This window comes from Macrobrachium nipponense, chromosome 34, assembly GCF_015104395.2.
Source record: "Macrobrachium nipponense isolate FS-2020 chromosome 34, ASM1510439v2, whole genome shotgun sequence".
Lineage (NCBI taxonomy): Eukaryota > Metazoa > Arthropoda > Malacostraca > Decapoda > Palaemonidae > Macrobrachium > Macrobrachium nipponense.
Genome location: NC_061095.1, coordinates 13714593 through 13858771, shown reverse-complemented (window position 1 = coordinate 13858771; position 144179 = coordinate 13714593). Strand labels below are relative to the sequence as shown.

The window sequence follows — 144179 nt, the reverse complement described above, 5'->3', positions numbered from 1 at the left end:
GAAAATTTTGCATATTTTTAGGATTATATTCAGTTTTTCCATCATTTCTTTAAAATTTTGATCCAGACTGAATCCCTTTCAACAAGAAATGCAGAAGCAGAAAACACTTCATCACACAAAATGGATGGAATGGGTAAATCATTGTTGGGATTTACCTGGATATTGGAGTATATCTAGTAGTTTGACACTTGTGATTTTACTTCCCATAGTGACTCTGTTCCTTCTTCATTAGAGGCATTTAACCCTTCACACAAAATGTCTGTGTTATCAACTATACAGCTATGTAGAATATTTTTACCCCCTTCGCCAAAGTTTGGTGAAATTGACACAGTAACTTCTTGGTTCAGTAATTCTTTCATGCTTTTCTTGAATGCCTTTGAACAAGGGCTAAAATTCCCACTAAAACAACACTGGATTGCTTGCTTCGGTAAGCACATTAAATCTAGTGGAAGAACATAAAGGTCTTTCATTTCTACATGACTACTGTTACCATAATCAATATAATGAACTACAACTGATTGGCAAGATAAATCAACTTCCTTGACAACAGCTCTGTAGAACCTTTCATCTTCTGGAAAGTAGCTTATACACACACTGCCAACAAATGGCACCTCTGCCAAAGGTTGCAATGAACTGGAATTCAGCTGTTCCTGCATCTCTTCTATGGCTGTAATCTGATCTGACAATTGAATCCAAATGCAACTGCCCTCAACATGAGAAACAATGCCTTCAACACTGCCATCATACGAAAGGAGAATCTCAGGAATATCCTCTTCAAACAAAACATCTTCACTTTCATCATTTTCAGTCAAGACTTCTCCATCAGCATCATCATTTGTAGCAAGCAAGGTCATGTGAGAAATTACATCATTGCCTTCCAAAGTTAATTTTTTCACCACATTTCTTTGTTCAAACCCTTCAACTTCCAGCATCAGAGTCAAATCAATTTCTTTCTCCAAAAGTTTCTCCAAGTATTGTTGGGTACTGGAGAACCACTTTTTTCTAATTTTGCTGCTAAAATAACAACATATGGCCTGTCTTGGTAAAGTAAAAAATTGTTCAGGCATAACAAACAAGTTACTTATTTCTACTTCACCAGTATCTCCATAATCAATGTAATGCACCATAGCACTACCACTTTCCTGATTGACTTTTGTAATTTCAGCCCTATAAAACAGGTCATCTTTTGCATAACAGCACAAACATGGCTTACCAATCATAGGAGAAGTCAGTATGGTTCTATCTGAGCTCACAGCAAAATCATTTAGTTTCTCCATCATTTCGTCAAGTAGTGAAAAATGATCCAATACTTGTATCCAAAACTTTCCAGTGTTGTCAACCTGAGTAACATACACAGACATTTCAGTATCATACTTAATCGAGAGATAAGGAATTTGGAAGCAAGTACTAGAGACTTCACTTACTTGGCTTTCATGGGACATAACCGTAATTGTCCCATCTTCTGGTGCTCTGCAGTTATTCTCATGTTCTTCGTGAATTCTGGCAACAATGTCAATGCCACTGATAATACAACTCTTTAAAATTAAAGTATCTTTCTCCAGGGGATCTTCTGCCAATGTAATCTTTAACTCCTCATTGAATATCTTTCCTGTTTCCTTATGAAAAACTTGTAACAGCTGCTCCTTCAGAGTTGTTGGGAAATAACATTGGATAGCTTTACAAGGCATATCAAGGAAACTGTCTGGAATGGCACGTAGGCTGCTCACTTCAGTAATTTCACTGTTTCCATAATCGACATAATGAACAAGAACACGATCTGTGTCTTCGGTGAGGTCTTTCACTATAGCCCTGTAGAACCTTTGATCTTCTCTGTACAGGCTCAAACATGGAGTGTTAATGCATGGTTTTTCCTTATAGGTTTTCAGGCATTCTGTATTCATTTCATTTATTTGATTCATGAATTTATTCAGCAAGGAAATTTGATCTATAGCTTGAACCCACACAATACCATCTTCAAAGTTACTAATAATGGCACTAAATTCAACATTACAGGATTTTTGTGCTTCAGGAATATTGAGGCACTTCTTACTGTCAATATTTTGTGTACATGGTAAATCGTTCAGTGTTTCATTAAGCACTGAATTCATCATCCTTTTGTCATCTTTATGTGCATCAAGTTCGATATTACAAGATGCATGTACTGCCTTATTTTCCCCTGGGGAATGTGTTACCAGTGTTTTGACAATTACATTCTCTTGTTCTCTTAGAATGACACTAGATCTCTTGAATGCATTGCATACCTCTTCTCTCAGGCTATCACTCGGGGATGGTGTATCAGCTCCTATTTCAGAGTCTGTGAGTTCTGCGTGAAATTCAGGGCTTGCGTAATTTCCAAAACATTTTGGTAGTCTTAAAGAGACTCGTGTTTCCTTTGTCTTCGAATGACCTTGCTTCTCAAAGTTACTATAAAAACTTGTCTTTGTGGTTTCATTAGCACTGCTACTCTGACTGGTGCTATCATCATCATATGCATTAAGATTTATACCTGTGCAAGATCCTGAAAGAGAATGTTGCATACCACTGTTATCCCTCATACAGATTTTCTCTGAACTTTCACCAGAATTAGAAGTGAACTTGGTATCTTTCATGGCATTACAGACATTTTGTCCTACTGTACCTGAATCACTTTCTGTAGTACAAAGTTTGAAGCCTGCTCCAATTTGGAAGTCCTCTGACATTCCGTCGGAATGACTATTGCGAGACCTGGAATGAAAGGAACATAAAGGAAAGTATTTATCCATCTTGAAAATCTGGTAACAGACATACCAATTTTTATTAAGTGTTTTTCTTGTAAGTGCATGAACAAAATACAGCTCAGATACCAGATAACCTAAGCTAGGCAACAAACATGAGTTGGGGATATGGAAACAGAACTATCTGAGTGCACTCAGAGGTAGTCATCCTTTTGTAGTGTATGAACTGATGAAGCTGGTGCACTTTATTTTGCTGCTGTGGAGTCGCAAAGCTAGGAAGAGCTTGACGCAGACTCAAAGACTACCTATATATGGCTGCCCTTACTACTACATTAGCTAGCTCAAAAAACTCCAGGGCATAATTGGACCAATCCAAAGTACAGCTTGGTACCGAGTTTATACAGGTGAAATGTATGTGACCTATCAAAGAATAAAAATTAAAAATTCATCCTTTTGATGAAAGATAAACTGGGAAAATATTAGAGACTATAATAGAACTATACTAATTACTCTGACTAAAATGTTGGATTTAGGCCACAATGCCAAATACAGTTTGGTATGAGAATTGCCGTGGCCCAACTTAAGAAAGGCTACAGTAACTAGTCCATACCTGCTGCTGTTCAGTACTTCTTTCTCCAAAATTTTAGTCGAATACAGTTGAATTTCTTTCTCCAAACTTTTAGTTGAATACACTCTCTCAACATATAGCTTAACCTGAAAATTACAAAAATTTATTTCAGTGCATTAAAACAGATACTGGAAGTGAATTAGTTAAAAATTACTATTTCATTACTTGCTATATTTACATATTGTCGGAGAAGCATCTACGTATACAGTATTATACATATTTTAATTTGTACTTTGCAACTTTACACACAAAATGAAACTTGTCTTACATTTCAAATAATTCAGTACTATTGCACTGAAGTAGTTTTCAAGTACAATCCATATTTTACTGAAATTAACGAAATATGTTCCATATGTTATGTATAGGTTATATTTGATATGTCAAGCTACTTTGGGACATACCTCCCTTTACTCAGAAGTCAACGTTGAAGATCTGCATTAATGTTAGCAATGGAAATTACGTACTTACCAGGAGAGCAGTCAAACATGGTATGCCCTTATAGCATCTTGCAGTCCAGCTGTGCACTAAGCATATAATTCTTGGTTGTTTGGTGTAACAAATTGTCAGCCAGATGCTGTTGGCATTAAATAATACATGTGTAGTATGTACCCATAAAAAACACCTACACAGTGATTAAATCTTTTTTAAATTACCTTCCATAATCCATCTTCTTCGTTTTCAAAATAGGTTAAAAATTGACGACCAACATCATGTTGCATAGATACAAAATGACCAACTGATATATTTCTGTCAGAAAGTGTACATTTTATCGCCTGAGCTGGAGAATCTGTGACCAGTGGACTGTTAGGCAATTCCTGAAGCGTGAAAAAAAAAGCAACACTGATAAACTTGTATATTTGATCGTGACATGCCAAAAAACCATTGTTGTATTTGAAAAATGTGTTAAAACTGTCGGATAAAGATGAATAGCACAAACATTTATACATGAAGGCTTTTTAAACATACATTTCATAAATACAGACTTCTGCTTCAATTAGCGTAAGGTGGAAGATGTTACATAAAAAATATCCTGCTACCATTGAGGGTAGGAGATCCTCTCTGAAGTAGGGCAAGGAACTACATCTCTCAAGCTCCCCACTCAATGTAAGGTGTGAAACTTCACTCTCAAACTGACGTTATCCAGTTACTGGAAGGTAACCTGTATATTGGCAAAATTTCTTTTTAAGAAATTACTCTGTTCACACAACAGACAAACCATTGTCTTCTTTAGGTGATTGTCTACAGTGATTTGGCTGGAGTGCAGTTGAAGTGAATAGCTTTCCAACTGTGATTGTATCATCAGGGAAGGGACTAGAGTATATGTAAATTTGTCATTGTCTTCCCATTTGAGTTCTAGTGGTTGTCCAAAAAAAAAATGAAATGGAGGGAAAACTGGTTGTTAGGCATATTTGAGATGGTGGAGACTAAGGTAAGGTCCAGTTATCTATCTGGGAAGATTAGAGAATGGGTACGTATTGTGTAGGGTGAAATGAGGTGACTATTTAGTTGAGAGATTACCTCTGTGTTGAAAAATAATCATTGAGATATTTGACAAAGAGGAATGTGAGGTTGAGGGATGATCAACATCCAGGCTTAGTTGGCAACAACTAGTTAGGCTGGGGCTGAAGTAGCCAGAGCCTGATAGAGGTCTAAATCCTCTTCTGAATTACAGACTAGAGACCTGGAATAGCTAGTCTTGAAGACAGGTTAGAGAGAGGCTGGAGATGTAATAAATTAACAGTAGGGTCTAATAGATATAGTATTTGCAGGCAATTCATGTCTTAGTCCTGCCCAATCAAAAACAGAGGGGACAAAGGATTCCAGAAATAAACCATTTGGATATTTAAAAGCTGTCTACATAAGTCAGGGGAAAAGAAGAAACCCACCAAGTCAGATTGCAGTTGGAACCATGGCTAAAATATTCAGCTCACCAACTTCATATGGCAGGCAAAGAAGTTACATTAAGGGTAATTTTCATAGCTAGTCAACTCCTATTACTATACCTAGTACTTTTTCATATGTTCTACAAAAATTTTATTACTACATTAACTACTACTGGGTGAGTAGTTCAGAGTCCTTATAGTGCTTTTTTCAGCGTGTTTTACAAGTAATATATTTTATTGTAACACAAAATGACTCAAAAACCATTTGTTTCTCCATAGACCAGGCTTTGTGTATTTTCAGATGCACCATAGAGACTAATTTCAATTTATTTATAATAACCTTAATTACTTGCAATTGCATTCATGTATGTAAGTAGTCCAAAGGGAGACATTTTTCATTGCTTTGTGCCAGTTACAAACTTACATGACACATTCAGAACCAACTGGTGAGCCCAGCACTTACCATATTTCTTTCTGCTACAATGTCCTTTCCAGAATCTATTAAAAACACTTCAGTCAAGGGACCAAAGCAACCCAAAACCCGACCTCTGTGCCAAAGCTGGTCAGCTTCATCTAAAACTGATACTAGGTCCCCTATGGATAAACATTTGCTGGTATTGTTCTCATTTGCTCCCTCGTTTGTTTCCATCAAAGTCTCCCTTATAGTCTGTAAAAATTGAAAGGAAAAAAATATGTAAACTAACTCACATTCTCAAGCAAGAATACTGGTTCACTCGATTTTGGGTATAGTGCTTAGACATTTTTTAAATGCTTATGATTATAGTCTGTTCAATTTAATTTAAAACTCCTAATAGTAAGAAGCAACTGCAGCAAGTTCAGAAGTTATTTAAAACATCCAAAAACAAAACACAGCAGGAGAATAAACAAAATTTTCCTTATACAGTTTCACTATTATTAATATATAATATTTTTTATAACTTTTGAAAAATATGCAGTCACAACTTTATTTGCAGTATAAGCTATAGAATTTTTAGGTGTCTTATGAGGCCATACAGTAGGGATTCAGTCTGATGTAACATTGCCGTCTAAAATTACAACCAAAACTTTAGTAAAAGGATATTTCGATGATAGCCAAATCTTTACTGCAAAGGTAAATTACAAATACTACATACAACTTGAATGTCTTTGGAACACATTGAAAGCTTCTCCATAAGAACATTTAAGCTCATAATGCTGATACTGTTCAACTGCACAAGTCAAATAAAACTAGCCTGTCTGTAAGTAGAAAAATATTTCAAGTTTTGATATTTAGTTGTAGTACCAACTACAAACTTTATTTCTTTTAACTTACCTGGATAAGGCTTTCTCTCTCAAGGAGGTTTACATAAAAGCATGCCTTACTGACATAGGAAAGCTGCGTTGGAACATAAGATCCTGGTTCAACCTCTATTTTTGATCCCAGGGACATGATGAACTAGCAAGTTACTTGCTAATCGCTGATGGTAATGTTTTACCTTTAATTATGCAATGCTGAACAATACGATGAGTTTTGGGGTTTATTGTCCTTAATGCCAAGACGTGTTGAATTAAAAGCATAATACCTGTAGCAGGAAAAAAAAAGAGAAACTTGCATCATCAAAATTAACTACATCTTTAATATAACACGAGTAAAAATATGAAGGGTTAACTGTATGACAATTATGCATTTGGTATGTAAGGACACTTTGTATCCAAGGTTCCAGTGTCAGGTCATTAGACCAGACATATATAAATCAAATCAGTCAATCTTTGCACTGAGTATTGGTATCAAAATGAAGGTAGGGCCTGTTCATCCTAGAGTAACTTGAACTGAAGGTCGAGTGACAAATTTTGCCATGGACATGATACAAGTTTGCTGGTAAAATGCTAAAAGCTGTCAGAAAATGGGTTTGTGTGGTGTCACCTTCCTGGTATGTAATACGTACCTTTTACCAAAATTCAAGTGGTAATACAGATATCATTGTTCCTTGTGGTCTAGTAGGATTAATCATCAAATTTATTTATAAACTTGCATTAGATAATGCAGAACATTTAATTACAAAATTCAGCTTAAGGGAAAGAAAATCAAATACAGGAGATGAAAGCACGACTGTTCAGAAAACAAAGCACAAATGGGCAAATGATTGATACTGTATGCATTAGTTAGTTAATCTTGTGGAATGGCATAATCTGCATATAACAAATTCACAAGACTTATTTCCTGCTGGAAATTACCACAACTAGTAGTCTCTTTTGTGCCATACGTGTGATACTACAAGTTTTCTAGGAGATTCCCCTAAGCCTTGGTTGCATTGCTTTGCGGATTGTGGCAAAGGTATGCATGAAAGGGATCCTAACAGGCTGATACAAAACAATATTCTAAGTTTGTTCAAGTAAACGTGTGCTTAAGGTTAAGAAGTAAGTCCACCCTACTGTTATAGGTAAAGGATGCAGATTTGTAAGTTAAGTCAGATTAGGTTAGGATTTGTTATTCAGAACATGCATTGGATGAGCTGAGGTTAATATGGAAGCATTCCCAGTCAGCAGTAACGTATTTAGTTCATAATACAGTATTATATTCTTTGTTCAATAATGAAGTTTGTTTTTTCACTTGTACATTTCACCCTTTTGTCATGCATATTGACATAATCCTGGCTATTGAAACTGTGGGCTTTGTCTTTATCTTAGCAAACTAAAAGTCATCAAAGATAAAAATGACGTGAAGGTAAACAGCCTACCTTTTCATATCACTTTAGAGGCGGTTACGTTCTCGCTTATTTTAAGACACACTCATAAATTACTGACTTATCCAGTATTCGACGGGAATCACAGACAAACAAGGACGCAACCTATACGCTACAGTACTGATTAGTGAATGCAGCTTATTGGTCTGAAAAAAATATCTATATGGGAACCTTGAAGAAGAAAACCGAGATGCGAAACCCAGGAGTTACGGTAGGTCGACGAAGATATTTGACATTATTAAAGAAAATTTTCTCTTAGCCAATGTTTTCGTATTGATTTCAAATCGGCATGGCTTCATTATATTTTTGCCAGTGTAACCAGGATAATATGATAATTAAGTAAACCTCCTTTCGGCCGTTAAAGTCTTGAAATAAGCTACAGAATTTCGTTAAATTTGTCTGTAGTGTAGCCTCGTGTAGCCTAGCAATGTTTTGAGATTAAATTCAAAACAAGTAGCATTCTGACAGAGCAAATAAAGTTGATTCATATCAATTAATTGCTCAGTGCATCATCAGTTAAAATGGTTATGTTATGCCTTACTAATGAATGGCTTTTGATACCATAGTAACAAATCAGACACTACGATCGAAGTTTAAAACGCAAGAAGTCATGAAATTTACAATTTCATATTATTTATCTCGGGTACTTTAAACTTATCAAAGCTATAGTTTGAATGAAATTTTTAAAATGCCCATTTAACTTAAGACACTCACAATAATACTAGAGAGATTTTATCAGCAGATGAAATCCATAACTCCGGTTAAATTTGATCTGTCTAGGCTGGTTGTCGTATTTCAACTGGCAGAACAATATGTATAGAGTTTTGTCATTATATTTGCCGTGAATATCACGGGTGAGGCTGATATCAAATTTCATTAGTTAGTTTTGAAGATAATATAATGTCTGAATACATAAACTTTAAGAAAACGATACTGAATGAAAACTTAAAAAAAAAAAAAAAAAAAAAAAATCAGCTGACCGTGAGTGCCTTTTATTATTATAATTATTATTACTATATTCAGAATGTTGGAGCATATGTATGAAATGAGTCTAAATAGCAAATAATCAACTATTTTAGTCAAGCATTCATGCACAGTGTAGAATGCCAATTTTTCGAGTGAAGGGAAGACATTTGATAGAGAGAATTGGATGAATTAAAACACATAAGAAGTATATGCATAATTACACAGAAATAAATTTGGGAAAGGCTTTTAGAAATGTGGACAAGAGAGGATAATAAAAGAAAAAAAATTACGACTTGCAAAGTTAAGCGTAACGGGATGAATTGTGTTTAAGAAAAATAACAAATAAATAAATGAACACGTAAATCTAATTAAAGTATTAGTCACTGGATATCACATTACGAATACCCGATTGGGTCCGAAGTTAAAGGAAATTTACAAAATTTGGAGAAATTGAGGAATTGCACATTAAACTGGCTCCTGCATTATATTTTAGGACTGAAAGTAACTTCACAATTACTTTTTTTTTTTTTTTTTTTTTTTTTTTTTTTTGCGTATAATTTGTCAGTCGTGAAATTTTTACATAGATGGCAGTACACATTCTGCAAGGAGGCAAAAGGCTAAAGTTCTGGGCACCCATTACAGAACTTCCTTGTTCCGCGTCCTTGGTTAGTTTCAGCTGTAGAGGAAGGTATGCTACCCTGGTTCTGCCATTTAGTGATGGTGTGTGGTGAGTGTTATCTCAGAAAAGTTTAAGGTGAGTGTTGAGGTGTCTTCATATATATATATATTGGAGGTTTTAAGCTTTAATTGTTGAATTTGACATGTTTACCCTGTTAGATTTCGAAAGCCTGGAAAGTGTAGTTTTTACCGGGCTTATTTTTTTTTTATCCTTGCCTTTAGCCAAGTTGTTTAAGGTTTGTTATTGTTGGTGAAACATTTTTAGAGGTTTCAAGTTTTGTGAAACTGTTCCGTTAGGGATTTATTCTTAATATGAAAGAAATATTATTTTTCCTTGTAATTTTCTTTGTAGGTCGAAGAATCTATAAAAGTGAGTATAGTTTTAGATTTATGGAATATCTTGGGGGTTATATTTTTTATTGGGTAGCGTTAGCTGAACTATGCTTTAAATATGGATATTTTCCTGGTGACTTCTGTATGTAAAATTTGATAGTGCTTCCCGAGTTTTCGGCGATTCGGGTGATATTAACTTAAGGGGGATTTTAACACTTCAGCTTGACTAACTACTGAATGCTGTTAGGCAGAATGTGGCTTAACCAATGAGGGCCTCCAGTAAAAGATCTATTGTTACTTAAGTTTTACACTAGTGGAAGTATAACTTTAATCTCTTCCTACTTCGGTCGAATATTCTTAAAATATGCCTTCATTACCTATAATACTGAAATCCTTAGTTTCTGATCTTGAGTAAAGGAACACAAATTTAGGCCATTTGCCTTCCATGAACGATAATGATTGCTACTGCAACCAGCAGTTGTTAATGACTTTTATATTTTTTAATCACACATTGCCCCTGTTTAAGACTGTAGCTAGGTAAACTGGTCAATTCCTTGGATTGTATTTTCTGCACCTGAATCAAGGAAGGAAAGCAAAATTTGGATTGAATTAACCCTGAAACTTATGAAGCTGTATAGTGATCGTGGAAATATTAATTTTTTTTTAATGGAATCTTTGGAAACTTGCACGGGCCTTTGGTGTTAGCGCAAATTGAGAATTTGGTAAATCTACTTTTCAAATTCACTCGAGACAGTGACATTAACGTTCCATGACATCCATAAAGTATCTTTTTCTGTATTTACTAGGTAGCTACCTACCTACTATATTCCAAAGCGAAATTAATTTGGTTAGGGTATGTGTTAAGACATTGGTAGGGCGGAAGTTATTAAGCATGGAAGTGATATTATTAATGCCGCCTCAAATGTTTTAAGAAAATTACTAGGAAAAATTTATATCTTTTGAGCTCTGCCAACTTTTATGATACTGCCATTCACTAAAACATAAGGGTTACCTCATATTTTCTTTGTTAAAGGTAACCATAGAAAACTGTTAATCTTTTGAGGTATGACTACCTTATCTTAAAGTTACTTTTATTATGAATAGGCCTTGTATAGTTCCCGTAGTTTATTGTAATTTTCATGTGGGTAATCACCGGTGCCAAAATTTTAAGATTAAAATTAATCGGCTATGCTTTTGAAGAAAATAAGTTTTTTTCAGATTTAAATAATTTGTTCCGCTAGTTTGGTTTTAGTGGGATGTTGTAAATTTTGTTTGGTTTGGAAATTGTCTCACTGGTTTGTTTAAAACTTATCCGGCTTGGTCCTTTGGTTTGGTCTTTTAAATATATACGCTTGTTCCTTTAGTTAGGTTTTCTTTATACTATTTGGTTTGCTCTTTTGGTTTGGCTTAATATCTGACCTGTATTTGGTTTTGAAAATATCCAATCTTTATTGGTTTTTTAAAAACTTTGTACTTTTTTGTAAAAGTTCCACTGGCTTAGTTTGAAAGTTTTATAACTGGTTTGGTGTAGGCATATTTTTCCTTTGGTTTGGTTTTGAAAATATTTAATTTTTGGTTTGGTTTTTAAATATTCAACATATTTAGTTTGGTATTTCGTATTTTGTTCCATTATAGTTATTAGTGTTGGGCTTATTCCTTTAGATAGTTTAAAAATCTGGTATCTTGGTTTGGTTTGGGAAATACCAGCTTTTCACTTTTACAGTGCCAGATTGTTACTAAGGTTTGGTTTTGAAAACCCCAACTTTTGAAAGTATCTTGTTACTGTGGTTTGGTTTAGAAATTGTTACTGTGGTCCAATTTGTTACTTTTTTTGGCTTTGAAAATACTATTTTGTGAGTAACCAAGTTGTGAAAATATTAAAAACTAAAACTGCTATTGGCTAAGTCAGGGCTTTCGTGCATTTGTTTTACTAAATTACTATACAATGTCTTATGTTATTTTACTTGAAGCCGGAGGGGTAAAAAACTTCTGCCAAAAATATACGTTGTCTACGACCTGTATTAAACAATCTTCATTTAATGTTCAAACTTTTTAAGAGCTTTTTAAGCTTTTTTCTCACCTTGCAGAGAATGGGAATTCTACAGGAGATAACTGAAGAGATACGACAAACGACTGTACAAGGAAAGCTACAGGAGTGAACAGGAGATTTTCACTACGGATTGCTACAAGAGTGAACCGAGGAGGTTGAGAAAGTATATTACATGAGTGAACAGATTTTGAAAACTACATGGAATGCTAAAGGAGTGAACAGAAGGTATTTTGAAGACTAGGAATGCTAGAGTGAATCCTTTAAATGCCTACAAGGAATACTACAGGAGAGAAGTGATGAGATCTTGACTACAAGGATTACTACAGGAGTGAACCGAGGTGGAAGAAGGGATCCTGTTTAAGTGAACTGAGGATATGACAAAATTATCCATTAAGAATACAATACTGTTCTATATACTGTTGGATGAAAAATTATAATAGTCAGTTTATATATTTATATACTAAAAAATATATAATATCCTTCATGTAATGAATGATATCTATAAAATTAAGCTTTATTTCTTACTAATTCTGAGCTGCCCCTCTCTTCTGAACAGGTTATTTTCTCCATCACTGCACTCTAATTTCCATTGACACTTTTAGCATTAGCATCCTTTAGTCTCCTCACTGCACCTCTTAATTACCGCAGTTATGCTGCATCTCCTAATTGCCGCTGTTACGTTGCAGACCTTTACCATTTCAATTTACTCCGTCCTCTCTTCATATCCTAGCTGCACACTTCCGAATAGTCGCCTTTTTTAAATATACTCCATCCTCGCTTCCCTCTATCTTGCCGTCCGCTCGCTCACTTCATTCCCTAATGGGCGGAAGTGCCCTAAGGCTTTGGCTACAGCCATACGTCGAGTCTGTTCTCCCAAGAGCCGCACTCTATTTTTGGCCTTTAAATTGCTTTCCTCATTTATCTTGCTGTCGGCTTACTAACTTCAGTCCCGAATGGCTGGAAGTGCCCTAGTGTTTGGCCTTATGCAGCCAAATGTTCATATACCCATCCGCTCATGAATGGGATGTTACGGGAGCTTCCAGTTAGCAGAGTTCATATTTTCTGGGACGAGATCTATAATCTAATCCATATCTGCACCACGCAAGTCACTCCTGAAAGAAGTATTTCATTAATATCAAAGGGATTGTTGTGTACTATTCTTTAATACAATTTTTAGGTAATAAATTTAATTCCGAATCATTCACTCAATAGAAAAGGCTCCATCTTAGACAACCCTAAGCTATAAACTAATAAGAAAAAATTCTGTAGCAAAACATTTTCATCAGTTCACAACGGTCTATGTCATAACCAAGGATATTAGATAATTAAAATTCACCAATTATTTAAGGAAAACCAGGAGTTAATTTCACATTAACTAATAAAGGAAAATCAGGAATTAGTTTCACAACAAAATTGAATACACAGGAAGCCTACAGTAGCCTAACCAACCTGCCCCTAAGGTGTGTTTTTACTCAGCAATGATAAACAGCCTAACAAGGTTTTAAAACACACTAGTGGTTTACTTAGCAATGGAAAACAGCCTAACAAGGTGGTTTTAAACACAGTAAAACTTAGAGTAAAAAAAAAAAAAAAAAAAAAAAAAAAAAAGAGACGACACTGAACCTCGCTAGGATTCCTCTAACTGCCAGGGAAGGAATTGCTAAAATAAAATAAAAAGCCTTCATGGACGGGCTGTTACAAGAGCTTCCAGTTTGCTGCGTTCATATTTCTCTGGGACGAGATCGTATGCTCTAATCCATTTCCGCACCACGCAAGTCATTCCTGAAATTAGAATTTCATAAATCTCAAAGATCATACATACATTGCTGTGTGCCATTCTATAAGCAACACAATTACTCCAGTCCATTCACTCGATTAATATATGGCACAGGCTCCATCCTAGACAGCCCTAAGCTTCTATAAACTATAACAAAAGAGAATTATTCTGCAGTAGAACATTTTCATCATAGGTCTATGCCATAACCTAGCATATTAATTAAAATTTACTTATTCTTTCAGAAAAACCAGGACTTTGGTTAACAACGATAAAAATTGAATACACCGGAAGCCTATACTAGCCAAACCAACATGTTCCGAGGTGTATCTGGAATGCTTTAATAATCAACGAAAAAAGTTATGTTTTACTCAGCAATGGGAAACAGGAATGTTTTACTCAGCAATGGGAAACTGGAATGCTTCCAAGAGGCCTGGCTGGTTGAGACAAAAATCTTGTATCTTACATAAGAGACATTATATGACAGCCCTCACTTTATATATAAGGAAAAGTATTGCAATACGGCGTATTGCGTTTCAATAGGATACATAAACCAAAATTGTTTGAATATACAGTGGACACAAAATTCACAATACATTGTAATACGTTGCAATAAATGCCCGTATGCAGCAAATAAGCTTCGAAATACGTAAAAATTGTGAACCAGCTAATACGTCAATAGATCGCATAGTCTTAAGTATTGAACATTACATATAATAGTGATAATTATATGAACTGTACTCAGACCTTGTTCCCCGTCTATGTATATTAATCCATTAGTTTTGAAATAGAATTTTGATAGTATATATAAAATAGTCACTGTATGCAACTGATATCAGTATGCTGAAATATTTTAACATACTGCTTCTGGTGACCTGTCAAGCCACTACGTAACTACGAGAGGTGAACTTCAATAGCAGATGGACTGTTAATTAGAGCCAGCTTTTTATAGTATATGGTAGAATGAAAAAAATGAAACGGTGTCAAGTTTTGAGAAATCGAAGAATTAATGGGTTTTAACGCAGAGAGAGAGAGAGGTAACTAACGACCTGACAGGTGGGCGTGGCAGTGTCTTCGAGTTGTCAAACTCGCAACTGTTTACGAAAGAGTAAATTGGATAATTTTTTTAACTTCTGATGAATGTATACAGTTTTATATATAAAAAAAAGCGTGCCCGTGGGGCTTTACCTCACCCATCAACTAGCGTCCACAGAAATTGGTGCACAAATCGACAATTTAAGCGTCTATTAATGCTTTAGATTAATTTCATTGAAAGGCGTCATTACATTAAAACAACCACCTTCAATTAACCACTTTAAAAACTATCCCGAACCTAAATCAATGGCCATACCTTTAAAGAAATTGACAAATAATGGGTGGTCTCACTTTAAACCGTCGCCCACCGAGTGCTCGTTCAGCAAGCAATTCAACCTGTGATCACGGCTGTTTAGCCGATTGAAGCAGAAATGTTGCAAATTCGTGATGAATATTCGTCTGTTAAGTCTATTCATCCTGGTTACCTTACAGATTATTAAATTAATTGAGTTACGAATTCGTGTTACTGATTCAGCAAATACTCAGCCGTCGATTACCAATGATGCTCAAATTGAGGAACGGTAAATACACAAATTTTTCGTCTATTTTCAGGCACAAATGATGAATTTAAGGGCAGTGTCATCTCAGGCCTTATCAGATTGCCATCAATTGAGCGTTGCTTTTTTTAAACTTAGATACCTAGCAATGAACTTCAACTGCACTTAAGTTTTCAATTTAGGGATTCATAGCACAATACACAGCGTGGGTTATCCGGCACATTACCGGAGATCGTCTTTCACTTACCTTAGTACACCTACTACTATACAGTTGTCATGGGCCCCTAGCCAAAAATACTTCAAGAATCTCACATTTTTCACCGCTCTTTTCACAACTTTCCAATGGCAATTCAACCCCCACACGCCTACAAAATTGTTTACATTAAACTAGAATGTAAAATAAACAGACCAGAAAAGAGCTTTTCTTACCGGTGTCCGGATTTTTAGTTTTTGAGCACTTGCATTTATCACCACCACCACCAAAAGTCATCGTTGCCAATTTGGTGGAACTTGACACATACGCCGGTGACTTTAAAACTGTTTCCATGAATTCTAATTGTCATAGTAATGCAATAATGATAAAATTGATCTGATATTTATGTATATATGCTACAAATAGATACGCTAGTTTCACTATTTCCACGATTTTGTGCAAGTCTTATATCAAGTTTGGAGGGAAAACACCAAAGTACGTGCTTAGAACGACATTGAGAGAGACTGAGCCAGTGAGCCTTCCCTGTCCCCTTCCTTTCTTACCTTTGTCTGTGACTCAGTCATGGAAGGAATTGCTTTGGCCAATCAGAAGTTTCCACAGTACACAACGTTTCTGTCGCCCTCTCTCATTGGCTGAAAGCTTAGGGTTTTGGCAAAGTTCTGTCGCCCTCTCTCATTGGCTGAAAGCTTAGGGTTTTGGCAAAGCGTCTTCATAAACGGTCACCCATTAGCTGGTGAAATGAGAACTGATTTTCAAGAGGTACTCCTAAGGAGACCAATCTCCATCGATATCTTACGTAATTAATAAATATGTATGTATGCATACATATGAATAAATAATTAAAATATAGGTATATGCATCATATATTAAAGGTCAGCTGATAAATGAATCAATGTTGAAGCGAAAAAATAAATCACACAGAAAAGAGAGATCAAAAACACTTATTAAAACGAAATATCCAATGTATCCGTAATATACATATATACATGTATATTTAAATTTGCACGTATTAACACAGTTACACAAACGTACACACACACACACACACACTCGAAATCTTGATTTCCCGTGACTCTCAAATCACCATTGTTCCCTTCCTAACTTTGTATGTTTTAAGGTGTTTAAGTGATTAAGTCAGTTGAGTGGACCTCTGCACTTGGCCTTGCCAACCTTACCACGAGTTGAGAGAGAGAGAGAGAGAGAGAACCATACAACAAATTGAGTGACAAGGAGTTACAAGGATTATGATATCTCAAAGACTTATTAGTCCGTCCGAGGAGACATCATGTGCTCACTTATCTCTAGGAGCAGGTTTTACTCTGCATTCACAATGTCCTAATGATTTTTTCTAGATTTCTTTTAAGCTCTTCCACACTATTGCTGTTTACAACTTCTGGTAGCAGTTTACTCCATATGTCACATATCATGTATGTAAAGAAGTGCCCATAATATGTGTTGCATCTCTCCAGTTCTAGTTTCCATCCATTATTGTCTGGTTTTCGTTTGACGTACATATATTACTGTCTACTTTTGTGTCTTGAGTATTTTTAATGTTTGTATTAACTGTCCTCGCAATACATGTCCAGGCTCTCTAGTCATCTTTGGTAACCTATTTGCCTGATAGATGGAATTAACTTAGTGGCTCTTGCTTGTACCCCCTTCTAATCTATTTATGTCCTTTCTTAGTGTTGGTGACCAAAAATCTTGCTTTTCTGTAAAGTTTATTTAGGTGAGGAACTGCCTCCTCTTTTAACTCTTTAATTTCTCTTAGATGAATCCCACCCGGGACAGGAGAATTTGAACTTTAGTTTTTCTCTTGTGCTTTTAATGTCGTCTTCTGTCAACACTATTTTGTCAAGTGGTTCTGCCCCTTCATATTTAAAATAGCTGGTTCTGGGTTTGAGGTAGTGTCTTCAGATAATTCTGTTTTTCCAAGTCCAAATTCACAAGGTTTCCTCCATTATCTCTTAGGGGACCTATATGCTATTTATTATTGGCTTCGTACTATTAATATGAGCAAAGTGTTCTTTCAGGCTTCCCTTCTGAACTGCTGCAACTCTCTTATCCTCATTTGTCTTTGCGTTTCTTACTAATTTGCCCTCCATTTTACTGAGTTTTATGCCTGCTTGCTTCCTCTGGTGTAGAGTGTGTTTGGGCAATCTTTCTAAAGACAGAATGAACCTTACGACCAGTTTTGAGAGAGAGAGAGAGAGAGAGAGAGAGAGAGAGAGAGAGAGAGAGAGAGAGAGGACCTTCCCACAAATTAAGAGAGAAAATGGACCTTCCATAAATTAAGAGAAAGTGGACCTTGCCACGAATTATATATATATATATATATATATATATATATATATATATATATATATATATATATATATATATATTGTGACGAAGTGGCGTGAGTATCTGGGTCTGGATACCATTAATACTTGGGCATGAAATAGTCAAAGATCTGTGTCTGGACACCATTAATATTTGTTAACCCAAATTGCCAAGTATCTGGTTACTACACTTACCATTTTGTACTTGCTAATACAAGAGAGCCTTTTATTCCTGGGTCTGGGACACCCTTTGTACTTAGGGCACAGTTCATTCAAGTACCTGGTTGTTACTTACCTCACTACAGACAGACATCTGACCCTTCATCACAAATACTAAACGACTGAATACTCTAAAGGTAAGAGTGATCCCTTTTTTCTAACTGAACAGTCAAGAAAACAATCAGTCTAAGTTCATTAAAATATGTGAGAGGTAATCTTAATTAAAGGGCATCACTCGTGTAAATTCAAATTTAAGTATTTCCCTGATTCTGTTTTATTTGTGGGAAACGTCACAATTATCACTCTATATTTCTACCTAAACAATATAAAATATAGCTGGTGGTTCAATGAAATGCTCATACAAATTTTAAATACAAAAGTTTATTTCTAAATTCAAAATTTATAAGTGAAATTCACAATCTCAGGGAAATTGTTATTACTTGAAAACAAAAGTTTAATTAATTCTTGAATTAATTATTAAGCCAAAATTAAATCAAAGTTTATCAAGAAAATTAATTAAATTAAATCATAAAGCAATAATTAAATTTGAAATTAAATTTAATTAAATGCAAGTTAATTCACAAGTGTAAGATTCAAAATGTACACAATAGAATATTATTCAAACTAATTAAACAAAATAAAGACAATGCAGAAAAACATAATGCATAATATGAAAACAATTAAAGCATTGACAGTACAATCATTAAGCATATAAAAAAAATGGAATATGTGAAAAGAACAAAGCAAAAGATAAATGTTTAGAAATAATAAAACGTTAAAGTGCACTTCACAACATTTGTAAAAATACCTTATACCCAGCTGCAGCGTCAATCAAAAGGCCTGTTACAATTTTACACTTTTTCACTATTTTCTTGGCGCCTTCACAAAAACCAATAGATACAAAACTATGTTCAGATTCCACAAACAACACATATATTACTAAGAATTATATAAAAATGAGTGACCAGCTCGTTACGTTAAGTTACTGAAACAACCTCGCGAGCGAGCGAGAGAGAGAGAGATTTTTAGAGAGAGAGAGAGACTATAATGCACGCCGCTCTGTCTCAAAGCGAAAGAATGAATGTTCTCTCACCCATAAGCGTATATGCTATTAGTCTATAGTCGAAGGTGAAAACATATTACGTCATCTCTATAGGAATGGCTAATACAATGCCTCTTTGACTGCGCTCACATAAGGCTATGAGTAAGGCGCTCTTGTTCCATTCACAGGCTCGACCGCGATAAGAAAAAATATGTTTACCTACATTGCGGCTTGGGGGGTCTTACGCTTGTTTTGCGCCGATAAAGAAATCACCTAGCTAAGACATTCTCAAAGTGGGAATACGACTCCCTTGCAAAAGGCTTATGAGCTTTCACACACTGTGTGTCTTACGTACTTCAAAATGAAAAATGGATCACTTAAGGCATGTTATCTTTAAATTTGGGAAATCTGAACACAGAAATAGACATTTCATACCATGATACACAAGTTCTGATGTGAATTAATCATATTACCACAATTATAATTGCATTCCAAACTTACATTATAAGAATATATATATATATATATATATATATATATATATATATATATATATATACATATATATATATATATATATATATATATATATATATATATATCTATATATATATATATATATATATATATATCTATATATATATATATCTATATATATATATATCTATATATATATATATATCTATATATATATATATATATATATATATATATATATATATATATATATATATATATATATATACATATATATATATATATATATATATATATATATATATATATATAGATATACATATGTATATATTATGATATATATATATATATATATATATATATATATATATATAGATATACATATGTATATCTATATATATATATATATATATATATATATATATATATAGATATCATATGTATCTATCTATATATATATATATATATATACATATGTATATCTATATATATATATATATATATATATATATATATATATATATATATATATATATATATAGAGAGAGAGAGAGAGAGAGAGAGAGAGAGAGAGAGAGAGAGAGAAGAGAGGGGGGGAGGGGGGGGGGAGGAGGAGAATTAACTGGAGCTAGGACTACGTTCTTTGTAACAAAAGTGTGTTAAAATTCTCGTGGAAATAACATTCAATAACAATTTTATTAATTGATTTTAATTAAAACGTGAATGTTTAAGCCATCCATTGGCTAGATTCATTTATTTTGAGAAAATAAACGTATACGCCATCTATCGGCAAAATTGGTAACTAGTTCATTAATTTTATCAATATTAGCCAAAAAAGTGAACGCTTATGCCATCTACCGGCAGCATTGAGAACTAATTTAGAATTTATATGATTAAATTCAATCAAAAGGTGAAGGCTTTCGCCATCTATCGGCAAAATTTATAAAAAAAATTAATTAACTTGTTTAGTATTAGCCTAAAAGTGAACGCATACGCCATCTGTCAGCATATTTTGCAACTAAATTATTCAATTTTAATTTTTTTTCGTACAAAAGTTAACGCATTCGCCATCTATCGGCTGCATTTAACATTAATGTAAAAATCATAGGATTAATTTCGAACAAAAAGTGAATGCGTTTGCCATCTATCGGTGAAACGAACAACTATTTTTACACTGCAATTTCATGCTATTTGCGCGTTATTTGTCCTTATAATTTGCTTTTCTCCGATTATATCACTACAAAGTTGTTCTTTGATCATTTATACTGCTGATGATTGCATAGTTTTCTTAATTCAACGTATATTTAGTTCAAAATAGGCGTAAATGCGCGTCAAAGACGTAAAGTGAAAGAGGAAGTTTACGGTATTTTCACCTTATTTAACCTTATAACGTGCTTTATTCAGCCTTAATCGTTATAGACTGGTTCTTTAATAATTAAATTTGATATTGGAAGGAATTTTTCCTAATTATATGACACTTTTTAGTTCGAAATGCGGCAAAAATACGTCATATACGCATTTATGTATGATTTATATAAGTTTTCTTTTATATATTTTCTTTTAAGAATTTTTACAACCGATCAAATTTAGCATTGTGATTATTCAAGACGTATTTCGAGTAAAATAGACGATAATAACCAAATTTATCGAGTTAATAAAGCACTTTCATGTCGATAAAAGGCTACAGCTCGAAAGACGTAAAGTGAAATAGTAAGTTCACAGAATTTTCACCTTATTTAACCTTATTACGTGCCTTTTTAGCCTCAATCGTTATATATTGGTTCTTCAATCGTTAGATTTTATAATTGAAGCATATTTTCCTCATTATTGGGCCTTTTTAGTTCGAAATTTGGGGAAAATACGGCGTTATATACGTAGAAGAAATAATTAATGTTGTCTACCCTAACATTTATATATGATTTATGTACGTTTTCTTTAATCCCATACTTTTGAAAATATAAATAGCCGACCAAATTTGCCGTTGTGATTATTCAAGATATATTTCGAATAAAAAGAATTTTAAGAATGCAAATTTGTCTAGTTAATAATAAAAAAATACTTTCACACTGATAGAAGATAGATACGGTTCGAAGGAAGACGAAATAAAGGGCAAATAATGTCCGGAAATCGTTGATTTTTGCACCAAAACATTACCACCACACCATCTATTTTCGCTTTATTTAGCATATCATTCTAGCAGTAAACTTAAAATTGCAAATTTTTTGCCGATAAATGCTGGGGATTATTGTTTTGGTGTTAAAATTAACGAATTCCGTACGCTATTTTCGCTTCATTTCGTCTTTTTTCAGACTTAGCCTATATAGCCTCTAATGGTGTGGAAGTGTTCTTTATTAACTTGATGTCTTATATATTAAGAAAATTGGCGGTCTTATTGCCTATTTTATTCCGAATGTATCTTGAATAATCACGACGTCACATTTGGTCGGTTTTACATGATTTTAATAGAAAATATATAAAAGAAAACTTACATAAAATTTAGGGTACACAATTTTAATTATTCTCTTCACGAATAGCCTATCTTCCTTTTATCGGTATGAAAGTGTACTTTATTGTCCACAAATTTGCTTGCTTATCGTCTGTTTTATTCGAAATAAGTCTTAAATAAGCGCCATGTCAAATTTGGTCGGTTATACAAATTGTTAATAGAAAATGTATCGAAGAAAACATATGGCATACTCATACATAACCTTCAGGGTAAATAATTTTAACTATTCTCGTTACGTATATGACGTATTTTCGCCGCATTTCGAACTAAAATGGCCATATAATTAGAAAAATATGCTCCCCATCTTAAAGAACCAATTTATAACGATTTTGGCGGGAAAAAGTGTGTTATAAGGTTTAATAAGGTGAAAATAGAGTAAAATTACAATTTCACTTTACATCTTAAAAGGCGCATTTTCACCTATTTCGAACTAAATATACGCCAAATTACGGAAACTATGGAACCTCCATTAGTATAAATTATAAAAGAACAACTCTGTAATAATATAAGAGGAGAAAAGCAAGTTATAAAGACAAATAACGCAAAAATAACATAGTTTCGGGGGAAAGTGATAATAGTTATTCGTTTCGCCGATAGATGGCTAAAGCCTTCACTTCTTGATCGAAATTAATCGGATAATTTCTAAACAGTTCTCAATGTTGCCGATAGATGGTCTATGCGTTTAAGTTTTTACTAAAATTAACCATTTAATTCCCAATTTTGCCAACAGAATGCAAATGCGATCACTTTTGTCTAAAATTAATTAATTTAGTTCCAAATTTTGCCAACAATTGGAGAATGCTGTCATTTTAAGATTAAGCAAGTTAATGAATGTAGTTCCAAATTTCGCCGATAGATGGCGGATGCGTTTGCTTTCTCAAAATAAATTAATCAATTTAGTTCCGAATTTTGCCGACAGATTGCGTAAGCATTCACTTTTTCAAATTAAATAAGTAATTTAATAGATTTATTTCCAAATTTTGCCGATAGATGGCGTAAGCATTCTCTTTTTAATTCAAACGTATTCAATTTTTATTGAATGGTATTATTTTGAAAATTTTATAGAATTTTTTTATAAAGACCGTGTTCTTACCTCGTAAGGCTCTCTCTCACTCTCTCTCAACTGGTCGTAAGGTTCATTTTCTCTCATTCGTTGTTCCTAAGGTTCTCTTCCCCCTTCCCCACTCTCCCTATCCCCCTCTCCCTCTCCCCCTATACCCATCCCCACTCTCCCCCTGCCTCTCAACTGGTCATAATATTCATTCTCTCTCTCTCTCTCTCTCTGAGATATGCTAATCCTTGTAACTCTCTCTCTCTCTCTCTCTCTCTCTCTCTCTCTCTCTCTCTCTCTCTCATTCCCACTGTCAACTGGTTGTAAGGGACATCTCCCCTCCTCAGGAACCGCAACGTCTCAAATTACATTAATGAATTTAATGAGTTTAGTTCCAGATATTGCCGATAGATGGTGGAACCATTCACTTTTCTAATTACAAAACAAAACTGTTTATGGTAAATAAAAGTTCAAAGCACCCGTTTTTTAAAACGGCCAATACGATTTTTTATATAAGTACGTAGGAGATGCAATTTTCTCCCAAAGTGAAAGATAGACCTGTTATCCATAAAGAAATAAGGTTTCCTCTGCAAATTAAGTATAAATTCATTTTTACTGTCGCCATACGAGCGACTGTTATATTGTTACATAAGTACGCCCCTGAATCACGAGTAGCTATCTTACATCATAAGTCAAACTATAACCAACCAAAATAAGCTGAAACATATTGTAGTCTGATTTTACTGTATGATCTATTGTCTGTTAGATTCCTGGGCGTCAGCGATAGCCACCAATTTTTCTCAACTAGCCAGAGTTTGTTGCAAGCTTCCTTTTCAATACAATTGCCAAATCCACATTGTCAAAAATTTTCATCTTACCGTGAATATTTAAGCTCCAATTCACACGATCTGAAAATCTATAACAACTAAGTTCACGTTACTGCTGTGACAAATATCTATTTCGGAACTATGAAACTCAAGTCAACTGTTCCTATACCCTAGGGAACAAAATGGACTAGCTGAAACACTTCGTTTGTTAACATAACCAACCAATGAAATTGCTCTAATGGCCAAAAACTAATCGGTCCCTTAGTGAATGAAATAGGTCCCTTAATCACAACGCTAAGGCTTGTCGAGATTCACTAGTTTTATTATGACATCTGATTTGTCAGCATTACAAGCTTAGTTTTATACTTGTTAATCGCCATTGACAAATATCTCTCTGAAAAATTGTACACTACCTCAACTTTAATTGTACACTGCCTCACTTTAATTAAATGCCGGTGATGGAAAAAAAAGTTTTGACTCTCGGAGAATTCTTTTTTAACCAATTGGATTATAAATACTCGTAAATCAAAAACTATCAACCAACACTAATCCGTTTGGTTATCCCTTTTGGCTAAAGTAATTCAACATTTAATAAGTACCTAATTTTATGTTGAATCGCTTTTTTGAGTATCTGCTTCTGCCTATTTTCATCATGAACTATTGCTTTTGATATAAAAACAACTCTTTTTCTTCATAATTATCTTCAAGATAAACGATAACATGAAAAACATCACCTAAAAGGTCAATTAATATGTCTATTTTACGGTTTTGATTTTCAGAGAGAAATGCCGGAGTTTCGTTTACATAAGTTTATGCTATAATAGATTACAGAAAACGAAAAATAAAGTAATATAAGAGAAAAGGGAAAGTTTATCTTGAACCAAGACTATGCTATTCGCAACAGAAAACAAATAACACATCATCATCTTGTTGAGACTCATCTATAAATGATTTAAATATTTCCCTGTGAAAAAAAATATGAACTAGATATATGTCCGCATAATCAGCTTTTGTATAAAATAATGACTTCAAGATTTTTCAATGACAACAAGTTATCGTTTAGGTTGTAGGCAAAGCCATCGAAAATATAGGCTAGTACCACAAGCAAGAAAACTGTTGAAGAATTATCACAAAAAAGTATATAGATTTCGCTTTCTTTATCTCAAGTCAGCATTAAAATCTTTTGCTATAACAGATCTGATACAATACATTGAAACTGTACATACTGTATCTTGAATACCATTACATTAATATGTTTATTGTTAGAAATATGGCATTTAATTAAAAATAACACCAAGTGATTTGGAATTTTAACCTTTTACTGTTCTGCTGAGTGAAGTTAAGCGAGATTATATATGTAAATAAAATAAATTAATAAAATTCATAAGTATAGTAGTATACCATTGTTTTCCTACTTGTTTGTTTGTTTATATGGTGCTTTTACGTTGCATGGAACCAGTGGTTATTCACCAACGGCTTTACGTGACTTCCGAAGCACGTCGAGAGTGAACTTCTATCACCAGAAATACCCATCTCTCACACTTCAATGGAATGCCAGAGAATCGAACTCGCAACCACACCACGGAGGCACTATGTTTTCCTACTGTAAGCATGTATATGCATACATACACACACAATATATATATATATATATATATATATATATATATATATATATATATATATATATAATTTGTATAGTGTAATCAGAATGACTGGATCACTAACAACTATAAAATTCAACCATTTTCAACCTTTCCTTATCTCCATAGTCTGCTCATGCAATCTTTTTAGGTAATCTATGATTTCCCGTCCCGTTATCTTCAAGTGTTTTTAGTTTCGTAGCTCTTCTCTCACTCCATTTGTCCTATACTTACCCTTTTTAGCATTTTACACATTGCCTTCTTGTCAGCTCCTCAATAACAGATTCTCTAAATGCTTGTATCAATTCACTGGTTATTTCGAATAGTCAAATTTTTTTTTCCAATTGCCATCTTCCCAAGGGCTTTCTTAACCTCTTCGTTGTTGCTACAAGAGTCAAGTATCAGTGAGAAGCTCTCTCATTTACTTGAGTGAAGAGAATAAATTTGAGATGGAAACAGATTAGGTAGCTGGACTGCTAAGATAGAAAAAAAGAGAATACAGCACATGATAAACAGTACAACGACCAAACTTCACCAAAGCCTTCAAATAGTGTTTAGAGAAAAAAACTGCCCTCAAATGTCCTATTTACTCATGCAAAGAACAAAACACCTCAACCATGTAAAGGACCCTTATACATAAAGATGCTACAATAAAGAATACATGAGAAGATATTGAAGTCTCCAGAGATGGCGGGATCATTACTCATTGAAGAAAAGCATTGAAGTCTCTAAAAATGGAGGGATCTCTATTTGCTGGAGAGCTGCATATTGCAGCTACAGGCTCCATTAAATGTTTTAATTGTATTACCAGCATAAAGGTAGAGCAGTGGTTCTTCAACATTTTATACCACGCCCTCATTATGAGTGGGTCCTTTCCCCCATGCCCTACTTAGAGCTACGAGTAAAATTCCCTCCCAGATTTAAACCAGAGAGAGAGAGAGAGAGAGAGAGAGGGAGGAGACGAGAGAGAGAGAGAGAGAGAGAGAGAGAGAGAGAGATGGGGGCATTTCGTGAGTTAAGGAGGGAGGTAAATAATTACAAAACATGGTGAACCCAACGAGTTCAACTCGTGTAGTAGACAATTGGAAACTGAGGTTATAACGCGATACTTTTGCATTCTTTCATAAACTTCTGAATATTGGTTCCTCACTCTTGTGAAGAGAATAACGAATACAATTAGAGACTTTTTCACTTTTCCATCGGGTTCGCGCCTCCCCTGGAAATTGCTGCACCCCCCCCCCCCCCCCCCCCCCCCCCCCCCCCCCCCCCCCCCCTTCTTCGCCCCAATTCTTTAAGAACCACTGAGGTAGAGCTTTGTGTTCTTTCGCCTGGCATTTACATAGAGTAACATAAAAAAAGAGAATTATTTCTTTGGTATTCAGTACTAAATTTCCCTTACCAGTCTACCCCAGCCTCATTCTCAAGCATATGTTTGACAATGACAACTACCTAGTTAAGAAAAACGCACCTTAAAGAAGAAACTTTGTTCATGGTAAATAAAAGTTCAAAACCCCCGTTTTTAAAACAGCCAAGACGATTTGGTATATAAGTGCGCAGGAGTTGCAATTTTTCTCCCCAAGTGAAAGATAGACCAGTTATCTATAAAGAAATAAGGTTTCCTCTGCAAATTAAGTCTAAGATTCATTCTTACTGTCGCCATACGAGCGACTGTTACATTGTTATACAAGTATACGCCCCTGAATCACGAGTAGCTATCTTACATCATAGGTCAAACTATTACCAGCCAAAATAAGCTGAAATACATTGTAGTCTGCTTTTACTGTATGATCTACTGTCTGTTAGATTTCTGAGTGTCAGCGATAGGCAGCTATCAATTTTTCTCAACTAGCCAGAGTTTGTTGCAGGCTTCCTTTTTAATACAATTGCCAAATCCACATAGCTAAAAAAATTTTCATCTCGCCGTGAATACTTAAGCTCCAATTCACAGGATCTGAAAATCTAGAACAAATAAGTTCACGTTACTGCTGTGACAAGTATCTTTTTCGGGCCTATGAAACTCAGTCAACTGTTCCTAAACCCTAGGGAACAAAATGGACTAGCTGAAACACTTCGTTTGTTAACATAACCAACCAATGAAATTGCTCTAATGGTAAAAAACTAATCGGTCCCTTAGTGAATGAAATAGGTCCTTTAATCACAACGCTAAGGCTTGTCGAGATTCACTAGTTTTCTTATGACATCTGATTTGTCAGCATTACAGGCTTAGTTTTATACTTGTTTATCGCCATTGACAAATATCTCTCTGAAAAATTGTACACTACTGAAAACGTAATCACCGCCTCCCGCCGTTCGACTCAAAGACCCTATTGACATTCAGCAATTTTTCACTTTTTCCTTTTCCCATTAGAGTATGTCTGGGTCTGAACTACTAACGCCCACAAGAGAATCAAAATTACTACTATATAATTTAAAACCTAAGATCTCATACCAAAGGCATTCCAAGTACTTTGTTAATTTCACCATCTCCACTCACCAAGCTCATGATTAGTACTTCTTAGTCCAAAGAGTTCTTATCCACAGACAAGTGAGACACCTTAAATTTAAGTTGCAACAGAAAAATATCAGCTTAACACCCTTTAAAATAACTTTATCCTAAGTTCTAGTAAAAACAATACCTTACCTTGAGTGAGCTATTATTTACCCTTATAGAAAAGCCTCCTCATTCACTACTTAAGCCTAAAATGCTCAAATGGAAGGCTACATCCCTATACAGGGCCGGATTTAGGGGGGGCCAAAGAGGGCACCTGTCCAGGGGCCTCCACATTTTAGGGGGCCTCAAAAAAAGGACCCAGGCTTAAATAATTTTTAATTTCAGTAAATATATAAGGAATAAACGTTTTTTTAGTCAGGAATAAAACAAAATTGTGGATATTTATGATTTATCTTTTTTCATCACGGAAAACTACAGTAAAACCAAAGTAAAAAAACGTGATATTATTAGAAATTTAGGCTATGTTTACAGTTACCCCTAAAATTACCTCCTATTTAATTTTGAATGCAAAGACCACCTTCAAGCAGTTTTGTCAGCAGCAACTCGTGCAGTGGGAGCTGGAAGTATAGACTCTAAATTTGAGTTGCAAGTGAATCAAATCGAACAATATTGGCGCAGTGTTATAAAGAGACTAGTGAGTGTGCTTAAATTTGCATGTGAACGCGGTCTAGCTCATCGTGGCGATGATGAAAAAATTGGATCTCCTCATAATCGAAACTACTTAGGATTATTAGAACTTCTGGCTGAGTATGAGGATTTCCTCAGGGAACACATCCAGAAACATGCAAATTGTGGCAGTGGTCATACAAATTATTTGTCTTCAACCATCTGTGAAGAACTAGTCAGCCTAATGGGCAATGAAGTTTTGAATGAAATCATTTCAAGCATAAAATTGTCAAAATACTTCTCAATTTCTCTTGATTCCACACCAGATGAAGGCCACGTTGATCAACTAAGTCTGATTTTCAGATACATGGAGCATGACACCCCTGTAGCGAGATTTGTGAAGTTTTTGCCAAACCAAGGACACAACGCTCAAGAAATGTTTGAAGGATTAAAAAAGTTTCTTGAAGATAATGACATTGACATTCAAAATTGTCGTGGTCAGTTATACGATAACGCCTCTGCTATGAGTGGGAGATATAATGGCCTGCAAGCCAAAGTGGCAGCTGAAAATCCTCATGCAGTTTGGATACCCTGTTTTGGTCATTCACTGAACCTGGTTGGAAAATCTGGAGCTGAATGTTGTCAGGAAGCTCTCACATTTTTCAGTTTTCTTGAGGCAGTTTATGTGTTTTTCACAGCTTCTACACATCGGTATGCAATCCTTACAGACCTACTGAAAACTGTTGAATCTGGTCCAGTATCGGTGCCAAAGAGGGTTTCTACAACACGATGGTCCTGTCGAGCAGATGCCGTGAAAGCACTTATTCAAGGATATCACCCAATTTGTGAAGCTCTTGCCAAAATAGCAAGTGATGAAAATGAGCTAGCCAAAGCACGGTATGAGGCCAATGGACTCCATGACAAGATGCTCAAATTAGAGACTGCCATTTATGTTATTTTTTGGCATGACATTCTTGGCCGAGCTGATGCTACAAGTAACACACTGCAAGACCCCCAAACTTGATATGAACACAGCAGTAGCAGTGTTGAAGTCCTTGGAATGTTTTGTACGTGAAAAGCGAGAGTGCTTTCATGTTTATGAGAAGAAGGGACAGGACTTATCTGGAACCGATGAATATTCGTCACCGCAATGTGCGCCTGAATCCGTTGGATTATGGACGATCTGAGGAAGTAACTCTTTCTCACTCTGAAAAGTTTCGTGTTGATAATTTTCTTCAGTAATTGATCAGTTTTTGAGTTCCCTTAATCAACGATTGGAGGCCTACGAGAACACCTGTTCCCTTTTCGGTTTCTTATCTGAACTGGAATCACTGAGCTGTACTGAAATAGAAGCAGCTGCAGTAAAATTAGTTTGTGAATATAAAGATGATCAGGATCAATCACTTGGTGTTGAACTTGTACAGTTTGCAGGTTTTTTCACCCAGTTTCTGGATGATTATGTTAAGACTGGTAGCTTTGGGAAGGAACATTTCCTTTACAAATTGCTGCTAGACAAGAAAGTTGCAGATACTTTTCCTAATGTTGAGATAATGCTACGGATGTACTTGGTGCTCATGGTCACAAATTGCTCTGGAGAACGTTCATTCAGCAAAATGAAGTACATCAAAAACAGACTTCGTACTACAATGCATCATGAGCGACTCAGTCACCTGGCTTTGATGAGCATTGAGTATGACATCCTCAGAGACATTGACTTTGACATATTAATCACCAAATTTGCAAGGGTCAAGTCTCGTAAAGTGTCTGGTCTGTAAATATACAGATACCGCTCTAGTTTTTCTATTCTACGAAGAAACTTTGGTTTTGATTTTAAGATTGGCGGCACTGAGTATGGGTCATGCTTCCTAATCATCTTTGAAAAATGGTCAGTTTGTAGTCAGGTATGAAGAGTCCTGATGAGTGAAGGCAAACTAACATATTTAGATTTATGGTGATAAAACATATGCTATTTATTTGAAATTGCTTTTCATAATCTTTTTATACTCGAGTGTACAGAGTCAGGAGAGGTCATTTTGCACACGTGATTAAGATGACCAAAATTCATTGCTGGCAGGACCGGCAATGATGATTTCCCGGTGGAGCTTATAGCGCCCCCCGGTGAGGCTTGCTTCGCTCGCCACCCGCCTCAAGCAGTGTGGGCCTCCACACATAGATTGCCCAGGGGCCTCCACATGCCTAAATCCGGCCCTGTCCCTATAGACTGTGTTTTCGTTTGACTGTGGAGTCGTTCTCTTCCTGCTGTGGCTCCATCAGCATTATGTCTCACTTTAAATGCCGGTGATGGGGAAAAAAGTTTTGACTCTCGGAGGATTCTTTTTTTTACCAATTAGATTGTAAAGACTCGTAAATCAAAAACTGTAAACCAACACTAAACCGTTTGGTTATCCCTTTTGGCTAAAGTAATTCAACATTTAATAAGTAATTTTATGTTGAATCACTTTTTTGAGTATCTGCTTCTGCCTGTTTTCATCATGAACTATTGATTTTGATATAAAAACAACTCTTTTTCTTCATAATTATCTTCAAGATAAACGATGACATGAAAAATATCTCCTAAAAGTTCAATAAATATGTCTATTTTACGGTTTTGATTTTCAGAGAAAAATACCGGAGTTTCGTTTACATAAGTTTATGCTATAATAGATTAAAGAAAACGAAAAATAAAGTAATATAAGAGAAAAGGGAAAGTTTATCTTGAACCAAGACTATGCTATTCGCAACAAAAAACAAATAACACATCATCATCTTGTTGAGACCCATCTATATATAATTTAAATATTTCCGTGGGAAAAAAATATGAACTAAATATATGTTCGTATAATCAGCTTTTGTATAAAATAACGACTTCAAAGAATTTTTAATGACAAGAAGTTATCGTTTAGCTGTATGCAAAGCCATCGAAACTTTACTATCACAAGCAATAAAACTGTTGAAGAGTTATCACAAAAAAGTATGAAGATTTCGCTTTCTTGATCTCAAGTCAGCATGAAAATCTTTTGCTATAACAGATCTGACACAATAAATTGAAACTGTACATACTGTATTTTTAATACCATTACCTTAAGATGTTTATTGTTAAAAATATGGCATTTAATTAAAAATGATTTGGAAGTTTAACCTTTTACTGTTCTGCTGAGTGAAGTTTAGCAAGATTATATATGTAAATAAAATAAATTGATAAAATTCATAAGTATAGTAGTATATCATTGTATTCCTACTGTAAGCGCGTGCACGCACACATTATTTGTTTAGTGTATTTAGAAATAGAGCAGGGACAACTATAAAATTCAACCATTTTCAACCTTTCCGTCTTCATAGTCTGCTTATGCATTCTTTTTAGATAATATGATATTGTTATGATACAATAAAGTTTGTTCATACTTACCTGGCAGATATATATATAGCTGTATTTTCTGAAGTCCGACAGAAATTCAAAAACTTCCGGCACACACAGTGGTCGGCCAGGTGGTTAGTACCCATTCCCGCCGCTGGGAGGCGGGTATCAGGAACCAGTCCCATTTTCTATTCATAATTTTTATTTCCACTGTCCCCTGAGGGGAGGTGGGTGGGTACTTAATTATATATATCTGCCAGGTAAGTATGAACAAACTTTATTGTATCATAACAATATCATTTTGTTCATGAAACTTACCTGTCAGATATATATATAGCTGAATCCCACCGTTGGAGGTGGGAAGGGACAGAATAGAAGGATTTTGGGAAACAAATGCATGCAGATGATTTACATCTTGGTTCCACCTGTTAGCATTGCTGGCTTCGTGGTTATTGCCACGTAAGTCTGCTTGTGCTAACTAGAGTTGCAGCGAGGTAGAGACCTATATAGCTGGTGCACCCTCCAGATGATCTGTCAACAGGGGCGAGACCACGACGTGACTAGACCATATTGACCATACCATGAGGGCTAAGAAGTAAAATAAATATATATTATAAAAAATATATATCACCACCTGACCAACCTAGCCAAAGTTAAGGTGTGTTAACTAAGGCTTAAGAGTTAAGAAGTCACCGTTGTCGGCGACTCAACTACTAAATTAAGAGCTCTTCCTAACCATTTTCTACAGGATAGGATGAGTGGTACTACTTGCCCCCAAGATTGTGTCTGCAGACACGTATGGCCCTAGCGAGCAGCAGATCTCATATTGCCATCTTCACATCTCGCAGGGAGTGTGAATTGAACACAGAGTTGCTTCGCTAAAACATGGTACTCAGGATGTTGCTGAGTGCCATGCTCTGTTGAAATGCTTCCGAGGCCGCGCCCTCACCTCGTGAGCATTCAAATCAAAAGATTTCAAATCTTTGTGCCAACACAATGAAGGAGCTTTTTTGAAAGCTTTTTTGAACTCCTTAACAATAAAGCCAGGGTGTTCTTCGATATGGGCAAGTCTGGTCTTTTCGGAACACTGCAGATTGTCCGTACGACTTCGACTTTCTTGAGTTTTATGTAGATAAAACTTGAGAGACCTGACAGGGACAGGACTCTCTCTGCTCCTGCCCAATAACTTGTGCCATCCTTGATTCCAAGCTCCTGGCCCAAGAACAAGACGGGTTTCCATTCTTAGGCCACAACGGAAGGCTTAGAGAACGCTCCGCCTTGTGTTCTCTAATGCCAAAACTTCTGACGATGGCTGAAAACCTCACTAACCCTCTTTGTCGTATCTAGGGTGGTTAGAAAGGGCCTTCCTGATCACGTGCAAGAAGTTAACAGGTAGGAGATGTCGAATGCTTTGACATCAAGAACTTCAGACTATGTCTAAGTTCCATATTGAAAGCTTCGATCTGGACATGCACAGTCAGTCAGTCTGTACTAAAGTCAGGTGACCGACCAGTTGACCAGTCAGACGCATCAAGGACAGCAAGGCTGTACCCTGAAGACCATAAGGCACTATTCTTCGCTGAAGGATGAGTGTCTGGACTGCCTGGGCGATTCAAGCTAAGCAAACCTTGGGGTATGAACGCAACCCAACGTCGTTAGCGAATCAACTCCTGACTCGAGCTTCTGGTGCCAGGAGAAAGGAGCGAGGAGCAAAAAGGCGATTCAGTCCCGAAGGACGAATGCCTGACAGTCCAACCTGGTATCATGTTAAAACGATCATCGGGGGTGTGTAAACGCAACGACTTCGTCAACAAGAAACTCAGGGCTACTATGTGTCTCCTGATCTCGCACGAGTGTCTGACTCCGAGAAAAACAGGTGAGACAAAAAGTAGATGGTGAGCGAGTTTCGAGATTCCACAGAACTCAAAGATCGTGAAGGGCTTGTTGTTTGACAGAAGCAAATCTCTGAGCCCAAAGGCCGTCAACAACATATTTGCGTATTCTTTAATAGTTGTGACTGCCAGCTTATCCCATTCTTCAAACGGAAAGGGAAGACGGCAATCTTATGCTGTCAACATCTCGATAGTCTGAACGTAGTCAGACTCAGAGTGGAGAGGGTTATAGGTACCTTTCGTGATAAAGTAGACCGACTCTCTCGGAAAGGTCCTTGGAAGGACCGTGACTCTGTGAATCTAGGATCTTGAAGGCCAACATGGGGCGATTAGCGTCATTGTCGCTCCCTGTGATGGTATAAATCATCTTATTACATTTCCTAAGCGTTTGAAAAAGGGGAAAAAGAGACTAAACATCCATCCTGTTCAATATCATAGCGAAGAGATGTATGAAAGGACGTTCCTAAAGTCTCCATAACTCTCAACATACTTCTAAAGAAAGATTCCACTCGGAAGTCAGTAGTTGCTGCCGTCGATCGAGACGATTCGTACGGACTTTTGCAATCCTGTAACGAACCTCTAGAGGATCGTTACATTCTACGTCTGTTGTTATAATAGGCTCTTTCTCGTAAAACCCGAACAGGGACCGAGAGAAGATACTTCCTAAGATATGAGAGAGCTGTGGAAGATCAGAGTTGATATGACCACTGGTTCCAAAAAACTCGTTTCCAGGACTGGAGGACGACAGAATTGCTTCCACTTCTTTCAGATTATGATCCAGGACATCTGAAACCCTCTCCAGATGTCCGGCACCTTCTTTCTATCACCTCAAGTGATACTTAACGCACCGAGAGATGTTCAGAATCATTCTAGGTCTTTAATAAAATTTCAGTTTCCCGGTAGGCAAAAACTGTAGAGGGTCTGAATTGCAGTCTATTCAGGGAAACAAACTTCTTTAGGAAGGAAATGGTCCCCAGCAAGCTTCATCCATTCCTCACACAGTATGTTTACTTCCCTAAAAAGGCTGCGCTTTGCCTAAGCAGGAGAGCATATAATAGTGAAATGTTGCGGTAGACTCGTAGTCCTATACCGTGCGGTAACGAGCACCGAAAGGAGTAAGAGATATCTCTGAGAACATAGTAAGGCAAAACGAATGCAATGTTTATTCATTCATGTAAGAAATCCCATCAATCTAAGGCTAAAGTCCGTGATTGTAGGGAGAGAGTACAGTTAGTCAGTCAATCCCGCAGGAGAGAGAGAGACGTAACTGCCAGCACAGAGATACGGTTAGTCAGTCAATCCCGCAGGAGAGAGAGACGTAACCTACAGCGGATGACAGCGAACGAGCTGGTACTGCCTCGTTGGACTGGCGGAGAGGACAGTGACAGCAGCAGCTTACGATCGTCGTCTCTAAACTTATGCCTGGGTTGCAGCTACCCTATTCTACGAAGAAATATGTCCGTAATTTTTAGCATAAAGAGGACTCTCAAGCTGGTATATTAAGCGAAACAGAAACGCTAAATATATAGATGCGTTTGTGTCGTCATAACACTACCATACAACGGTAAAAGATAAATCGGAAAAGGAAACTCCTGGAAGGCTGCAGGGAGTAACGATTAAATGTCCTTAAATTAATAGGACAATAGACCTCTCGGTTGCCATCCGAAGAGGTAACTACAGCAAGCGTATATGACTTGAGCCAACAGTAGTAAATAACGCAAGGCAAAATATGATATTTATTGCATAAAGTTTTTTTATACTTACTGCAGACATATATACTATAGCTGAATTCGGAAATACAGCTACATACATATCTGACAGGCAAGTTTCATAAACAAAACTCAAGAGAATGAAGCGGACAGCTCAAGCTTCTTATTTATTGGACATAAGCGTTCATTGACGTAGTCTACAAGTCTATTTCTTGTACGAGTCTGCGAATGATGAATGAGAGCTCTTCCGAATCTTGTCAATAAGAGCTTATCCGCTTACGCAATATAAAGTTAATGAGAAGTTTGTCAATGAGAAACTAACCCATTTACGGGACAAAGAGATAATTTGTCAATGAGGGGATACCCACTTACTTGAAAAAACGATAGTATATTGTCAATGGGGGAAATTCACTGAATTGACAAAACGTAATCAGGAAGTCGAGCATTTTTATTTTCGATTCCCGTCTCAAAACGAGGAAGGGGCAAGAATCCTGTTAAGAGACGGCTTACGACAGGTAGAACGACGATGTTCAATTCGGCAGCGTAAGTCCCGACTAGGAACTAACAAAATCTATCATCTGAAAAGCCCTTTCAGATGGGCTAAAAAGCTTGCAAAATTATCCTGGGAAGAGGAAAGAAACTCTCCAACCAGCTTCCTCTCCCGTATCAAAATTTATTGGCAGCATGGCAAAGGAAGTCCCGTCTCGCGCCCTCCTCCCTTTGATGAGTGCCCCTGCAAGAATCCCACTGAACGCAGCCGAGAGTCCCGACGTGCAGGACGTCGAGCTCTCACACAACCCACAGCTGCCCCACCGCAAAGCCCCGACTGCGGTAGAGCAAAAGAGATCCCTCCTTGAGCCCTCCACAACTCCATCCAATCCTGGACTTTACGAAAAGCAACATTACTGACAAAGACCTCTATAATTCACGAAACCGCGGTCCCGCCGGGTTCCGAAAAACGAAGCTGCCTCCCCACCCTAAGCTTCCTCCGAAGCACCGCCCACTTCACATTCTCCGCAGGCGACGCAGAAGGGATCACCGAAGTTAGGTAAAAAATCTTTAGGCCCAAATCAGCCCGAAGACCCCAACAGAAACGCTCAGCCAGGCGGGACACACCGGCGCGCGCGCTCGGCGTCACTGACTAGCAGCGAGCACGCTCGGAGTCCATTGGCGAGCAGCGAGCACTCTCGGCGCGCCGCTCGCGCTCGGCATCCACTGGCGTGCGCTCGGCCTCGGCGTCTACTGGTGCGCGCCGGCGTGCACCCGCGCGCGCGCCGGCGTCCATCCGAACGTCCCGTCCAAGCCGAGCGTCAAAAAAAAACGTGCAGAAAAGCGGTCACGCTCCTGACAGGCGTCAATGCAAGCGAAACTGCCTTCAGGGAAGAGCATTAGACATCTCGGAGAGAAAACCGACTGCACGAAGCAGTCTCAGGTGAAGGGTTGATCGTGTGAGAATACGCGGGGCGAGGAACGCCTTCTTATTCTCACAGCAACAAAGCTAGGACGTCCGCGCTCAAAAGCGTCCTGCCTAATATGGACTTGCTTCCCTTTTCTCGGTGGAAGACGGTAACACTAGTTCGGCGGGGACGTTCCGCCTTCTTACTTCTTCACATGACAAACGCATGACGAGAGAGACGACGAGATGGACGTTGTGAAACGTCCTCTTCTAGTAAAGCTTCTAATTTAGAGGCGCGAGTCCTTCCGAAAGCTCCAAACCCTGCGCAGGGAGGACGCTTCGGAGACGAAGAAAGCAATCCTTCAGGATTCGTGCCACGCACTTTGGCAGCCTGGGAGTAACTTCAGGTCTCGCCGAAGGCACGTCAGATCGGTGGGAGTTCCGTAACCCTCCTTCGGCTTTCGACATGCTCTCTCCCTGTTCCTGGGAGTCAAGCAGAGGTCCCGGCCTAGAGGCGAAATAAGGCGATCTGACGCACCCTCCACTACACAAGGGGCACTGTCACTGCACTTAGCCACTTCACTTTTTGCTCTCCAAAGCCAGCACTTTCGATTCTAAGTTACGAATCGATCGAGTATCAGAGGAAAGGTCAATACCCTCTACAGAAATGTTTAGGGCCCGAAGGCAAACATTACAGGGTTAGGAGTAACAACTACAGAAGTAGCACTTTTTCACCACAATGATAGGAGAGCGAGCACCTTAGATTCCAAGATACAGATGGAATCCTATAACGTAAAGGGCATTACCTCACGAGACATATTTATAGCCCGTAGGCCATACTACAGGGTTAGGCAAAATAGTCTACAGGTAGGTTAGCCTACCCTGACTTTGTTTACTGATTAATTGCGTACATATGAATCATACGTCTTCCTTATGGAATTAGACAAAGTCTCACATCCTTACATGACAAATCTCAACAAAGAAGCAAGACACATAGCCCTCGTGCATATCGAGTGCGGAACTACCGAAGCTTTCGGTAGCCACACCCTATCTTAGCAGACAACACCCTCTGAAACTAGCCTAACTAGATTCAGATAAACAAAAATGAATCATATTCAAAACAATTTAAGATAGCGTATGCCTAGCCACAAATCTAAGTCAATAAATCAAAAGACAATTAGGATATTTAGCGGCCATGAAGTTTCCAAAATCCTAAGACGGAGGTACTGAAAAATGATATTGTTATGATACAATAAAGTTTGTTCATACTTACCTGGCAGATATATATATAGCTGTATTTTCTGAAGTCCGACAGAAATTCAAAACACTTCGGCACACACAGTGGTCGGCAGGTGGTTAGTACCCATTCCGCCGCTGGGAGGCGGGTATCAGGAACCAGTCCCATTTTCTATTCATAATTTTTATTTCCACTGTCCCCTGAGGTGGGTGGGTATTAATTAATATATATCTGCCAGGTAAGTATGAACAAACTTTATTGTATCATAACAATATCATTTTGTTCATGAAACTTACCTGTCAGATATATATATAGCTGAATCCCACCGTTGGAGGTGGGAAGGGACAGAATAGAAGGATTTTGGGAAACAAATGCATGCAGATGATTTACATCTTGGTTCCACCTGTTAGCATTGCTGGCTTCGTGGTTATTGCCACGTAAGTCGCTTGTGCTACTAGAGTGCCAGCGAGGTAGAGACTATATAGCTGGTGCACTCCAGATGATCTGTCCAACAGGGCGAGACCACGACGTGACTAGACCATATTGACCATACCATGAGGGCTAAGAAGTAATATAAATATATATATAAAAATATATATCACCACCTGACCAACCTAGCCAAAGTTAAGGTGTGTTAACTAAGGCTTAAGAGTTAAGAAGTCACCGTTGTCGGCGACTCAACTACTAAATTAAGAGCTCTTCCTAACCATTTTCTACAGGATAGGATGAGTGGTACTACTTGCCCCCAAGATTGTGTCTGCAGACACGTATGGCCCTAGCGAGCAGCAGATCTATATGCCATCTTCACATCTCGCAGGGAGTGTGAATTGAACACAGAGTTGCTTCGCTAAAACATGGTACTCAGGATGTTGCTGAGTGCCATGCTCTGTGAAATGCTTCCGAGGCCGCGCCCTCACCTCGTGAGCATTCAAATCAAAAGATTTCAAATCTTTGTGCCAACACAATGAAGGAGCTTTTTTGAAAGAACTCCTTAACAATAAAGCCAGGGTGTTCTTCGGAAATATGGGCAAGGTTTTTCTGGTCTTTTCGGACACCTGCAGATTGTCGTACGACTTCGACTTTCTTGAGTTTTATGTAGATAAAACTTGAGAGACCTGACAGGGCACAGGACTCTCTCTGGCTCCTGCCCAATAACTTGTGCCATCCTTGATTCCAAGCTCCTGGCCCAAGAACAAGACGGGTTTCCATTCTTAGGCCACAACGGAAGGCTTAGAGAACGCACCGCCTTGTGTTCTCTAATGCCAAAACTTCTGACGATGGCTGAAAACCTCACTAACCCTCTTTGTCGTATCTAGGGTGGTTAGAAAGGGCCTTCCTGATCACGTGCCAAGAAGTTAACAGGTAGGAGATGTTCGAATGCTTTGACATCAAGAACTTCAGACTATGTCTAAGTTCCATATTGAAAGCTTCGATCTGGACATGCACAGTCAGTCAGTCTGTACTAAAGTCAGGTGACCGACCAGTTGACCAGTCAGACGCATCAAGGACAGCAAGGCTGGTACCCTGAAGGACCATAAGGCACTATTCTTCGCTGCTGAAGGATGAGTGTATGGACTGCCGTGGGCGATTCAAGCTAAGCAAACCTTGGGTGTTATGAACGCAAACCCAACGTCGTTAGCGAATCAACTCCTGAGCCACTCCTGACTCTAGCTTCTGGTTGCCAGGAGAAAGGAGCGAGGAGCAAAAAAGGCGATTGCAGTCCCGAAGGACGAATGCCTGACAGTCCAACCTGGTCTCATGTTAAACGATCATCGGGGGGGTGTGTAAACGCAACCGACTTCGTCAACAAGAAACTCAGGGCTACTATGTGTCTCCTGATCTCGCACGAGTGTCTGACTCCGAGAAAACAGGTGAGACAAAAAGTAGATGGTGAGCGAGTTTCGAGATTCCACAGAACTCAAAGATCGTGAAGGGCTTTGTTGTTTGACAGAAGCAAATCTCTGAGCCCAAAGGCCGTTCAACAAACATATTTGGCGTATCTTTAATAGTTGTGACTGCCAGCTTATCCCATTCTTCAAACGGAAAGGGAAGACGGCAATCTTATGCTGTCAACATCTCGATAGTCTGAACGTAGTCAGACTCAGAGTGGAGAGGTTATAGGTACCTTTCGTGATAAAGTAGACCGACTCTCTCGGAAAAAGGTCCTTGGAAGGACGTGACCTCTGTGAATCTAGGATCTTGAAGGCCAACATGGGGCGATTAGCGTCATTGTCGCTCCCTGTGATGTATAAATCATCTTATTACATTTCCTAAGCGTTTGAAAAAGGGGAAAAGAGACTAAAAACATCCATCCCTGTTCAATATCATAGCGAAGAGATGTATGAAAGGACGTTCCTAAAGTCTCCATAACTCTCAACATACTTCTAAAGAAAGATTCCACTCGGAAGTCAGTAGTTGCTGCCGTCGATCGAGACGATTCGTACGGACTTTTGCAATCCTGTAACGAACCTCTAGAGGATCGTTACATTCTACGTCTGTTGTTATAATAGGCTCTTTCTCGTAAACCCGAACAGGGACCGAGAGAAGATACTTCCTAAGATATGAGAGAGCTGTGGAAGATCAGAGTTGATATGGACCACTGGTTCCAAAAACTCGTTTCCAGGACTGGAGGGACGACAGAATTGCTTCCACTTCTTTCAGATTATGATCCAGGACATCTGAAACCCTCTCCAGATGTCCGGCACCTTCTTTCTATCACCTCAAGTGATACTTAACGCACCGAGAGATGTTCAGAATCATTCCTAGATCTTTAATAAAATTTCAGTTTGTTCATGAAACTTACCTGTCAGATATATATATAGCTGTATTCTCTGAAGTCCGACAGAATTTCTAAAACTTACGACACACGTAGTGGGAGTTAGGGTGGTTAGTACCCATTCCCGCCGCTGGGAGGCGGGTATCAGGAACCATTCCCATTTTCTATCAGATTTCTTCTGTCGCCGGTGTCGTAAACACCTGTTTACACACCTCCGCCTCAGGATTTTGGAAAACTTTTCATATTGCTTGAGTATCCTCTTGACTTTTTGGTTTTTTGATTGGATCGATAGCTTGGCATACGTGATTTGGACTGTTTTTGATTTTGGCTTAGATTTTTCCCTTAAAAATGTCTGGATGTAGTTCTGCTAGCGCCAGGGTGTGCTCGAAGGTGGAATGCAAGGTTAGGCTTCCAAAAGCCTTGGTTGATCCTCACACATTGTGTAAAGGGTGTAGGGGGCAAGAGTGTAGATTTGATTTACGCTGTAATGAGTGTGAAAGCTTAGATGATTTGCAATGGAAGACGTATGAATCCTACGTTAAGAAGTTAGAACGTGATAGGATTAGGAGGTCTTCCTCCAGGAGTAAGTCGTAGCAGACAGGGTTATTAATGTATCCCCTTTTAACCCTCCTTTAGAATTTGTGTCTCCTAACCCTGTAGTGTTGCCTTCGGGCCCTCAAGTGGTGTCTGCGGAGGGTAATGCCCTTTCGCTTATTCTAGATTCATTGAAGACGCTTGAATCTAAAGTGCTTGCCCTTGAAAACAGGCAAAATAAGTGCCAGTGATAGTGCCACCCCTAGTGAAGTGGAGGGGGCGTCAGATCGGCCCTATAGCGCCTCTAGGCTGGGACCCTGGTGCCGGACTCCCAGGACTCAGGGAGAGGGATCGTCGAAGGCCGAAGGAGGGTTACGGGGAAAACCCCACCGATCTGGCGTCCCTTCAGCAGTTCCTGTGGACGCTTCCCAGGCTGCTAAGGAGCGTGCCTCGAGCACGTATCCTTAAGGATTGTTTCTCGTCTTCCGACGCGTCCCCCCCGCGCAAGGGGTGGGATCTCGATCGGATTCGCGACCTCTGAAGAGGACTCTTCAAGAGCTGGACGCTTCACGTCATGCTATGTCTGAGTGGCATTCTTCTCCGGAAAGCGTAGCCTTTCCTCCCCAGAAGAAGAGTCTAGACGTCATCGGACGATTTGACGAAGATCGACGCCCTCGAGCGCCCCAGTCGCTCTAGAGCCAAGGCTGTTCCTGGGAGAAGGAAGAAGGCGTCCCCTCGCCCCTCTCCTTCTCGCAAGCGCAGCTCGTCTCCGCGTAAGGAGACATCTCAGACGGAGATCATCATGCGATGCAGCGGCAACTGGACGCTTTACTGAAACAGAAGGAGACGGTCCCGCGTCGAAGGAAAGACGATAGACTGCCTATCAAGAGATCTAAGCAGTCTTCTCCAATGGCTCCTTTTTCGTCCCCGTCTTCTGATATTTCGCCCTCTAGACGTGTTTGGCTCCCCAGGGTTCATCTAGAGGTGACGTTATACGCCAAGTTAGAGAGAGTCTCTGCATGCTCCTCTCCCTTCCCGTAGAGAGGACGCTCGGCGTTCCGACTTCGACGCTTCTGCCTGACGACGATTTGCGTTCTGCACGTCGTTCGACATGACAGTGTGACGCTCAACGTTATGTTAGTCGGGCAGTGGATCAAGTTTCTTCGCTGGACGTTCGGAAGGACGCTTCGCGGGACGGTAGAAGAGTCTCTTTGATGGACGCTCCGTTGGACGCTTCGCTGGACGCTAGGTTGGACGCTGATTTGGACGCTCGAGAGAACGCTACTTTGGACGCTCAGATGGACGCTCGTAGACGTTCTAGTAAGACCTCGGTGGACGCGAATGTGGAAGTTCGCTGTCACTCGGATGTGGTTCCCGAGACTTTGGCACGTTCGCCTCTAAAAGACTCCTGATCCTGTTACTGTTAAGGATCCGTTACCCTCGTCTTCTTTTCATCGTCAGATAGGAGACTTGGAGCTAAAGGACTTCTGCCTCTTCCTTCGGACTTGCACTCGGGTAGGGAAGAAGGAGAACTTAGCGGTTCTTCGGAGGATGTGATGATGATCAACCTGCTACGTCTGCCTCGTCAGATTATCAAGTTTTGGCACGACTACTTCGTGATTCGTTTGGCGATACTTTTCAGCCAGCTGCTCCTCCTTCTCCTCCTCTCAGTTTTCGTCGTCGAAGACAAAGTAAGTCTCCAGGTTTCGTGAAGATGAAGACGTCGTTATTCTACGAAAAGAGCTTTCCGGAAGGTAACGCCTGGATGGAGTCTAGGAAAGCAAAAGGAAGAAACTACTTTCGCCCTGCCTCCGTCTAGACTTAGCGGTTAAGGCAGGGATGTGGTATGAGACAGGCGAGGAATTAGGATTGAAGGTTTCCTACGTCGGCTCAAGGTGATTCGCCAGCGTGGTGGATGCCTCAAGGAGGGCCCTTTTAGCATCGGCTAAGGTTTCTTGGACGACTTACGAACTGGACCATCTTTTGAAGGGACTATTTAGGTCCTTAGAAGTGTTCTCCAATTTTGAGAACTCGGTGTCTTGGAGCCTTAGACAACCAATAACTCGTAAGCCAGACTCGATCAGCTTGGGGAGCTGTCCAGTGTATTGTCATGCATGGACAAGGCCGTCAGGATGGCTCAGAGGAGTTAGCCTCTCATTTTTTCAGCAGGGGTTCTTAAGAAAATGGTCGCTTTATTGCAAACTTCGCGGCTAAGTCTGTCTCTCCGCTCAGAGGACAGAACTTTTGTGTATGCTCCCTTCTCGAGTCATCTCTTCCCCCAAGCTATGGTTGAAGGATCTGGCAGTGAGTCTGCAGGAGAGAAAGCCACAGACCTGTTGGCTCAGTCTTCGAGAGTCCGGCTGGCCTTCAACGTCGTCTGGAACACAACAGTTTAGAAAGCAGAAGACCCTTTCGTGGAGGGACTTCCGCTAGATCGTCTCCTCGAGGAAGAAGCCTCCTCCTAGAGGTAGAGCCCCTTCCAAGTCTAGGGGTAAGAAGTGAGAAATCGTGCCTTCAGTCACCGGTAGGAGCCAGGCTGCAGTTGTTTGTAGAAGCCTGGAGAGTAAGAGAGGCAGACACCTGGGGTCTCTCGACGTCATAGAGAAGGGTTACAAGATCCCTTCATAAAGCCGCCCCCGTTGACTTCCACTCCCAGGGACTTGTCCCCATCGTATCCGCTAACAAAGCGAATGATTCTTTTCGACCTGCTCGAGCAGATGCTCGAGAAGAGAGCAGTGGAACAGGTTTTAGACCTGGCAACGCCAGGATTTTACAACAGATTGTTTCTTGTACCGAAACAATCGGAGGGTGGCGGCCCGTCTTGGATGTAAGTCGTCTAAACCTCTTTATAGAGAAGCAGAGGTTCAAGATGGAGACACCTCAGTCAGTTCTGGGGGACCTTAAGACCTGGAGATTGGATGGTATCACTCGACCTCCAGGACGCCTACTTTCACGTCCCGATACATCCCCAATCGATGAAGTACCTTCGGTCGTATTGAAAGGGAAGGTCTTTCAATTCAGGGCTCTCTGTTTCGGACTGAGTACGGCCCTTTTATCTTCACCATCTTAATGAAGAACGTGGCGAGGTGGCTCCATCTTTCCAACATCAGAATCTCGCTCTATCTAGACGACTGGCTCATACGAGCCTCCTCGCAGACCCGGTGCCTGAAGGATTTGAAGACGACTCTGTCTTTAGCTGCGTCCCTGGGACTTCTGGTGAACTTCGAGAAGTCAACATCTGAACCCCAAACACAGTCCATCGTGTATCTGGGGATTCAGATGGATTCAGTGGCTTTTCGGGCTTTTCCGTCCCAGGAACGTCAGCAACAACGGCATAGAAAAAGTGTCAGCATTTCTAGGGAAGGATTCATGCTCGGTGAGGGAAATGGATGAGTCTGCTGGGGGACCATTTCCTCGTGGAAGAAGTTTGTTTCCCTGGGGAGGCTACACCTCCGACCTCTTCAGTTCTTTCTGTCGACAGCGGACAGAAAAGGACAACTTCGACATGAAGTTAAACATCTCGGAGGAGGTGAAGAACCATCTAAGATGGTGGCTCGATCCGTGGTGGAAGCTGTCAGAGGGCGTATCCCTCAAGCTTCAGAACCCCGCCGACCTAGTGTTGTTCTCCGACGCGTCATCCACGGGGGGGTGGGGAGCAACTCTAGGGGGGGAGGAAGTGTCAGGTACCTGGAGAGGGGAAACAGGTAACCTGGCATATCAACTTCAAAGAGCTGGCAGCGGTTCAATTAGCGCTCAGTTCTTCCAGTACAAAGTCTCCCGTCGTGTGGTTCAGATCAAAACTCGGACAACACCACAAGCCCTGGCATACTGAAGAAACAAGGAGGAACACTCTCGCTCCTGTTTTTCTCTAGCAAAAGAGATCCTGCTTTGTGGGCGAAGGAGAGAGAAGTCACAATATTGACAAGATTCATTGCCGGAGTCGAGAACGTCCGGGCAGATCTCCTCAGTCGACAAGGACAGTTATTGCCGACAGAGTGGACTCTCAATCAAGAAGTATGCCAGGAACTGTGGGGTCTTTGGGGATGCCCCTTAGTGACATCTTCGCAACATCAAGACGGCGAGACTTCCTCTGTATTGCTCCCACCGGTTCTCGATCCGTGGAGCAGTGAGTAGAAGCCTTCTATGGGGATTGGACGGGCCTGGATCTCTACGCTTTTCCCCCCTTCAGATCCTGGGGGAGGTGATGAGAAAATTTGCAGCATCGGACGGGGACGAGGTTGACCTTAATCGCCCCTTTTGGCCCACGCAGCGATCTGGTTCACAGAGGTGATGTTCTACCTAGTGGATTATCCGAGATCTCTTCCGTTAAGGAGAGATCTACTCAAACAGCCCCACTTCGAGAGGTACCACAAAAACCTCTCCGCTCTGAGTCTGACTGCGTTCAGACTATCCAAAAGTTGGCCAGAGCGAGAGGTTTTCGAAATCAGTGGCTAAAGCTATCGCCACCGCGAGGAGACCATCATCAATCGCGGTTTACCATCGAAGTGGGCAGCCTTTAGAAGTTGGTGTAAGAGAAAAGGAGTTCCTCTACCACTACCTCTGTGAGCCAGATCGACGACTTCTTGCTTTATCTGAAACAAGATCTAAAGTTGGCAGTGTCAACTATTAAAGGCTACAGAAGCGTTCTATCGTAGTCTTTCGCCATAGAGGTCTTGACCTCGCTAACAATAAGGATCTCCATGATCTATTGAGATCTTTCGAAACGACCAAGGTACCACTACCGAAGCTACCTTCGTGGAACCTGGATGTGGTCCTAAAATATTTGATGTCAAATCGTTTTGAACCTCTTTCATCTTCGTCTCTACAGGATTTGACGAAGAAAACTGTATTCCTAATGCTCTGGCGACGGCGAAGAGAGTTAGCGAAATACAGGCTATCAGCAAACACGTCGGTTTCAAAGGGCATAATGCAGTCTGCTCTTTGAATATGTCGTTTCTGGCCAAAAAACGAAAAACCCTTCCAATCCGTGGCCTAGAACATTCGAGATCAAGGGTATGGCAGAGATCATTGGTCAAGAGCCAGAAAGAGTCCTGTGTCCTGTTAGGGCTCTTAGAGAGTATATTCGTAGAACGAAGGATTGCCGAGGTTCTGCAGAGAACTTATGGTGTTCGGTCAAGAGACCAAACATGCCCATGTCCAAGAATGCACTGGCATTCTTTTTGAGAAACACCATTAAAGAGGCGCACGGCTTCTTGCAAAAGACAGTGACTTGAAGATACTTAAAGTTAACGCACACGAAAGTAAGGGCTTATTTCGACCTCAATAGCCTTTCAGAAAAAACATGGCTTCTTAAAGACATTTTGAAGTGCTACTTTTTGGAGGAGTAACTCAGGTGTTCGCCTCTCACTACCTACGGGAGGTGAGAACGACCTATGAAAGCTGTTACTCTCTCGGACCATACGTCGCCGCAGACACTATTTTGGGGGCAGGAGGTAGCACTCATCCTTTCCCATAGAAAAGGGTGAGGGTTTTTAATATTTGTATGTTTATGGTTGTAGGGTCGGCTGCCGAGTACAGTCGTCCCTTCTTTAGCCTTTGGTATATGGGAGTTTGTTGTTAGGCTAACTTAGGTGGTGGTTTTTTGCCTCGTTGCCCTCGGAAGTATGGTCATGGTCTAGTCACATTGTGGTCCCGTCCCCGTTGACAGATCATCTAGAGCGCACCAACTACATAGGTCACTACCTTGTTGGTAACTCTAGTGAAGCAGAAGCAGGCTTGGGTGTGACAGTAATCACGAAGTCAGCTATGCTAACAGGTAAGGACCAAGATGTCAATCATATACATTTATATGTTTTCTAAAAATCCTTTTTTCTGTCTCTCCCACCGCCAAAGGTGGGATTCAGCTATATATATATCTGACAGGTAAGTTTCATGAACAAAAATGATATTGTTAAGATACAATAAAGTTTGTTCATACTTACCTGGCAGATATATATAATTTTAGTACCCACCCACCTCCCCTCAGGAGACAGTGGAGATAGAAATCTGATAGAAAATGGGAATGGTTCCTGATACCACCTCCCCCAGCGGCGGGAATGGGGGGGGGTAACTAACCACCCTAACTCCCACTACGTGTGTCGGGTAAGTTTTAGAAATTCTGTCGGACTTCAGAGAATACAGCTATATATATAGCTGCCAGGTAAGTATGAACAACACTTTATTGTATCTTAACAATATCATTTCCCGGTAGGAAAAAACTGTAGAGGTTCTGAATTGCAGTCTATTCAGGGAAACAAACTTCTTTAGGAAGGAAATGGTCCCCAGCAAGCTCATCCATTCCCTAACACAGTATGTTTACTTCCCTAAAAAGGCTGCGCTTTGCCTAAGCAGGAGAGCATATAATAGTGAAATGTGCGGTAGACTCGTAGATCTATACCGTTGCTGGTAACGAGCACCGAAAGGAGTAAGAGATATCTCTGAGAACATAGTAAGGCAAAACGAATGCAATGTTTTATTCATTCATGTAAGAAATCCCCTCAATCTAAGGCTAAAGTCCGTGATTGTAGGGCAGAGCTACAGTTAGTCAGTCATCCCGCAGGAGAAGAGAGAGACGTAACTGCCAGCACAGAGATACGGTTAGTCAGTCAATCCCCGCAGGAGAGAGAGACGTAACTACCGCGGATGACAGCGAACGAGCTGGCTACTGCCTCGTTTGGACTGGCGGAGAGGACAGTGACAGCAGCAGCTTACGATCGTCGTCTCTTAACTTTATGCCTGGGTTGCCAGCTACCCTATTCTACGAAGAAATATGTCCGTAATTTTAGCATAAAGAGACTCTCAAGCTGGTATATTTAAGCGAAACAGAAAACGCTAAATATATAGATGCGTTTGTGTCGTCATAACACTACCATACAACGGTAAAAGATAAATCGGAAACTCTGGAAGGCTGCAGGGAGTAACGATAAATGTCCTTAAATTAATAGACAATAGACCTCTCGGTTGCCATCCGAAGAGGTAAACTACAGCAAGCGTATATGACTTGAGCCAAACCAGTAGTAAAATAACGCAAGGCAAAATATGATATTATATTGCAATAAAGTTTTTTCATACTTACCTGGCAGACATATATACTATAGCTGAATTCGGAAATACAGCTACATACATATCTGACAGGCAAGTTTCATAAACAAAACTCAAGAATTGAAGCGGACAGCTCAAGCTTCTTATGTTATTGGACATAAGCGTTCATTGACGTAGTCTACAAGTCTATTTCTTGTACGAGTCTGCGAATGATGAATGAGAGCTCTTCCGAATCTTGTCAATAAGAGCTTATCCGCTTACGCAATATAAAGTTAATGAGAAGTTTGTCAATGAGAACTAACCCATTTACGGGACAAAGAGATAATTTGTCAATGAGGGGAGATACCCACTTACTTGAAAAAACGATAGTATATTGTCAATGGGGGAAATTCACTGAATTGACAAAACGTAATCCAGGAAGTCGAGCATTTTATTTTCGATTCCCGTCTCAAACGAGGAAGGGGCAAGAATCCTGTTAAGAGACGGCTTACGACAGGTAGAACGAACGATGTTCAATTCGGCAGCGTAAGTCCCGACTAGGAACTAACAAAATCTATCATCTGAAAAGCCCTTTCAGATGGGCTAAAAAGCTTGCAAAAATTATCCTGGGAAGAGAAGAAACTCTCCAACCAGCTCCTCTCCCGTATCAAAATTTATTGGCAGTATGGCAAAGGAAGTCCTGTCTTGCGCTTTCCTCCTTTTGATGAGTGCCTTTGCAAGAATCCTACTGAACGTAGCCGAGAGTCCTGACGTGCAGGACGTCGAGCTTTTACATAACCCATAGCTGCCTTACCGCAAAGTCTTGACTGCGGTAGAGCAAAAGAGATCTTTCCTTGAGCTTTCCATAACTCCATCCAATCCTGGACTTTACGAAAAGCAATATTACTGACAAAGACCTCTATAATTCACGAAAACCCGTGGTCTTGCTGGGTTCGAAAACGAAGTTGCCTTTTCACTTTAAGCTTCCTCCGAAGCACTGCTTACTTCACATTCTTCGCAGGCGATGTAGAAGGATCACCGAAGTTAGGTAAAAAATCTTTAGGCCCAAATCAGCTTGAAGACTTCAACAGACAAACGTTCAGCCAGGCGACACACCTGGCGTGCGCGCTCGGCGTCCACTGACTAGCAGCGAGCACGCTCGGCGTCCATTGGCGAGCAGCGAGCACTCTCGGCGCGCCCGCTCGGCGTCCACTGGCGAGCAGCGAGCACTCTCGGTATCCACTGGCGTGCGCTCGGCCTCGGCGTCTACTGGTGCGCGCTTGGCGTGCACCCGCGCGCCTGGCGTCCATCCGAACGTCCCGTCCAAGCCGAGCGTCAAAAAAAAAACGTGCAGAAAAGCGTCACGCTCCTGACAGGCGTCAATGCAAGCGAAACTGCCTTCAGGGAAGAGCATTAGACATCTCGGAGAAAACCGACTGCACGAAGCAGTCTCAGGTGAAGGGTTGATCGTGTGAGAATACGCGGGGCGAGGGAACGCCTTCTTATTCTCACAGCAACAAAGCTAGGACGTCCGCGCTCAAAAGCGTCCTGCTAATATGACTTGCTTTCCCTTTTCTCGGTGGAAAGACGTACACGAGTTCAGGCGACGTTCGCCTTCTTACTCTCACTGCAACGCATGACTGAGAGAGAGAGAGGACGTGAAAACGTCCTCTTCTATAAAGCTTTCTATTTAGAGGGCGCGAGTCCTTCCGAAAGCTCCAAACCCTGCGCAGGGAGGACGCTTCGGAGGACGAGAAGCAATCCTTCAGGATTCGTGCATGCACTTTGGCAGCCTGGGAGTAACTTCAGGTCTGCCGAAGGCACGCCAGATCGGTGGGAGTTCCTCGTAACCCTCCTTCTGGCTTTCGACATGCTCTCTCCCTGTTCCTGGGAGTCAAGCAGAGGTCCCGGCCTAGAGGCGAAATAAGGCCGATCTGACGCACCCTCCCACTACAACAAGGGGCACTGTCACTGCACTTAGCCACTTCACCTTTTTGCTCTCCAAAGCCAGCACTTTCGATTCTAAGTTACGAATCGATAGAGTATCAGAGAAAGGTCAATACCCTCTACAGAAAACTGTTTAGGGCCCGAAGGCAACATTACAGGGTCTAGGAGTAACAACTACAGAAAGTAGCACTTTTCACCACAAATGAATTAGGAGCGCGAACACCCTTAGATTCCAAGATACAGATGGAATCTATAACGTAAAGGGCATTACCTCACGAGACATATTTATAGCCCGTAGGCCATACTACAGGGTTAGGCAAAATAGTCTACAGGTAGGTTAGCCTACCCTGACTTTGTTTACTGATTAATTGCGTACATATGAATCATACGTCTTCCTTATGGAATTAGACAAAGTCTCACACTCCTTACATGACAAATCTCAACAAAGAAGCAAGACACATAGCCCTCGTGCATATCGAGTGCGGAACTACCGAAGCTTTCGGTAGCCACACCCTATCTTAGCAGACAACACCTCTGAAACTAGCCTAACTAGATTCAGATAAACAAAAATGAATCATATTCAAAACAATTTAAGATAGCGTATGCCTAGCCACAAATCCAAGTCAATAAATCAAAAGACAATTAGGATATTTAGCGGCCATGAAGTTTCCAAAATCCTAAGGTCCTAAAGGACGGAGGTACTGGAAAACCCTAGGTGGGTTTTTTCAAGCCACCAGGTGTGTCCAAGCACGGCGACAGAAAAATTATAATTATAAAAATGGGGAATGGTTTCCTGATACCCGCCTCCCAGCGGCGGGGAATGGGTACTAACCACCCTGGTTCCGCCCACTGTGTGTGGGCCGGAAAGTTTTTGAATTTCTGTCGGACTTCAGAAATACAGCTATATATTATATCCTGACAGGTAAGTTTTTCTAACAAACCAGGTTTGTTTGCCAGCGCCGGCGCAGAAAAAATTATTGAATAGGAAAATGGGACTGGTTCCTGATACCCGCCTCCCAGCGGCGGGGAATGGGTATAAACCACCCCTGGCCGACCACTGTGTGTGCCGGAAGTTTTTGAATTTCTGTCGGACTTCAGAAAATCAGCTATATATATATCTGACAGGTAAGTTTCATGAACAAACTATAATTTCCAGTTCTGTTACTTTTGTGTATTTATAGCTTCGTAGCACTTCTCTCACTCCACTTGTCGTATAACAACCCTTTTCAGCTTTTCATATACTGCCTTCTTGACAACTTAGTAACGGATTCTCTAAATGCTTGTAGCAAATCACTGTTTATTCCTGATAGTCAAGGTTTTCTTCCAATTACCATCTTCCCAAGGGCTTTCTTAACCCCTTCTCTGTTGCTTTTGTTTGTTCCCAAACTATTGAGCAAATATACTTATCTTCACTCAAAAGTTTTCAAATCACTGCCTCCAATATTCAACTTGGATTCCTCCTTGTCTGCCTTTTGTTATTTGGCCTATTTACATAATTTTCTAGTTTTCCTCAGCCACTCTGTAATCATGATTATTTTCCTCTTTCACCTGTGTTGGGTTAAGATTCTGATGTTGTGGGTTGCTTCAATGGGCAAGAAAAATGCAAGCCTATGGTAAGCTTTATCAAACAGCAAAGATTCTGATATGATTCTTCCCAAAATATACTGTGACAATATCATTCCATCCTTACTAAAGAATTGGAGAGAAAATCTGCATATGTCTCACAATTACCCTCTGGTAAATGTTAGCACTTTCCTTCACCTATTTAGCAGAGTCCATACCAAAGACTGCAGTCTTTAGGTAATGAACACATTTTCTGTTCCTCCTGTTTTTCCAACTCCTTCATCAGTTTCAGTTACAACATTAAATATACAATCTCTCTCTGTATAAACCAGAGATTGTCATAAACAGTTTTGTACTTCACAACACTGCTTAAGTATTTTTATTGGTAATTCCAATGACAGATTGTTCATAAATAATTTTGAGATCAACACTAAATGGGATATTAACAGCATATTTGGTTGTATGTTCTTTCCCTTGAAGTTATCAACTCAGTATAAAAATTTTTTTTTTTTTTTGGCCACAATAATTCAAGTTTATATTATTTCTACAAGGCAGCTATTCAAACCATATGCAAGCTTCAAACCACAGCATATCAATAGAAGGAAGTACATTTTATAATACAGATGGAAAATCACTCAAAAAGTTTACAAAATTTAATTAATAACAACAGTATAACAAGAGTAAAGTATCACAGATCAGTATTAAAGAAGACCATTCCTAAGCTGTTAAGACAACATCAATTACCATGTCTTTATCATCTGTAGGAATGTGCGACAATAACTGCTCCTTGAAAGCTAAGGCAATTGTATGTGGCATGGAAGGCATGGCAGCTTTACACTTTGCCAGGTAAGTGTCGTAATATCCACGACCCCTTCCCATCCTGAAATGGAGAATAAATTGTACTGTATTGGCAGTTATTGTGGGTCCAATACATGTAGAAAATTGACCATCACCCAGAGCTATTAAAGTAATTAATGGCAATGAATTTTGTATTTAAGTACACTGTACCACAGTGCACCAAAATGAAACATCAAATTTAAACTATAAACCTGTATGAAAAAAGGACACAGTGTTCTAGACTATTTACTATACAAACTAGGATGTTACTGATTTTTGTAGCTGAATCACAATAAAAGAACTGTCAATGCCTCTAACTCCTTCGCTGTTGTGGGACCAACTTCACAACAACAAAAACTGCTATGCTCCTTTTAATTAAGCAATTCCACCACAAATTATTAAATCAACTGCACTGAATAATTAGTCCCTTGCTCAACTCGTTCAATTTCATGGCTCAACCAGTTCAATTTCATCCTAAATCAAATTTATCTGTTTTGTCTTAAATACACTTAATACAAATAACAGTATATCTTCACAGAATTCAGCAATTTTCTAAATTTTTTATCTTATCCTTTCTCTGCTGTAGTGGAATACAAAGCCTAAGATCTGCATATTTGCAAATTCCAGTCAATAGCAACAAAGCACTGTTTTGACAGATGCAATACATATAGGTAGCAAGGAAATCATAATTCTTTTTATATGAAACATTAAATAATGCATTGCTTTCATGATAATAATAAGGAATAACATTCAAAATGAACTAATGAATGAGCAATGGCAGCTAAGTGCAGGAAATACTGTAGTGGTACTTGATATTTAAAGTTTACTCAAAGCAAGCTGTCCCATCTCACAGAAGCAAATACTCAATATATACACACCCTGAGCTTCCAAAAATGCAACAAATAATTACATAGGCAAAGGGGTTGGCAAAATCTCATGGATCATACAATACAAAAAAAGGTGATAAGAGTGATGGAAATGGACAAGGTTCCAAAGAAGGCAAGGCAACACCTAAGCGAAAAGAATGACTTACATGGAGTATTAACTAAGTCAATAGAAAGATCTCAGATAGAGAAAAAATATAAGGCCAACTGGAAAAATCACTGCCCAATGGAATGCAAAAAAAAAAAAAAAAAAAAAAAAAAAAAAAAAAAAAAAAAAAAAAAAAAGGCTTCAGGCTTCATTCTCCAGTTGCACAGTCAAGTATCAGTGAGGTCTCTCATTTACTTGAGTGAAGAGAATAAATTTGAGATGGAAACTGCTGAGATAGAAATAAAGAGAATACAGTACATGATAAACAGAACAACGACCAAACTTCACCAAAGCCCTCAAATAGTGTTTGGAGAAAAAAAAACTGCCCTCAAATGTCCTATTTACTCATGCAAAGAACAAAACGCCTCAAACATTTAAAGGACCCTTATACATAATCATATAAAGATGTCACAATGAAGAATACATGAGAAGACAAAACAAAAGAATAATGCTAAACGTGTACGCTAGCTAACACTATAAGTATACAACAATCTACTGTAGTTTATATATGAAAGAAGAATACCTATACTGCACCCCATAAGCTTGCTAACTTTGAAAAACACAAGATCAGCAAAATGTAACCTCGCTTAAGACCATGTCGAAAATGCACCAGCAACTTAGTTAGTACAGCAAAAAGGTAAATAAAAATTAGCAACCACTTAATTCTGCAAAATAAAAATAAGCAACCACTTTTGTTCTGCCAAAGGGAATGCAATCATGGCTGTCGCATAGAAGAGTTGTATGTTTTACATTTGAGTTATACAGTATACAGAAAAATTTCACTTAGATTAAGCCAAAATCCATTTGATTCTCAACCACAGAACTGTGTGCCGAGTGGACTGACCTCCGTTTCTAAATCCAAATTTATTTATTAACCGACCATAAGTTGTCTGAATGCCAAAATCAAGATTTATAATGTTTCATGGTATATACATAAATGCAAAGTATACAGAATTCTTTCAAAATACTGCATTCAAACACTTCACTGGCTAATATGAAATATGGGATGAAGGGAAGAGCTTAAACAAAATAGGAAATTAACATGTCATACTATGCAAATCAAAATACATTTCAAATTACCTGTGCCCCTGACTTGTAAATGCCAATCCTGGCACTAAAATAAGGTCAAGGCCTCCAGAAGACAATGCCTCTTCACATTCTTGACTTAGGCTGGGCTGTTTAATATTCCACTTGGTAACAGGAAGAGATACATACTCATTCCAGCTTTTCAGTCGAACCATATCCATGTGGTTACTCTTGCTATCATATCTGAAAGATTTTAAATGGATTATCATTTATAATTGTAAATACATGAACCTAATCAGAAAAAAACCCTTTTGTCTTCTTCTTTCACACTTTTACAAAAAAAATTGGAAAGAAATTTTTTGGAATGCTAAAAAAATACAGTAAATTATAGACATCTTTCTGGGTACTGTGTAACTTACCTTGGTATATAACATGCTTTTTCTGACTCCAAGGCATTCATCAGAATGGGTTCTGTCACTATTTCATCATCCATGTTCAAAAACAAAGATATTCTCTTGCTTTGCTTATAAATGGCATTTTCAAATAGCTTTTCTTGAACTATCTTTGATTGTCTACATTTTTCTTCAACACTCAGCAAGTCTATAATAGTCTTCACCTCCTTCCGCAAAGCCGCTTTAGCTGCCACTATAGAAGTCATCTTGTTGTTATCACATTTAAAACAAGGCAGTATATCTGTAAGGATAAAGAGAAATTCTTTGCTTAACATAATAAATTTCATAACCATCTGTCATCACTTATCTATCTTGACATGGGTCATAGGCTTCAGAAAGAATAATTAACTTTGTACACTGACTACTGTGTGCTTTGTCCAAGTGTGTGTTTTTCTACTTTAACTTCTCATCAGTTCCCCCTTGGTCTGCTCCCAACTATCCAACTGCTTTACCTTTGTCTTCCTTCTATTCTCACCCTTCATTTATCTGCAAATTTTTTGGGCAAATCTAATGATACACTGGAAGTGTGATTTGGTGGTCAGGCTAACTATAAAATGCTAAGTATATACTGCATGTAGTACTCTGGAGAAAGAGGACCAACTACACCAGAATCTTGTATCTTGATTAAAAAGGAACACATACATGAAAACCTTGTATCTTTGATTAAAAAGGTTCACCTATAAAAGAATCTTGTACCTTTGCCAGTGACAGCAAATTGTCGCTAAGATTTGATAACAAAACAATGGCTACCAAAAAGTGTGGATGTGTGTAAGGTGGGGGGCTGGCATTGCATTCCTCAAATAGACTTGATAAGGAGACCCCAGGCAAGACCTCCAAAAACTGTATATCTTTAACAAGATTATAATTCAGTTCCCACGTGCCTGGTATAGACAACAGAAGACATGGATTACTCCCCTAGTGTGGGTGTTTCCATAACTGCCAAAAGCTCACTGACAATGCTCAGAAGGCTAGGTCCTACAGAATACATTACCATACTGAAAATGTAACAAAAAACAAACCTAACCATTAGTTAACTATTAAAAGTAAAAAGTAACAACTTAATGCTGCATTTATATAAATTTTTACTGGAAGTACTTTTCACTTCAAAAGACAATTAAATTCTAAAAATGAAATTGAAGCCAGTAAAAAACTCTGTCCTTGTATAGCCCAATTTAGGATTTCAAGTTTTAAACTGACCTACCTGAACACTTTAACATGAACGCAAACAAAGAGCATGACACTCTATGCTATATACCAACAGGTTCAGCAAAAATCAGTCACTTTCTAGCTTGGGGCTGTTTGAGGTAATGCAAGGCAATGTAACTTACATATCACAAATCCTAATGACATAGCATCAAGAAATAAAAAATAATACGTAATTGCAGCAGTTTTTTCTGCTGTATTCTATACCATAAACAGCTACTTATGCCCAACACTTCAAAGGATTAATTTTGGTTTATGCTCATATAATGAAAACAGATGTTTTTAACCTATCTGGAGATGTAAAAGCAGTTCCTCTTTTACACTGGTAATCTCAAAACTAGGACAAAGATTAAGGACAGGGGAGTTAAATATTTAGTATAAGTTTTGTTGTCTTTCAAGTCAAGCACTGGATATACCCCTTGGCATATTATTCTGGTAGTCAGGAACAGTTTTAAGGTTTGCAAGTTAAATTTTCAGTAAATGTAATTTTTTATATCTAAGTGAAAGATCTTTATCTACCTTGGTCACGCAGGCTGTTGTGTCTTAAGTAAAATAGGTTAGGGTAGGTTACCTTGTTATGATAGATAACTTCCGATTTTCAGTTATCCCTTTAGCCTATCCTTGTTCCTATTTACTGTATAATAATATTCTTGTTATTTTTTATTTATAGGCTAAGACACTAAACTCTCCTGGCCTTTGGGCATACTTCACATAATAGCTAATGCTGCTAGCCTGGCACTAGGCTATTCACTAATTATGTCTTTTCCCAAACAAAATCTCCTGTTTCTCCAATAGGGCAAGGTCCCTCATTTATTCTTTCTCTTTTTACCTATGTCGACGAATTGGCTGAGTGAAAATTAGCCTAGTAACACGGAGAAATAAAACAGTACCATACCTACGTAAGTGGTAGGTAAAGCTACCTATGTCCCAACAAGGTCAAAACACAAGGTTAACAACATGAAAAAACATTAGTCGTGTGTTAACCAACAAAAGAACTTGTTACAGCCTACAGCAATGGTAGTAGGAGGTACTAGCTAGCTACCTCCCTACCTACTACCTAGTACTACCTAGTAATGCTGAAGAAGTCGCTCCATTGGAGAGGCTACGTTAAGCTAGGCTATTTTCAGTTTTATACACTGACTTTCATGACTTTATTACGTTACCCTCAGCTAAACAGAGACATTGCCTAGTGTATAAATTAAATCATAAACACCAGGTACATCAACACAAACTGTAGTCAAATGAACCCTACATACGATGTCTAAACTTTGTTGGTCCTATGGTTGAAGCCAAGTTATTTACATTAAATCTAGCCTAAATCTGTCAACGATACAAAATACTTGCCAAAAGAATGGCTGTCAGTGGTTTTAAAATAGCTACAACAGCATAGTAACAACACACACGGAGAGGGATGCTGATATCCGTCGACCTTCGAATTATTCAAGATAACAAAATAAGGTCCTCAAGATCTATAGATCTTATATATGAAGAAGAAAGGCCCTAGTAATCTAGAGTTGATTGACCGATATTGATAAAATAGGAAGGGAAATCAGTGTTAGTTGAAGTAATATATAACAGTAGTAAAAACAAAAACTATAAAATAAAACTGCTCAACGTTGAATAGTTCTGCACCTAACACAAACATAGTGTGGCCGCAACTGTGTTTGGGAGGAGTGTTTATGAACCAGGAACCAGGAAATTAATAGAAAGGAAGTCACCCCATAAGTGTATCATCTGTTCAAAGATAATGGCAATAAAATGGGAAATAGTTCAAAAATAAAAGTTCCAGGTTCAATAACAAAATAAGAGATTGGATTGTCAAGGAAACTGAAAAGAATATTAGAGGTGAAAAGATGACATAAGCCGAGGTTTAATGTTTGGAGAGGAAGAAAGAACCATATAGGTGAATTAAGTACCGAACAAGAGAGCCAGCAACAAAATGATACAGGCTCGGCTAAATATGCTAGAACTAAAATGTAACATTAAATGAAAGAATTAAGACTAGCACTGTCGGTTATGTAGGCAAAAAGAAGTAACAACAGAACTTGTATTTGAGTGTCTGTGTCCGGTGATGAACATTTAAAAAAAGAAAAGGAAGAGGATAGAGAAACAACATTTACAATGGAAGTTACAAGAACTGTAACTAAAATGGGAGTATCAGAAACGTATGCAGTACAAAGGAAGTGTTGTTAATGCTGGTTATAGTAAATAAGGATGAACTTTCAGTAAGTGCAGTACCAACGCTTTACGCCTACTCGAGAAGTGACCAAGGTTTGGAGCAGTAGAGAGAGAGCATCGAGGAACCAGGAGCTATCACTAGATTACGTTCAAATTGACTGTAATTCCAACTTCAACTTGTACTTTGTCTAAAAGGAATCGTGATTTGTGACTTATGAAAGAAAATAGTCACACAAGGAATGAGGAAATCTCCACTTGGATGAAACACAAATATTGTTTTATGAAATCCCGCGATTGTGGCAACGTTATCAAATGTAGGTAGAGCGCATAAAAAAGTTTAAATAAAATAAACAAAAGATAACACAAGTCACATAACAACTTTTATTCTGGCCGTCTGAATCTGTTGTAATCTGCCCACATTGCGTAACTTAGCATGGAGTGCTGTTATTCAAATGATTTATAATTACCGTAAGCCTTTATCGAGTCAGTCAGTATCGTGTATTTAATTCCTGAACAGCAGTACGGGAAGAAAAACAGAACATTTTTATACACACACACACACACACACACACACACACACACACACACACACACACACACACACACACACACCACACACATATATATATAATATATATATATATATATATATATATATATATATATATATATATATATATATATATATATATATGAACCGTACGAAGGAAATGTCACTTATTGTTTCAATGATTCGAAAATAAACAATAATAAATAGACAGAATTAAGTGAATCTCATAAACTCGTTGACATAGTGTAACCTCTGTAGGCATGGAAGTTAGAAGATATTTTCTTTGTACGTCCTGTTAAGATTTGCGCTCTCTCTCTCTCTCTCTCTCTCTCTCTCTCTCTCTCTCTCTCTCTCTCTCTCTCTCTCTCTCTCTCTCTCTCTCTCTCTCTCATCACACCAAGCAAGCAGAAAGTGCCTTTGAAAAGTTAAAACAAAAGAATACGAAACATCGTGATACATTATTATACTTGGAATGTCTCTTGTTGGATAAAATAGTAAAAATGGACGCATGCATATATGCCTGGAGTGAATGCATTTCTCAGAATTATTAGCATACCTTTCTGGCGTGATTCCGAAGGAATGACGTCATGACTGCGATGTTTCCCATTGTCTGCTTCACAGAGAGTATACTACAAAATAATTCTTCAAAACATTATAGAGAATTGACACAGACCCATTGAAAATTAATTGGAGTTATAAATGCCACTACTATTGTCAATGTTAGTGCTTCATATTTACAGTTAATGAGTAGATACTTCTTTTATAATTATTTTATCTTATTAACTGGGTAAGCAATTACAAGATTAATACATTTAAGTAATTAATGATTCATTTCCCGTCAAGGGGAACCGTATCCACTCTGTCAAGGAATAGTTGCTGTTAATTTAGGGTAAAATACTTAACGGAAATCTTTGATAATCTGAAAAGTATTACCGTCTTAATAAGAGTGGGAACGACATCTGATTTCATGAGCCTAACCCCTCATTCGACGAAGACTGGACAAGCGATGGTTTTGTGTTGTTTCTCACTCCGATTATTCTGTGCTTGAGTTCGTTCGTTTCTGGGTTATGACATTTTGCTTACCGTTCCACAACGAGTATTGATTCTTAGCTCGCACATTTATGATTCACGATGCTCTGGTTGATTCTCGAATCTGGGTTCCACTTCGGGACATTCAGTTTTATTTGAATAAACGTAAATGACTTTATTTAACGATCCCGCATACAGTGAGTTGCTCAGGACGATTTACCTTCTTGCTTTGTTATAGATTTATTCAGGGTATGGGGTTGCTAACGTCACGATGCCCCTATTGCCAATAGCTGGGCATGGGCGAGTTATGCCGTGTCCCGAGAGAAGAAAGGAATGTAAATGTTGCTTAAACCTTTTAAAACATTCATGTATTCCTTCGTTTTTTCACTTTTAAAAACACCTCGTTTCTATTTGAAAGTGATAGACCCGTTCGACGACACGTACAATTAAACGAGAGAAATGGACACACACACACACACACACACACACACACAGAGAGAGAGAGATTCATCGATCAGTGTAAATTTCTCATACATTCCAGTTCGTTGAGAATGCACTTACGTGCATATGTATGTATTTATGTATATATATATATATATATATATATATATATATATATATATATACTATATATATATATATATATATATATATATATATATATATATATATAAATGTTGCGGTTTTTACATAAACTCTAAAATAGATAATTTCGTTAGTTTCAGCCTTTTTTGTTCCTATTTCATTTGATTTAAGCGACACTTAACTTATTTCAAGGTGAGTTGGCTCAACAAAAATATAGTTATGCATCTTTATTTTAGCTTCCATAAATGCTAACTTCTGTTACTCATCTGATAATATATAGATATATATATATATATATATATATATATATATATATATATATATATGAGAGCAAGCGAGAGAACGTAATTTATACTCATTCTACAGCCCTTTTCTGGAGAGGTTCGGTATTAGGAGAGGTTCATATAAGGCCGAGCTAGACAAGAGTCGCACTTACCAGTTATACCTTTCAAGGACAATGCAGTCAAATGCTGCTTTGATTTAATATTTAGATGCTTGAGGAGTTTCGCAACCACACCCACTTATAGTTTCTGGCATCGATTTATCCTTTTGACCGTGTCAGACGGATTGCAAGCACTAGATCGATTTCATCTCTTTTGCATGGATTTTGTGCCTGACAGAATACTTTTGATCATGATAACCATATATCTATTTCATCCAGTCTGAACTACACAAAAAGCTGAAATAATGCACCCTGAACAATATGAGTCTATTTGGAAAGGCGATAGGCAGCTGTAAGCTATCGCCTGATAGTGAAAGGAATTAGCATTACGCAAGGGGTGAGTCATGCTATTTCATATTCCTCCCACAGATCATATCTGACCTTTTATGGGTCGCTCGTACTTTAAAAGCTAAATTTAACGTTGTTTTTACCGTCTTGGATACGTTTTTCTCTTGCAAATGGCGTATTTACCATAGAATTTAACCGATTTACATTCAGACTGTATTTAATTGTCGGGCATATGCGTTATCAAAAGTCTATGTCTGAGTTTGACCCACGCGTGACATTTAGAGGCGGCAAGGTTACAGCATATTTTGCCCGGTCCCTTTCTAGCTCTCGGTTATTTATAGAACATTGCAGAGAATAAGTAATGAACGTAAGATACACTGAGCACGAAAAACAAAGGTCAATGGGTAATATGTTTCATTATTCAAATAATGTTTATTTGTTTCTACCTTAATGTTTTACTTTCTACCGTAAGACACACACACATGCTTTGCTTGTCTGTTCGCAACTTCGCATTATGAGCATCCGATTTGCACAAGTTTGCTTCCTAAACGAACAGTGTCATTATTTGCAAATAAAAGTCAATGAGTCTTTAAGATATCCATGTAGAAAAGCTTGAAAATAATTTATAGACAAATAAGCAGTAAGCTGTAACTCTATATAAATCATTTGATCAAATACAGTTCACAAATTAATTGATTATTTATAAAAATTAAGTGTTTAGATTAAATCTAAACAATATATCTGTACGGAACGCAGCCAACTCCACGCGAATAAACCAGTCGGGGCGTAGTAAACCAAAACCAGTAAATCTCCTTGTCAAAACTGTCAAATCGACCAGTTCAGCCAATTATAGAATAAAGCTTATCTTTAGTCAATCACCAGTAGGCGAAATATCCTAAGCATTTACATTTCTAATTGAAAATATCGACAATATGTCGTCATGTCGCAAAGAAAAGGCGCCAGGAAACGCAAAAGGGCCGTTCAGAAGCATTATAGAATAAAACATAGCTTTTGTCTGTCACTAATAGGCGAAACGTCCTGAGCAGTTACTTTTCTAATTGAAAAAATATATGAAATGTCGTTATGTCGCAAAGGAAATGCAAAAGGGCCATTTAAATCCGGCGCCCCCAGAGGGCATTGAGAGCAAGCATATGATTAGTCGCTCTACCGATCATTGCGAAATAGTCTGACCGTTTACTTTTCTAATCGGAAAACTCTATAAAATAGCGTTACGTCGTCAAATAAAGGCGCAAGGAAACCAGAACGTCGTTGTGTCGTAAAGGAAACGCAAAGGGGCCATTTAAATCCGGCGCCCCGAGAGGGACATTGAGAGCAATCATATGATTAGTCGCTCTACCGACCACTGACCAATAGTCGTCACTGTTAGTGACACCAGCGGAGGCAATGGCCGACAATCTGCACAAGCAGCCCAGGAAGGGCATACTTAAGAATTCCTCGAGTTTCGAAGGCAACGGGAGACCGCGAGAGTAAGTTAAAAAGGAGAATTGGTTCTTCCCGTCAAGGCGGTGTCGTCGGATAGGCCTAATGCGTCGGGTGGGTTCCAGGCCGAGCTCCTCCGTCAGGGAGAGGAAGCCCTACCTATCCATTCGCCCCGATTAATAATATATCTTCGGGCTTCCTCCCTAAGTCCGAAAGGAAACCATGTATGACGTAATTGCTCCATTTGTGCCATTTTCTCGCTCCGCAGACATAGATTTTAATTATAAGTTACCTAGGTACCTATGTTACGTGCATCTTGCTAGGCCTATGAGGCTGGGCCCACCTCTCATTTCCTGAGCGAATGAGGTCAGGTCTAAAGGATGTTTACGGTGGCTAAAGTTAAAGTTCTCTCTCTATTTGATGCAGAATCTCATATTTAGGCTTGATAGACTATACATTGAAGGCTCTTATATAGATTGGAGTAGGAAAATTTAAACCTAGACTTGATAATTGAGATCGTATCTCAGCCTACCAACTTACTACCTAGTATAGTATTGCTAGGCTAAAGGAAAAAATGCTTCTTTCCTAGCCTATTCTATATTTGATGGAAAATCCATTATTTAGGTAGCCCAAGGGAGCTCGTATGACGGATCGAATGTAATTTGGAGTCTAAATTTAGGCTCAGATTTATCCCTAATTGTACACGTATCCCAGCCTCCCAAACTTGTTGGTGACATAGCCTAGGCCTAGGCGTATTTAAGCATATTTCAGTAGCCATATGTTGTTTTTGGTATGCTTTGGTCCATTAGCTACTAGGTAGGGCTATTCCCCATATTTTTATATCTTTTTCATTTGTGGTTATGAATACTAGTAGTTACTACCTAGGCTATAGTAGTGGCACCCATAGTGATAGGTATTTGCCAAATGATTACCTTGGTGTTGCCTAATAGGCCTTAAAGGCACGGCTGGTAGCTTACCTAGTTTTCATTACGTAGGGCCATTCTTGGCTGTTATGAATTTTCAAACGTCTATGGGATAGTCGTAGATACCAGTAAGTCAGAACCACTAGGCTAAAGTAGGCCTGTTTATACTAAGTGAAGGCAAATTGTGTAGTAAAGAAATGTCCAGTATGTGATTAGGCTAGGCCTATGCTAATTATTTTGTGATCAGGCTTTTTACTATTTTGACTGCCTACACAGCCTAGGTCTCGTTTAAAAGAAATTATTAGTAGCCAGGGCAAGGGCCGAAGAACACTGTAATTAAAGTTTTAGAATCATACTGTTAACCCTTAATGAATGGATGCCCTCGTACGAATAGCAATGACGGGTTTTCGGTGGTGGACAGATTCATTTACGATGAGCATCAATATTACACGCCATCCATTTGGGGGAATCGGACGGGGAAGAGTTCGGTAATTCCCAAGAGATCCATTAATTCTATAGCTCTTAAATTCGCTAATGGCAATATTTAGGCTGGCTCAGATCAAGGAAGTAGTGGCTCATGAGTTAGTTGTGATCTTGACTTCAAGGAGGCATGTTGTGTTTCTCTTCCTCCCATGACATCTTTTTGTTTCCTATTTGCTCATAAATATATCCATGGGTTGCTGTTGGTTTTAGTTTTTATGGCAGTATGTCAATTATTGCAAAGAAATATTAGAAAAAAGCATGTATAATCCAAAGAAGTTACTGCATCTTCAATCACAGAATTCAACATCATTGCATCTTGCATTATGTAACACTACTGGTGTCAGTCTGTGCTTTATCTTACACAAATCTCCATCCATCTCCTGCCATCTGTCTCCTAGTTCTCATCCAATTAGGTCTGGATCTCCAACTCTAATGTTGCCCACAGCAACTTAGGTGACACGTTAATGAATTGTTCTTTGTAGGGTGATGCAGACAAGTTATTCCAAGCCGTCTCTTATCATCCATTCATCATTATCTTATCTGTACATGAGACTTATGTAGTTTTCTTTATGGCATCTTCTCACTCGTTATGCCATTTGATGCCTAATATATTTAAAGCTTTATTTGCAAACTGAGAAAATCTTTTATAGTTTCACTATCATACCTTGATCCATGTCTATACAACAATAGAAATCTTACAAATCCTACTTTATACACCTACAGAAACTTCTTTTTCCTCACTTGTAGGTTACAGGGCAGCTCTTACAAGTAGTGGACCTTGGGGTCATTGAAATAACTGTTGATGTGGATTTGAGAAAAGTCTTCACCACTTTGAGGAGTTTATCTCGTGTTGATCATTTTGCCTAAATGGGGCCTCATCTTAGTCCTCCATAAACTGCTTTAAAAGTTATCCCTTATTTGTTGTCCATGAAAGCTGCTTCCTGTCACCCTTTGCATTTTGGGGAATTTTAGTGTTGCCCATGTCCTGTCAGGATGAGTTATTCATATCAGAGGTTGAACTTATTTGGGTATGTCCTTGCTCCTGAAAGTTGCCAAAACTAGGACTGTACCATTGCCCATTTTATTGTCAGGGATATGATGTCTACCACTTAAGAGTAGTACATACTTTACCCATTAAGGTCCCATAGGGGGTAGTGTTGTTGGTACACCTTACTCTGCACTGAAGGTTCTTTGCAGCATCCCTTTGGCCCATAGCCACAACTCCATTCATTCCTTTTGTTGTACCTCTGTTCACTCTCATTCCCTCCCTCTTCTAACAGTTGTTTTCAAACCTTTTTACTCTATTTTCCTTTCAGCACTGAATGACCTCACAGGTCCCAGGGCTTGGGCTTGGCCTCTGACCTAAATTTTATATTCCATTTCCATTAACCCATTAAGAGTCATCTACTACCACCTGTAGGGTACAAGAGGTGATAATTGTAGACTTCCTGTGTACACACCATTGTAGGATGCATGTCTCCAAAAAATTACGAAGTGGTCCAAGATTTGTATTCTCGTCAAGTCAGAGTTCGAGAACAGTCTTGTCCCCTGCACTTAGAACACACAGAATGCAGGTTAACATCGAGTGGAGACAAAAACTTTCCACATTCGTGACTGGCTGAAAAATGCACTAGCAGCACTCGAAGTAAAATACTATGTGAAATCACAGCAGAGATATACACATTTGGGGAGAAAAACAGACTATCACTAATACATGGAACCCTGACCAAATCACATTGACTAGCAAAAATTCCCAGTCACTTGAAATCTCGTGATGTAAGGTAGCATTGAACTACTACCTCCTTCAGATAAGGAATACGTATAGGGAAAAACACAACACTGTTCACTAATACAGTGGTACCTCGACATACGAAAGGCACAACTTACGAAAAATTTGAGTTTTGAAAGCAAATACAAAGATTTTTTGGGCTCTACGTACGAAAATAGTTCAAGTTACGAAAGGTTGTTGCTGTAAAGTCCTGAGATTCGCCCAGACCACCGAGAACAATTTTAAAACTTGCGCACCGCCAACTGAGTAGACTCGCCACCATCCTCCCACTCTCTCATTGGTTCCTGATGCCAGTCACCGCCGTAAGATCCTGCTCTCCTATTGGTCAGCATCCACCCCATGTGCTCTATGTATTCTATTGGTAAAAGGATGCTGTAAATTGAAAAACTTATTCATGCAATACATTTAATAAAAAAAAAAAACATTAGGTAAAGATAGAATAAAGAATAGAAATGAATGGTTATTATACTGTTTGGTAGTTTCAGTAGTTGAAGAGAGATAATGAAAATTTGATTACTGTACTGTGTGCTAGGTGAAAGTGGTTGCTTGGCGATCGTTCAGTACTCGTAAGTGCTGAATGTAAACAAAAGGTTGGGAGATTTTTTGTTTGTTTGTTTGTTTATTATAGTTAATGGTTCCTTGATAATTATTTAAATGAGTACATGCAATACATTTAATAAAAAATATTGTGAATTAGATATCATGAAATATAAAATAAATCAGACTGCTATCATCGAAGCCAACAAATATTTTCTAGAATTCTTCTGTTTTAATATTATTTTTTTCCTTATAGCTGTCAATAACTCGGTATCTCCATGAGGTAAAGATAGAATAAAGAATAGAAATAAATGGTTATTATACTGTTCGGTAGTTTCATTAGTTGAAGAGAGATAATGAAAATTTATTTTTACTTACTGTTTGCTAGGAAAAGTGGTTGCTTGGCGGTCGTTCGGTACTCGTAAGTGCTGAACGTAAACCAAAGGTTGGAAGCTTTTTTATTTGTTTGTTTGTGTATTATAGTTAATGAGTAATTAATAATTATTTGAAATGAGTACATACTGATTATTTATACATTATATTGGCATATTCTAAGCTTTTAGCTTCTTAGGTTTAGATGTCAGAATCATAGACTAGGCTACAGTAGCAACTACTAACATAGGCTAGGCTTATTGCTAAGGGACATATGCTAAAGTCCTAATATATGCAGTAAAAATGGGGTTGAACATTACATGCAGTTGAATATTACTCAAGTATGTACAGTATTTTGTCTTTTTGGAGTCATATTTCTTCCGTCGGATTGGCGTCGTAATCCTAGAACATGTGTTGTAAGCCTGGAAATATCATTTACTGGGGTGTTTTTGTAGGCCTTGGAACGAATTAGGCCATTTACATGTAAAATGCGGTTCAAGATATGAAAAGCTCAGGTTACAAAGGCAGCCTCGGAACGGATTAATTTCGTATGTCGAGGTACCACTGTATTTAAGAAAATGGGAAAGGCAGTTTCAACGTTCACAAAGCGAGCTGCAAATACTCGGAGCGTATGAAAAAGCATGTTAAAGGCTTCAATGTCTAAGAACAAATTGAGGGTACGAGGTCCTGGGTACACCTTGACTAGCTAGTGCTACACCTGTAAGCGAGTATCATAGCTGTCTGCGCATGGGCGCCTAAGGATATCCTATTCACAGGTGGTTGGTTTGTATGTTAGGAAAAATACTACTTTCTGTTTAAGGCAGTCCCCAGTTAATGGCGACCCAGTTTTATGGCACTTTTCTAGTGCTGAAAATTGGCGACGTCCGGTTATTGGCGCCAATAATAGAGTACTGGCATGATACATACCCAACAGAGGCGCCATTAACCGGATAAGCGCCAATTTTCACATCGTCAAGCCGTCAGAACGGAACCCCCGCCAATAACCGGGAACTGCCTGCAATTTGTCTTGTTTCTAGCTGAATCAGGTAATCTGTCAAACATATGCAAAGGTTTCTGACATCAAAGGCTTCTCATTTTCTTTAGCCTTCAAGAAGAATGTTGAGATGACCAATATTTAGAACACAGGTAGACTGACCTTGATGCATCATTTTACATTTCTGGTTTTCACCATGGAGTAATTATACACCTAGGGATGGGTTTTAAACTTGTTGGGACTGTTGGAATAGGTGGGGCATATTCAGCTACCAGCAGATGATGTAGTGGAGTCTTCCTCATCATCATTTTAACCATCACCTTGTTCATATGTCATTCATCTACAAAAGGCATGGTCTGGTGATATTATGAGCTTGTGTGGCTTGCCAGAGTGGGTTGTTGATTTCTACCAAGTATAAACTTCTAGCTACTAACAGTACCCCATAAGAATACTAATGAGCTGTAGTTCCTAACTAATACATATACTACTGTAGTCTCTTGGGTGCTTCACTGGATCCATTGAACCTTTGCAAATCTGTGACTCTCAAGTTCTTAACTTTTTTCCCAACTTTCATATGATATGTGGCTTTGTAATAAAACAATGATAGTTTTCATAATATAAAATTTTCATGCAAACCACCAAACATGTAAGTGCTCAACCCCATCCACTCATTCTCAATGTCAATCTACCTATGTGAAGAAGGAAGTTAATTATTACTTGCCTGTGGACCAAAGGTGTCACTCACCATCAACCATGCTTATCTCCTTGATTTCCATAGTCTACTGGACATGAATATGTATATATAACAATGAACCCCCCCCCCCCCCCCCCCCCCCCCCCCATATTTGGATTCACAAAATTCATGGACTCTGCTATTCGTGGGTTTCTCTATGGATCATATCTACCCATTATTTGTGGAAATTTCGCCTATTCGCAGTACTTTTCACTGAGAAATATTCACTAATTACTGTATTTTCATATTTGTTTCATGACAAAATGCACTTTTTGTGATAAAACTATTAAAATATTTAGGTATAAGCATTTTTAGAGGGGATTTCTTGTGTTTGAACTAACAAAGTAGTAGTTCTAAGCATTTTTAGAGAGGTATCCAATATTTGTAGATTTTAGCTATTTGTGGTGGTGGGGGGGAATGGTTGTCTGGTACACATGTCCAGCGATTAAGGTGGATTGTTGGTATTTTGACTACAAATTGGGTTCTGATGTTTGGTGAGTTTGAAAAAATGTTTTTATTTGTAAGAAAAAAAAATTTCATCTTGATTAGTTTAGTGAAAAGTTACTGAAATGGTTATATCTTTCCAGGAAAGAGACAAAATGGGACGAAATGAACATATTGGCTACTTTACATCCAAAGGACAAAGACTATGGTCACATGAAGATAGAGGAACCTAAAACTCCCTTTAGCCATTATAACGAAGGTGACTCGGGAGATGAGAATGATGGTTTGGATGCTGACCTTCTTGCAAAGAAGTAAGTGCTGCAGTGTATGAAGCAAAAAGTTATATATACTAGCATGATACAGATTTATTTTATCTTTGCGAGTTTATTACATCTATTGGGAAGTAGGTCTGGAATGAGATTTTATCTTAAATGTTAGTCTTAGATGAGTATTATTTTGAATTATGAGTCGTTGTGGTCTGATAGAAACAACCATTTAAATTTAGTTACAGTATTGTTACTGAATGAGAGCTACAAGAAGTTCCTTTGTAATTCTTAAAGTTTCCTGATGTAAAACATGCCAGTGAACACTGGTGCCAAGTCTGAACATTCCAGCCATGGCTTGTAGCCTTAGAAAAAAAAAAAAAAACTTGAGTTCCAATTTAGAAGAATATTAGTGTTAAAAATGTTTGCTTTCATATGAATTTTCTTTGGGAGATAATTGCTTGTGAACATGTACTTAAATTTTAATGCAGTACATTTTGTTGAATTATAGCCATTCCAGTGAAGGAACTACTTTATTGTTATATTTTATGCCAGGGTTAATTCAGTATTTCAATCGCATTTAAGAAATGCTGATAGTGTTCTGTAATATATATTAATGATGATATTAAAAAGGATTTAGTAATCAATATGTTCTGTTAAAACATGTAACATGATTTGGATGTTGTATAACCTTTTACAAACTTAGATTGTACAGACTAGACTAGTTTGTATGGTATTTACAGACTTCTGCTATCACAGATATACTTGATTGCATAGAACTGTAAAATATTTGATAAGCAAAAGATGAAAGCAGTTCAAAGTACCAAAATAAAGATAAAAATTGTGGTACACTTGTATTAGGGCACTTGCCATCAATGAAGATTGCGGGAATGGGAATGGAGACTCCATTGAGAGGTGAGTGGGTGTGGAGGCTGTTCCTAGTTGTACCATTGTATTGTACTTTGGGCAAATTGTACACTGTTACCACACTATGCAGTTACACCAGACTTCACATGCATAAGCTTTACTGTACACCTAGGTTACTCTCATTAGCAGAAAATTTGAATACACATAGAACACTGATTTAATATCTTTGTAGTGCTTAGTCACTTGTATCTTGGCTTCCAGGTCATTAATTTCTTACCTTTTTACGGGCATCATTAGGACTTTATTTTGCATGCTTGGGAGATATTAACAAATAAAATAGATAAAATTGGGCACAAGAACAATTATGATTTTACACAAGTAACTTACCACACATCATTCTCTAAATTCTAAATTTTGTTGCTACACATGAGTTGCAGTGGGGAGGTGACAGGCCCCACCCACTGCACAGGTGCATGGGAGCAACACGTAGCTAACAGCTTCAGTCTGTTTTCTGCCGTACAATCGACAACACGTCGATATGCTGGAAACCGGTGAAAAACAATAAAAAATTGTAAATGCAAGGAATTTGTGGCATCTGGCATCCGATGCGTAATTGAGGCAGAAGGGAGTCAGAGACTGTGCTTCAATCCAGTGACGCATCAGTCTTTCTTCCAATCCAGGATGAAACATAAGAGGGGTGGCTAGAGGTGGGCAGTCAGTGTTAAGACCTCAGGTTTTTTAGCTATAAAAAAGCAAAATTTGTCATTTGTTCATACGCTGAACAAACCTTCGGTCTTAACAGTAGGCTAGACTCACACTTGGAGGGAGGTATGAGAATCCTGAACTGACGGGAGGTTTGGCAAACCTGATTATTATTCTGAGAAATGAGAATTCTAAAGAAAAGGACTTAAGCCTTTGAGATGTTAGATATGTGGATATCTAACACTCAGTTTACTGGGTTTAAATGTAATGAAACTTGTCCAGGTTCATTGCATAATGGAAGTCAAAAAGAACTGTCTGTTCAAGCAACAAACCATGTTAGCCACAAGAAATGGCTTTGTCACTATTCTTCACTCATCTTCCTGGAGAGAGGCGTTGAAGCTACTGAGAAGCAGATTGTATGTTTTAAAGAACATAAAAAGTGCTGTAACAGTATGGGTGCAACGCTCACCTGCATCAAGCCATCTCCAACATATGCTACTCATCAGAGATGTCTTATGATAATAGGGAAGGGAGTGAGCCTTACAACCACCAGCTCCCCCCCCCCCCCCCCCCCCCCCCACCCCCCCCCCCCCCCCCCCCCCCCCCCCCCCCCTAATGGGGAAAGAGATGAGACTGAAAATTCTGACTGGCCCTGAACAAGACGTCAAGACTCGCTTCCACCTCAACTACACATTGGATGCCAGATCCCACAGTTCCTTGCAGTTACAATTTTTTTTATTGCTTTTAACTGCTTTCCAGCTGGCACCAGAAGATTTATCCTACTGTTCAGACCAAAGGTTTGTTGTGCATATGAACAACTTTATTTTATTATCAAATTGCTATTTTTACAGATTTGGTGGACACAATACAGTATTTTTGATGCTCACAAGAGTTTTACTGTAATTTTTTTTTTTTTTTTTCGTATGATATACTAGTACTCTGCTAAATAGTGAAAAATCTTGTAGTTGGTACTTGCACTTGACCGGTGTGTATTATTACTATCAATTGTTTTGAACTGTACAGTACATGTTTGTGTGTGCTGTGCTGTTATGCAAGTGGCATTGCAGTAGATTTATTGTCAACAAAACATGAGAAGCACAAGGTGCGATTGCATCCTTACAACAGTTACGGGTTGCTAGTCAGATTTTTTCCAGTTCCATTAAAATCTTATATGGAGCCATCTTAGTTCAGATTGTTATGCAGCACATCACTACATGTACTACCTATATATAAATCTGAAGGGATTGATCACTATCATATACACAAGTTTAATGGTTTGTCAGTGTAAGTTTAGTTCTGTTTAAAACTGATGCAGATGCTGGTAGTGAGTGGAAGTTTGAATATTTTATTAACATATAATAAACATTATAATAAGTACTAGGAAGTACAATTTGGTACAGTATTTTATTCTGGTAGTGATAAGCTTGGTAAAATTGGTGAAATTGTTAGCATGGTGATACTACTATAATTGTGGATGGCACGTTAAATTGTTTTCTGAAAGGGTATCCGTGACGAATCACCATGGATTTAACAATTTGGCTTGTTCCATTTGAACTGATAGCATGTCAACATAGCAGATGTTTCCAAGTGTAATAAAGCTGTGCTATAAACAAATGGCATAATTTTTTTCATTCTGTGTTCATCAAAAGACATGAACAGGTTGGGATTTAATTTTTATTTTTCAGGATTCAGCTAGGTGGCTCAGAACTTCCCAAGGCTCTCATTGAAGTGGAACAGGAGTTGGAAAGTGAAGATGAAGATATTTCTCCAGAAGAGAGGGGTAAGATGATTAGTAATACACTTAAAATTCTCTTGAATTGTTAATACTATAAACACGTTGAACAGATCACTAACTGTTAGAGTTGTATTTATATACTTGAAAAGCTTGTCCTTGGTCATTGTGTACAAATGATAGGTATAAAGTGGGGACACCAAAGTGAATGGATGAAAAGAAAAAGGTCAATAACACTTAAGAAACTCTGACAAAAAGAATTTAGTATTAACCAATGAAGATGAACCATTGGCTCTACCACCTGCATAGTGGAAGGAACCTGGATATGTTATGCATATCCAGACTTGTAGCCTGGATATGTTTTGATACAGTACATATACAAAGGTTGACCACCATGCATAGGTGTGCATCAAGGGAAATTTGACTCTGTCTGTATGTCACACTTAGATTATTTTTAACCTTATGGTAAAATATTGTTTGAGTTCCCTACATTTTCAGGAACCATAAACTTCAGCAGCCTTAACATTCTTTAAGAGAAGTTATTTAACATTAGGAAGGCCAAGCAGCCAAGTACATTATTGTAAAAACAATACTTTCAGAAATCTGATATTTTTACTCCCCTCAGAGTCCTATCCTTTTGACATGTGCAACTACCTCATTTCTCAAATGTCTTACCATATCTACTTGCATATGCTCCGATCCATTCACACTTTGCATGTGACCCTTGAAATCTTGTCCCCAGAAAACTATTTCATTATATATCTTGTGTATCATACAAAGTTGCATTTTTGTTAGCCCAGATAACAGTAGACTAATCTCTTTTTGTGTGTAGTCTGTAATTCTTCTTCATGTTAAATAAATAAATGAAAAAATAAAAATAGGTTTTAGTAAATTTCATTTTTGGTAGATTATACTGTACAGGCTATGCTTGTATAGTGAATTAGTAAATTTTGTTTTTGGTAGATTATACTGTACTAGGCTGGGCTTGTGTAGTGAATTTACTTTTCAAGATTGCAGTTTATTGAATTTTAGTTTGGTTCAAATATTCAAGTAATAATAATAGTGGTACAGTGCAGCGTCGCCTTAAGCGCCACCAACTTACAGCGATTTGATCTTTAGGCATTTTTTCAGCGCTGTTAACGATGCTAACGGCAAGAATAGGCTTCAAGTTATGGTCAAGCTTTGGGGTGTCTAATCAAAATTATTTTAGTTGCAATTTACAGGCATGATTTTTCCATGATAGACAGCCCTAGGAGGCAAGAATTTTAACCTGACGATCTGCATAAACTACCCTATTATTTATTCTCTTGGCAATTTTGTAACTTGTGATTCAAGTATATCTGCTAACATAAACAACTATTGTGTCTGAAAGCATGTTGTATGACGGAATTATTTGTAATTGCAGAGAAAAGAAAAATATTTGAAATGAAAAGGAAGAAGCACTACAATGAATTCTATGCTGTCAAACTTGCTAGAAAACTGATGCAGAACGATGAAGAGGAGGATGAGGATGAAGATGACAATGGAGATGATGCCGTGAAAGAGAAGAAAGGTGGCTCGATGGATGATGTGACAGAAGGAGAAAACTCAAGTATGTCGAGTCCCAATGAGGAGATGGCTTTAGGGGAGGAGCAGGCATCAGGAGATTGAGGATTGGGAGAAAAGTTAACAGTACTGTATCTATATGATGCATTCAAAGCAATTACTGTTGTTAAGTCCCATATGGGATTTCATGCTGCTAGTTACTAGCTACCAACCCTGCTCACATGCATCCTCCCCTAAACACAGTCATTTGGTCATCATTCTTGTTGGAAACCTATAATCTCTGGTAGGTTAGTAGTTTGTGCTTCTCAGCCACCAAGATTTTTCTACATTAAAAATGGCTGATCATCACTATGGTTTGGTTGTCTTTTAAAATTGGTCCTTTAGTAGAGCATTTAATTTTAAAGTTATCATATCAAGGCCAGGTTGTCTGAGACAGTCTTGCGTAAATGGTTTATTTTCTTTATTTCAAGAAGTGGTGCCATCTATAAAAATCACATTAACATGTTTATGGTAATAAAGTTACAGTAATAATAATATATAGTTATAAATTTTGAAGGAAATACCCAATAATTTTATTTTATTAAAAGCATAGCCTGATTTTCCAGGAATAGTAGGAAACAGATGACCTCTTACAGGTAAGGTCACAATACAGTATAATTATATATTTATATATGGCATATAACTATATACACATTTATATATATCTATAGTTATTTATCATTAAATATATTTGCCTCTAAAACACTTGTACTTTATTCTTTTTGTATACTACTACATAATCATGTATACTACATAATCATGCATGAATACAGGTTAAATTTATTGCATAAATCTTCATGGACCTAATAACTTCAGTTCAACAGAATTAGAATGAATATCTAGTATTTTGTGACCTTGGTTCTTTAGCTTTTGTATTAGTTTTATTATATTTTCCAGGGTCCTTGCACTTTTTATGTTCTTATGTAGAATCCAGTGATATATGCAATAACAACTATTTATCAAGTCATTTCAATATGAGAAAATTTTTATATAGCTCTGTTCCACATCTTAGAGTGAAATACATTTGCTGAACATTATTTATTTCAAATCAGGGTGGTTTAACTCGCATCTGTTATGAAACATAGAAAGTTTCAACTCTAGTTCTAGGTTTAAGCTGATTACTTTAATAATGGTCTGGGTAATCCATTTCATTAACTATAACATGTAGATGAGGAATTCCTTCTTCCAGTTGATGTTATTCAGTTAGCAGATAGGGAGTATGTTGTATTGTTAAGATTAGGTGCTTGCATTACTAGGACACACTTTAAAGAGTAAATGAATTTGGTATAAATCACAAATGAAATATTTACTTACCATGAGTTCCTGCTTCGATGATCTGAGTTATCCATCTATGTAAATGAATTGAAAAACCAGTAACTCACAATTCCCAAATACTACAGTACGTATTGTATACTATACATGCATGCACAGCTTGGTCGTTAACTATCAGTTCAGTGTCAGTATAACCTCCCCCCCCCTCCCCCCCCCCCCCCCCCCCCCACCCCCCCCCCCCCCCCCCCCCCCCCCCCCCCCCCCATTAAAAAAAAAATGTCCCTAGTTCATCACTGTGGGTATCAGAATGCTGATGAACTTACACAAAGGTTTTGCACTACTAATATGATAACCAAAATTGTCGAGTATGTGGGTGCATAGAAAATGTGTGTTGAAGTTATATACTTTTTTTGTATTCTGATATTAAGAAAATGTACATGACTTAATTTTTCAACATTTGGCTCTCTCTGCTCCAGTAATTATAAAAATGGAAATGCAAACATTTAAATTTGGTCAGTGACATATGTGTTAAGACTGTAGTATACTGTATACTATGTGTGTATGCATGTAATTTATACATATACTCTATAATTATACACGCTTATATATTTTTAGTTTTACATGTATATATAAAATATATATATATACAAATATACATACATACAGGTAGTGCCTATAAACTGTAAATTTCAACATTTGTATAAATTTAGTAGTTTGTAAATTACCTTACATTTCATCCTTCCATTATCTGTACACAACCCTTTATAATCCCAGATAGCAGATTAAATTGTTTACAATTATGGATCATATTACAGCATTAGATTTTTGTAAAAACTATTGTTATATTGGTATGATTTTTCCTGTATTCGTGTTCTACAGAGCTGGCAAATTTACAGTTTACTAGGAGTGCTTGTAAATATCAAATATTCTTTTTCTATTTATAGTTCTGCAGTATATTTTGTCTTATAAGTCGTGTATATATATACACATTCATTCACACTTTCACTCTAATCTTCATGACGAGAAATCACTCGTTAAACATCTTCTTTAACTGTAAAAAATTAGAACTATCATAGACGTGACACGAAATATTCGTGTTCAAATGGACATAGTACGTACAGGGAATGCACACACTACAGGGTTGTTGAGTTGAATGCTTATGTGTATGTTTGTTGTAACCAGCCCTTAAATCACTGTAAATCCAGCATAGACTTAAAATTACCCCAGAAATATTCAAAGGCATTTTTAACCTCACAAAGGTAATGTGTCATTGTGAGACTTTACAAGTAGTTGTCACACTTCACCTATATGTCTCTTAATATTGCAGTATAGTAGTGTATATATTTATATAGATATGTTGTCTGTGTATCTAGCATCACAGATAAGTATTGTATTTACACTTCTATATAAGTAACACAAAAGATTGTAAAAACAAAAAACAAAAAATAGTGGAATAAAAAGAAATTTCTGAATCCCATAGAAGAGGTAATATACATATAGATGGTTCCAAGCAAGTAATGTAAAGCAGTTCCACATCAAACCAAGGAGCTGTGCGCTAGATTGAGTCTGTGGCTTCATTCTAGCCATGGATAGATGTTATGCTGAAGTTACTGTGAATTGTGGTTGGTTAATTTGTATTGTGTACCCTTGCCTTCATAACCCCTACACACACTCATTTGCTGAATGGATTTGGATACTTGATATTTTTTCAGAGATATTAAAGAATAAGGGATAAGTTTCTTGAAGGGTTAACATGAAAATGTTTGATTTGGTAATTAGGTGTTTGGCTGAGTTGTTAAGTCCTTTTCAGTCTTTAGTACTTCCCTAAAATTAATTGGCATTATAATATTAAAGTTTGACCATTTTTGTGAGTAGAGAAAATCATGAATTCCATTTCAAGAGAGAAGTGAATTCAATATAGCTTGACCACCCTGATGAAATTGTACACTGTCAGTAAAATCAGCAATGTCAACATATGCATTATTATTAAGCATAGGTTTAATTATTATTGAACTTCTTATAGCCATCACCTGTTGTGGGTTTAGATGGTAAGTTATGCAAACTAAACTTTCTCTCCAGTTTACATACAGTTGGTTAGTTTTTGAACAATTTTAATACCTACATTCATATGACTACAAAGTACTGGTACGTAATATTCTTATTAGCACCAGTGAATTGGCTCATTGATTGGTACTGTCAATTAGTATCAAGTAATTTGTTGTAAGTGTTTACATATTAAGTACCAGTAAATTGGTTTCAAGTTATATGCACTTAGTTCTGTTTTTGAAGTACTGTATTTCCCTGATAATAAGATATAATTTTTCATTAAGAAATGTGTCCCCTTGTCAAGTGCTTGTTCAAAATTAGCAAAATGCTCGAATAAATTGTGTAAAAAGAAAAATGTATATATTTGTATTTGTAAATAGCTTAAAATGTTTAGTGTGAATTGGCATATACAAACTTTTAACTAAGAAATTTTATGTAACCAGAAATAAGTTTTGTTATAAATTATTCGCAGACATGTTGTTAAGTGAGTTGTGTTGAAGCCAAAAACTTTATTGTTAATCTAAGCAGTATAACCAGTCTACAGTGTCGTTATAAAGTAGTTTAATCAGTCTGCCATGTTACATTTATAGACCCACTGAAATTTAAATGCAGTGAAAGAACCTTATGAATTGTTTATACATTGTGCTTCCGGTAAACAGCACCTTGTAAGCCGTCACCCCTCCTCTCCTTCTAGAAAGTAATATTCTATTTTACAGTCTTATTTTTAGGGCAAATACAGCACATTCTTTTGTCAGTTAAACTTGCTGCTTATTTAAATTACAGTGCAAAATTGCAGGTAACTTAGTGTACATCTGTGCTCAGTTGCCAGTAACTTGTGTCAAATTTTTAGCTGTAAGCCCACTTATCTATCCCTTAGCTTTCACCACAGACTCAAGAGTAAAATGACAAATTTTTAATCAATTTGTATTTTTCATAACTAACAAACCTGAGGTCTTAACATTTGGATAAATAACTTAGTGCCAGCTGGAAACCGGTAAAGTTAAAAATTTTCAATTTGATTTCAGTTCTAAAGACACCAAACAATGACTTTTCTTAATAGATTGTGGGGTTTGTTGTGATATGAAGAAAAAATCTCAAGTTGAAAATCATGTGACCACTATATGATTTCCCTGGAATAAGTGTACTATAGCAGCAAAATAAATTGAGGGGGGATATGTGACCAAAATCAGTATCTCTTCATTTTTCACAAAATCTCTACAGTTGAAATGTTAAAAGATTCACCCAGGCATTTAGGAAATAAAGAGCTGGACTTTGAGTTCCTGTAAGGAATGTGGTTTTGATTTTAACAACTGCCACAACAACATTCCCAAGGTCAGTCCATGACCTGTTGACATTCTCCATTTCAACTTTGGCTGAAATTTTTTTAATCTTGTCAGCAGGCTAACCAGGTCATATGCCAATTCACATTTAAATCATTCCTCTTGGAAATTTTCACAAGTAAGCCATAATGCAAAATCTCAATGAAATGTATATCATAAGTTTTTGAAACAAGCAATTGGGATGTAAAAGCATTTCTCTTGAAGCTTTCATTCTAAGTGTTATATTTTAAAAGTAAAGCTTTTATTCCAGTATTCATACAGAAAATAAAACTTGGTTGTAATAATAGTTGTAATTATCAAATCCGACAATTGACATTAGGTAATAATCTGGCAAAAATAAGTTGTATCAATAGTGTTTTAATTTAATTTTCTGCAGTTCATTAAAAATTCTTATTTTACCTTTAAGAAAAATTTTAAGTTAAAAGCTTGTGTACTGATAACTTTTTGTACTGAGAAACTGTAGTTAGCGCCTGGCGATTTCTGTTAGCTTCAAAGTGTACGTATGTATGTGATTGTTGCTTCTAATTTATCTTGTGTAAGGGAATATGGTACTTATAGTTAAACAGCATTCAATTTTTTTATTCAAGGATGTCTGGCTATGCCTTTGTGTATTTTTCTGGCTTCCTTTAAACATTTGTTAAAATAGAACCATTTAATTATCAAGTATTATTTTAATTCATCTATTAAGACTTCATATCGTTTTTCTGCACAGAATTGGTTATTCATTGGTGTTTTCAAGTTCGCTGAAAAAATGTCCATTATTATGTATTAAAAAAAAAAAAGTTTGAAATACAGTATTGTCTAGTTTTCTGTGGTTACAACACATTCTTCACCTGTTAACGTATCAAATTGACAACTGAATATCAATATTTTTAAGCATTTTACTGTAATAAAAGAATGCAGGGTCGTCATTACTTATAAGTAGAAGGATAGTGTGGTTATGAAGAGCACTTTGTTGTATTCCAAGCTATAAGTGTTAGTTATTTGATATTTGAAGTAAATTCAAATGCCCTTCCTTTTGTTCAAAAGGAAAGATCTTGTTGTTACCCTTAATTTTCTCTCTAGTACGTACAATACCTATGAATTTGGTCAGGTTCCTCGTGCTGTCGCTTTCTTTGGTTACAAATGTGGCAGCCTTTTATTTTCCCTAGTAGATCAGTTTTATTTATATCTGATTTTGGTAAAAGTTTTTCTTTGCTTTGCTATTGTTACATTACTGTAGATGAGTCCAGAATAATGCTGGACAATTAGAATCAAAAGTAAGTGTTTTAGATTATGTGTTGTGAATTGTGAAGTATGATTTTATATTTCCATAAGCTTTACCACAACTTGCAGCTCTCTCTTGCAGCTAATTTCTGCTAGCACTGCTTGAACCTTTAGGTGTAAAAGTGTGGAGTAAAATTTGTTGGAAAGGTTGTAATATAAAGTGGTAGATAATGTATGCAAGAAGTCTTGATAATTCCTTCATTTAACCGTCAGGCCGTTGATAATCATTTTTAAATGCAACAGCATGTCAGTCTTTGTTACTGTAGGCTTAAAATGGTTGAGGACCTGGATTACTGTTAAAGCTTCATTTTAAGCTGTTGAATTATGAAGTGGAGAAAATGTTTTCTAGCAAAGCAGCATGTAAGCTTTAAGGGGTTACTCCTAAGACAGCTTTTGATTGATTTAGATACTGAAAGGTTGCATGCCTGAGATTTATCACCCATTTTTCTAATAAATACTTTTCAATAAACTTTGATATATTTTTAATAAAGTTGTATAGCCAAGTGTGGTTTTAACTCAATGATAGGGTGTGCTGTAGATTCAAATGAAGTTGAAAGGGTAAAGCTAGTCTTACAGTATTAGAATACCATGCTTATATAAGGTAATGAGTTGTAAATTTTTGTTTTAAGCTTAACACCGTACAATGTGTCATCTTGAGAAAGAGTCTTGGTCTATAATGATTGTATTTTTAAGACATTGTTAGTACCACCAGCATTATGGATACACCTTTAGTAAATGACCATTCCCCTATTCAGTGTGAATCAAAATTTAGTTTCTATTTGCCTCATGATATTAAGGTACATGATTCTTGTCTCCTAAAGTTTGGAAATAGCTAAGCATAGGATCTTGAAAGACTTATTATCACTTTTCTTATCATGGCACATGAATTATTCCAGAATTGCAGAAATTTTATATTGCAAGTGTGCCAAGTAATGTACAAATATGATGAGATAAGTAATTCACTCTGCTTCTCTGTCTCAGAGGTAGATTACTAAGAATTAAACCCAATTTCCACCTTTAGCAAATTTTATAATATTTTAACACTGAGTTGAGGGTTGGTTGCTAAGGTACATATTATATATATAATATATAATATATATTATAGTAAGCCTGTATATACACATGTAAGTTTGTTGCAAAAAAAATGTAACCAGGCAAAACACTAATTTGATTGTATCCTTACATGTAAAAAAAGATATATCCCAACAACAAGTTCATATCTGTGGCATTCCTTTATAAGTAGACAATAGTTTTGAAAGAGGAATTCCTTTATTTTATTTTTATTTAAGGTAGTTAAATGATAGAGACTGGTAAAGAATGAACAAGACAGTTTTCAATGGCATCACTTACTAAGGTGTCCAATACTATGTCAACTGCAGGACAGAGGATGTTTAAATGATAATGTATTGGTCTTCAGTGTACTTTACTTCAATCTGCTAGCTCTTCCTTGTCAGTCTTTCATGTTCTCAATTACCCCTACCAAATTTCTTCAGATTGATGTGAATGTACAGGAATACATTGTTTTAGATGTATCGGTTATAAGGAGAATACCAGATGACCTTGCGAGTCAATTCATTTTAGTTTATGAAAATAGTGAATCAGTGAGTTGTGCTGATGTCACAGTAATTATTTGTTTTTTATATTTTTACTTTGGTCTTCAGTAATGATTTGTTGATTATATTTTTACTTTGGTCTTGTAACAAAATGTCATTGGTTTCATTGGGACAATGTATGTTATAATTAGATGATCCATGCATGTAATACTTTGAAAAAGTGTATAATCTACTAGTATTTGGAAATTTATAACATGCTTCTTTTTTGGCTTTAGGAAATTTTGTCATATATTGAAAGACTTCATTTTCAATAGAACTAAATGAGCTAGTAACTAGGAACATTTTGTTCTACTTAAGTTTTCCTTGAATTACACAGTACAATGCTAGAAGAGCCTATGTTCAGTGCATTGAATGGCTGTGTATCCTTCCATATAAAATGTCTTTTGAGTGTACTGCATAACATGCTGTAATACTAATTTCCATTTCATCAGTGTCTTTCTTGCAGAAACTTCTAGTCCAAGTAGAGTCATTTAACAGACGGATATAACCAAAGTGAATGTTTGAAGAAGGTTCCGTGTATTGTTTTTCCAAGTACAGCACAGGTAGCATTTAAAATCCCACCCCCTGTTGTAACATACACCAATTTTACAGCCTTCCCAGTAAGGTGGTGTGGTGTACACAATGTCATGTACAGTACAGTGCTGTGCAAGTAATTTTTGTTTGTATATTATGAGTTAAGACAATTTGGTTTTTTCCCCTTGAAAATGTACTATTTTAATTACATCCAGTCTTCTTGGTAAATGTTGCTTTTAAGTAGCTCACTTAGTTTAGAAAGGTTGCATTAGACATGTATTTGAATATATGTATTGTTTGAGAATTTTTTTTAAAGGTTATCAGGAATTAGTACTATGCAAGGTAGTGTTCCACTTTCAAGTGTGTAATGATGATAAAGGCAAATAATATCATTAAATATGAATGAAATACAGACAAGTATCATTTGCAGTGTTAGTCTGTTATATGTTTTTGAATAAAAAAAAAAAAATTTGTTTATACAGAAATATCTTTCGAAGTATTCATGGTTAAAAGTAGCCAAGATTTTGGCTTGTCTACAATAGATCAGTTTATCTGTAGATTGTTTAAGTGGATTAAATTGAATTCAGTACCTTGATTAAATCAATAAATCTGCTTTAGTATGATTTTGTACTAACCATTTACTGTATAACATAAGAATGAAAAATTGTAATATATTTTTTATATTATTTCGAGTATGTTTATCCTCATTTAAAAATACATAACTATTTGATAACATTGGTAAACTTTGTATTGGTGTGTTTCATACCACGGAACTGTACTTTACGTAAGCATTATCTTCCACTGATAAACATATAGATAACCATAAACAAAAGCATGTGCTAATTGTTACTAGAGCTTGAGGGGAAGGGAGGGGGCACCAAGATAGATTGGGCCTTCCCTTCTACTGCTACTATGAGTAGGGGATGAATTTTCATGCCACTGGGGTGATTGGTGGTAAAAGGGATTAAACCCTGTTTTGTTTGTATGGTGTTTATACTTTGCATGGAACCAGTGGTTATTCAGCAACGGGACCAACGGCTTTACGCGACTTCCGAACCACGTCGAGAATGAACTTCTATCACCAGAAATACGCATCTCTCTCTCCTCAATGGAATGACCGAGAATCGAACCCGCGACCACCAAGGTGGGACGCTAATACCATACCAACTACGCCGCTGAGGCGCTTAAACCCTGGGTATTATGTATCTTTAAGAATGGTTGGTTAAAGACTAATTTTTAGGGACTGTCGACCTCCTCTCTCTTGGCCATCAGTTCATTTCCCTGTATGGAAAGTAGTGCTGTCAGTGAACTGTAGGCATTACTTAAGGTTCTTTACTGCGTGCCTTCGGCCCTTAGCTGCAAACCTTTTTGTCTCCTTTCACTGTACTTCCTTTCATATTCTCTCTTCCATCTTACTTTCCATCCTCTCCTAACAATTCATAGTGCAACTGCGAGTTTTCCTCCTGTTACACCTTTCAAAAATTTTGCTGTCAAATTCCCTTTCAGTGCTGAATGACTTCATAGGTTCCAGTGCTTGGCCTTTGGCCTACCCTCCATCAATTCTGTTGCCGGCTTACCCTACAAGTTCTCCTAAAGCTTTGGCCCCTGTTGGTAGAAGTGGAGGCAATACTGGAGAGAGAGAGAGAGAGAGAGAGAGAGAGAGAGAGAGAGAGAGAGAGAGAGAGAGAGAGAGATTGATGAACTGTTTCTTGAGTTGGCTCTTACAGTGAGATGTCAAAAAAGGGGGGGGTGTGGATACCTCTCCATCATACAAGTTTTATGGTAATTTGTTTCAAGATGGAAATTTTTTTTTTTTTCCAGAAGTATCTCAGTTCTGAATGCAATAGAGTGCACCTTGTCAATTTTGGCCCCTTGCACAGTATACATTGCAGCATCCCTATGCCAGTAATTTAGAATGACTTAACAGGTGTAAAGTATTAATCTATGAAAGGGGCTTGAACTGACTGATACTTTTCAACCAAGTGAAGTAATGCCATCCATGGTACTATTCTACTAGTCATTATATTTTCATGTGCATGAAAAAATGCAAATACTTGGCTAACTAAGAACATTCGGAATACAACCAGTGGAAATAAATTATACAAACTTCCTTTGGCAGACAGTTTTCTACTGCAAAATACTCTTCAATTATTAATTATGGAAATAACCCCACTACAATGTTCCACTCCTATTACGATTTGCAACCAAGCCCATTTATTTATCAAAATGTGTGCTCATCCTTAAAGAGAGAACTTCATTAAATTAGCATATTCAAACCTATATTTTTGTAAATTATCATATTCAAAGCTATATTTTTCAAGTCTTTAGCCTAATCTAAATCAAAGGTGTATCAAACAAAAGAAAATGCTAAGAGTGAAATTAAATGAGCATTACTACCACATATGTATTCTAACAACAATTAAATACAACTGTCAATTACATCCTTCACTCTTGTAAAGCAGTGAATTCCTCCAGGAAGACTATTCCTTTCTTTGGATTTTTTCATCTTACTTCCAGTAAATTGGCCCCACTGGTCTCAGTTAATCTTACTACTGCAGGAGTTGGTCCCATCTAAAAAGAAACTGAAAAACCTATGCCACCAACATGACGCAGATTTGTACCACATTTTCAAAGAAAAACAAGATTACCTATGCAGCTAGGAATAAGCTGCTTTTCTTATCTTAAACTTATAGGGATTTAAAACCCTGCATTATTAGTAAATTTAATCTCTCCAGTATTCTAAAAGCAAATCATAGACTGAGTGCTGCCCAATCAGCGTCCGATCTTGCAACTTTCTCCTTGGTAGGCTCAAGAATGACATCATCCTTATCCTCAGTAACTTTGGCTTTCTTTTTCCGCTTCACAGGTCTTTTAATGACTGGTATGAAATCTTTAGTATTAATTTCATCCTTTACTAGCAGACAGTTGAGTCTTGACTTCAAATATTCCTGAAAAATAAAAACGATTATCTCTGTAGTAATACTAATAAGATATTTTTCAAGATTATATGCACAGTACTCTAATAGCACTCTGGGTACAGAGTGATAATAAGTCAAAATAAGTGCTTCAAAAACATGTCCAACAGTTCAAATGCCATAAACATTAATTCAAGTTTTCAACTCCCAACAAAGCACTCTTACATTGAAGAGCACCTTCGTAGACCACAAATGATGTACTCTCAAGAAACGATCCATGGAAACTGTGAAAACCAATGGATGCTCACGATGGACTACAATATCTCGGACAGCTCCAGCATATCCTTTAAAAACATGAACAGGCATGTCTGGCCTTGTTCCACGGTAGTCAAACAAAGCCATTCTTCCATGAGATGCTCCTACAACCACCTGCCTGTAAAATAAAAATGTGCTATCAACTATATTACCTTGAATACAAATCTTTCATTAATGGAACAATTATGAACTAATTTTTTCTCAAGATCCTGAATTTAAGAAATCCCACATACCATTTCTAAAGCACTCAAGAATCTGAATTATATGAAACCACACAAAACATTCTAAAGCTGTTCCCAATTAAAACAGATTGCAAGTTGAATTTAACCTATCTGGATATGCAAAATGACAATTTGTCGAAAATTGCATTTTTCCTAACTATACAAAACCTGAGGTCCTTTAACAATAGGAAGGTAACTAGCGGCAGCTGGACGGTCGAAGCTTCGAACAAGGGAGAACGGTAGTTAACTGCTTGTCCGATCGTGCGCGCGCCCGCGCGCCCGAGAGGTGAAGAATCACTTTTGCTTTAGGCCCATGCAAAAAGTTGCAGAGTGAGGGGGGTGGCATGAGGTGGGACTATATGTAAAGGACCTCAGGTTTGTATAGTAGGAAAAACGGAAAAATGCAATTTTCGACAAATTGTCATTTGTTCCGATACGTAATACAAACCCTCGGTCCTTTAACAATAGGAAGACTCCACTTCTTGGTGGGAGGAATCTGAGTCTTTTTTGGTGAACAAGACTGGTGTTCGTCCAACCCTGGAGTGCCTCCCTGGTCGTAAGAGCAAGGGAGGGATCCAAACCTCTGTCCGATTGATCGGGGTGTGCACCGCAGGATCAATGGTCAGACCTCTGGGCCAAGTACTAAGAGAGAGGCAAGCGTATCTCTTCGTACCAGCAAGCAAGAACTTGTTCCTGTTTGCAAGAGACAATCATAAAATGATGGGTTTGTCTCAATTTGGCATCCACTTCCTCCCCCTTGTTGGTTTGGAGGAAGTGGTGGATATTACTCTATCCCCTACTGAAAGGGATAGGATGGTGCTCTATTGAGTAGCTCACCTGCATCTCGTCCTTACCCAGCAGGGTGACGACCGTGTCCCTCTACCCAAAGGTAGAGGGAAGAAAAGATGGGAAGAGGAGCCAGTCACACTCTCATTCCTCATCCATTCTTACGGTCACACCAGGACTCGATGCTGTTCAGCCTGCGAGGGTCTGGGTTAACTACACAACGTGTTAGCAACCACACGGTTTCCCAAGGAAAAAGATCCAGGAACTGTGGGCAATATCCTGAAGGTAGAAGGAGGTGCATGCGGTCCGGTTGACCACCGGAGGCGCCTGCCTTCAACCTGCGCCACGGAGAAGTTCTTGCGGAACGCGAGAGAATGATGAAGAGGCGTCCACACTCATCCTGGGTGTCGAGTTTCTTCAGACAGCTCCGTCGCACCTTCACAGGACAAAGCAGCATAGCCTTCGTATCGGAGGCGGTGACGTCATTAGGGAGGGAGTATTGTGAAGGACTCGAACCAATCGTCAGTTACCGAAGGGTTCTGAGTCTTCGCTACGAAGATCAGTACGAAATCGAGCGTCACAAATCCCCATCCCTTTGTGCTTAATGACTTCTCAAGAGAAGTCATGCAGTTACCTAAGACGAAAAGAAGGGAATAGTCGTATGACCTATCCCTCTTCTCGACTTTGGTTATGTACAGTACTCATACTGACAAGCTATTAAGACGAAGTAATGATTGCTCTGGAACAAACCGAACTAAGTCCACAGCATAGTTCGTAAACTGACTCGGGCGCTCTGACAGCTGCCGACTGACTGGTTCGGAATCAGTAGAGGCAAAGTTGTCCAAGCATCCGGGTAAGTCACGTGACCTTCGCCCTTTAAAGAGTTATGCTGAGAGACCAAACAAATAAAATATTTGTTAGTCACCGATGCCGGACGGCGCGGCGATGATTCTCTTAATGCATAAGCTCAAAAGGCGAAAGTCAATTGCCTTCAAAAGACCGAGGTCCCTGATGGCAAGAAAATCTCATAGACGTTGAATCTCAGCTTAAGGAGAAACAACACTATGTGACGTTGAAGACGAAGGTAGGCAATGAATGCAACCTACGTCTTCCAGCTGAATCGAGAGAAGGAATCTCAAGATTCTAAACCTGTGCTTACAAATGACTGAAAACGCTAACCGCCATTTCATTGCTGTCCGTTGTGCAATGAAAGCGGGGCGTTCTCAGTAATGAAACACAGGGGAGAGCCGCTTGAAGAACTGCTTCTCATGGGCTGAACGTTTGGAAGTAGAGCTGGCAGGTGTGGGAGTAGGCGATGTCTTTCAATACATCTGCTAATCCGGGTGAACATCCGAATACAAGATATTTTGAGGACAAACTCAGATTCCGCAAAAATCATTCGCATTATCGGGATACGATGCAGCAAGAGACTATTACAGAATTCTGTTACCGTGCGGTAAACAGAAAGATGAGAGTCGAATAGATATCTCTGTTTAAAATTCTCGCAATACCGAAGACGATGAATACTAGCGTTTCTCAGCAGTAGATGGTCATTCATGTATGCGAGAATCCCCGTTAATCAGAGACTTAAGTCCGTGATTGTTGGGCAGAGATACGGTTGTTATTCAATCAAAGCAGGTGAGAAAGACATAAACAACCGTCTATCTCAAAGCGGCAGCTGATACTGAAATGCCTCGGGCAATTCAATACGCAGTAGCTGTCGCTGACTCGTTCATCCTGATGTTGCCAAGTAATCCTTTCAACGAAGGAATGCGTTCGGCTAGAAACACCGAGCATAAAAAGATATGCGAGCAATTATATTTAAGCGAAACGAATTTCGGTAAATATAAAAGCTTAAATGGTGTTGTTGTGACAACACCATAAGTATATAAAATTGAAACTGGAAACTCCTGGAGGTTGCAGGCAACCCGGGTTGGCAGTTCAATTAGAATACTTTTTCGTCTAAGTCGCAATCCGTAGAATACCAACCCAGGATATGCGCCTACCCCTCCGGACCATTCAACTGCTTAGCAGAATCATGTCGCGAGGTTAATATACGTAGTAGTATTTGTAGGATTCTGAACAACGATCTCCATCCTAAATTCTTTCCTTCAAGAAAACAAAATAAGGATTGGAGATCGACCACCTTCGTTCTCTATTAAAGAAAGAGTGAAGGAGAAGTCTTCCTCGAAGAAAGCTTCAATGGTGAACAGAATACTAAGACGATAGTTCCAGCCAAACTGGATATTCCCCGTCCATTCTTCTCTATTCCAGGTTGGTCGCCTACTGTGAGATAGTCTTCTTTCAGCAGCAGTCTTCCTTGCTAATGCTAGAAATTCCAGGAATTCGAGCATAGGCGAGGTTCCCGATTATCGTGTAACTATCGGGGATTCTCGTCTCGCTCACTTTGGACCGTGGTCTCGCCTAAGTGTTTGGAGATCGTAAGAAACTCTAACACTCTGAATGCGCTAGAAATTCCGTAGAATTTTAAGCAGTCTGCGCCCCCCAAACCCCCACCGAATTCGTCAAACGATATCGGCTGGTGGTCCTCTCGATTCCCGTAGAAATCGAGAATGGGGCAGGATCCCTCCTCAACGACCGGGGCTTACGTCAGGTAGGACCCGAAGGTCCCCCCTGGTAGCGCAGTCCCCAACGTGGGATCCTACAGAGAAATCTCTGTAGGATCCTTCCCCTTTCCCTCGTAGCCGTAAGGAGAGAGGGAATGGGGGAGGAATTGGATACTCGCTCGCCTTCCCAGTGGAAACTAGCAGTTTTGGAGAAGAGTAGGAGCAGCCATCCGCTTGCGGCGATGGCCTCTCAGAGTCTGGGAAAACGTATCGTCAGGAGAAAACGTGCCCCGAGGAGGGTTACGAACTCTCACTGTAGGTAAGGGTCTGCCGCCACTGTGAACGTCGTCTGGGTGGGGCTGATCGACACCTGACAGGAGAGAGCCGATACCGTCCTCCGACTCATTCCAGTCCTCGTCGAGGTCGAAACCTCTCAGGAGGACCGAAGGAGTATTTAAATACGGTGTCCGAAGACACGTAGAAACGCCGCTGTCGCAGTAGAGGAGGTGGAAGTAGCTTGATCGATCGGCCAGAACTGAGAGAGCCTTCTTGTCCGAGACGAGAGACTCTGGTTCAAGACAGAATCGGCAAGCTCCGATCGCGGCATACCCACCGTCGGTTGGGTTCCCTCTCGGGCCCCAAAACAAAACGACTCGAGCAGAGACATGGGCTCTGCTGGTGGGAGCGGCGATCCTTCCCCCCGTCGTTGTGCTGACGAATCAGTGCAATAACCTGGGTAAAGTTACTCTGAATCTCGGAGTTACAGCGTCTTGAGGAGTAGGACCGTCCAGTCCCTCCAACAAGAGCATCTCCCAGGACCCTCCTCCTTCAGAAGAAGGACAGCAACAGATCCCTGACGGTTGCCTCCAATCATTTGCGCGTACGTCCTGGTTGGTCCTAAGACCAACCTGGCACGTGCGGCGTCGTGACGGGATCGTGAGCGGCGCATCTCTCACGATCACTCCTATATACCTCGCTCTTCCTGGCGTATGCCGAGGAAGTTGAAGGTATCGGAGAGACAGAACTGACGCTACCCCCTCTCCCCCTGACGGTCGCCTCCAATCACTTGCGCGTACGTCCTGGTTGGTCCTAAGACCATACGTGGCACGTGCGGCATCGTGACGGGATCGTGAGCGGCGCACCTCTCACGATCACTCCTAGCTACCTCGCTCTTCCCGGTGTAGCCCGAGGAAGTTGAAGGTAGTGGAGAGACAGACCTGACGCTCCCCCCCCGCTCGCTGCAGGACCAGCGTACGTGGGGGGCTGCAGCCGATCACCAACCCGCGGTGGGTGGGGATCGATCTGCAGGCCTGGCCGTGCCGCTCACCTGTGGCGAGCGGCTCGACTGAGCACGTCGACCCCGGTCCCTCCCCGTGCGTCAGACGAGCTGCTGCTGGTCACCGTTAACCGCCCGGTCCCTGTGGGAGCGGCGTCAGGTTGACCTGCAGAGCTCGCTTTTCGCCGTGAGACCGGTGAGCGTCCTCGCGGCACGTCAAACCGCCTGGTTACCAGCCGAGGCTGGTACCGTCGGTCGAGGGGACCTGGGGGACCTCTTCCCAGCCTCAACCCGTGGCCGGTCAGAGACCGTCACGTCCACCCGAGGTACCGGCTGGTCGCTGCGAGAGCGGCCGCTGGCCTGGCGAGAGTCACCTGAGCGGCTCTCGACAGTCTTCTGCTCCGTGCCTCGGTCCATGACGCTGAGCATAACGAAAACAGGCGTCTTTAACTTTGGCTGCACGGTCACCCGAAGGAGGGGGGGGGGGGGGGGGATCGTACACTCGGAACTTCTCCGCGGACGGACGACCGGCCGGTACCTGGCTTAGCAGCAGAGCTGCCAAGACCAGGCGAGGGTGTACCAGCGGTAGCCAGCACACCCTTGGTCCCCGTCTTCTTCTTCTTCTCAGAAGGGGAGACGGGCCCCGTTCCCGAAGGAACAGGAGGACCAGCAGAAGAACCCCCCCCGTCACACCGGAATGTGACGAGCCCTTCGAAGTTCCCGAAGGAGTCTTCTTAGGGGGAATAACAAAACAAAACCCGGTTACCAGCTGGTCGCTGCGAGAGCGGCCGCTGGCCTGGCGAGAGTCACCTGGAAGCGGTTCTCGCCAGCCTTCTGCTCCGTGCCGTGGTCTTGGCGCCGATGCGAACTCTGGCGCCGAAACTTTGGCTGCACGGTCTCCCGAGGGAGAGCGTACACTCGGGATCTCCCGCGAACGAGAGACCGAGCCGGAACCTGGCGTAGCGGCATCGCCGCTAGCACCAGGCGAGGAAGTACCAGAGTAATCGATACTCCTCTGGTCCCCGTCTATCTCTTCCTTACGGAAGGGGGGGGAGACGGGCCCCGCTCCCGAAGGAGCAGGAGGACCAGCAGAAGGACCCCCCGTCCCACCGAGGTGGGACGGGCCCTTAGAAGTTCCCGAAGGAGACTTCTTAGGGGGAGCAGCCCCTTCCTTCTTCTTCTTCGGCTTATGGCCTTAGAAGTCGAAGGGGAAGAGGCAGCAACAGACGAAGACGAAGATGACACCTTCCTCTTCTTGCTCAGCTCACGCAGGACAGTCGTCAGGTCCTCCATCCAGGCCGGAGTCGGGCCTATTGCCGAAGCAACACGGCCCCCCCGACTGCACCTGTCCGGAAGGACCTGGGACGGTGGGAAGACACACCATGGGTCAGGACCAGCATGGACAGGCGCAGGAACCAGGATCGACAGAACAGCAACCAGCTCAGGAGCGGCAGGAACAGCGGCAGCGGTAAACACAGAAGGGACAAGCCAAGCCAGTAGCGGGAACCACACTCAGCGACAGGTACGGCAGGCCCAGCCATCGCCTCGTAGAATCATCGGCAGCCAGCGTGGTACTGGCGGCCGGTCCAGGCGAGCTGCTGGAACAGCGGAAGTCTGGGGCAGGCAACACGAAGAAAAACACGGAGGCGCGGCGGCATACCCCTCCTCGGTACGGCGGCGACCGGCCCTAGAAGCGGCAGACGGCGTCACCGACACAGCATGGGGAGTGTAGACCAGCGGGGGAAGCAGCATAAGCGGCCGTGAAGGTGTAGTGGAGACCACTCCAAGGTCACCGCCCCAGACCTCGCTAGACTCTGCAGCAGATCGTGGATGCTAGGCACGCCCTGCAGCCGCAGTGGTCCATACCTGTCAAGGTCGTCTCCCACGGCTGTAGCACCTGCGGTAGCACAGACAGATTAGTAAGAGGGGGTGGGTTCCCTCACGCACGGGGGGGGAGACATGCCCCACCCCGAACGGAAGGAAGACCCCAAAAACAAAATACGAGGAAGCTGAGCGGGGGGGCAGGGAAAGAAGACGAAGAATCGGATACCAAGGGAGTCGCGGGAGAGCTTTTCGACGACTTCCTGGCAGACCTTCGCTTCCCCTACCCGACCCCCGCACAGCAGTGAAAAGTAATATGAAAATGAAACAGAATACTGCACTTGCGATTCACTTCATAGGACTTAAAGAGGGAAAAATCAATTCCCGGTAAGAGCGGAAAACTTGTTGATCCATAATAATATGATGCTATCATAAATATATATGAAAATGAACAATACTGCACTTGCTATTTTCACTTTCACAGCAATAAATCGTAAGGATTAATTCCCGGGTGTTAAGAACGGAAATTGATCCAAATTAAATTTGATGCAATTAATAAATGAAAATGAAAAGAAAACTGCATTGCGAATCCACTTTCATTGCATTCTATTCATACAAAATAAGAGGCTCTTGCCGAGTGCAATCAAGCTCTCGGCAACGAACGCACAGGGCAAAAATATAATGAAAAAGAGTACTTACATCTTTCAATTACACACTTTCGCCCAAATACATGACTCGGCGCGAGTGCGCCCGCCCTCGGCACGAGACATAATTCAAGGGTTTCAATTCATGAAAAGAGCGAAATCGCCGTCTCTACGGCGATAGCTCCATGTTGATTCATAATTAAGTAATGAAAATGAAAAACAGGTGTTACTTACAGTTTCATTTTCAAGTCAAACCAAACCATTAGTAGAAAAACACAATATAAACAAAGCATACGACGATGGCGCGGGCAGAGAGCGATGACGAACACGTCCTTCACACCCGCGGCCGAAAGCAAAAGTGATTCTTCACCTCTCGGGCGCGCGGGCGCACGATCGGACAAGCAGTTTAACTACAGTTCTCCCCTTGTTCGAAGCCTTACGACCGTACCCAGCTGCCGCTAGTTACCTTCCTATTGTTAAAGGACCGAGGGTTTTGTATTACGTATCGGAACAAACCAAAGTTATTAAGTAATATATTTTTCCATTTATAATTCAATTCACCAATTAGTGGTACAAAAGATATTTCATGAGAACTTCAACAAAACAAGCAGAAACAGAATGAGGTACGAGAGAGAGAGAGAGAGAGAGAGAGAAGACCAGAGAGCGAGAGAGAGAGCGAGAGAGAGAGAGAGAGAGAGAGAGAGAGAGAGAGGAGAGAGTGTGTGTGTGTGTGTGTGTGTGTGTGTGTGTGTGTGTGTGTGTGTGGAGAGAGAGAGAGAGAGAGAGAGAGAGGAGAGAGAGAGAGAGAGAGAGAGAGAGACTGACTTACTTATCATTGGTGGGAACTGCCGCAATAGTGGTTAGTGGATATTCTCCCCACTCAAAATCCATTATAGGCCTTCTCTGCCTACCAGGATCGTAAAGACGTATCTATGAAGAAAAAGATTACAATTACATATACAACATAACAATGCTGTAGTGGAATAGAGCTGATACTGTACTATGAGCAGCGTACACTGGACAGTGCAAAAGATTCTTCGTAACATCCTTCAGTCTCAGCTGACCGCTTTCTGTCTTTCCTTTTCAAAATTTACCTTTGATCTTCCCATTTGAATGTCCATTTTATTTAAACTTTCTTTTGCTCCAATTTTCACCTCTCATTTAAAAACAGACTTTTCAGGTCAGCGCTATACCCAATAGGATAACATAGCGAAATGGGTCATCTATTTTATTTTAAAAAATTCTTCAAAAATCTCATGAAAAAAGGGCAAGGTATTGGATTGCACTGAGGGAGGGTGATACTCTGAATGTGTATGGCTGATGACCTATACAAAAAATTGAGAAGTGAATGGATATTCTTCTAGGGGAATGGCCAGCACCTGAGCAGATTTTTCCAGGCTGAATATCTTGCAACAGAGGCCTTTGTATTGGACCACTCCTGATGCAACAGGATGGGGTCAAGACAGCATTTGAAAATGCATGAACACACAAAGAATTAACAAAACACAAAACCTCTCTTCAAATATATTCCATCAAAGCATTACACCTTAAATGAATTACTAGTTTCCTTTAAAAAATAAATACACCATAGATATATGCCTAGAAAAGAAAAAAAGAATTAATGACAAGGTTTAAAAATAAAATGTATTCTCAATTTTAGTCAAACAGTCAACACTTGAAAGAAACTTAACGTGTATCTATAAAAATAGATTACTAATCAACGATAGAACACAGCTCAACAAGATTAACAAGACAACTAAATAACATTTTTACTTACATTGAGCTCAATATAATTTTCCTTATAACGTTCTGAAATATTCAAACATCTGCTTCTTACAAAAAGTATCTCAATTCACCTCAACACTACTATAATATAAAGCTGAATTTATGAGCATTAACCCCTTAATATATGGTAATCTACAGAAAATAAAAGTGTTTCGTGTTTAAACCCTTCATGGGAAACCCAAGATATCTTGTGATCAGTTCTTAAAATTTGACGACTTACTGTGAGATATCTCGTTAAAAAGTTAAATGCTAATGTAGAACTATTACGAGATATCTCGTGATCCACAGTGTTGTTTTAAGGTTTATTTGAGATACCTCATGTTATGTTTGGCAGTGGTAACTGCTGCTGGAAGTTATGTTATCAAGAATGACTTTTCTTGGTTTTTTTGCACAGACTACAAGTCATAGTAGCACTTCAATGGTCATCCTGGTTGTTTGGTTTTCTGCTTCTTTTCACCAGTTTTTATGTAAGTTTGGTTGTTTTATTTGTCATCTTAGACTGGTTATATGTTATATTACTGATTTATCATGATGCTGATGTCTCTTTTGTTAGGTAATCATTTGACTATTTTGAGATATGTCAAGTAACCGGCAATCTTGAGAGATCGTTAGTTTGTTTTATGTATTCTTTTTGCCTGTTTTTAGGTAAGTTTGGCTGTTTTATGTCATCTTAGACTGTTTATGTTATATTGATCTATCAAGTTGAAGTCGTGTCTTTAGTTAGTCTCTTAACCAGCTGTGATTTTGAAAATCTTTTTATTTCTTCATTTCTTTTGTTTTTTATTTAATGAATATTTTCTAAATTACTAAAACTAAGTTTACAAGATATTTCATGGTAACCCAAAATAAGTATTATTTGTATGAGATAACTCATAATGACCATAAAAAGATCTCAAATTGAATTTCTAAAAATCACTATCTTACATAATCATAATTTAACGTTGAAATTAAGACGTATAGTGTCTAAACAAAATATATTTTCAATTGATTAAAAAAAATAATTGGAATATTTTTGACACATTATGTTAAAAAATAGATCCTTTAAGAAGTTACAGATTATGCCTACTCTCTTCTACCCAGCTATTAGATTAAAGTTGAATTGGCACTTAGTATTTATTAACTTGTAAACAATGTTCTTTACTACTAAACAAATTATTGAATCAAGTTTGCATGCTCTATAAGTTAATAAAAAAAATAAATAAATAAAAAGGTTGCCTCAATAGCTGTTGCACAGCCTAGACAAATCTTCATTTGATATGATACTACAGTACTTGGAAGACTAATACTTCAACTGGCAGTTTAGCAAGGCACAACTAATTTACCACAGGTTTCAGAGTAACACTTACATTTTTGTATCTAGTAGATATTCCTACACTATGGTAATCCTGAAGATAGGCTACATCAGTTACCCACACAGGAACTCTGAGTTGTACCATATCTAACTTTACCTAGAAAGAAAAAATAAGACACGAGTTCTCCTTAAGTAGCAAGGAAATTGAAGTACTCTTCTAAGGTTCTTCATAATAAGTTCATAAAATAAAACAACTCTACCTTTCAACATTCAATACAAAAAGTTCCACTACTGCACAGGCTAAAAGTGTTCCATGTCTGATATTATTTCCAGTGTGAACCATGAATTTCTTTTAGTACAAAACCAATCTAACAAAGTCATACATATGTATAAATGAATGCAATTATTACTTGAAATGAAAAATTAAATCTTTCCCTAAATCAGTAAGATGTTAATTTGGTGTTTTTTAATTTATATTCAAATGTAATTTGGCAAAATTTTGGAATTCTCTATAGTTTTCGATGAATTTTGGAAGTCAAAATGGAAAGATAGCTAAATAAAACACTTGGAAATTAAAAATAAAAGTACAATACAAAAATAACAAATGAATTTGCTAAGTACTCTTAACAATTAAAGTTTCCTAGAATGTAGCCAGCGCAATGTCATTTAATGCAAAATGAATAACTTGTTACTCAGTTCCAAAATGAGACAAATGTACAGCTTTTACAAGAAACTGAAATAAACCATAAAAGTGTTGTAAGATATAAAATACAGTGCATACATTTTTGGCTTTGAATATGGGTTCCTGTGGCTTCTCCAGATCCCAGATATTAAGTTCATTTTCCTTCCCACCAGTAGCAATGATATTTGGTGAGACAGGTGACTGGCGCATCCGTGCCAATGTTTCTCCAGCCTTCAGTGCATTAATCTCGACAGGATTATCAGCATTCCATATTGTAACTTGTCCTGACTTTAATGCTGTTACAGTAATACTGCAAAAGAAAAAAAAAATATGTATGTATATATTTTTACTGTTCCAAAAGGAAACCTGTAAAAACTGAAAACAAGGACTGACACCAAAACAAAACTAAAGTATGACACTTACAGTACACACTGCATTGTGACTTTCATTTGATATGTATTTCTGGTAGGTTAAATACTCTTTTTAAAAACAGAAAATAAATTACTTACCCATTCCATCTGGCTAATGATACAATGGGCCCTTCACCAGTATTAATTTGACGGGATGAGACAAAGGCTTTATCTTCTGTGTCAAATACTTGAACAATTTTATTTCTCAAACCAATCAAGACCTGCACAAAAACATGTAAAAGAAGAATGTTATGGCAAATTGGTAATTTACAAAAATGATATTTTTCATGATAAAATAAAGTTTCACATATACTTACCGAACAGTTACATAGCTTATAGCTTCTTACCTACGGCAGTCGAAATTCAAATTGTTGGCGCCAGCGGCGTTGCTATCTTAAGTATAGGTGATACAAGACCCGCCCACATCCGGGAACCCTGGGTACTGCTAGCCTTCTACCGTCAATTTTCGTTTAGCCGACACGTCCATCTGTGGGGAGGTGGGTGGGCTTTGATTATGTAACTGTTCGGTAAGTATATGTGAAACTTTATTTTATCATGAAAATATCATTTTCACATAAGTGACTTACCGAACAGTTTACATAGCTGAATCCAAACTACCCGGAAGGAGGGTAGATGGACTACATAAAAATGACAGTAAGACCACATTAAAACAGCAAATGTTGCAGTACCCTACCTTGAGAGAGCAGCTGCAGGAGAATACTGCCTCTGGTTGGCGCTCTCATCACTCGTAGGAGACGTGGCAGTATAGGCCAGGGTCGTCCCTACTTAGTGGGATTTTGTAACCATGGACAAGACCGTTGGTTGACAAAATATTAAAACAGATAATGCCCTTGCCCTGGGCTTCAGAAACCAGATTAAAAAACAACAGACCATCACCTATACCAAAAATAATGACATACTCAAAAGTAATAAATAAGATCTGGAGGTTCTCCAAATAAAGTACTATGAGCCTCCAGTCTGCCCACGACTCAACAACCTATAACAAGGCGAGGAGACAGAGAGGATAGAAAGTTCCCCTATGTTTCCTTTCCAACACCATGCCCGCTACCGACAAAGGACCCAATTTACAACAACTATCATAGGTATCCTCTACATTCTTCAGGTAAAATGAGGCGAACACAGATCTCGATCTCCAAAACGTAGATTGAAGAATCGAGGAAAGCGACATATTGTGCTTGAAGCTTAAGGATGTCGCCACTGCACGTATTTCAGTGCTTTCACCTTAAGCACATTTAGAGCTGATCTTGGACTTGAGAGTGTGACTCCAGTATCAGACTTCTCAAAAAGAACGAAATAGCGTTCTTGGAGAGGGGTTTTGCAGAATTCTTAACCAAACACCAAAGTCGGTCGGAATTACCTCTAACGGATTGTGTCCTTGACAGGTAACATTTCAGAGCTCTGACAGGACATAGTAAATATTCTTCGTCCATCGGACCCACTATATTAGATAATCCCTTAAGTACAAAAGATTTAGGCCATGGGTTAGAGGGAGATTCGTTCTTTGCTAAAAATTCGTTAACAAAAGAACAAACCGCATTACGATTTTTGAACCCCACCTCTTTGTGGATGGCTTGTAACTCACTCACTCTTCCTGCTGTAGCCAAAGCGAAGAGAAAAAGTTGCCTTCCTCGTTACATCTCTCAAAGACGCTACACGAAGTGGCTCGAATCGTGAAGACATCAGAAAAGTTAAAACTACGTCCAAGTTCCAGTCTACACTATCCTTCTTGGATACTTTTACTGTATAAAAGATTTAATTAAATCTCCAATATCCTGGTTAGAGGAGATGTCAAGCCCTCTATGCTTAAACACTGAGGACAGCATAGCTCTGTACCCTTTAATTGTCGATACCGACAAGTTCTTAACTTCTTTGAAGGTACAGCAAAAAATCAGCTATTTCTGTCACAGAGGTTTTAGAAGACGAGAAATTATGTCTTCTGCACCACGTCCTAAAGACTCCCCACTTTGATTGGTAAAGCTTGGCAGAAGAGCTCTTCGACAGTTAGCATAGCCTCTGCCGCTCTACGAGAAAACCCCTTAGCTCTGACGAGTTTCCGGACAGTCTGAACCCTGTCAGTGACAGAGCGGACAAATTCTGATGATACCTGTCGAAGTGGGCTGTTTGAGTAGCCGAGGATACTGAGGAAGAAGTCTGGGATGGTCTATAACCAACTTGAGAAGGTCTGAAACCACTCTTTCCTGGGCCAGAATGGTGCTACCAACGTCATTGACACATTTTGATGTGAGAGGAACTTGTTTCAACACCTCTCTGATCATTCCAAATGGGGGAAAGGCAAAGCGTAAACGTCTAGACCCGACCAATCCTGAGCATTGCGTCGGTCTTCCAAGCAAGAGGATCTGGAACTGGGGAACAAAAGATCGGAAGTCGATTGTTCCTCGACGTGGCAAACAGATCCACTGAAGGTCTTCCCCAAAGTTTCCACAGTTCCTGACAAATTTTGTCTTGCAATGTCCACTCCGTGGGAAGAACTTGGTTTACTCGACTGAGTTCGTCTGCCAGTACATTAACTTCCCCTGTACAAACCTCGGAACGAGGGAAATATCCCGATCTTGATGACCAGAGAAGGAGATCTTCTGCGACTTTGTTGAGGGAGAATGAATGGGTTCCTCCCTGATTCCTGATATAAGATAGAGCGGTGGTGTTGTCGGAGTATACTGCCACTCTCTTTCCCACGACCAAAGGAGCGAATGCTTGCAGACCGAACCAAATCGCCTTCAACTCCTTCATGTTGATGTGATTCAACCTCTCTTTCTCTGACCATAATCCTGAGATCTTTTTGGTCCCTAGGTAGAGCTCCCCAACCTCTGTCCGATGCGTCGGAGTATAATTCTACGTCTGGGTTCCTTAATGTCAGGGAGGGAGAGACCCTCTTGCAATCTTTCCCTCGACATCCACCATCTCAAGTCGTTCTTGATCTCTTCCGACACTGGGAACGAATACGTGTCTGGTTGAGACTTCCGACACCAACTCGCTTTGAGATAAAACTGAAGAGATCTCATGTGAAGACGACCCACTTTACAAACGTCTCTACTGATGATAACGTCCCTAGAAGACTCATCCATTCCAAGGCGGAGGAGGACTGACGATTCAGGAATTGCTCACTTTTTTGAGGCAAGATTCTATTCTTTTCGGGGGACAGAAAAACCCGAAAAGTCGAGAGTCAAGAATCATCCCCAAATAGGGGATCTTCTGGGACGGCACTAATTGAGACTTCTCCAGGTTGATGAGAATTCCCAATTGACTCGCTAATGACAGTGTCTTCCGAAATCCTTCACGCACTGTGTCCTCGAACCCGATCTGAGAAGCAGTCGTCCAGGTAAAATGCTACATTTTAGCCCAACATGTGCAGCCATTTCCCCAATGGAGCAAGAACACGAGTAAATACTTGAGGGGCCGTCGAAAGGCCGAAACAAAGGGCTCTGAATTGATACGTCCTCCCTCTTTGAACACAAATCTCAGGAACTTCTTTGAACTCTGGTGAATCGGGACATGAAAGTAGGCGTCCTTCATGTCCAGGGACACCACCCAATCGCCTGGGCGAAGTGCCGACATCACAGAATGATTGTTTGTTTCCATATTGAACTTTGTCTTCAGCACAAAAAAGGTTCAATGCGCTTACATCTAGCACTGGCCTCCAACCTCCCGAGGCTCTTTGGGAACTACAAAGAGTCTGTTGTAGAATCCCCTGAGAACTGTCGAGAACTTCCTCTATTGCTCCCTTCTTGGTGAGTGCATTGACCTCTGCTGCTAAAGCCAAAGCTCTCTCTGATCCTGGAGAATATGCTGTTAAGCTGATTGGTGTATCGGGAGAGAGGAGGATCTAAAAATGTTATTGTTAGTATACAATAAGGTTTTGTACATATACCTGGCAGATATATACTTAGCTTTACGTCTCTGACGTCACGACAGAATTCAAAACTCGCGGCACACGCGACAGGTAGGTCAGGTGATCTACCTTACCCGCCGCTGGGTGGCGGATGTAAGAACCAATCTCCCTTTCCAGCCAGAATTTTTCCTTCCACCGGTCTCCTGAGGGGAGGCTGGGCGGGCCATCAATCGTATATCTGCCAGGTAAGTATGTACAAAACCTTATTGTATACTAACAATAACATTTTTGTACATGAACTTTCCTGTCAGATATATACTTAGCTGATTGACACCCTTGGTGGTGGAGGGAAAGAGACAGCAATATAAATATGGGAAAAAAGGGGAAAACAACACTAGTTGTAGGAGTAAAAACAACCTTGGTTCTTACCTGTTTAGGCAGAAGACTTCGTAGTTACTGTCCTATGAGTCTGCGTTGCCTTAAGAGCTTCAGCGAGGGCGTGACCTACAGCTGACAGACTCTTTGGGTCTATCAAAGGGATTTGGTTGTCCGCTTACTTGATAGAATCCGAGCAGGATCTGTCAACCGGGGTGGATTCGCCCACTTATATGACAGAACCTAAAACCACTATCATTGCAAGGAGCTCAAACATAACCGATCACCTAACCAATCTAATCATTGTTAGCACTACGAAATGAAAAACATGCCTACCCGCATGTTCTTTCAAACAACCAAAAACTTAACAACCTAACAAGGGGAAAAAATATATCTACTAAGGATATGTCTCAGCTCCCTGCCCCAGCACCGAATCCGCCGATACGTACGGGCCTAACCCGAAGCACTTTTTCATACGTAATTTTGACGTCTCTCAGATAGTGGTTTGCAAAGACTGAGTTGCAACGCCAGAATGTTGCCTTCATAATATTACTCAGGGATATGTTTTTGTTTTAAAGTCAATGACGTGGCAATAGCTCTTACCTCATGAGCTTTGACCTTAAGAACTTTGTATTGACTTTCCTCACATATCGCATGCGCTTCTTTCACCAGGCTTCTGATAAAGAAAGAAAGCGCATTCTTCGAAAGTGTCCTCCTTGGATCTCTTACAGAGCACCAAAGGTTGACATCATTGCCCTTAAGTTTTTTCTTTCTTTGTAGATAGAATTTCAAACTTCTTACTGGGCAAAGAGACCTCTCTGCTCCTCGCCTACTAATGCAGACAATCCTTGTACTTCAAAAGCTCCTAGGCCAAGGATTTGAGGGGTTCTCGTTCTTGGCTAAGAACGAAGGAAGGAACTGGAACAGATAGCTGCATCTCCTCTGAATCCCACATTTCCTTCTAGTGCATGGGAGTTCACTAACCCTCTTTGCGGAAGCCAATGCCATGAGGAAAATTGTCTTCTTCGTGAGGTCTCTAAACGATGCAGACTGAGGCGGTTTCGAACTTATTGGACCTCAGGTAACGTAGCACTACATCCAGATTTCCAACTCGGAACCCCTGGAGAAACCTTCTTGGATGTTTCAAACGATCTTATTAGATCATGAAGGTCTTATCTTCTGAAATGTTTAAGTTTCTGTGCCTAACACTGCAGATAGCATGCTACGATAGACCTTTAATGGTTGATACCGCCAATCCACTTTCTTCCCTAAGAAAAGTAGAAGTCTGCTATTTGGGTCACAGAGGTACTGGAAGAGGAAAAGTGATGGTTCCTACACCATCGCCGAAAGACGTCCCACTTCGATTGGTAGACTCTAAGGGTAGAAGGCCTTCTTGCTGCTGCGATAGCCGTTGCAACTCTTGCCGAAAAGCCTCTCGTTCTGACCAAACTTTTGACAGTCTGAAGCCAGTCAGATCTAGAGCGGGGAGGTTTTTTGTGATACCTCTCGAAGTGGGGTTGTCTGAGCAGATCGATCCTCTGTGGTAATGTTCTCGGAAGATCTACTAACCATTCCAGTACCTCTGTGAACCATACTTGTGCGGGCCAGAACGGGGCTACCAGCGGTCATCCTTGCTGCCTCCGATTCTGCAAATTTCTTTAGAGTCTCTCCCAGTATCTTGAATGGAGGAAAAGCATACGTGTCTAGACCCTTCCAATCTAGTAGGAACGCGTCTATCGACACTGCCCTCGGGTCCGATATCGGAGAGCAGTAGTTGGCTATCCTCGTATTCTTGGCTGTGGCGAAGAGGTCTATATGAGGTTTGCCCCAAAGCTTCCACAGGTCCTGGCAAACATCTTCGTGCAGAGTCCACTCTGCCGGCAGGACTTGATCTTTCCTGCTTAGGAGGTCTGCTCTGACGTTCTTTTCTCCCTGTACGAACCTGGTAAGGAGACAAATCTTCCTTTGTTCTGCCCAAAGCAGAAGTTCTTTTGCTGTCTCGTACAGGGAGAAAGAGTGAGTCCCCCCTTGCTTCCTGATGTAAGCCAGGGCCGTGTGTTGTCCGAGTTGATCTGAACTGTTGAAGCTAGGACGTGGGGCTCGAAAGCTTTCAAAGCTAGCCAAACCGCCATCAGCTCCTTCTTGTTGATGTGCCAGGTCACCTGTTCCTTGTTCCAGGTGCCTGACACTTCTCTTGAGCCAGCGTCGCTCCCCAACCTGTTTCCGAGGCGTCGGAATACAACACTTGGTTGGGGTTCGGAATGTGAAGGGACATCCCTTCTGCAAACTTGAGAGGGTTGGCCCACCAAGAGAGGTCCTTCTTGATTTCCCTTGAAATCTCGAAGGAGAACTCTAGGTTTTGTGAACGACACCTCCAGTTTCGATGGAGAAAGAACTGGAGAGGTCTGAGGTGCAACCTTCCTAGAGAAAGGAATTGCTCCAACGAGGAGAGTGTCCCCAACAAACTCATCCACTCCCTCGCTGTGCATACTTCTTTCTCTAGGAAGGCTTTGACTTTCTCTGACCCTCGGCCTATCCGTTCTGGAGACGGAAAAGAAAACCCGAAAATCCAGAGAAGCCATCCGAATCCCCAGATAGATACGATCTTGACTGGGGATCACCTGAGACTTTTGAAAGTTCACCAAAAGTCCCAGAGAACTTGCCATGAAAAGGGTCTTTTGTAGGTCCTCCAAACATCTTTCCTGAGACTTGGCTCTGATCAGCCAGTCGTCCAAGTAAAGGGACACTCTGACTCCCTCCAAATGTAGCCATCTTGCTACATTTTTCATTAGGCCTGTAAAGACCTGAGGGGCTGTTGAAAGGCCGAAGCACAAGGCCCTGAACTGGAATATCCTTCCTCCCATCATGAACCTGAGGTATTTCCTTGACGAAGGATGGATAGGCACATGGAAGTAAGCGTCCTGAAGATCTAGGGACACCATCCAGTCCCCTGGCCCGAAGGGCCGCCAACACTGAGATGTCGTCCTCCATGGCGAACTTCCTCTTTTTTTTTCTACAAAGAAATTCAGGGCGCTTACATCCAGAACCGGTCTCCATCCTCCTGAGGCTTTTGGAACTAGAAAAAGGCGGTTGTAAAAGCCCGCTGAGCAAGGGTCGTTCACTAGCTCTATAGCCTCTTTCTCGAACATTTGTTCCACTGCTTGTGTTAAAGCAAGGCTCATGATGGGATCCCTGTACCTGGCCACCAACTCCCTCGGAGTCGTTGTCAACGGTGGTCTTTCCGTAAAAGGAATCAGATATCCTTTCCTTATTATAGAGAGGACCAGTTGTCCGCTCCTCTCTTTGTCCAGGCTTCCGAGAATCTTAGAAGTCTGGCACCCTACTGGTGTTTGGCTGGACTACTTCCCTACTTTTTAGCTCTGACAGAGCGTGAGAAGGATCTACCTCTCTTGAAAGGTCTATTACCTCTCGATGTAGAGGCTCTAGAAGGGGGGCCCCCTCGAAAGGGCTCCTGTCTAGCTGGAGTCTCCTTCTTAGTCTTCGTCTGGAAGGAGGTCTTAGGCTTCCGTACCGACTGTGCGAGCATGTCCTGAGTCGCCTTCGCAGAGATAGATCCTGAGATGTCCTGGATTATCTTCTTTGGAAAAAGCAGAGGCGAGAGCTGCGAATACAGGAGAGAGGCTCTTTGGGCATGCGAAACAGACTTCGTCAGAAAAGAGCAGAAGACTGATCTCTTCTTAAGGATCCCTGCTCCAAAGAGGGAGGCTATTTCGCTCGATCCATCTCTAACTGCTTTGTCAATGCACGTTAGAACACTGTTTAGATCTTCTGGTCGAAATAGCATCCGGTTCTGAGTCTTCTTAGCCAAGACCCCCAAAGACCAGTCAAGGAAGTTGAAGCCACTTCCAAGACTCTAAACATTCCCTTCAGCAGGTGGTCAAGCTCGTTCATAGCCCAGGTCGTTTTAGCCGACAAAAGAGCCGAGCGTCGTGCTGCATCCACCAGAGAAGAGAAGTCCGCATCCGCCGATGAAGGAAGACCCAGACCTAAGGGTTCTCCAGACTCGTACCAAAACCCGAGTCTGCCCGTAAGCTTGGAAGGAGGGAAAGAAAACACAGTTTTCCCTTTCTCTTCCTTAGAAAGCAGCCAATCACCAACACCTCTCAAAGCCTTCTTCATTGAGATGGTTGGCTTCATCCTCACACAAGAGGAAACTTTCGTCTTCTTCGAAGTCGAGAATAAAGAGAGAGGAGACGGAGGAGCGACGGGAGTAAGGGAGTCTCCAAACTCTTGAAGAAGTAGATCTGTAAGGATCTGTAGGACGAAACTGGACGAGTCCTTCACCAAATCCTCTTTCTGAAGTTCAAACTTCATCCACTGAAGAACCCTCCGCTTCTTTACGAGTGCAGTTAGCCTTCTCTAAAGAAATGCGCCTGTCCAGAGAGTCTCTAGTAGTAGACTGGCGCCTATCAGGGGAAGCCAAAGTTTCTGGAGAGCTCCTCTCGAATGAGTCCTTCCTACTCTGATGAGTGCGTGCTCTTTGCTCCTTAATCCTACTCCTAGAATTCCGGGCTTCCAAGGGGGAGTGCCTGCTAGGAGAGGAGAGCCTACTATGCTCAAGGCGCTTCTCAAGATCCATGCGCCTGCTCAAAGGAGAGCGGCTGCCAGGCGAGCTGCGCCTACCATGAGGCGAACGCCTACTAGGCTCTTGGCGCCTACTTACAGGAGAGCGAAGGCCTGGAGAAGGTCGCTTACTAGGAGACCGGCGTCTACCATGCTCCACAAACTTCGCTCCCGACTTGTGTGTCTCTTCTAAAGGTAGTCTCCCAGAAGAGACATATCTTTCAGGTTCTACGCGCCTGTCCTGAATCGAGCGGCTAAAAGTAGAGCCGCGCTTATCAGGAGAAAAGCGCCTATCAGGAGAAAAGCGCCTATCCTCCGCACCACGCTTGGGAGCGGGAGAGCGTCTACTTGGGGAGTAGCGCCTACTAGGCTCAAGGCGCCTAACATAAGGCGAGATCCTGTCTCTTGACGAATCCATCAAAGAGTAGGCTCTCTTATCCGGAGAATGAAGGATCTTCGTAAAAGAGCGCGAGGACGAGGCTGTACGCCTGTCTTTAGACGAACGCCTACTAGTCGCTAGATCCCTTCCTACTGGAGAGATGTAGTCACCAGGAGAAAGCTTCTTGGGCGATTGACGCCTGGAAGACGACAAGCGCCTGCTGAGGGAAGAGCGCCTCCTTCCATCCGCTGATAAAGGAGAGAGAACCGACTCTGACTGAGACGGTAAGACAGGTGAAGGAATCCTAGACTTCTTGACAGGGAGAGAGACGTCTTTCCGACGCGTTCCTCCTGCCAAGGAGCCCGCCAGTGCCGAAATCTGCGCTTGCAGTCCCCGCAAGAATTCGAGCTGGAGATCTTGTAAAATCCTCCACCGGAGAAGAGGCTCGAAGCCTCTACTATGAGGCGAGAACTCCTGCTCCCTCCTGGGTTTCTTGATCTCTACTTCCGGCTCTTCTGGAAAAACTTCCTTCCGGGCTGGAAGGAAAGGAGCCAGGCGCCTTCCAGGCTCGCTCTCTTCAGCGGTCGTGAAGAATCCGAGGCGCTCCATTCCTCTTCTAGGTGAAGGTGAGGAAGACGAAGAGAAGCATTGGCGCAATACCTCCTTCTTCGCGCGAACAAGGGCAGCCTGGGTACGAGCATCAGGATCTACCGAGGGGACGTCTGATCGGTGGGAGTTCTCCCTAACCTTCCTGCGGCTTTTGACTTTCCTCCTCCACTGGGACTGGGAGTCTGGAAGAGGTCTAGGCCTGGAAGCATTAAGGAGCCGATCAGACGCCACCCTCCACTGCACTGGGGTCACTGCACAATTCACCTTCACTACTCTTACCTTGCAACGAACGAATCTTCTTTTCCATGCAGTAAGGATCGTGGCTCTCATGGTTGCCACTTCCGTAGTCGTATCCTTAGGTTCGATGCAGGGCGCAGGAGCTGAAACTGGAGAAGGTTCTAATGCTACAACAGGATTTTCTTCTACCTCGCTAATACGAGACTTACTAGAACTACCTAGAAGTAAGCCTTTCTCACCCTGATCTTTCTCTAACTTCCTCAAGTAGGAAGAAAGAGCCTTCCATTCACCCATCATCCAACTTCTCACACTCATTACACAGGTTATCAAAAGAACATTCTTTACCTCTAACATTTAAAGCAAACTGTGTGAGGATCTACCGTAGCTTTCGGTAGTCTCACCTTGCATTCATCCATAGCGCACACTCTAAACATAGAAGATTTCTTAACTCTAACTCAGACATCTCGAAATCAAAGAAAAATCCAAATCAATATCCAAAAACAATCCACAAATGCGTATTGCCAAGCCAACAAGATCAGGTACTTCACCGAAAGTCAGTCCAAATAAATCCACGGCAACAGAAATGAATAAAGCTGTCAGGAGGTAACAACCACAGGTGTAGTCGTCACCGGCGACAGAAAAATTCTGGCTGGAAAGGGAGATTGGTTCTTACATCCGCCACCCAGCGGCGGGTAAGGTAGATCACCTGACCTACCTGTCGCGTGTGCCGCGAGTTTTGAATTCGTCGTGACGTCAGGAGACGTAAAGCTAAGTATATATCTGACAGGAAAGTTCAGTGACAAAATGATATTGTTAAGATACAATAAAGTTTTGTACATACTTACCTGGCAGATATATACTTAGCTATAGACTCACGTCGTCCCCGACAGAAATTAGAATTTCGCGGCACACGCTGCAGGTAGGTCAGGTGATCTACCGCCCCTGCCGCTGGGTGGCAGGAGGGAAAATAGGAACGATTACCGTTCTAGAACCAGATTTTCTCTTCCACCTGTCTCCTGAGGGGAGGTTGGGTGGGCCATCAATCGTATATATCTGCCAGGTAAGTATGTTACAAAAAACTTTATTGTATCTTAACAATATCATTTTGTACATGGAACTTACCCAGCAGATATATACTTAGCTGATTGACACCCTTGGTGGTGGTGGGAAAGAGACAACTATTTACTGAATAGACAGGTAAACAACATACATTGTAGGTAATAAATAAATAAACCTTGGTTCCTACTTGATCAGGCGGAAGCCTCCATGGCTAATGCCTAGGAATCTGCTTCGCCTCAAGAGCCCTCAGCGAGGATGTGACCTATGGCTAAGAGTTCTTGTGGGTCTGTCGATGGGGTCTTATCCATTTACTCGACAGAGCCTCTTACATGACAATATGCCTATGCCTAGTGGCATAATTAAGGAGCACAACACCGTCCCGATCACCTGATCCTAACACGAGGGTTAGTGCTTAAGTTGAAAAGAGTTATCTCACAAACTCCTTTCAAACAACCCAAAGAAAAAACAACGGACGTTAAATAAAAATTAACATCATAGTTAAGGATCAGTATCTGCTCCCCTATCCCAGCAATGTATCCAGCAGTCAGACCGTATCAACCAAGAGAGAAGGATCCCTCGAAGGTTATCTTGACATCCTTCGGATAATGGGAAGTCAACACCAGAGTTGCATCTCCCGTATGTGACAGCTAATATGTCCTTATGACATATTGTTAGGAAAGAACAAGAATTCGGAAAAGCTCGCACTTCATGCGCTTTTAATTCTCAGCTGTTTGAAGGAATCATCAATGCACTTATCAAGTGCTTAGGAGATCACAATGTCTCAAAGAAGGCCGGGCGTTCTTTGATATAGATCTCTTCTGGGTGAAGCCTGGAGCCTGGCTAGCGCTTGGCAGGCGCCTAGCGCCTGTCTAGCGCCTCGCGCCTGGCTGGAGCCTTGCGCCTGAATGGCGCCTAGAGCCTGGCTGGAGCCTCGCGCCTAGATGGCGCCTTGCGCCTGGCTGGGCGCCTCGCGCCTGGCTGGTGCCTGTTGGCTCCTCCTTCCTGGCTAGCGCCTCGCGCCTGGCTGGAGCCTTGCGTCTGGCTGGTGCCTTGCGCCTGGAAGGCACCTGGAGCCTGGCAGAAGACTTCATGATTACTGTCTATGAGTCTGCATGCCTCAAGAGTTTCAGCGAGGTAGGGACCTATGACTGACAAACCCTTCTGGATCATGTCAATGGGGGCTAGCCCGCTTACACGACAGAGCCTTCTCGGATCGTGCCAATGGGGGCTGACCCACTTACATGGCGAGCCTACCTGTATCATATCAATGGGGACTAGCCCTCTTACATGACAGAGCTTTAGGTTTCTCTTTACTGGAAGGAGCCTTGCGTCTGGATGGATCCTCAATCCTGACTGGAGCCTAGCCTTGAAGGAGCCTGGCACCTGGATGGCGCCTGGCTGGCTTCTAGAGCCTGGCTGGCTCCTAGAGCCTGGCTGGCTCCTAGAGCCTGGCTGGCTCCTAGAGCCTGGTTGGCTCCTAGAGCCTGGCTGGCTCCTAGAGCCTGGCTGGCTCCTAGAGCCTGGCTGGCACCTCGCGCCTGGCTTGGCTCCTCCACACTTGCTGGAGCTTCGAGCTTGGAAGAGTCTCTAGGCTGTCTGGCGATGTCCACATCGGACACTCTTATATCTGTCCGAAAATGCGCCAGGTTGGAGGCCCGCTCCTTCTCAGTATCCGACCATGACAGAGTTCCGTGGAACTGTCCGCCTCTGGCGTTTTTGCGCCTGTATTGGCATTTGGCGCTTGGCTGGCGCTACATTGTCCGAGAGTCCTGAACAACCACATAGTTTATCAGGAGACTGGAGAAGGGTGGAAGAAATTCTTCCCCTTTGAGCTTTTGGCCCCTGGCCAGGGGAGAGTGATTTTCAGTCAGCTACACCCAGTAGGACGACAGGTATATCTAACACACGAGAGAGAAGAGTCTTCCTCCGAGGAGGATCCTTCGTGAACACTTCTTTTGCTAACGAGATCTCTTCTTACATGTTGATGAGGTTCCTCGTTGCAGAATCTTCCCTATCCTTGCCCGAAGGAAGGGAAGGAGTCTGGAAGTCGAAGGAGAGACTGAGCTGAAATTGGGCGGAACCCTGATTTCTAGCTCTTATTGTATCCTTCTGAATACCTTCTGAGAAGCATTTTGAGCCCTCATCGCACCCGGAAGACTCTGTAGGCAAACGTTTAAACCATATCTTCTTCTGTAGATGAAAATGTAAGTACCCTGCCTGGGCAACTAAACTTCTCTCTGAAAGCGTTGCGTCAGGAATAGAGGGATTTATTTCTTTTGCCCGACATACTATGCTGGCAAGAACCCATTGCCGAGTCTCCATTGAATCTGATGCGAGATTCCAATGCACAAAAAATTCACTTGTCTTCTTGGTCGTTTAGGGCTAAGAGAAACAAAGAATTCCTTCATAAACTTCCTCAAAGAAGTCAGATGAGGAGCAGTTCCATTTTGTCGGAACACGGAATCTGTGGCCACAAAAAAAAATCCCATTCGAAGTACATGATATCCTACTCTTGTCGTATTGCGGTATCGTATAAGATCCCGAAGATCTTAATCCTCTGTTATCTCTAATTCCCTTTGTAGAGACAGAGTATGGCCTTTAACTGCGTTCTTTGATAGCAGATATATACATAGGTGATTCTTCCCTCTGAAAGTGAAGAAAAAAAATCCTCGCTATGTGGTTCACAGAGGTATCGGAAGAGGACAGTTTCCTCTCATTCCCTAACACGATCTGCAGCAATTCTATGTCTTAGCCATGACTATTGTCATTTACCTTGAAAAAACCTCTCATTCATGTCCACTTCTGGTCAGTTCTGCACGCGGACAGATCCAGAGTGGAGAGGTTTTATAGGTCTATTTATAATAGATTCTGATAGAATATCCAGATACTCTTGGAAAAGGCCTTACGAAACATGCTGTGAGAAGAACGTGGACTTCTGTGAATCCAACCTCTCTAAGGCCAAAATGAGGCATACATCCTCTCTTCCTTTGACGCCCAATTATCTTAATATCTGTTAAGAATTTATAACTAGGGAAAAAAGGCTAAAGTGTTTATTCCCCTTCTTTAAATTTAAAGATGTCTTATATTGCTACCTCTCTTGGTTCGAGGAAAAAGAAGCAGTCTAAAGGAAGCCTGTTCGTCTTCTACCTTACAGAGATCTATGAAGAAGACTTTCCGCAGGTTCTCACAACTCTTTTCAATAAATGTTAGACATACGTTAACAGTTATTATCTTCGATCGAGAAGGTTCTCACGGACATGCAAAATCTTGCATCGAACCTCTTAAGGATCGTTACGTTCCGTGTCTGTTCCAAATAGGTTCTCTTTTGTTAACGCGAACGGGGCGAAAAAAAGAGATTCTCGATGCTCTTTGCGATATGAGAGAGTCGTGGAATTGGCCTAAGTGATTAAAATAAATCATTTCATCATTCCTTGTAAGCGACCCCTTTTCGATTAAATGGGTAACGAAATCAGGAACGAATCTTGCCGTTACCGAGCCTGCTGTCCGAGAGGCTACTGGACTCTTAGGTTAATAACTCGCTAAAACGAGAAAATATCTTGGATGGTGCTTCTGGCACAATTTGCGCCAGCCTGGCGCTTCCTTCTAGTTCTTTTTAGGTTATGGTGCCATAACATCTATGCCTTTATGGTACCTGCATCCTTCACATGTTAATTCCGTCCTTGTGGGAAAAAAACTTTTATATACGTAGTAAGTCCTTCCATTCAGGGAAACAACTCCTGCCACTAGATGTTTCCCATCCGACTCACCACTTCTCTTGAGCAATATCCGAATTTAAAAAGGTTGTGTGCGTTTCTCGAAGGATAGAGAATTATATATATCGCGCGCTGCCGTATTAGAATCCTTTATAATACTGTCACATTGTGGTAAACAGCATTAATCTAGGAAACCTTTGTAAGGATACTAGGAATTCTGTAGTTAACCTCGGTATGTGCATAAGACTTGACCATACCGTAGTCTTAAAGTGAATTCTCTACTACATTCATCTTCTCACTAAGCATGTACTCTAATAAGCCATGCTTTCGTAAGCATGAGAGCATTATACAATATAGAGTTTCGCTGCGTTAGAATCCTTTAAAAATGTTACCTACGGTAAACAGCATTGAAATGTAATATCTTTCTTATTGAAAGCTTCTTAGCAAAAGGCAGACAATATTTTATTTATGTTTGCTTAACTATCCCCTCAATCGAGGCTAAAACCACGATTGTAGGGGAGAGACACGGTTATTCATTCCATCCCGCAGGAGAGAGACATGTTACCGACCACTCATGACCGACACCTACATGATACTGCGTTGGTGTCTAAGCGATAGCAGTCTCGTTAGCCGACTGGCCTTACTCTTCCAGAGTTGCCAGCTACTCCATTTAATAAAGGAATCTTATAACATTATTATCGAACTTCAGGAAGTTCTTATAATGCATATCTAAGCGAAACAAGACTTCGATAAATCTAGAAGCTAAGTAGGTGTTGTCTTAACAATCCCTTTAAGCGTAGTCCTTCCTAGGAAATTCCTGGAAGGATACTGGTAATGAGTTGCTCAGCAAAGAAGTACTACGGTATGTGCTTATGATTTGCCGTATCGTATTCTCATACAGCAGATACTCTACTACCTTCTTTCCCTGCCGAGGCAGATAGAGAAAGGATATTCTGGCGCCTGGATCCTTGCACCTAGCGCCTGGAATGTTCCGCACGCTAGAAAGGAGACTCGCTCCTGGAACGTTCCGCTTGCGTGGAAGGATTCCCGTGCGCCCTGACAGTTCCGAGCGCCTACTAGACCCCTTTTAGAAAGAGCCTCTTGCCCGGAAACGTTCAATGGAAGGATCGTTCTGATTGCCACTCTACTGTAAGGCTCCTTGCTCTAGCCGTCTGTTTTTCTGGCGCAATTTGCGCCAGGCTGGCGCTTCTCGTCTCTTTGAAGGCGCCTTGCGCCAAGAAAAATTTTCTAGAACGCGGCTCGCGTTTGGTTGTAGGAACGCGGCTCGCGCTAGTCTGTTAGCTGGAACGCGCCTCGCTGCTGGCTATGGGACGTACCTCACGCTAGCTTGCTGGAACGCGGTTCTTCCTGGCAGCGGCTGGCTCTTGCTCAGTGTTCTCTTAGTTTTCAGAGAACGCGCTAGATCACTCCAAACATACATTCTTCGTCTTTTCGGATGTAAGATGAAGAGACGCACTTTTTTAAGGATGCCTTATCAATGGCTATCCTTGGCAGTCTGGGACGTTCTACAGAACCTGCCGAGGGACGCCTGACCAGTGGGGGTTCTCCCTAACCTTCCTGCGGCTGTCGACTTTCCTCCTCCACTGGTCCTGGGAGTTTGGAAGAGGTCTAGGCCTGGAAACGCTACGGAGCCGATCAGACGCACCCTCCACTGCACTGGGAACACTATATTCACTTCTTACCTTTTTAGAGCTCGCCTTTTGAGCTCCATCCATTTATCTCAAATTTGCACATATGAATTTGTAGATTCTGTGGAGTAAGAAGGTGATGAGGATGCAACAACTACTAGAATTGTCAATACTCTAACTGCTCGTAGTACGAGAGCTCTTAAAGCTTCTAAAGGAAGCATATCTAGTTATATGCTTTCTGACTTCCTAAGTAGGAAGTTAGATCTTATATTTCCTTCATCAAGTTCTAACACTTATACACGTATTAGTGAAAAAAAAAAAATCAATATTTCCCTTATTGCAAAATATAAGTGTCTACCGAAAAATTCGGTAGTTTCACGTAATATATTCTTCGAAATTTCGAAGCCAAATTCATTAAAAAGTTAATAAAAGCGTATGCCAAACCAAAGACCCAGTACTTCCCTGCAAAAGACAGCCCAGAAGGTCGATGGCGATGAAAAAACGAAAATCAAGTCAGGAGGTAGCAACAACGTATGTTGACACTACCGCGACAGAGAAAATCTGGTTTCTAGAACGGTAATCGTTTTTTTTCCTATTCCCTGCCACCCAGCGGCAGGGCGTAGATCACCTGACCTACCTGCAGCGTGTGCCCGAAATTCGAATTTCTGTCGGGGACGACGGAGTCTATAGCTAAGTATATATCTGCTGGGTAAGTTCCATGTACAAAAAACAACAGGAATCGAGTATCCCTCTCGAAGAACTTGAACTACCCATTGCTCTGCACCTCTTCGACTCCATTCTTCCCAAAACAGATGGAGTCTTGCCCCTACTTGCAACGTGAAGGAACGGCTTCTCACTTGTCCGAAGGTTTGGGGGGTGGGAGGCTGTTTCTTTGAGGACTTGTACTGTGTACGCAAATTAGTCCTGGGTCGTTGCCACTTAGGTTTACTCCCTCGAAAGGGATGCTTCTGAAGAGGAGAAGACTTAGCTCCTGTCGGAGTAGGCTCTTTCGGACGTCTGGAAGACTGAGAAGGAGATCATTAGTAGATTTCTTTCTAAATCCGATAGAATTTGTTGAATGGTTTTCTTCAGGGAAAAGATGAGATTTACAGAGAGGAGCAAACATGAGAGCCGACTTCTGGTTATTAGTGACTCCTTTAGACACGAAAGAACACCACCTTTCTCTCTTCTTCATCACTCCCATTGTGAAAAGGGCTGCTAATTCTCCTGAACCATCTCTAACAGCCTTATCCGCACAGGACAGAACTCCTAACCAGTCTGTGGCAAAATCTTCTTCTAAAGACTGACAGTCTTCAATCTTGCGAGCTAAAGAGGCAATAGTCCCAGTCTAAAAAACTAAATACCTCAAATACTTTAAAAATATTCTTCACCAAATGGTCCAGCTCTGAAGAAGAAAACAAAATTTTAGCTGACGAAAAGCTGCTCTTCGGTGTGAGTCCACTAAACCGGAGAAGTCTCCCTGGGAGGAGGCAGACACTCCCAAAGAAGGAACTTCTCCAGTTGCGTAGAAGCGATACGCTTTACTCTGAAGCTTAGAAGGTGGGAAAGCAAACGAAGCCTTACCTGTTTTCCCTCTTCTTACAAAGCCACTCTGTTGACTCCTTAAGGGCCTGCTTAGAGGACTGAGAAAGAACCAGTTTAGGTAGACACGAATACGCTGTCTTCCTATCTTTAACGAACATTGAAGGCGGTGAAGACGGAGAAGCAGGTTCAAAGTAATCTGGATAAGTGGACAGGAAAAATTTAAGAAGACTCGAATAAGCCGACGAATCCTTGTCATCTTGATCCAAAGCTTCCTCTTCAGACTGCACGGAAAGCAGAGTCGAAATCAGGCTTATGTTCTACCCCGGTGGAGGATTTCAACAAACTCATAAGATCCTGGAAATGCTTCTTAAATGGAGCTAAGGTAGAATCGTCTAACACTGTAGAAGTCGATGGTCTTTCAGTCGAAGAACGATTCTTTCTAACAGGTGAAGTCTCCGCACCACGAGTCGACACAGGCGAACAACCAGTCGAAAAATTCCTATCGACTCACGGCGAGGGGAGTCGAACAAAGACGAGCGAATACGCTTCTCTGGACAGTAATACGGAGTCGAACGAGGCGACCGAGCCGAAACTGCGACCGAGACTCGCTTGGGAGAGTCGAGCGATCGTGAATTATCACAAAGTTTAGTCAGAGAGCCATTGCTTTTAGCAGAAAAAATGCGACTGCGGAGGAGATTCACTAAATATCACATCCGGAGCAAAACTACACGAAGGTTGAGGACTCCAATGCCTCTTAGACTTCTTAACAGGAGTCGGTGACGAATCACCCGCAAGAATCGAATGTCTTTTTAACGGTCGAGACACCAAATCACCTCGCCTTTTGCGCATGGCGATTGCACTTCCGAATCAGAAGACAGACGAGAATCACAAACACTAACACCTTTCCACATCTTTTTGGACGACACCCGCGAGTCGACGGAGTCGACGGCTGACCGTGGGCAAACTCCCCCAGACTCCTTCCGACTCCGGTATGTCTTCTCCCGGTTGCGGGGGAGGGGGACAGTGACCTTCGTCTGGGAGTCGAGGGGGTACGGACAACCGCCTCCTCAGGCGCAACATTAACACTTTGCACTGCACTAGATTTCACTGTACTATACTACGAAAGCTTTAAAATTTTAAAAGACATTCCTAACTTCATAACTGATTCAGCTAACACTTCGAACTTTTTATCCATCTTAGACTCAAGCAAGGCAATGGTGTTGGGTTCGGAAACATGGGCAACTTGAACAGGGGTAATCAAAGGAGAAGTAGGAGGGAACTATTAATTGGAGAAAATATTCTCTAATAAAGGAGAGGCAAGAGAAGACTTATTTGTCTCCGAAGGAACAGGAGTAGTTTCTAACCTATTCTTACTACTAGCCCTAAGAGCTGCCTTCCTCTTCCTATCTTTCTCATTTTCTCAGCATGCGATCTAACCGCCTTACCATCCCTGTTCATCCAATTCTTACATTCATCACATGTCATCCATACCATTACAATTTTGTCCTCTGCATTTAGTGCACTTAGAGTGCGGATCGTGACATAACTAGCTAATCTTGTTTTGCAGCCAGCGCTGCAAAACCTTACAGCAGTGAACTAGAATCTGACATAATTAGCAATAATGACAAAAATGAATAGAGATAGCTAACTGGCAAGAAAAAACCAAAAACTTGTACATCACCAAACAAAAACCAAAATCCAAAAATGGCGACGCAGGAGACTGCAGCGAAAATCTCACAGGTGTTACCCCGTGAGCGGCAGAAACGAAAATTGACGGTAGAAGGCTAGCAGTACCCAGGGTTCCCGGATGTGGGCGGGTCTTGTATCACCTATACTTAAGATAGCAACGCCGCTGGCGCCAACAATTTGAATTTCGACTGCCGTAGTAAGAAGCTATAAGCTATGTAACTGTTCGGTAAGTCACTTATGTGAAATTGTCATATCGATATGAGACCAACACTTCTCATTGAACACCGACTATGAAATGCAGTGGAAATATAAATGCTTCTATACATACAGTAAAGCACTACATGACAAGTTGATTGCAGATTAAATATACATATCTATGATATTAAAATTATAAATTTGACATTAAAATGATATTATCAGCAAATACAATATAATGAGGGTTGTAACAATAAACTACCAATTACAAGCTGAAAGGAACACACATCTGAATTTCCCCTTATTATACAAGTACTTTCTTGCCACTGAATAAATAGGCACAGGGTTTAAGTTCAATATGTGAATGCATAACATATAATGGAGTCTATAGCCAAAACCAGAATCTCACTGTTCTGTCCATACCATCAAACAAACTTTTAAGCAAGTCAAATAAAAGTTTACCCAGTTAACCAGACTTAGTCTATATTCCAAACCTGGACCAAGACAAATGCAAATATAATTTAACATACCTCAGTCTGATTTTGGTTACCCCATGCCATTGCAGTAATTTCATGCTGACGGTCAAGTGATTTGAGACTGTGGACATTTTTGTGGATAACAGCATCCTGATTTAAATTAATACCTGTAATAAAATTGGATATTAAACTAGGAGAAAACCAAAGGAGTAAGTAATCTTAAGTAATACAATGACTTTAATGTTTAAAAATAAATAGTATTTCAAAGATACAAAACATTGCATTACTAATCATTAAACTATATTAGTGTTCAATGTGCTAACAAAGGAACAGAATTCAAATTAGTCCAATATAACTAAAATTAGGCTACTACTCTAAAGGTGCAAAAAGCTACTGCAAAAAATTCTTCCTTCAAACCTATCATTTCAATGATTTAGTAAGAGCCAAGTGCATATGGCTAGGTCAAGTTAAATGTAGGTTGTATTTAACTTTTGTGCTCTCCCCCAAAACCAAAAAACATGCTTTCACACTCTTGTCTCTTGTTAGCAGGGAACCAGTATCTTTAAAGGTAATTTTTTTTTTTTTTTTATTAAAACAAACAGAAATGTTCAAAGCACATGTTAAAATAATTAAAAAATCATATTTTAAACAAGATATTGCCATTATTATAAAAAGTAACACTCTCCCTTATATATCAATATGCCAATTTTTAAAAGTTCAACTTCAGTATAGGGGTAATAGTCATGCTGAGGGCCATCACTTACAGGCAGTCCCCCAATTAAACGGCGAGCAACGGTACAGAAAATTTTTATCGGAAAGTCAATATACTTATGGTAATGATGGCATTTACCATGGCGCAAAAGCCGATAAACCATTAATTGGTGTAAAAAATCTGGTTAACAATGTTGTTATCCCAGTGCCGTAAAACCAAAATGCTGTTAACCGATGCTGCAGGAAATCAGGGACTGCCTTTACTTGGGATGGGTTGTTTTTTCTAGGGGAAGAGGGGAATCCTCCTCAGGTAAAGGAATGATGTCCGAGGTTAGGTTACAGTGCACAGGTTTTGTTAGGTTTCATTCCATCTACTTTGGTTCCCAGAATAGCTTACAGATGGTATTTAAATTATATATTCTACCAGTTAGCTTGCAAGCAGTCTGTCTGGAATCAATTCAAAATTTTGTAAAACTGAAGACCACTGCCACTGCCTGGTTCCCGCCATTGCGCACCAATAAAACATTTATCAATAACATTTGCCAATTTTGCTTAAGATTATCTTTATATTTAAGCCTTTTGTCTGTGCTCATGGAACCAGTCGTGAATGGCGACAAAAACAAACCATCCAACTTACTGACTTAGGGCAACCCCTAGTGAATTCCTAACCTGACTTAGGGCAACCCTCACTGGAGTCCCCAACGCAAGTAACACTGAACATCAGGAACATGGGCTTAAGCTCCTGCTCGGAGGTAGAATTAGCCTAAGTAGAGCCTGCTCTAGTCTTTCTCAAGGCTACCTGTGTTTATGTTACCTGAAGTCTTTTTTGGGAGCGGGTGAATATCTGCAGATTGCCGATTTTCAAAGAAAAGAAATATCCACAGACCGGGGATTTCAAGGGGAAAAGTTTGTTAATGTGAGCTGTCAGTAAGAATGTGGCAGAACGGCACTTCGTGCCTTATCAGCATACTTAAATGTTCTTGGCAAGCTCGTTTGTTCTGGAAGGAAGTATTGTTTCTCTGCGCATGCTAGCCTCAACATTAAGACCAACTGGGAACTCAGAAAAAGCCACATTCCAACGAAAAAATTGTCAGATGGTAAATTGGCATAATATGATCAGGTAAGTGACTTTTTGGGTAGATTTTGCCATGCTGAACAACTTTTATTCTATGTGATTTGTCATTTGGAGTCATATTTTAAGAGCTATAACTGCTTACAACGGGTATACAAACTACCCCTTTTTTGTTTGTGTTTTTACTATTTGCACTACCCCCAGGAGCTGGTATACTAGGTATACACAACACCCATACGATGTTAGATGTAGCCTATACTGGTAGGGTAAAATACCAAACGGCCACCTCTACTGTACTAGTGCGAGTAGATCTATATTACTATTCCGCGGCAGCCTATACTATGGCAGTTGCTGTTTTTCTATGCAATTTTACCTCCTGAACAAGAAATTAAAGTAATAGGGTAAACAACCGCAGACGATCCATCGTCATTGCGCTGGCCAGGCCTTATTCACTCAATATTTAATTGGTGCAACAAGAATACAATTACAACTTTAAGCATACCATTCAAAAGACTGAAGTTTCCTCAGCATAACGTGATATATGAAAGCCCCATACGAACTAAAATAAGCATGTGACGCTCTTCGTAAAATATGTTTTCAAGGCAGTTTTGAAATCTAATATGGCGGCAATCGTGTGGCTGGCCAATCTAACCACAGACAATCCACCATCCTTCCCAGCACTCATTTGAACAATGTTCGCGTATATATGCAACGTTTATTGATCTTACTCAAGATTGCAGTTGTAATCAGCACAATAAAAACATTTTGTTGCCTATATTAGTGAAAGTATGAAACTTTTTATTCCCGGGGTCACGGTTTGAACTGAATTCATTTTTACCTTGTAATCGGTGGTTTTATCCTTACTACCATCACAACTGAAACTCCAGAGTGCTTACTTGATTGTAATTATACACATTTTGGTCTTAATTTACTCCACATTGCACTTGAACCACGTTGCTGTTCCTGATTCCTAAGCACTCACTCCGCAAACACAGTTACGAGCAGCAGACGACTACACTCTTTATAGGTGCAAAGCTTTATTCCCTTAATTGTTTACTTTATTCATTATTTACTTTAACTTTTACCGGCAGTCCCGGGTTACGACGGGGGTTCCGTTCTTGAGACGCGTTGTAAGCCGAAAATCGTCGTAAGGCAGAACATTGTCAAAAATCCTAAGAAATATGATATTGTTATGATACAATAAAGTTTGTTCATACTTACCTGGCAGATATATATATAGCTGTATTTTCTGAAGTCCGACAGAATTTTAAAAACTTCCGACACACGCAGTGGTCGGCCAGGTGGTTAGTTACCCATTCCGCCGCTGGGTTAGGCGGGTATCAGGAACCATTCCCATTTTCTAGTTCATAATTTTTGTATTTCCACTGTCCCCATGAGGGGAGGTGGGTGGGTACTTGATTATATATATCTCCAGGTAAGTATGAAACAAAACTTTATTGTATCATAACAATATCATTTTGTTCATGAAACTTACCTGTCAGATATATATACTATAGCTGAATCCCACCTTTGGAGGTGGGAAGGGACAGAATAGAAGGATTTTGGGAAACAAATGCATGCAGATGATTTACATCTTGGTTCCACCTGTTAGCATAGCTGGCTTCGTGGTTACTGCCACGTAAGTCTGCTTGTGCTACTAGAGTTCCCAGCGAGGTAGAGACCTATATAGCTGGTGCACTCCAGATGATCTGTCAACAGGGGCGAGACCACGACGTGATTAGACCATATTGACCATACCATGAGGGCTAAGAAGTAAAATAAATATATATATATATAAATATGTTATTGTTAGTATACAATAAGGTTTTGTACATACTTACCTGGCAGATATATACTTAGCTTTACGTCTCTGACGTCACGACAGAATTCAAAACTCGCGGCACACGCGACAGGTAGGTCAGGTGATCTACCTTACCCCGACGCTGGGTGGCGGATGTAAGAACCAATCTCCCTTTCCAGCCAGAATTTTTCCTTCCACCGGTCTCCTGAGGGGAGGCTGGGCGGGCCATCAATCGTATATATCTGCCAGGTAAGTATGTACAAAACCTTATTGTATACTAACAATAACATTTTGTACATGAACTTTCCTGTCAGATATATACTTAGCTGATTGACACCCTTGGTGGAGGAAAGAGACAGCAATATATATGGAGGGGAAAACAACACTAGTTGTAGGATGTAAAAACAAACCTTGGTTCTTACCTGTTTAGGCAGAAGACTTCGTAGTTACTGTCTATGAGTCTGCGTTGCCTTTAAGAGCTCAGCGAGGGCGTGACCTACAGCTGACAGACTCTTTGGTCTATCAAAGGGATTTGGTTGTCCGCTTACTTGATAGAATCCGAGCAGGATCTGTCAACGGGGATTCGCCCACTTATATGACAGAACCTAACCACTATCATTGCAAGGAGAACTCAAACATACACCGATCACCTAACCAATCTAATCATTGTTAGCACTACGAAATGAAAAACATGCCTACCCGCATGTTCTTTCAAACAACCAAAAACTTACAACCTAACAAGGGGAAAAAATATATACTACTAAGGATATGTCTCAGCTCCCTGCCCCAGCACCGAATCCGCCGATACGTACGGGCCTAACCCAGAAGCACTTTTCGTACGTAATTTTGACGTCTCTCAGATAGTGGTTTTGCAAAGACTGAGTTGCAACGCCAGAATGTTGCCTTCATAATATTACTCAGGGATATGTTTTTGTTAAAAGTCAACGACGTGGCAATAGCTCTTACCTCATGAGCTTTGACCTTAAGAACTTTGTATTGACTTTCCTCACATATCGCATGCGCTTCTTTTACCAGGCTTCTGATAAAGAAAGAAAGCGCATTCTTCGAAAGTGTCCTCTTTGGATCTCTTACAGAGCACAAAGGTTGACATCATTGCCCTTAAGTTTTTTTCTTTCTCGTAGATAGAATTTCAAACTTCTTACTGGGCAAAGAGACCTCTCTGCTTTCCTCGCCTACTAATGCAGACAATCCTTGTACTTCAAAGCTCCTAGGCCAAGGATTTGAGGGTTCTCGTTCTTGGCTAAGAACGAAGGAAGGAATGAACAGATAGCTGCATCTCCTCTGAATCCCACATTTCCTTCTAGTGCATGGAGTTCACTAACCCTTTTTGCGGAAGCCAATGCCATGAGGAAAATTGTCTTCTTCGTGAGGTCTCTAACGATGCAGACTGAGGCGGTTCAAACTTATTGGACCTCAGTAACGTAGCACTACGTCCAGATTCCAACTCGGAACCCCTGGAGAAACCTTCTTGGATGTTTCGAACGATCTTATAAGATCATGAAGGTCCTTATCTTCTGAAATGTTTAAGTTTCTGTGCCTAAACACTGCAGATAGCATGCTACGATAGCCTTTAATGGTTGATACCGCCAATCCACTTTCTTCCCTAAGGAAAAGTAAGAAGTCTGCTATTTGTGTCACAGAGGTACTGGAAGAGGAAAAGTGATGGTTCCTACACCATCGCCGAAAGACGTCCCACTTCGATTGGTAGACTCTAAGGGTAGAAGGCCTTCTTGCTGCTGCGATAGCCGTTGCAACTCTTGCCCGAAAAGCCTCTTGTTCTGACCAAACTTTTGACAGTCTGAAGCCAGTCAGATCTAGAGCGGGGAGGTTTGTGATACCTCTCGAAGTGGGGTTGTCTGAGCAGATCGATCCTCTGTGGTAATGTTCTCGGAAGATCTACTAACCATTCCAGTACCTCTGTGAACCATACTTGTGCGGGCCAGAACGGGGCTACCAGCGTCATCCTTGCTGCCTCCGATTCTGCAAATTTCTTTAGTCTCTCTCCCAGTATCTTGAATGGAGGAAAAGCATACGTGTCTAGACCCTTCCAATCTAGTAGGAACGCGTCTATCGACACTATGCCCTCGGGTTCTGATATCGGAGAGCAGTAGTTGGCTATCCTCATATTCTTGGCTGTGGCGAAGAGGTCTATATGAGGTTTGCCCCAAAGCTTCCACAGGTCCTGGCAAACATCTTCGTGCAGAAGTCCACTCTGCCGGCAGGACTTGACTTTTCCTGCTTAGGAGGTCTGCTCTGACGTTCTTTTCTCCCTGTACGAACCTGGTAAGGAGACAAATCTTCCTTTTTTCTGCCCAAAGCAGAAGTTCTTTTACTGTCTCGTACAGGGAGAAAGAGTGAGTCCCCCCTTGCTTTCTGATGTAAGCCAGTGCCGTGGTGTTGTCCGAGTTGATCTGAACTGTTGAAGCTAGGACGTGGGGCTCGAAAGCTTTCAAAGCTAGCCAAACCGCCATCAGCTCCTTCTTGTTGATGTGCCAGATCACCCTGTTCCTTGTTCCAGGTGCCTGACACTTCTCTCGAGCCGAGCGTCGCTCCCCAACCTGTTTCCGAGGCGTCGGAATCAACACTTGGTTGGGGTTCGGAATGTGAAGGGACATCCCTTCTGCAAACTTGAGAGGGTTGGCCCACCAAGAGAGGTCCTTCTTGATTTCCTTTGAAATCTCGAAGGAGAACTCTAGGTTTTGTGAACGACACCTCCAGTTTCGATGGAGAAAGAACTGGAGAGGTCTGAGGTGCAACCTTCCTAGAGAAAGGAATTGCTCCCACAAGGAGAGTGTCCCCAACAAACTCATCCACTCCCTCGCTGTGCATACTTCTTTCTCTAGGAAGGCTTTGACTTTCTCTGACCCTCGGGCTATCCGTTCTGGAGAAGGAAAAGCCCGAAAATCCAGAGAAGCCATCCGAATCCCAGATAGATACGATCTTGACTGGGGATCAAACTGCGACTTTTGAAAGTTCACCAAAAGTCCCAGAGAACTTGCCATGAAAAGGGTCTTTTGTAGGTCCTCCAAACATCTTTCCTGAGACTTGGCTCTGATCAGCCAGTCGTCCAAGTAAAGGGACACTCTGACTCCCTCCAAATGTAGCCATTTTGCTTGCTCTTTTTCATTAGGCCTGTAAAGACCTGAGGGGCTGTTGAAAGGCCGAAGCACAAGGCCCTGAACTGGAATATCCTTCCTCCCATCATGAACCTGAGGTATTTCCTTGACGAAGGATGGATAGGCACATGGAAGTAAGCGTCCTGAAGATCTAGGGACACCATCCAGTCCCCTGGCCGAAGGGCCGCCAACACTGAGGATGTCGTCTCCATGGCGAACTTCCTCTTTTCTACAAAGAAATTCAGGGCGCTTACATCCAGAACCGGTCCTCCATCCTCCTGAGGCTTTTGGAACTAGAAAAAGGCGGTTGTAAAAGCCCGCTGAGCAAGGGTCGCTCACTAGCTCTATAGCCTCTTTCTCGAACATTTGTTCCACTGCTTGTGTTAAAGCAAGGCTCATGATGGGATCCCTGTACCTGGCTACCAACTCCCTCGGAGTCGTTGTCAACGGTGGTCTTTCGTAAAAGGAATCAGATATCCTTTCCTTATTATAGAGAGGGACCAGTTGTCCGCTCCTCTCTTTGTCCAGGCTTCCGAGAATCTTAGAAGTCTGGCACCTACTGGTGTTTGGAGGACTACTTCCCTACTTCTTAGCTCTGACAGAGCGTGAGAAGGATCTGACCTCTCTTGAAAGGTCTATTACCTCTCGAGGTAGAGGCTCTAGAAGGGGGGCCCCCTCGAAAGGGCTCCTGTCTAGCTGGAGTCTCCTTCTTAGTCTTCGTCTGGAAGGAGGTCTTAGGCTTCCGTGCCGACTGTGCGAGCATGTCCTGAGTCGCCTTCGCAGAGATAGATCCTGAGATGTCCTGGATTATCTTCTTTGGAAAAAGCAGAGGCGAGAGCTGCGAATACAGGAGAGAGGCTCTTTGGGCATGCGAAACAGACTTCGTCAGAAAAGAGCAGAAGACTGATCTCTTCTTAAGGATCCCTGCTCCAAAGAGGGAGGCTATTTCGCTCGATCCATCTCTAACTGCTTTGTCAATGCACGTTAGAACACTGTTTAGATCTTCTGGCGAAATAGCATCCGGGTTCTGAGTCTTCTTAGCCAAGACCCCCAAAGACCAGTCAAGGAAGTTGAAGACTTCCAAGACTCTAAACATTCCCTTCAGCAGGTGGTCAAGCTCGTTCATAGCCCAGGTCGTTTTAGCCGACAAAAGAGCCGAGCGTCGTGCTGCATCCACCAGAGAAGAGAAGTCCGCATCCGCCGATGAAGGAAGACCCAGACCTAAGGGTTCTCCAGACTCGTACCAAAATCCGAGTCTGCCCGTAAGCTTGGAAGGAGGGAAAGAAAAACACAGTTTCCCTTTCTCTTCCTTAGAAAGCAGCCAATCACCAACACCTCTCAAAGCCTTCTTCATTGAGATGGTTGGCTTCATCCTCACACAAGAGGAAACTTTCGTCTTCTTCGAAGTCGAGAATAAAGAGAGAGGAGACGGAGGAGCGACGGGAGTAAGGGAGTCTCCAAACTCTTGAAGAAGTAGATCTGTAAGGATCTTGTAGGACGAAACTGACGAGTCCTTCACCAAATCCTCTTCTGAAGGTTCAACTTCATCCACTGAAGAACGCTCCGCTTCTTTACGAGTGCAGTTATCCTTCTCTAAAGAAATGCGCCTGTCCAGAGAGTGTCTAGTAGTAGACTGGCGCCTATCAGGGGAAGCCAAAGTTTCTGGAGAGCTCCTCTCGAATGAGTCCTTCCTACTCTGATGAGTGCGTGCTCTTTGCTCCTGGATCCTACTCCTAGAATTCCGGGCTTCCAAGGGGGAGCGCCTGCTAGGAGAGGAGAGCCTACTATGCTCAAGGCGCTTCTCAGGATCCATGCGCCTGTTCAAAGGAGAGCGGCTGCCAGGAGAGCTGCGCCTACCATGAGGCGAACGCCTACTAGGCTCTTGGCGCCTAGGAGACCGGCGTCTACCATGCTCCACAAACTTCGCTCCCTACCGTTGTGTGTCTCTTCAAAAGGTAGTCTCCCAGAAGAGACATATCTTTCAGGCTCTACGCGCCTGTCCTGAATCGAGCGGCTAAAAGTAGAGCCGCGCTTATCAGGAGAAAAGCGCCTAACAACCTCCGCACCACGCTTGGGAGCGGGAGAGCGTCTACTTGGGAAGGTATAGCGCCTACTAGGCTCAAGGCGCCTAACATAAGGCGAGATCCTGTCTCTTGACAAATCCATCAAAGAGTAGGCTCTCTTATCCGGAGAATGAAGGATCTTCGTAAAAGAGCGCGAGGACTAGGGCTGTAAGCCTGTCTTTAGACGAACCGCCTACTAGTCGCTAGATCCCTTCTTACTGGAGAGATGTAGCCACTAGGAGAAAGCTTCTTGGGCGATTGACGCCTGGAAGACGACAAGCGCCCTGCTGAGGGAAGAGCGCCTCCTTCCATCCGCTGATAAAGGAGAGAGAACCGACTCTGACTGAGACGGTAAAAAGACAGGTGAAGGAATCCTAGACTTCTTGATCGGGAGAGAGACGTCTTTCCGACGCGTTCCTCCTGCCAAGGAGCCCGCCAGTGCCGAAATCTGCGCTTGCAGTCCCGCAAGAATTCGAGCTGGAGATCTAGTAAAAAAATCCTCCCCACCGGAGAAGAGCTCGAAGCCTACCATGAGGCGAGAAATCCTGCTCCCTCCTGGGTTTTTCTTGATCTCTACTTCCGGCTCTTCTGGAAAAACTTCCGGGCTGGAAGGAAAGGAGCCAGGCGCCTTCCAGGCTCTCTTCAGTGGTCGTGAAGAATCCGAGGCGCTCCATCCTCTTCTAGGAGAAGGTGAGGAAGACGAAGAGAAGCATTGGCGCAATACCTCCTTCTTCTCGCGAACAAGGGCAGCCTGGGTACGAGCATCAGGATCTACCGAGGGGACGCCTGATCGGTGGGAGTTCTCCTAACCTTCCTGCGGCTTTTTGACTTTCCTCCTCCACTGGGACTGGGAGTCTGGAAGAGGTCTAGGCCTGGAAGCATTAAGGAGCCGATCAGACGCACCCTCCACTGCACTGGGGTCACTGCACAAATCACCTTCACTACTCTTACCTTGCAACGAACGAATCTTCTTTTCCATGCTAAGGATCGTGGGCTCTCATGGTTGCCACTTCCGTAGTCGTATCCTTAGGTTCGATGCAGGGCGCAGGAGCTGAAACTGGAGAAGGTTCTAATGCTACAACAGGATTTCTTCTACCTCGCTAATACGAGACTTACTAGAACTCCTAGAAGAAGCCTTTCTCACCCTGTCTTTCTCTAACTTCCTCAAGTAGGAAGAAAGAGGCCTTCCATTCACCCTCATCCAACTTCTCACACTCATTACACGGGTTATCAAAAGAACATTCTTTACCTCTACATTTAAAGCAACTGAGTGAGGATCTACCGTAGCTTTCGGTAGTCTCACCTTGCATTCATCCATAGCGCACACTCTAAACATAGAAGATTTCTTAACCTCTAACTCAGACATCTCGAAATCAAAGAAAAATCCAAATCAATATCCAAAAACAATCCACAAATGCGTATGCCAAGCCAACAAGATCAGGTACTTCACCGAAAGTCAGTCCAAATAAATCCACGGCAACGAGAAATGAATAAAGCTGTCAGGAGGTAACAACCACAGGTGTAGTCGTCACCGGCGACAGAAAATTCTTTACTGGAAAGGGAGATTGGTTCTTACATCCGCCACCCAGCGGCGGGTAAGGTAGATCACCTGACCTACCTGTCGCGTGTGCCGCGAGTTTTGAATTCTGTCGTGACGTCAGAGACGTAAAGCTAAGTATATATCTGCCAGGGAAGTTCATGTACAAAAATATATATCACCACCTGACCAACCTAGCCAAAGTTAAGGTGTGTTAACTAAGGCTTAAGAGTTAAGAAGTCGCCGTTGTCGGCGACTCAACAACTAAATTAAGAGCTCTCCTAACCATTTTCTACAGGATAGGATGAGTGGTACTTCTTGCCCCCAAGATCGTGTCCTGCAGACACGTATGGCCCTAGCGCAGCAGATCTCATATGCCATCTTCACATCTCGCAGGGAGTGTGAAGTGAACACAGAGTTGCTTCGCTAAAACATGGTACTCAGGATGTTGCTGAGTGCCATGCTCTGTTGAAATGCTTCCGAGGCCGCGCCCTCACCTCGTGAGCATTCAGATAAAAAGATTTCAAATCTTTGTGCAAACACAATGAAGGAGCATTTTTGAAAGAACTCCTTAACACTAAAGCCAGGCTGTTCTTCGATATGGGCAAGTCTGGTCTTTTCGGAACACTGCAGATTGTCCGAATGACTTCGACTTTCTTGAGTTTTATGTAGATAAAACTTGAGAGACCCGACAGGGCACAGGACTCTCTCTGGCTCCTGCCCACTAACTTGTGCCATCCTTGCTTCCAAGCTCCTGGCCCAAGGACAAAACGGGTTACCATTCTTAGGCCACAACGGAAGGGTTAGAGAGCACACCGCCTTGTGTTCTCTAAAGCCAAAACTTGTGACGATGGCTTAAAATCTCACTAACCCTCTTTGTCGTATCTAGGGTGGTTAGAAGAAGGCCTTCCTGATCACATGCAGAAGTTAACAGGTAGGAGAGGTTCGAATGCTTTGACATCAAGAACTTCAGACTACGTCTAAGTTCCATATTGAAAGCTTCGATCTGGACATGCACAGTCAGTCCGCTGTACTAAAGTCAGGTGACCGACCAGTTGACCAGTCAGACGAATCAAGGACAGCAAGGCTGTACCCTGAAGACCATAAGGCACTATTCTTCGCTGAAGGATGAGTGTCTGGACTGCCTGGGCGATTCAATCTAAGCAAACCTTGGGGGTGTATCCAACGCAACCCAACGTCGTCAGCGAATCAACTCCTGACTCGAGCTTCTGGTGCCAGGAGAAAGGAGCGCAGGAGCAAAAAGGCGATTCAGTCCCGAAGGAAGAATGCCTGACAGTCCAACCTGGTCTCATGTTACACGATCATCGGGGGTGTATAAACGCAACCGACTTCGTCAACAAGAAACTCAGGGCTACTATATGTCGCCTGATCTCGCACGATGTCTGACTCCGAGAAAACAGGTGAGACAAAAAGTAGATGATGAGCGAGGTTCGAGATTCCACAGAACTCAAAGATCGTGAAGGGCTTTGTTGTTTGACACACGCAAATCTCTGAGCCCAAAGGCCGTCAACAACAATGATTTGCGTATTCTTTAATAGTTGTGACTGCCAGCTTATCCCATTCTTCAGACGGAAATGGAAGACGGTAATCTTATTCCTGTCAACATCTCGATAGCCTGAACGTAGTCAGACTCAGAGCGGAGAGGTTATAGGTACCTTTCGAGTTAGAGTAGACCGACTCTCTCGGAAAAGGTCCTTGGAAAGTGAACTAGGAAGTATGTGACCTCTGTGAATCCAGGATCCTGAAGGCCAACATGGGCGATCAGCGTCACTGTCGCTCCCTGTGACGTCATAAATCCTCTTATTACATTTCCTAAGCGATTGAAAAAAGGGGAAAAGAGGACTAAATATCCATCCCCGTTCAATATCATAGGATGGCGTTTAATGGTACCGATCCCGGATCGAGAATAAGGGAGCAGAAAAGAAGAAGCCTCTTCGTCCTCAACATATCGAAGAGAAGAATGAAAGGGCGTCTCTTAAGTCTCCACAACTCTCAACTTACTTCTAAAGAAAGATTCCACTCGGAAGTCAATAGTTGCTGCCGTCGATCTAGACGATTCGTACGGACTTTTGCAATCCTGTAACGAACCTCTAGAGGATCGTTACATTCTACGCCTGTTGTTATAATAGGCTTTCTCGTAAACTCGAACAGGGACCGAGAGAAGATACTTCTTAAGATATGAGAGAGCTGTGGAATATCAGAGTTGATCTGGACCACTGGTTCCCAAAACTCGTTACGAGGACTGGAGGGACTACCGAATCGCTTTTACTTCTTTTAGATTAAGATCCAGGACATCTGAAACCCTATCCAGATGTCCGGCACCTTCTTTCTATCACCTCAGGTGATAAACGCACTGAGAGATGTTCAGAATCATTCCTAGATCTTGAATAATATTTCAGTTTCCCGGTAGGAAAAAACTGTGGTCTGAATTGCAGTCTATTCGGGGAAACAAACTTCTTCAGGAAGGAAATGGTCCCCAGCAAGCTCATCCATTCCCTCCCCGAGTATGCTTACTTCCCTAATAAGGCTGCGCTTTGCCTAAGCAGGAGAGCATATAAAAGTGCAATGTTGCGGTAGACTCGTAGTTCTATACCGTGCGGTAACGAGCACCCGAAAGGATTAAGAGATAACTCTGTGAACATAGTAAGGCCAAAACGAATGCAACGTTTATTCATTCACACGTAAGAAATCCCCTCAATCTTAGGCTAAAGTCCGTGATTGTAGGGCAGAGATACAGTTAGTCAGTCAATCCCGCAGGAGAGACTAACCGCCAGCACAGAGATACGGTTAGTCAGTCAATCCCGCAGGAGAGAGAGACGTAACCTACCGTGCATGACAGCGCACGATCTGTTACTGGCTGGGTTGGACTGGAGGACAGACACAGCGACAGCAGCAGCCAGCAGCTTACGAATGTCGTCTCTTAACTTTATGTCTGGGTTGCCAGCTACCCTATTCTACGAAGAAAAAGGTCCGTTATTTTTTGAGCAGAAAGACTCTCAAGCTGGTATATTTAAGCGAAACAGAAAACGCTAAATATATAGATGCGTTTGTGTCGTCAGAACACTACCATACAACGGTAAAAGATAAACCGGAAACTCCTGGAAGGCTGCAGGGAGTAACGATTAAATGTCCTTAAAATAGACAATAGACCTCTCGGTTGCCATCCGAAGAGGTAACTACAGCAAGCGTATATGACTTGAACCAACCAGAAGTAAAATAACGCAAGGCAAAATATGAAATTATATCACAATAAAGTTTGTTCATACTTACCTGGCAGACATATATATAGCTGAATTCGGAAATACAGCTACATACATATCTGAGGCAAGTTTCATGAACAAAACTTAAGAGAATCGAAGCAGTAGCTCAAGCTTCTTATGTTACTGGACATAAGCGTTCATTGACGTAGTCTACAAGTCTATTTCTTGTACGAGTCTGCGAATGACGAATGAGAGCTCTTCCGAATCTTGTCAATAAGAGCTTATTCGCTTACGCAATATCAAGTTAATGAGATGTTTGTCAATGAGAACTAACCCATTTACGGGACAAAGAGATATTTTGTCAATGAGGGATACCCACTTACTTGACAAACGAAAGTATATTGTCAATGGGGGAAAGTCACTGAATTGACAAAACGTAATCCAGGAGTCAAGCATTTAATTTTCCGATTCCCGTCTCAAACGAGGAAGGGGCAAGAATCCTGTTAAGAGACTGGGCTGGGGGGGGGGGGGGGGGGTTACGGCAGGTAGAACGACGATGTTCAATTCGGCAGCGTAGTCCCGACAAGAAACTAACAAAATCTATCATCTGAAAAACCCTTTCAGATGGGCTAAAAAGCTTGCAAAATTATCCTGGGAAGAAGAAACTCTCCAACCAGCTTCCTCTCCCGTATCACAACTAATGCCTGCTAAAGCTTAAAATTTATTGGCAGTATGGCAAAGGAAGTCCTGTCTTGCGCTTTCCTGAAGAGCGTCCTTTTGATGAGTGCCTTTGCAAGAATCCCACTGAACGTTGCCGGAGTCCTGACGTGCAGGACATCGAGCTTACATAACCCGTAACTGCCTTATCGCAAGTCTTGACTGCGGTAGTGGCAACTTAAATTATTGGCGAGAAGGGTGGCAAAGGTTGCGGTAGAGCAAACGAGATCTTCCCTTGAGCTTTCCTTAACTCCATCCACCTATGCGAAAAGCAATATTAATTGACAGAGACCTCTTGAATTCACGAAACCCGATGTCTTGCTGGGTTTCGAAGAAGAAGTTGTCTGTTCACTTTAAACTTCCTCCGAAGCACTGCCTACTTCACATTCTTTGCAGGTGAGGTAGAAAGGTATCACCGGAGGTAGAGGTAAACATTCCTTTAGGCCCATATCTGAAACAAGAGCTTGAAGAGTTCAACAGAAACGTTCAGCCAGGCGACACACCTGGCGTGCGCTGGTGCACGCTCGGCGTCCACTGGCGCGCGCTGGCGTCCACTGGAGCGCGCTCGGCGTCCACTGGGGCGCCGCTCGGCGTCCCACTGGCGCGCACCCGCGCGCGCCTGGAGTCCATCCAGAGCGTCCCGGGCGTCCGCTCTCAAAAGCTTCCTGCTACTATGACTTCTCTTACGTATTTCTCGGTGGAAAGACGGACACGAGTTCAGGCGACGTTCGCCTTCTTACTTCTCACTGAAACGCATAACGAGAGAGAGAGAGAGGACGTGAAGCGTCCTCTTCTATAAAGCTTCTATTTAGAGGGCGCGAGTCCTTCCGAAAGCTCCAAACCCCTGCATGGGGAGGACGCTTCGGAGGACGAGAGCAATCTTTCAGGATTCGTGCACGCGCACGCACTTTGGCAGTCTGGGGATTTTCATCAGAAACTGCCGAAGGCACGCCAGATCGGTGGGGGTTCCTTGTAACCCTCCTTAGGCTTTCGACATGCTCCCTCCCCGGGTCCTGGGAGTCAAGCAGAGGTCCCGGCCTAGAGGCGAAACGAGGCCGATCTGACGCACCCTCCACTACACAAGGGGTATCACTGCACTTCTGCACTTCACTTTTACTCTCTAAAGCAAGCACTTTCGATTCTAAGATACGAATCGAAAGAGTATCAGAGAAAGGGCAATTCCTCTACAGACACTGCTTAGGGCCCGAAGGCAACACTGCAGGGTTAGGAGTAACAATTACGAGTAGCACTTCACAGCAATGAAGGAGAGCGAGCACCTCTCGTAGACATATTCATAGCCCGTAGGCCATACTACAGGGTTAGGCAAATAAAGTCTACAGGAAGGTTAGCAGGTTCACTACCTGACTTTTGTTACTGATTAATTGCGTATACGAATCATACGTCTCCTTAAAGGAATTAGACGTTTACTGATTAATTGCGTACATACGAATCATACGTCTTCCTTACGGAATAGACAAAGTCTCACACTCCTTACATGACAAATCTCAACAAAGAAGCAAGACCCATACCCCTCGTACATACCAAGTGCGGATCTACCGAAGCTTTCGGTAGCCACACACCCCTATCTTTGCAGACAACCCCGTCTGAAACTAGCCTAACTAGATTGCCAGAATATTTTATGCAAAAATGAATCAAATTCAAATCAATTTAAGATAGCGTATGCCTAGCCACAAATCCAAGTAAATAAATCAAAATACAAATGATATTGTAATGATACAATTAAGTTTGTTCATAACCTTACCTGGGCAGATACATATATAGCTGATAATTTCCGACATCGACAGAATTTAAAACTTACGACACACGTAGTGGGAGTCAGGTGGTTAGTACCCATTCCCGCCGCTGGGAGGCGGGTATCAGGAATCATTCCCATTTTCTATTCATAATTTTTATTTCCACTGTCTCCTGAGGGGAGGTGGGCGGGTACTTAATTATATATATCTGCCAGGTAAGTATGAACAAACTTAATTGTATCATTACAATATCATTTTGTTCATGCAACTTTACTGTCAGATATATATATAGCTGAATCCCACCTTTGGTGGTGGAGAGACAGAATAGAGGATTTAGGAAACACATATGTGCAGATAATTGATATCTTGATTCCTTACCTGTTAGCATAGCTGGCTTCGTGATTACTGCCACGTAAGTCTGCTTGTGCTACTAGAGTTGCCAGCAAGGTAGAGACCTATGAAGCTGGTGCACTCCAGATGATCTGTCAACAGGGCCGAGACCACGACGTGACTAGACCATGGACCATACTAATGAGGGCAACGAGACAAAAATACCACCACCTGGCTTAGTTTACCAAAGGTATCCCACTTAACTAAGCTAATGGAAGGGAGACCCGCCCCAGGCGGTCACCCCACAACCATAAACACAAATTAAAAACCCCCCTAATCCCTAAAGGATAGGATGAGTGTTACCTCCTGCCCCCAAAACAGTGTCTGCAGCAATGTATGGTCCGAGGGAGAAGCAATTTTCGTATGTCACTTTCACCTCCCGCAGGTAGTGTGAAGCGAACACCGAATTGCTTCTCCAAATGTGGCATTCAAAATATCTTTGAGAGCCATATTTTTGTGAAAGGCTACCGAAGTAGCAATAGCTCTCACCTTGTGAGCTTTTACTTTCAGAAGCTTTAAATCACTGTCACTACACTTATTATGCGCTTCTTGAATCGTATTCCTGAGAAGAACGCCAGTGCGTTTTTCGACATAGGAAAAGATCAGGTTTCCTCACTGAACACCACAAATTGTCCGATGAACCTCTGCAAGCTTTAGTTCTCTGCAGATAGAACTTTAGAGCCCTGACAGGACACAGGAATCTCTCACGTTCGTTTCCAACTATATCTGACAAACCCTTTGATTTCAAAGGACCTCGGCCACGGGTGGTTTGGAAGGATTCTCGTTCTTTGCTAAGAACATGGGACTTAAAGAACACACCGCACTACTTTCTGAAAAGCCAATCTGCTTGCTAATGGCCTGAATTTCGCTAACCCTCCTTCTTCGCCGTCGCCAGAGCGGTTAGGAAGATCGTTTTCTTCGTCAGATTCCTGATAGAAACTGAATGAAGCGGTTCGAAGTTACTCGACATCAAATATTTGAGTACCACATCCAAGTTCCACGAGGGTACTTTAGGCTGGACTACCTTCCTAGTCTCGAACGATCTAATGAGATCATGAATGTCCTTATTATTAGACAAATCGAGTCCTCTGTGTCTAAAGACTACAGAAAGCACGCTCCTGTAGCCTTTAATAGTTGGTAACAGCCAACTTCACTTCTTCTCTCAGATGAAGAAGGAAGTCAGCTATCTGGCTCACAGAGGTTGTGGTGGAGGAAATGCCCTTCTTCCTGCACCAGGATCTGAAGACAGCCCACTTCGATTGGTACATAGCGATCGAGGAGGGCCTCCTTGCGGTGGCAATCGCCTTCGCCACAGGTCTTGAAAAACCCCTCGCTCTGGCCAACTTCTTGATAGTCTGAACGCAGTCAGACTCAGAGCGGGGAGGTTTTTGTGGTACCTCTCGAAGTGGGGCTGTCTGAGTAGATCTTGCCATTTAAGGGTAGAGTCCTCCGGGAAAAAGTCTACCAGGAAGGACATCAGCCTCTGGTGAACCCAGTCGGCTGCCGGCCAGAAGGGGGCGATGAGTGTCATCCTCGCTCCTTCCGATGCCGCAAACTTCCTCATCACTTCCCCGAGGATCTTGAGCGGGGGAAAAGCGTATATGTCTAGGCCCGACCAACTCCAAAGTAGGGCGTCTACTGCGACTGCTCCCGGGTCCAGAACTGGGGAGCAATAGAGTTGAAGTCTTCTCGTCCTGGACGTTGCGAAGACATCCACCTGTGGACAGCCCCACAGGTTCCACAGCGACTGGCAAACCTCTTGGTGAAGGGTCCACTCTGTCGGCAACAGCTGTCCTCGCCGACTGAGAAGGTCCGCCCGAACATTCTGTACTCCTGACACGAACCTTGTCAGGATCGTGACTTCTTGCGCTTTTGCCCACAAAAGGATTCCTTTGCGATGGCAAACAGAGAAGGCGAGTGAGTTCCCCCTTGATTTCTTAGGTATGCCAGCGCTGTGTGTTGTCCGAATTGATCTGAACAACTTTGCCGGATACTTCTTCCTGGAAAAACCTGAGAGCCAGATAAATGGCTGACAGCTCTTTCAGATTGATGTGCCAGGACACCTGTTCCCCTCTCCAGGTGTCCGACACTTCTTTCCCTCCTAGTGTTGCTCCCCAACCGGGTGGGACGACGCGTCGGAAAACAACACTAGGTCGGGGTTCCGAAGTTTGAGGGAGAGCCCTTCTGCGAGCTTCCGAGGATCTGACCACCAACTTAGGTGATCCTTCACCTCTCTCGTTAAACACAAGATCGCCTCCAGATCTTGCTTGTTCTTCAACTGTTGGCTAGGAAGAATTGAAGAGGTCTGAGGTGGAGCCTTCCCAGAGAAACAAACTTCTCCAGTGAGGAAATGGTCCCCAGCAAACTCATCCATTCCCTCACCGAGCATGTTTCCTTCCCCAGAAAGGTCGCCACTTTCTCCAAGCATTGAAGTTGTCGCCCCTAGGGACTGGAAAAGCCCGAAAAGCCGCACTGAGTCCATCTGAATCCCCAGATAGACTAAAGATTGAGACGGAGTCAAATGCGACTTTTCGAGGTTACCAGAAGCCCCAGGGACTTTGCTAACGTCATGGTCGTGTGCAGGTCCTCCAGACACCGTTCCCCGCGATGAAGCTCGAATAAAGCCAGTCGTCTAGGTAGAGAGAGATCCGTATATTCTCCAAATGAAGCAGCCTTGCCACGTTCTTCATTAGAATGGTGAAAACCATCGGCGCTGTGGTCAGACCGAAGCAAAGTGCCCTGAATTGGGAATACCTTCCCCTTCAGGACAAATCGCAGGTATTTCCTTGATTGGGGATGGATGGGGACGTGAAAATATGCGTCTTGGAGGTCTAGTGAGACCATCCATCCCCCGGTCTCAAAGCTGACAGCACCGATTGAGTCGTCTCCATCTTGAATTTCTTCTTTATCACAAAGAGATTTAGGCTGCTGACATCGAGGACGGGTCGCCACCCCCCCCGAATGTTTTCGGCACCAGGAACACCGGCGGTTGTAAAACCCTGGTGATTCCAGGTCGAAGACCTGTTCCACCGCTTGCTTCTCGATCATTTGTTCCGCAGATCGAAAGCACTTTCTGCTTCTCTCCTCGATAAGAGGGAGACAAATCCTTTGGTGTTGAGGATAGCGGGGGCGACTTCAAGAACGGGATCCTGTACCCTTTCCTCACGACATCCAGCGACCAAGGGTCGGCATCTCTCTCTTCCCAGGCTCTCGCGAATCGAAGAAGCCTGGCTCCTACCGGCGTCTGAAGGACTTCCGAATCACTTCCTACTCTTTGACGGAGCAGGGGTTTTTCCTCTGGAAGAGCCTCTTCCTCGGGAGGCTGCTTTCGAGGAAGGTCCAGCACGAAAGGGCTTCGATTTCCTTGCAAACGAAGCTCCAGAAGATGAAGCAGCTGCTGGCCTTCTAGAAGACTGAGCCAGAAGATCTTGCGTTGCCTTTTCCTGAAGGCTTGAAGCTATGTCCTTAACCATAGCCTGGGGGAAGAGATGGTCTGAGAAAGGAGCGAAAAGCAAGTCCGTCTTTTGCGTTGGAGAGACGGATTTGGCCGTGAAGTTACAAAAGAGCGCTCTCTTCTTGAGAATCCCCGCGCTAAAATGCGTAGCCAACTCCTCAGAACCATCCCTGACGGCCTTGTCCATACAAGAAAGTACGCTGGACAGCTCCCCCAGACTAATAGTATCAGAACTCCTTGACCTGGCATCTAAAACTCCAAGACACCAGTCAAGAAAGTTGAAGACCTCTAGGAGTCCTGAAGAGGCCTTTAGGTGTAAAGTCGAACTCGTTATGGGTCCAAGTGACTTTTGATGAAGACAGAAGGGCTCTTCTGGAGGCGTCTACGATGCTCCCAAACAGTCACCTTGAGCAGAGCTGGTAGTTTAACGCCTATGTCCTCTCCTGTCTCATACCACATGCCTCCTTTACCGCAGAGTCTTGAAGGCGGTAAAGCTAAAGAGGACTTTCCTGACGCTTTCCTCTTCTCCATCCACTCATGGACTTTCCGGAACGCTTGCTTCGTGGAAAGCGACTTCTTCATTTTAATGAACCCCGATGCCTTCGTTGCCTTAAAAGAAGAAAATTGAGAAGGAGGAGTACGAGGGGCTTCCGGTTGAAAAGTTTCTCCGAACTCCGACTGTAGCAGACGCATCAAAACTTTATAGTCCGATGAGACAGTAGCTGTTTGCTGTTCTTCCTCTGCTTCTACTAAATCATCGCTAACTCCTTCCTCAGAAACTGGAGAAGTAGGAGGAAACTCTGAAGAAAACTGACGAACAGGAAGGGTTCCTTCATCCACCTGAACTTGCCTCGGTGAGAACTGGTGTCTACCAGCGCGCGCTTGGCGTCCGAATCCGCACGTTTGGCGCCGACAGGTGCGCGCTCGACATCTACTAACACACGCTTGGCGTCCACTTGCGCGCACCGAGCGTCCACTAGTGCACGCTTGGCTTCCACTGGTGCGCGCCGAGCGTCAGTCAGCGAGCTGGCTGCCGCTCACTGGTGCACGTTTATCCACAACAGGTGCGCGTTTGGCGGCAACCTGAAGCGCGCTCCACTTGCACAGAAAGCGCGCTCAGCGTCCATCACTCGCTGCGAACATACGAAGACTTGCGAGCGGGAGATATTTCATCCTGAGAGCGAGAAGCGAACTTCTCACCTCCTCTAGAGAGCTGCTGGGGAGCCAGAACGAACTCTAGAGGGAGACTCGAACGAAGAGAGAGGCGAGCGAGGAGAAAGAGGCGGGTGTCTTGACTTCTTCACAGGAAGCTTCTCATCCTTCCTACGACGCGGAAGAGACTCTCTAGCAGCAAGAGCGTCCTGAAGTTGCTGCTGCAGTGACTGAATCATCCTCTTGTTTGGCGAATCTTCCTGCTCCGGGGAGGGACTGATTCCTGTGAGCAGGAGAGCGGCGAGGGGACGCCCCCTCCTCCTCCCAGGTACGGCCTCTTCCCGAGCTCTGGAGCGACTGTATCGCTCGCACGAGCTAACTGAATCCAAGTCCGAAGACTCTCTACGCCTTTTCTGCGGCGGAAAAGCAGCGAACGCACTGTCAGGCAAAGATCGCAAAAGCGGAGAACTAGGACGTGAAGCGTCAACATTACGCGCCGTCCTTTTCGCGGACGTGAAGCACCTTGAGAACTCCACCTTTACGTGGGGATGAAGCCTCCGATGACGAAAAAACACTCCTTGAGGAGACGTGCATGCGCACGCTCCCTGGCAGTCTGGGGATTTTCATCAGTAAACTGCCGAAGGCACGTCAGATCGGTGGGGGTTCCTTGTAACCCTCCTTCGGCTTTCGACATGCTCCCTCCCCAGGTCCTGGGAGTCAAGCAGAGGTCCAGGCCTAGAGGCGAAACGAGGCCGATCTGACGCACCCTCCACTACACAAGGGGTATCACTGCACTTTTGCACGTCACTTTTGCTCTCAAGAGCCAACACTTTTGATTCTAGATTACGAATCGACTCCAATATTAAGGATAAAGTATTACTCTCTACAGACACTGCTTCAGGGCCCGGAGGCAAAACTACAGGGTTAGGAGCATTAACAGAAGGAGGGTTAACAGGAGAAACATTAATTTCTTGCACGCCTGAAACACTCCTGGAGGAAGACCTCCTTAACCTATCCTTTTCAAGTTTCCTAAGATAGGTCTCATACGCCTTCCACTCAGAATCTGTTAGTCTTTCGCACTCCTTGCAACGGCTTTCATACACACATTCATGCTCCCTGCAACTCTTACATACCGTATGTGGGTCTACTGAAGCTTTCAGTAGCCTACCTCTACAATCAGTTCTAGAGCAGAACCTAGCGCTAGCTGTACTAGACCCTGACATATTATTCCAAGAAAAGTCCAAACCAAAATCAAATCAATCCACTAATAACGTGTGCCTAGCCACCGATCCAATCAATTAATCCAAAAAAAAGAACCAAAGGGATACTCAACGTAGCAAAAAGTTTCCAAAATCCAGACGGAGGTGCTGTAAACACAGATGTTCACAACACCGCGACAGAAAAATTATGAATAGAAAATGGGAATGATTCCTGATACCCGCCTCCCAGCGGCGGGAATGGGTACTAACCACCTGACTCCACTACGTGTGTCGTAAGTTTTAAATTCTGTCGGTGTCGGAAATTATCAGCTATATATATCTGACAGGTAAGTTGCATGAACAAATTAGGATACTTAGCGGCAATGAAGTTTCCAAAATCCTAAGACGGAGGTACTGAAAACAGGTGTTTTCAGCACCAGCGACAGAAAAATTATGAATAGAAAATGGGAATGGTTCCTGATATCCCGCCTCCCAGCGGCGGAATGGGTACTAACCACCTGGCCGACCACTGCGTGTGTCGGAAGTTTTTAAAATTCTGTCGGACTTCAGAAAATACGGCTAATAATATATATCTGACAGGTAAGTTTCATGAACAAACCTTACTTTTTAATGCTTTAGGTGCATTCAAAACTATGTAAACTGCATTCTTATTGCATTTTTCATCAAAAAACCCTTTAAACTTTAAATATTGATTATTTTGCATTTGTGGTGTCATATTTCATCTGCCAGATCAGCATTTGTAGGCGTCGTAACTCTGAAACATGCGTTGTAACCCTGGAAATAATTTCTGATGAATATATAATTGAAAAGCGTCGTAACCTCGGAATGTAGTAAGCTGAGGACCGTCGTAACCCGGGGACTGCCTGTACTTCAAAATGTTTATTTAATTCATGTCTATTATCCCTTTTTTGCAACAAAATAAACCCAGAAAAATTACAGATATTTCTGAAGTATGAGCAGACTTACGAGCAGATGACGCAAGGAAAAATGACTCATCGTTGCCAATCTAGTGGAGCTTCACAAATACATTTACAAGCTGTTTCCATGAATATGATATTGTTTAGTATACAATAAAGTTTTGTACATACTTACCCGGCAGATATATACTTAGCTATAGTCTCTGACGTCCCGACAGAATTCAAAACTCGCGGCACACGCGACAGGTAGGTCAGGTGACCAGCCCACTCCCGCCGCTGGGTGGCGGAATAGGAACCATTCCCGTTTTCTAACTAGAATTTTTCTCTTCCACCTGTCTCCTGAGGGGAGGCTGGGCGGGCCATTAATCGTATATATCTGCCGAGTAAGTATGTACAAAACTTTATTGTATACTAACAATATCATTTTTGTACATGCAAACTTCCCCGGCAGATATATACTTAGCTGATTGACACCCTTGGTAGAGGGCAAGAGACAGTTACATATTAAATATTAATGAATATAAAAAACGGGGAAACAACATACGTTCTAGGTATATATTAAAAAAACACAACCTTGGTTCCTACCTGATATGGAAGAAGACTTCATTGATACTGTCTATGAGTCTGCTTGTCATCAGAGTTTCAGAGAGGATGAGACCTGTGGACTGATAACCCTTTCGGATCATGTCCAACTGGGGGCTTACCCGCTTACATGGCAGAGCCTTTTCTTGGATCGTACCAATGGGGGCTGACCCACTTACATGGCAGAACCTTGACCTGTATCATACCAACGGGGCTAACCCTCTTACATGATAGAGCTTTAGGTAACTAAGACACTACAAGGAGCATAACGAAACCGTCCCAAGCCCGACCACCTGACCACACTAACATGTTAGAAACTACGATTTGAAAGGGGTTAATTCCTGCACCCTCTTTCAATCGACCAAATAAACGCACCAAAAACCATTAAAAAACCTTAACCTAATAAAACTAAAAGGATTGGGTTCAGTCCCTGTCCCAGCAACGAATCCGCAGATACGTAAGCTCCTAGAGTAAAGCATTTATCGTACGTCACTTTGAATACTCTCAAGTAATGGGATGCAAAGACTGAATTGCATCTCCAAAAAAGTTGACTCCACTAGAGTCTGTATCGACAAGTTCGTTGTGGAATGCTAAAGAGGTAGCTACTGCTCTTACCTCGTGAGCTTAACTCTAAGGAGGTCCAGTTGTTCTTCTTTACACGCTAAATGGGCTTCCTTGATTACATCTCTGATGAAGAACGCCTGAGCATTTTTGAGATCTGTCTTCTGGGATCTCTAACTGAGCACCATAAACTATCCTTACTCCCAGTTTAGTTCGTTCTTTCTCTCTAAGTAGAACTTAAGGCTTCTAACCGGGCAAAGAGTTCTTTCTTGTTCTGTACCCACTAGAGACGAAAGTCCTTTTACCTCGAAGGTTCTAGGCCAAGGCTTCGAAGGGTTTTCATTCTTCGCCAGAAACATCGGTTTGAAGGAACAAACAAAACGCTGAGTCGTTCCTGAAGCCAACATTATGCTCTAAGGCTTGTGTTCGCTTACCCTTTTTGCTGAGGCTAGCGCGACCAGGAATAACGACTTCCTTGTTAGATCTCTGAACGTAGCCTTACGGGGAGGTTCGAATTGGGGGTCATCAAGTACTTTAGGACCACATCCAGGTTCCAAGTAGGTGCTCTAATACTTCTCGTCTTCGACGTCTCGAAAGATCTAATCAGATCATGTAAAATCTTTGTCTTCTGCAACGTTAAGGCCTCTATGCCTGAAGACTGACGAAAGCATACTAATTGTAGAGACTGCTAGACTACATTTTTCCTTCAAGTAAAGGAGGAAATCAGCTATATCTGTCACAGAGGTACTGGAAGAGGATATCTTCTGAGCTCTACACCATCTGCGAAACCACATCCCACTTCGACTGGTAGACCTCGAAATAGTAGATTGGCCTCCTTGCTCTTGCGATAGCTTTCGCAACTTCTCGAGAAAAAAACTCTCGTTCTGACAAGTCCTTCGATAGTCTGAAGGCAGTTAGAGCGAGAGCGGGCAGGTTGTGTATACCTGTCGAAGTGGGGTTGTCTGAGAAGATCGATCCTGTTTGGGAGAGATCTGGAAAGTCTACTATCCATCCCAGTACCTCTGTGAACCAGTTTTGCGCTGGCCAGAACGGGGCTAAGAGGGTCAGTTTGGTTCCCTCTGCTGCTGCAAACTTCCTTACTACTTCCGATACGATCTTGAACGGTGGAAAAGAAAAGCATACCCTCTATTCCGGACCAACTCGAGGAGAAGGCTGTCCACAGAATCGCCCTTGGATCGGCGATCGGGAGCAGTAATTTTCCAGCCTGTTGTTCCAATGGGTGGCAAAAAGATCTATATTTGGTCCTCCCCCAGAGGTTCCATAGTTTGTTGCATACCTCCTGATGCAACGGCCATTCTGTAGGCAGTACTTGGTCTCTCCTGCTCAGAAGGTCGGCTCTTACATTTTTCTCCCCTTGAATGAATCTCATCAGGAGAGTGATTCTTCTCTCTTCTGCCCAAAGCAGTAGTTATTCTCGCCTTTACGTAAAGGGAGAACGAGTGCGTCCCTCCTTGCTTCCTGATGTAAGCTAAGGCTGTTGTGTGTCCCGAATTGATCTGTAGGACTGAACCTGAGATCTGAGCCTCGAAGTGTATGAGAGACAGGTGAATCGCTGTCAATTCCTTCAAATTGATGTGCCAGGACACCTGTTCTCCCCTCCAGGTGCCTGCACTTCTCTCGTCCCTAGAGTGGCTCCCCACCCCGCATCTGAGGCGTCGGAAAATAACACTAGCCGAGGGTCGGAACGTGAAGGGATACTCCTTCGTTGAGCCTGCACGGATTCATCCACCAAAGGAGGTCCTCCTTTATTTCCTTCGTAATCTGGAAGGAATCGGACAGATTTTGAGATCTCTGATCCCAATGTTCTCTTAGGTAGAACTGTAAAGGCCTTAGGTGAAGCCTTCCTAGAGAAATGAACTGTTCCAACGAGGAAAGGGTCCCCAGAAGACTCATCCATTCCCTCGCGGAACATTGTTCTTTCTCTAGGAAGGTTGCTACTTTTTCCAAGCAGCGGTTCTGTCTTTCCTGTGATGGAAATACATGAAAACCCGAGAATCCATCCGAAATCCCCAGATAAACAATGTTCTGCTGGGGAATCATCTGGGATTTCTCGAG

General features: G+C 41.1%; 4 protein-coding genes, 1 long non-coding RNA gene and 1 pseudogene across 12 annotated transcripts in view; 3 read left to right on the top strand and 3 right to left on the bottom strand.

Moving 5' to 3' along the window:
- LOC135207915 (tudor domain-containing protein 1-like) overlaps positions 1–8121 on the bottom strand; it is a 10323-nt gene extending 2202 nt beyond the window's left edge. The window contains exons 1-7 of one of the 2 annotated variants that reach the window (XM_064239859.1): positions 7943–8121; positions 6538–6787; positions 5690–5892; positions 3996–4164; positions 3325–3428; positions 2639–2724; positions 1–2518 (exon numbers count right to left, since the gene is read on the bottom strand). The exon at positions 1–2518 is cut by the window's left edge and continues 2202 nt beyond it. In XM_064239859.1, coding sequence (XP_064095929.1) covers positions 174–2518; positions 2639–2724; positions 3325–3428; positions 3996–4164; positions 5690–5892; positions 6538–6654 — 3024 coding nt within the window. In that variant the 5' untranslated portion in view covers positions 6655–6787; positions 7943–8121 and the 3' untranslated portion in view covers positions 1–173. Of the gene's footprint in view, positions 2725–3324; positions 3429–3995; positions 4165–5689; positions 5893–6537; positions 6788–7942 lie in introns of both variants that reach the window. The other variant, XM_064239858.1, reaches the window with a different exon arrangement.
- A 1482-nt stretch (positions 8122–9603) lies between these two features.
- Positions 9604–13583, top strand: LOC135207653 (uncharacterized). Its single transcript, XR_010313019.1, has 2 exons — positions 9604–9668; positions 12013–13583. It is a non-coding gene; the product is annotated as an uncharacterized LOC135207653 (long non-coding RNA).
- Positions 13584–29684: 16101 nt separating this feature from the next.
- LOC135207652 (uncharacterized) lies at positions 29685–30518 on the top strand (annotated as a pseudogene).
- A 22308-nt stretch (positions 30519–52826) lies between these two features.
- On the bottom strand, positions 52827–58398 carry LOC135207914 (5-formyltetrahydrofolate cyclo-ligase-like). 6 transcript variants are annotated; one of them, XM_064239852.1, is made up of 4 exons: positions 58371–58398; positions 55503–55776; positions 55138–55326; positions 52827–53068 (listed from the first exon to the last, which is right to left on the bottom strand). In XM_064239852.1, the coding sequence occupies exons 1-4, from the start codon at positions 58381–58383 to the stop codon at positions 52906–52908; spliced, it is 639 nt and encodes a 212-aa protein (XP_064095922.1). In that variant the 5' UTR covers positions 58384–58398; the 3' UTR covers positions 52827–52905. The 6 variants fall into 6 exon arrangements, with proteins under 6 accessions (XP_064095922.1, XP_064095924.1, XP_064095923.1 ...); XM_064239854.1 differs by lacking the exon at positions 58371–58398 and adding an exon at positions 58142–58266; XM_064239853.1 differs by lacking the exon at positions 58371–58398 and adding an exon at positions 58083–58241.
- Positions 58399–62985: 4587 nt separating this feature from the next.
- Positions 62986–76151, top strand: LOC135207913 (protein phosphatase inhibitor 2-like). 2 transcript variants are annotated; one of them, XM_064239849.1, is made up of 4 exons: positions 62986–63297; positions 69669–69836; positions 73043–73137; positions 74495–76151. In XM_064239849.1, exons 1-4 carry the CDS (start codon positions 63215–63217, stop codon positions 74737–74739), a joined length of 591 nt encoding a protein of 196 aa, XP_064095919.1. In that variant the 5' UTR covers positions 62986–63214; the 3' UTR covers positions 74740–76151. The 2 variants fall into 2 exon arrangements, with proteins under 2 accessions (XP_064095919.1, XP_064095921.1); XM_064239851.1 differs by lacking the exon at positions 62986–63297 and adding an exon at positions 67239–67265.
- Positions 76152–85433: 9282 nt separating this feature from the next.
- Positions 85434–118024, bottom strand: LOC135207912 (WD repeat-containing protein 74-like). The gene is made up of 7 exons (XM_064239848.1): positions 117869–118024; positions 97536–97657; positions 97126–97336; positions 96400–96501; positions 94098–94198; positions 85864–86071; positions 85434–85671 (listed from the first exon to the last, which is right to left on the bottom strand). The coding sequence occupies exons 1-7, from the start codon at positions 117896–117898 to the stop codon at positions 85474–85476; spliced, it is 972 nt and encodes a 323-aa protein (XP_064095918.1). The 5' UTR covers positions 117899–118024; the 3' UTR covers positions 85434–85473.
- Positions 118025–144179: the final 26155 nt, after the last annotated feature.

Excerpts from the sequence above, each read along its gene's own strand:
- LOC135207914 (XM_064239852.1), bottom strand. Across the intron at positions 55,327-55,502 it reads AAAGCATGTTATATACCAAG|ATATGATAGCAAGAGTAACC; the intron begins GTAAGTTACACA and ends AAAATCTTTCAG. Across the intron at positions 53,069-55,137 it reads TTTACAAGTCAGGGGCACAG|GATGGGAAGGGGTCGTGGAT; the intron begins GTAATTTGAAAT and ends TCTCCATTTCAG.
- LOC135207913 (XM_064239849.1), top strand. The coding sequence starts at position 63,215 with ATGGCCGACAATCTGCACAAGCAGCCCAGGAAGGGCATACTTAAGAAT. Across the intron at positions 69,837-73,042 it reads GCTGACCTTCTTGCAAAGAA|GATTCAGCTAGGTGGCTCAG; the intron begins GTAAGTGCTGCA and ends TTTATTTTTCAG. Across the intron at positions 73,138-74,494 it reads TATTTCTCCAGAAGAGAGGG|AGAAAAGAAAAATATTTGAA; the intron begins GTAAGATGATTA and ends TTGTAATTGCAG.
- LOC135207912 (XM_064239848.1), bottom strand. The coding sequence starts at position 117,898 with ATGGCATGGGGTAACCAAAATCAGACTGAG. Across the intron at positions 86,072-94,097 it reads GCAGTTCCCACCAATGATAA|GCAGGTGGTTGTAGGAGCAT; the intron begins GTAAGTCAGTCT and ends TTTATTTTACAG. Across the intron at positions 85,672-85,863 it reads CTACGAAGGTGCTCTTCAAT|GAATATTTGAAGTCAAGACT; the intron begins GTAAGAGTGCTT and ends TTTATTTTTCAG.